The 137,631-nt window shown below is 56.3% G+C and overlaps 29 protein-coding genes across 31 annotated transcripts; 15 read left to right on the top strand and 14 right to left on the bottom strand.

Moving 5' to 3' along the window:
* Positions 1–49,930: 49,930 nt before the first annotated feature.
* IUM83_08625 (Tectonin beta-propeller repeat-containing protein 1) lies at positions 49,931–53,080 on the bottom strand (the record flags this gene model as incomplete). Its single annotated transcript, XM_067933010.1, has 1 exon — positions 49,931–53,080. One exon carries the CDS (start codon positions 53,078–53,080, stop codon positions 49,931–49,933), a length of 3,150 nt encoding a protein of 1,049 aa, XP_067794204.1.
* Positions 53,081–54,229: 1,149 nt separating this feature from the next.
* IUM83_08626 (uncharacterized protein) lies at positions 54,230–54,862 on the top strand (the record flags this gene model as incomplete). The annotated part of the gene is made up of 1 exon (XM_067933011.1): positions 54,230–54,862. The coding sequence occupies one exon, from the start codon at positions 54,230–54,232 to the stop codon at positions 54,860–54,862; it is 633 nt and encodes a 210-aa protein (XP_067794124.1).
* A 1,426-nt stretch (positions 54,863–56,288) lies between these two features.
* IUM83_08627 (Calcium uptake protein 3) lies at positions 56,289–58,050 on the bottom strand (the record flags this gene model as incomplete). Its single annotated transcript, XM_067933012.1, has 7 exons — positions 56,289–56,357; positions 56,429–56,499; positions 56,575–56,664; positions 56,736–56,844; positions 56,923–57,332; positions 57,397–57,490; positions 57,556–58,050. The coding sequence occupies 7 exons, from the start codon at positions 58,048–58,050 to the stop codon at positions 56,289–56,291; spliced, it is 1,338 nt and encodes a 445-aa protein (XP_067794125.1).
* Positions 58,051–58,640: 590 nt separating this feature from the next.
* On the top strand, positions 58,641–59,913 carry IUM83_08628 (uncharacterized protein; the record flags this gene model as incomplete). Its single annotated transcript, XM_067933013.1, has 6 exons — positions 58,641–59,120; positions 59,203–59,281; positions 59,348–59,442; positions 59,526–59,586; positions 59,650–59,798; positions 59,866–59,913. The coding sequence occupies 6 exons, from the start codon at positions 58,641–58,643 to the stop codon at positions 59,911–59,913; spliced, it is 912 nt and encodes a 303-aa protein (XP_067794203.1).
* Positions 59,914–61,735: 1,822 nt separating this feature from the next.
* On the bottom strand, positions 61,736–64,344 carry IUM83_08629 (accessory Sec-dependent LPXTG-anchored adhesin; the record flags this gene model as incomplete). The annotated part of the gene is made up of 2 exons (XM_067933014.1): positions 61,736–62,440; positions 62,518–64,344. 2 exons carry the CDS (start codon positions 64,342–64,344, stop codon positions 61,736–61,738), a joined length of 2,532 nt encoding a protein of 843 aa, XP_067794215.1.
* Positions 64,345–67,494: 3,150 nt separating this feature from the next.
* Positions 67,495–68,943, top strand: IUM83_08630 (Acidic fibroblast growth factor intracellular-binding protein; the record flags this gene model as incomplete). Its single annotated transcript, XM_067933015.1, has 1 exon — positions 67,495–68,943. One exon carries the CDS (start codon positions 67,495–67,497, stop codon positions 68,941–68,943), a length of 1,449 nt encoding a protein of 482 aa, XP_067794258.1.
* Positions 68,944–69,008: 65 nt separating this feature from the next.
* On the bottom strand, positions 69,009–71,403 carry IUM83_08631 (Ca2 /calmodulin-dependent protein kinase, EF-Hand protein superfamily; the record flags this gene model as incomplete). 2 transcript variants are annotated; one of them, XM_067933016.1, is made up of 9 exons in its annotated part: positions 69,009–69,390; positions 69,462–69,524; positions 69,592–69,857; positions 69,935–70,060; positions 70,127–70,640; positions 70,717–70,872; positions 70,995–71,136; positions 71,209–71,303; positions 71,372–71,403. In XM_067933016.1, 9 exons carry the CDS (start codon positions 71,401–71,403, stop codon positions 69,009–69,011), a joined length of 1,776 nt encoding a protein of 591 aa, XP_067794050.1. The 2 variants fall into 2 exon arrangements, with proteins under 2 accessions (XP_067794050.1, XP_067794051.1); XM_067933017.1 differs by having other exon boundaries at positions 69,592–69,863.
* Positions 71,404–71,679: 276 nt separating this feature from the next.
* Positions 71,680–72,414, bottom strand: IUM83_08632 (RxLR effector candidate protein; the record flags this gene model as incomplete). The annotated part of the gene is made up of 2 exons (XM_067933018.1): positions 71,680–71,722; positions 71,822–72,414. 2 exons carry the CDS (start codon positions 72,412–72,414, stop codon positions 71,680–71,682), a joined length of 636 nt encoding a protein of 211 aa, XP_067794079.1.
* Positions 72,415–72,630: 216 nt separating this feature from the next.
* IUM83_08633 (Kinesin family member C1) lies at positions 72,631–73,812 on the top strand (the record flags this gene model as incomplete). Its single annotated transcript, XM_067933019.1, has 1 exon — positions 72,631–73,812. The coding sequence occupies one exon, from the start codon at positions 72,631–72,633 to the stop codon at positions 73,810–73,812; it is 1,182 nt and encodes a 393-aa protein (XP_067794202.1).
* A 173-nt stretch (positions 73,813–73,985) lies between these two features.
* IUM83_08634 (uncharacterized protein) lies at positions 73,986–74,878 on the bottom strand (the record flags this gene model as incomplete). Its single annotated transcript, XM_067933020.1, has 3 exons — positions 73,986–74,000; positions 74,084–74,720; positions 74,790–74,878. The coding sequence occupies 3 exons, from the start codon at positions 74,876–74,878 to the stop codon at positions 73,986–73,988; spliced, it is 741 nt and encodes a 246-aa protein (XP_067794080.1).
* Positions 74,879–76,594: 1,716 nt separating this feature from the next.
* Positions 76,595–78,124, top strand: IUM83_08635 (putative IQ and ubiquitin-like domain-containing protein; the record flags this gene model as incomplete). The annotated part of the gene is made up of 1 exon (XM_067933021.1): positions 76,595–78,124. One exon carries the CDS (start codon positions 76,595–76,597, stop codon positions 78,122–78,124), a length of 1,530 nt encoding a protein of 509 aa, XP_067794259.1.
* Positions 78,125–78,213: 89 nt separating this feature from the next.
* On the bottom strand, positions 78,214–80,655 carry IUM83_08636 (sedoheptulokinase-like protein; the record flags this gene model as incomplete). The annotated part of the gene is made up of 7 exons (XM_067933022.1): positions 78,214–78,364; positions 78,436–78,759; positions 78,827–78,974; positions 79,053–79,261; positions 79,334–79,662; positions 79,765–79,797; positions 79,888–80,655. The coding sequence occupies 7 exons, from the start codon at positions 80,653–80,655 to the stop codon at positions 78,214–78,216; spliced, it is 1,962 nt and encodes a 653-aa protein (XP_067794081.1).
* Positions 80,656–80,820: 165 nt separating this feature from the next.
* On the top strand, positions 80,821–83,447 carry IUM83_08637 (putative sedoheptulokinase; the record flags this gene model as incomplete). The annotated part of the gene is made up of 4 exons (XM_067933023.1): positions 80,821–82,549; positions 82,618–82,786; positions 82,857–83,201; positions 83,276–83,447. 4 exons carry the CDS (start codon positions 80,821–80,823, stop codon positions 83,445–83,447), a joined length of 2,415 nt encoding a protein of 804 aa, XP_067794057.1.
* Positions 83,448–85,465: 2,018 nt separating this feature from the next.
* IUM83_08638 (cyclin-like protein) lies at positions 85,466–86,787 on the top strand (the record flags this gene model as incomplete). 2 transcript variants are annotated; one of them, XM_067933025.1, is made up of 2 exons in its annotated part: positions 85,466–86,162; positions 86,282–86,787. In XM_067933025.1, 2 exons carry the CDS (start codon positions 85,466–85,468, stop codon positions 86,785–86,787), a joined length of 1,203 nt encoding a protein of 400 aa, XP_067794267.1. The 2 variants fall into 2 exon arrangements, with proteins under 2 accessions (XP_067794267.1, XP_067794266.1); XM_067933024.1 differs by lacking the exon at positions 86,282–86,787 and having other exon boundaries at positions 85,466–86,281.
* Positions 86,788–88,648: 1,861 nt separating this feature from the next.
* On the bottom strand, positions 88,649–90,795 carry IUM83_08639 (Peroxisomal membrane anchor protein (peroxin); the record flags this gene model as incomplete). Its single annotated transcript, XM_067933026.1, has 6 exons — positions 88,649–89,365; positions 89,436–89,510; positions 89,591–89,656; positions 89,723–90,214; positions 90,291–90,635; positions 90,733–90,795. The coding sequence occupies 6 exons, from the start codon at positions 90,793–90,795 to the stop codon at positions 88,649–88,651; spliced, it is 1,758 nt and encodes a 585-aa protein (XP_067794082.1).
* A 231-nt stretch (positions 90,796–91,026) lies between these two features.
* Positions 91,027–92,083, top strand: IUM83_08640 (Ribosome production factor 1; the record flags this gene model as incomplete). The annotated part of the gene is made up of 2 exons (XM_067933027.1): positions 91,027–91,574; positions 91,657–92,083. The coding sequence occupies 2 exons, from the start codon at positions 91,027–91,029 to the stop codon at positions 92,081–92,083; spliced, it is 975 nt and encodes a 324-aa protein (XP_067794260.1).
* A 750-nt stretch (positions 92,084–92,833) lies between these two features.
* Positions 92,834–93,172, bottom strand: IUM83_08641 (cytochrome c; the record flags this gene model as incomplete). The annotated part of the gene is made up of 1 exon (XM_067933028.1): positions 92,834–93,172. One exon carries the CDS (start codon positions 93,170–93,172, stop codon positions 92,834–92,836), a length of 339 nt encoding a protein of 112 aa, XP_067794261.1.
* A 1,542-nt stretch (positions 93,173–94,714) lies between these two features.
* On the top strand, positions 94,715–95,710 carry IUM83_08642 (mitochondrial pyruvate carrier 2-like; the record flags this gene model as incomplete). Its single annotated transcript, XM_067933029.1, has 2 exons — positions 94,715–94,728; positions 94,816–95,710. 2 exons carry the CDS (start codon positions 94,715–94,717, stop codon positions 95,708–95,710), a joined length of 909 nt encoding a protein of 302 aa, XP_067794055.1.
* Positions 95,711–96,444: 734 nt separating this feature from the next.
* Positions 96,445–97,048, top strand: IUM83_08643 (CSH-like protein; the record flags this gene model as incomplete). Its single annotated transcript, XM_067933030.1, has 3 exons — positions 96,445–96,556; positions 96,639–96,737; positions 96,822–97,048. 3 exons carry the CDS (start codon positions 96,445–96,447, stop codon positions 97,046–97,048), a joined length of 438 nt encoding a protein of 145 aa, XP_067794305.1.
* Positions 97,049–97,929: 881 nt separating this feature from the next.
* IUM83_08644 (mitochondrial pyruvate carrier 4-like) lies at positions 97,930–98,384 on the top strand (the record flags this gene model as incomplete). The annotated part of the gene is made up of 2 exons (XM_067933031.1): positions 97,930–98,041; positions 98,107–98,384. 2 exons carry the CDS (start codon positions 97,930–97,932, stop codon positions 98,382–98,384), a joined length of 390 nt encoding a protein of 129 aa, XP_067794083.1.
* A 1,241-nt stretch (positions 98,385–99,625) lies between these two features.
* Positions 99,626–100,018, top strand: IUM83_08645 (mitochondrial pyruvate carrier 4-like; the record flags this gene model as incomplete). The annotated part of the gene is made up of 1 exon (XM_067933032.1): positions 99,626–100,018. The coding sequence occupies one exon, from the start codon at positions 99,626–99,628 to the stop codon at positions 100,016–100,018; it is 393 nt and encodes a 130-aa protein (XP_067794056.1).
* Positions 100,019–100,623: 605 nt separating this feature from the next.
* On the top strand, positions 100,624–101,016 carry IUM83_08646 (Regulator of G protein signaling; the record flags this gene model as incomplete). The annotated part of the gene is made up of 1 exon (XM_067933033.1): positions 100,624–101,016. One exon carries the CDS (start codon positions 100,624–100,626, stop codon positions 101,014–101,016), a length of 393 nt encoding a protein of 130 aa, XP_067794269.1.
* A 2,954-nt stretch (positions 101,017–103,970) lies between these two features.
* IUM83_08647 (Chromo domain/shadow) lies at positions 103,971–104,336 on the bottom strand (the record flags this gene model as incomplete). The annotated part of the gene is made up of 1 exon (XM_067933034.1): positions 103,971–104,336. One exon carries the CDS (start codon positions 104,334–104,336, stop codon positions 103,971–103,973), a length of 366 nt encoding a protein of 121 aa, XP_067794084.1.
* A 3,861-nt stretch (positions 104,337–108,197) lies between these two features.
* IUM83_08648 (Tyrosine-protein phosphatase non-receptor type 9) lies at positions 108,198–116,196 on the bottom strand (the record flags this gene model as incomplete). Its single annotated transcript, XM_067933035.1, has 3 exons — positions 108,198–108,202; positions 108,304–108,859; positions 114,775–116,196. The coding sequence occupies 3 exons, from the start codon at positions 116,194–116,196 to the stop codon at positions 108,198–108,200; spliced, it is 1,983 nt and encodes a 660-aa protein (XP_067794085.1).
* Positions 116,197–120,784: 4,588 nt separating this feature from the next.
* On the bottom strand, positions 120,785–121,884 carry IUM83_08649 (uncharacterized protein; the record flags this gene model as incomplete). Its single annotated transcript, XM_067933036.1, has 2 exons — positions 120,785–121,441; positions 121,531–121,884. The coding sequence occupies 2 exons, from the start codon at positions 121,882–121,884 to the stop codon at positions 120,785–120,787; spliced, it is 1,011 nt and encodes a 336-aa protein (XP_067794262.1).
* A 2,077-nt stretch (positions 121,885–123,961) lies between these two features.
* Positions 123,962–124,708, top strand: IUM83_08650 (uncharacterized protein; the record flags this gene model as incomplete). The annotated part of the gene is made up of 1 exon (XM_067933037.1): positions 123,962–124,708. The coding sequence occupies one exon, from the start codon at positions 123,962–123,964 to the stop codon at positions 124,706–124,708; it is 747 nt and encodes a 248-aa protein (XP_067794211.1).
* A 1,670-nt stretch (positions 124,709–126,378) lies between these two features.
* Positions 126,379–127,125, bottom strand: IUM83_08651 (uncharacterized protein; the record flags this gene model as incomplete). The annotated part of the gene is made up of 1 exon (XM_067933038.1): positions 126,379–127,125. One exon carries the CDS (start codon positions 127,123–127,125, stop codon positions 126,379–126,381), a length of 747 nt encoding a protein of 248 aa, XP_067794210.1.
* Positions 127,126–129,181: 2,056 nt separating this feature from the next.
* On the top strand, positions 129,182–129,406 carry IUM83_08652 (uncharacterized protein; the record flags this gene model as incomplete). The annotated part of the gene is made up of 1 exon (XM_067933039.1): positions 129,182–129,406. The coding sequence occupies one exon, from the start codon at positions 129,182–129,184 to the stop codon at positions 129,404–129,406; it is 225 nt and encodes a 74-aa protein (XP_067794209.1).
* A 4,372-nt stretch (positions 129,407–133,778) lies between these two features.
* IUM83_08653 (nucleolar complex protein 14) lies at positions 133,779–134,174 on the bottom strand (the record flags this gene model as incomplete). Its single annotated transcript, XM_067933040.1, has 1 exon — positions 133,779–134,174. One exon carries the CDS (start codon positions 134,172–134,174, stop codon positions 133,779–133,781), a length of 396 nt encoding a protein of 131 aa, XP_067794302.1.
* Between the last annotated feature and the right edge of the window lie 3,457 nt (positions 134,175–137,631).

Genomic DNA, 137,631 nt, shown 5'->3' on the forward strand with positions numbered 1-137,631 from the left:
GCTCTGCAGCAGATGGTGGCGACGATGGCGAGGATCGACGCGAGACTGGACCAGCTGAGTACGACGACAACAGTCACGACACGACCCTCTACCGGCACTGACGGTCGCACACCAACGACGGGGATGTCGCGGCGAACGCCGCCGGAAGCCACGGAACGGCGAGTGGCGTATTAGCCACGAGATGACGGCGACGACGGAGATGCAAGCAGCAACGATGACGATTCCTCGAGCATCTCCGACAGCGATGACGACTCCAGCGCTGGCAACGATGATGGTGGACGACGTGGACGACGGCAACCCGTGACGATGCCTGGAGACCGCGACTTCCAGCGCAACCGACGACGAACCATCCGCGACTTGGATCTGCCGACGTTCCTGCCCACGCCGCAGACCTCCGTGACGACGTGGATCGCCCGAGTGGATCTCGCCCTGGAAGAAGCAAGACTGTCAGGACGAGGTGACTGGACGAATGAAGAGTTGTATTACATCTTAGGAAACAAGCTACAAGACAGTGCGGCTCGCTGGTGGGTCCAGCTGGATCGCAAGCTACGTGACAACGAGAGGACGTGGACGCGGTTGAAGTCCTCGCTGCTCCGGCGGTACGGAGAGCGACCGGACAAGTCCATGGCCGAGTGGCGTGTTACGCAACGACGAATGATACCTGGAGAAACGTAAGCTGACTTCGCTGCCGCATTGCGTGACCTGTGTGGCAACAACCGAATCAAGGAACGTATGCTGTTAGCGCAATTTTACCGCAGCCTGGATAGGACGACCAGACTCCTGGTGAAGCAGCGGCCGAAGCCGAGAACCTTAGAAGAAGCTGTCGACAAAGCTACCGAGATCAATGACCCCATCGACAACGTGGCGCAGGGCATGGAAAACATTGGACAGGCTTTCGTGACTGCACCCGACTCCTACGTTGTACCCGCTAGCGGAACGACCGGGCACATGGCCATCATTCCAGGCGTAGGCAGCGCAGAGGTGGCAGAGAAAGCCAAGCTCGCGCTCTTCACGAATTCGCGCGGCGTGTACAACAAGTACACCGGCCTGTGGGAGGCGCCGAAGGGCAGAGCGTGGAACGGGCACATGTGGGCACCGATCGCACATAAGCGGACGGCGCCAGCGGCTGAACCGACGGCGACCAAGTGAACGATGGTTGCCAAGACCGACAAGAAAGCGAAGGTGAACATGGCAATGGCCGTCGAGGACGACGACGAGCAGGAGACTGAGGACGACGACACGGGAGTAGCGCCGACCCCACCTCCCGCCAAGAAGCCAAGAACGACAGCACGACGACCGATGGCAGCGACACGCCAAGCCAAGGGCATCGAGGCTCCACGCCCAGTGGTCGAGGCGAAGTCAATGATCAGACGATTCAATGAAATCAAGTGCTACGCGTGCAACCAGCCCGGTCACATCGCGCGTGAGTGCCCCGACGACGAAGCACGCACCCGCAATGACGAGTACCTCGCCAAGCGTAGCAAGGAGCAGAAGCTGCAGGAAAACGACGATCGAGCGGCGTAGGGGGATTACGACGCTCGGGGATACGACGGACTCCCCGGCGACGGGCGACGGTGGCAACGAACGGTGATACGGTGTGCGAGAAGGATGCGTCGACGGTGCCGGCGACGGTGGCCGATGACGAAGGCGAGAAGATGGACGACATGCAAGCGAAGTCGAACGACGGGAGCGTGCCAGCAGTACGACGAGTTGTCGCCGCTCATTTGAACGAGGAGCTCGCAGTTCGCGACGGCGAACGAGCGGAACGGTACATTAGCACGGTGCGGCCGGCCATGGCAGCGCTGCGCTACGTGCACAAGGTGGCCGAGGATGACGACGACCAAGGCAATGACGACACGCCGGGGTGCAAGACGACGGAGACTAGGGCGGTCACGACGAGCGCCGCGACGACAACGAAGATAGCCCCTGTGCACGTGAACGAGGTGGCAGTCTCTGAGGATGGCGACGAGAACACGGACGGCGTGGCGCTGTCTGAGGAAGGCGACACGGCGGTCGGTGCGATGGCGACGAAGGGCGACTTGACGACCATGGAGTCCTCGACGTTGGAGCTCGGCATGGAGCTTACCGACGAGGTGGTGACGAAACTGGGCAGCGTGGCGATGGTGCGCATGACCATCAAGCGCTCCAAGCGTGAGACGAAGCTTCAGCGTGCGCGCAAGAAAGTAGATGGAGACCCGCATGTTGACGACGATGTCGCACATGTGGTCGCCTGACTCGAAGTTGAACAAGTATGGCGACGACGACAGCAAGCCGACGACGCGCGGGGCGAAGTGGAAGAACGACGGCGGCAACGTGCTGCCAAGGACGACGTACGTAAGGACGAACGGGTCCGCGTGAACTTGGTGCAGCGTGGTAGCACCATGACGGACGAGACCACTGACAGCAACGACGGTGTGGAAGCCAGCGACGGGCTACCCACCGCCGCCATGCAACAGTGCGTGAAGATTGACAGCGGGGCGCGCTATTCGATAGCAGGTACCGAGTGGATGGCTCGCGGAGAACGACGACGGGTTAACGGCCCGGTGGCCTACGTGGAGGGTATCGGCGGATTTTTGTTGGACGTGCTGGGCGTATGGACGTTCAACATGGTGAACGTGTACGGCCAGAAGGTGGTGGTCGACGCGTGCATCCTCGACGGCTGCACGAATGAATTTTTGGTAGGCGTTGATTTTCTGGAGAAGCATAGGGCGACTATGGATTTCGATCGCGGCGAGGTGTGCTTCGACGAGCGTGGCCGTGAGATCATTATTCCGTTCAGGATGGCGGACAACGACAACGACTCGGCAGCGACGGCTGTGAGACTGGTCCGCGCGACGAACTTGCACCGACGAACCGTGCAACCAGTGGAAGTAACAATTGCTGCACCAGACGGAGAGGAAGGTATTTTCCTACCCACCGTGAATCGTGAAGCAGTGCTGCTCGCGTCAGCAGTGACAAAGGTCAAGGACGGGAAGGCTGTGATTCCCGCAATCAACACATATGGCGGTCGTGTCAAATTGCCAAGCAGGCGCGAACTAGGTGTATGGATACCCGTAAATCGAGACGTTGAGATTTTACAGACGCACGGAGAATTGGAAATGGAGCGTGTACAGACTTGGTTAGACGAACTAGGTGACACCATCACGCCCCTGGAGGACGAACACGATGTTGACATTGGTACGAAGGAACCTGATTCACGAGCACTCGTATTGAAGTTATTACGAGCCTATCGAGACCTATCTAACGCGCAGAAAGAGTGGCCTCCCGCCACTACGCTCAATGTAGAGCACCATATTGATACGGGGAGCGCTGCACCAATCATGATGCGACGGCGACAATAACCACAGACAGAGGACGCCGTAGTAGACTCTAATGTGGATTCTATGCTTTCGGCGGGTGTAATTGAACATGAAGAAGGCGCTTGGGGCTTCCCGGTGGTGCTTGTTCGCAAGAAGGATGGATCCGTGCGATTTTGTGTTGACTATAGAGCCCTTAATAGCATCACACGCAAGGACGTCTATCCGCTGCCACGGATAGACGAAACGTTAGAATCTCTGGGTGGAGCACGTCTGTTTACTACGCTAGACCTACGATCTGGGTACTGGCAGATTCGCGTAGCTGAGGAAGATCGAGATAAGACGGCCTTCATGACCAAGCGTGGCCTATATCGATTCAAGCGGATGCCGTTTGGCCTTACCAACGCCCCGGCAACCTTTCAGCGACTTACGAATGGAGTGTTGCGTGGATTGACATGGATAACATGTCTTGTGTACCTAGATGACATTATTATCTTCACGAAAGGAGGTATTGAACGACCTGTATTGGAGTTAGCAGGTGTACTAGAGAGATTAAGATCGGCTGGCCTAAGTCTCAAGCTCAAGAAATGCACGTTCGCTACTACTTCAATGGAGTACCTAGGGCATCATCTGAGTGATCGGGGAATGCAACCCGCCGAGCGACTAGTTAAATCGGTACGGGAGTTCCCACAGCCTACGGATGCGACGGAAGTGAAGAGATTTGTTCACCTCGCGGGCTATTATCGTAAGTTCATAAGTGGTTTTGGATCGATAGTAGAACCTCTTACGCGACTACTGAAGAAAGACATGGAGTGGCAGTGGAGTGAGGCGCAAGAGTTTGCATTTGAACGAGTTAAGATGCTGCTCACTACACGACCTTTGCTACTCTACCCTGATTTTGAACTACCGTTCCGCTTAGTGACAGACGCTAGCAAGGTTGGGTTGGGCGCCTGCCTCATGCAAGACCAAGGACATGGTTGGCAGCCGATTGCATACGGCAGTAAGGTGAATAGCAAAGCTGAGTCGAATTACTCGATCACCGAGCTGGAGTGCCTCGCGGTGGTCTGGTCCGTAAAGATGTTCCGCCCGTACCTGTACGGCAGAGCGTTCACGATCATTACGGACCATGCAGCACTCAAGTGGTTGATGACTCGACCGAACTGGGCCGGGAGATTGCATCGCTGGTCATTAGTGCTACAAGCGTACGAGTTTCAGGTCGCGTACCGACCTGGCGCAACCAATGTAGTCGCAGACGCCTTATCCAGGGCGCCTGCAGCTGTCCGAGCAGCGGTGGGACGACAACGACGACGACAGATGAAACCGAGTGCGGCAAAAGGACGTTGTGAGGCAAGTACGAACACAGCAGCGATAACTGGTTCGCGAGCACGTGATTCGGCGAAGGAGGCGACAGCAGCCGAGAGCGCCGCAGCGACTGACGGTACGAGTACGGCAGTGATGGCCGGCTCGCCAGCACCGACATCAGTGCATGTCCCGACGGGCGAGACTACAGCGGCGACAGTAACAACGGACAGCACGACGAAGACGGTCACGACGGATGGCGCGACGACGGCGCTCAGCACCACGGCGACGGCAATTGAAGGCGCCACGGCGGCGACCGGTGCCATGAGAGACCCGATGTTGAGTGAAGCGACCCGCGCAGTGATCGACGTGCGCACAACAAGGAACGACGACACAGCCCTTGATGACGCCACGAGCAGCGCAACGGCAGCGCAACGCTTGGACGTGACGACCAGCGTGAGCAGGAAGCACGGCGGCACAACGAACACGGTGCCCGCCACGATGAACATTGCAGACACCGTGAACGACGCGGTGCACGAGGACGACGATGTGGACATGATGGACGCCGCGGCGCGTAAGACGAACGACGCAGTGCCGACGAGCCACCTAACGAAGTACCACGATGACGTGAACTTGGCAACGCCAAATGACGAGACGGCGAGTGCTGGTGACGACGAGCCAGACACACCAACTATGAACGATGCAGTAGCACGCGGCACGAACGAAAGCCCCGCAGCGACGGACGCGCTGGCGACCAGCGGAGGCAGGGCCATGGCAGTGACGATGCTACCCGAAACGACAGTGACGACCGCGACGAGTAGCCGGAGACGCACTAGAAAGACGAATGCGCCTGCAACGAGACGCAGTGCCCGCATTCGCGAGCAAGCGCAGAGGCACGTGCACTGGGCGACGACGGTGCCGAACACGGACGACGTGAACGACAGGAACGACGTGAATGAGGCGAACGACGTCAATGACACGGCGCCGATCACTGAACCACCAACAGCTACGACGACTTCGACACGGACAGTGAGCACGGGTGCACTGGAAGGCGTACGAGAAGCGATAACAACGGTGGATCCCAGAACGATGATCACGGCGATGGTGGGGACGGAGACCAGAACAACGCTGGGTACGGTGCCATTAACGAGAGCACCAACTCCGTGTGACGACGGAGCCCCTGCAGAACGAGCCGATGTGACACGAGACGACGAACGACGAGCAGTGACAACTTCAGCTCGACGAAGTGATGCGGTACGCGGAGGCAGACGACGCACGCCAACAACGCAAACGCACGTGAAAATGCCGACGCCAGCACCACGACGTGGTGAAGTCTCTGCTCGACCCGTGGAAGAAGCGCAAGCCGACGAACAACGAGCACCGAAGACGACAGCGCGAGCAAAATCGGGTGCGAGAGCTCCAGCGACTGCGACGATGCTTGTAGAGGCAACGACGATGCCTGCAACGAAGGCGAAGCCCACGACCAAGGGCACGGCCAAGAAGAGCACGACGAACGCGACGACCGTGACGATGAAAAAGGTCCCGACGACAGCGAGTGTGGTGAACAACGCTGTGGCGGTGATGAACGACGTGGACGGCATGGACGGTAACGATGATACCGCCCCTGTGGACGATTACACGCTCCAGCTGAGCGACGACGAAATCGCGACGGCGCAGCAACGCAGCAAGTTTGTGAAGCGACTACTGGCGGCTGGCAAGTACGGAAGTATGAAGGCTGAGAGCAAGTACGGCCTTGCGGCCATCGAGACGACGAACGGATGGTGTGTGGTGCTGCCACCGACATTGTGGTCGACGGTATTTAATGAGATGCACGGCAGCGTGTGGAGCGGACACCTGCGTTGCCCTCACACATACGGACGGGTAGCCCAGCTGTACTGGTGGCCAGGGTTATACCGCGAAGTAAGGCGCTGGGTGCGCGGATGTCAAGAATGTGGTTCCAGGAAAGCGAAGCCACGCGAAGTGATTCCGCCATTACGTAGTTTACGAGGTGGCGCAGTTGGAGACAGGTGGGCCCTTGACGTTGCCGGCCCCTTTCCAGTGGCAGAAGGTGGAGACAGATATGTAATTGCAGCTGTTGAGCATGTGACTAGATATGCTGTAGCGTGTTGCGTGATGCAACATACGGCAGAAAGTGTTGCAACGTTCCTGATGCAAGAAGTTGTATTACGATTTGGGGTATTTCGCGAGCTACTGACCGATGGAGCACCTGAAATGACTGGCAAAGTTATTGAAGAGCTCGTAGATCTACTACAGGCGCACCAAGTGAACCCGGTGCCCTACCGACCTCAACTTGTCGGACTAGTTGAACGATTTCACCGTTCTTGGAAGGACTGTGTCGCGACTTTCATGCAAGACGAACGCCAGACAGATTGGAACTTGTGGGTGAAATTCGCTGTTTATTCTTACAATTCTGCTAAGCACTCTACGGTGTCTCTGAGCCCAAACGAACTCATGATGGGTAGACGCCTACGAGCGCCAAACGAACTACTACGACGCACGGAAGTGACCGAGGCGGGTGAGCTGCCTGCTTATCACGCCAACATGCTGAAGGCGATGGAGCGAAGTCATGAATGCGCAGAACAAGCTCGGAGACGTGAGCAAGAACGCCAAGCACGATACTACAATCACAAGGTTAGGAACAGACGGGAGTTTCGGCCAGGCGACTTGGTTTGGATGCACAACCCGCCGCGTGGCAAGAACGCCACTAAATTTGTACATCAGTGGATGGGACCACTACGCATTGTGGAACCCGCTGGTTACGACAACTTTGTGCTGACGAGAGAGGACACGACGGGGAAAGTGGAGACGCTGATAGCTCACGTTTCATTTCTTATTAGCTACCACTACCCTGAACCTCTACTAGCGCAAGTGGCGCTCGACATTGACGAACAGCTTGAATATGAAGATCAACAGCCAGCACGGGATGAATCGGCGACAACAGCGCCTGTTTTGGCAGCGACGGCGACTGCTGAGCGAACAGCGAGTGCTGGAAGAACGAAGAGACCGCGAGCGGCAGTGGACGACACTGCTGGACACGACGTCACGCGTGGACTCGTGGCGGAACGACGAAGACGGCGAAGGCGCAACGGAGCAGGGCAGTACGTACTGGAATACGAGCTGTGCCCCTATGGCGACCCGAACCGATGGACGACAAATGACAAGGAGTTATGGCTTGACGAAGGACGCGCACGAACACGATGGACGTCTGTGGCCGAGTATGAGCGACTCTACCGAGACGACCGGGTCGTGGAAGGCCCGGGTGATGAGGAAGTCGTGTAAGGAGGCCAGCGTCATGGCAACGAGTGAGACGTTAGGTGCGAATGAGACGACGGGTGACTGTGTTGAAGTAGCCGTCAGTGTAGTACGTGAACCCAATGGACTTCGTGGGCGACAGGATTTGCTGCACGAGCTACCGCACGACAGGATCGCGAGCGTAGGACTTCGTGTCCGACGAGGCGAAGTGAGATCTTTTCCGTGCCAGACGGCAGCCGCGCGAGCACTTTGGAATCCGCCGGCTAACGAGCAAGCCGGGCGAGCAGTTTGGAATCCGCTGGCTAACGAGCAAGCCGGGCGAGTGGTTGAGGACGAGACGGCTGACGAGCAGGCCGACCAACGGAACGACGCGCTCCCGGAACGAGTGCTAGGGACGAAACGGCGAGTAGAACGGGGTGTGTAACCAGCGACGGCTCGGTGGACGACTGTACGGCGTGGACGACTCCGGAGGGACGTCCAGGAAGCACTCGGCTTCCAAGTCTTTCGACGGCTGCAACGATTAGGGCAGGCGCGCGTGGGCGTACGCCCGAGTGGCTAGAGAGGCGACCAGGACGGAACTCAAGTTGTTTGTGTCGGGCGGGCGTGTATTGAGGTTAGTTGGTAACTCGGTTGGCAGCCTAGCTACCTCGACTTTGTGTTGTAAATAAAATAGGTGTCGCTGCCAGTCAGGCACGCACCGGCGCGGTGTCATACGTTGTGACATCGTCGGCCTGACGGACTTCGGACTGCATCAGCACAGTCACGACCAACCCCAAGCGTGTGGGGCGAACACGTTGCAAGTGTATGCCTCCAGTTAACCCCGGCGCGGTGAAGCAACAGGACGGCACCGGAGGGAGACCTCACGTGTTTTGGTGGACGTGGGAGTGCCGTCTGGACGAGGAGTTGGCGAACGGAGACGTAGTCGGAACGGAACAGTTCCGCGCAAAGCTGCACCAAGTGAAGCTTGGGAGGGGCGACAAACATCGCAACACAAATCGCAGCCAACCCTTGGCAGGTGTTTAGCGAGGTGTTGCTCGTATTCAGCGACCAAAAACTTGTGGGCAAGGGCCAAGGAATTCCACCGATCTCCTTGTCATGCGAACTCAACAAGCTTTTCTAGCTGCAAACCTCGAATGGTTTTATTTTATTTTTTTGCGGTTAACGCTGGTAGCCCTCAGGGCGAGTGCGGCATTAACCCCACATACCGAGTAACCCTCACCATACCCGGCGGCTCTAGCGAGCAAATTGTACAGTTGAAGGCTTTCGGTGACAGTACGAAAATGGCAGCTGCCACCTGTATTTCTCTCTTAGAAGGGATGAACACAAGGTACTAATAGTGCTGGGAATGCAAGTACAGAGTGACTAGTTCGCGCGATAGAGAATGTATCTTCATACTACGCGTGGACACTATAGTTTAGTACACTGCTGGGGTAGTGTATTCTGGATGTCAAGCCAGATCTGTCGCAGTAGACGAAACCCCAGTGTCTTCGTCTGGGGAGTGTACGGGTGCGATCACCGGCTCTTCAGAAAGGTAGTGCCTGACCTGGTGCAACCAGCATCAGCCCATGTTCGATCTAGGACGTCTGGATTCGATAACAGTTTCATATTGTCTGTTATGACATCGCCAGAGTTCCAAGTGAAATTTCTGGCAATGCTACATGTTTCCTTCAAGCTGACGCCAGCTGGAGACTTCACATTGAGATAGGTGACCTCATTGCCTATTCCTCTCACTTTGCATTTTGCTAGCCTCCCAGCAAGCAACCTAATACACTAGGCTACATCATTTTCTAGCAGGCTCGCCACCTGCCCAGACCGCGTTCGACTTACATCAACCTCCGGACAAAACCTCAGGGCGCGGCCCTAAAAATGTGTAAACGCTGCTGAATTCTGAGGAAAGCTGCTTCTGATCGAGAAAAAAAATTAAACCCTTCAAATCGCTAGCCCAGCGACGCGCATGTTTACAACTGCTGATTTCTTTTAGGAACATTGAAACTGTTGAGGTTGCATTTCGCTGTCTGATCGACTGGATCCCTACCGCGAGGCAGACGGCCTGCGCGTGGTGGCACGTGCCACCGGGGGTCTGTGGTTGAAGATGGGAAGATCTCGCAACCTGATTGGCTGGACTATCTCTGATACTGGAATGTGATTGGACGACAACTTCAATTTGGGTGCTTATGATTTGCATGTGTTGAGTCAACCGTTTTGAGCCGCAGCCGTGACTAGGCGGATCAGTCTTACGACTGGCAACTTCGTTTGGCCCACAGCCGAGATCGTTTGGACCACATCTACAAGCCTCACCTACTAGGGAACATTGCATACAGTAGGGACTGCTAGCTGGCAAACACACTAACCTAAATCGAGCTCACTTTCGGATTTCCTTCCAACTACTCACTCGATTACCAAGCCTCATTCGCACACTCTCAATTGAAGCCACTTTAAACAAAGTGTAAAGGTATTGTGCCTTTCACACATTTTGGCTAAGTCGATGTCTTAAACTGAGAATAAGCTATAAGAGACTAGGGTGCAAGGTGCGATTTTCCATGACCTGTGCTAATGTTAAAACGCAGATTAGAGGCAAGTTAGCATCCCTTAGAGGACGCTAAAGTCCGAATGCTGCGAATTACCCGTCCATTCGGGGTTTTCTCGCTTACGATGACATACTCCCAAGACTTAATAAGCAGATACGCATTGCTATGCGTTTCGACTGCAGCTGTCGCATTATTATCGATAATGCGTTGCTGTTCGGCAATACACTGAAACTGCCGAACGTCGTAGTTGTCGGCACCTTCCGTGGAGCACCCTGTGGTTGCCTAGCCTGTGTCGTAGCCATACAGAGTGTCGAAGCAGGCCCAGCCGAAACGCAGAAATTCAACAACACGGGGTATCTGCTCCTCGATACGTGGTTGTGTTGCACGTCTTTATAGTTGTTGGAGGCGCCGATTTCTTCGTGTAAATGAATAACTCCAACTCGAGCTCAGACCGACCACGCTTTCGAAGTCAAGCACCACGCGACACCATCTTGTTCTACTTAGTCCGCTCTTGATTGGAACTTGCAACAGGCTGGTATAGCTTTTGGGAGGCATTGCTGCTTGGTTTCAAGTACAATGTGAAATCAAACCGAGCCATTCGTCCCTTGTCACGGCATCTACTCAATGCTTCACCTTTCTTTATCGTCAAGCAGCAACAAACCGCACCAGAAATGGTGCCTTCATATGCTTCAGAGAGGAGCTCATGCATCTTGCTATCTAAAGTAGTTTTGAGGGTTAAAGTTTTCCGACCCGACTTCCGTTTTAGGTTCATAATCTGACCTTATGTAACGGGGTTACACGCACAAGTGGCTACAAACGACTTGTGATTTTAACAGATACTTTACTAGCCGATCGCCGCCGCTTCGCGGCGGTATGTGTGTGGTTAGTCGGCGACGGTTACGCTCACTGTTCCAGCTCGCTCCACTATTTGTCATAGCCCCTCCGCTTTGCTCCGGCGGGTGTACAGTTCGTCCCAACCCATTACGCTCGCTGTGCCAGCTCGCTCCACTACTACGCGATCGCGCTCGGTGCTTGAAGGTCCGGCGTGATTGAAGGTCGGACGTGCTTGTAGGTCCACCGGGACGCGCTTGGAGGTCGGTCGTGTTTGAAGGTTCTGTGGGAGGTGCTTGAAGGTTCGGGTTCACCCCTGTCCAGCGCACGTCTTGTATTTCGCGCGCTGTATTGCAAGGTGTGTGTGGAACCCCGAATGGCAATATATTCTAACAGAGAGGATTTCGGCCAATCACAGAGCAGTAATAATATATTAGGTATTTATCTAGTCAACGCTCAGGCCCAGAAGGTCGTCGTCTATTAACTTTAGAGCACATATACATGTTGTTATATCGCGCACGCAGCGCACTGTAGTACCTGTGCGGCGACCGCGTCCTGTGGGGCTCGCAGCGGCGCCCGACGTCCGAGCGCTTCCTCACGCCGCGGCCCGCGAAATTCAAAAAGGAAATGTGAGCGCAGAACCGAAATTGGCCAATCACAGGACGAATAACAATAACTCATGGCTATGCGTTGTAATATCGAGCAAAGATAAGCCAGTTCGGAAGATAGTAAGATGCCATAGGGCAGGTTACTAATGCGTTAATGCAGGGCGGTAGGGCGATGCTATACGGTAGGCTAAGGCCCCAAGGACGGAATACAATGGACTTACAGACAAACACACCAGAGACTCTGTTAGTTGTAGTAGATCTATTAGAAGTTTTGGATGCTTCCTCACATTGGTGTAAGTTACATCAATGTATACATTGAAGTGGGCCGCTACAATGAGTGGTCCACACATATGCAAAGATCGTATTGGTAGAAAGCAGCATCTTTCTACCAATTAGAGAAGTGCATATTGGCGGGGCTCTGACTGTCAACCCTTTCATAGATGATAAACAGATTTAAGCAGATTTAGGAGGAAGATCAATGTACAAACAATACAGTTCTCATGTTACCCTAATTAACCCTTGGTGTCTTTATTTGATTTATATTATACTTGTGTACTCAAGTAGAATTAACTCAAGTTATTGCTAAGTTGTAGTGGGTCTAACTTGACTCACTACTTTAGCTTACACGTTGCGCAACGTGTATGAGGAAGCGAAGGTACTTAGTATTAACTTGAGTTAATTATATTTGAATACTCAAATATAATTTAAATCAGATAAGACTCCAAGTGACTTAGATTAGGTAAAATGAGAACTGTATTGTTTGTGAATTGATCTTCCTCCTAAATCTGCTAAAACTGTTTATCATCTATGAAAGGGATTGACAGCGGCTGGCTGTCAGAGCCCCGCTAATATGCATGTCTCTGATTGGTAGAAAGATGCTGCTTTCTACCAATAGGATCTTTTGGGTATGTGTGGACCACTCACTGTGGTGGTCCACTTCAATGTATCCATTGGTGTGTCTTACACCAATGTGAGGAAGTATCCAAAACTTTTAACAGATAACCTATCTGTTAAATTCACAAGTGGCTTGCAGCCACTTGTGCGTGTAACCCCGTTACACCATCCTCTCCTTAAGGTTAGACGCGCGGGGTCCCCGCATGTCAATCTTTTGGAATAGACCATTCGTCAATTCTCCGCGTTTGGAGAAGAAATCCGCGCTCATTCAACGATGAGCGCGCCTAAAGAAAAGAATACTCCGAAGGCGGTGGAGAGTCATCTCTCCATCGATGACTACTTCGAACGCCAGAAGGCGAAGTATGGCGCCGTCGTCGACTTCGACGACGACGATGAAGATATGGAGGGCGAGGAGAACTCGCCCTCAAAGCGCAAGGAGAACTCGCCCTCAAAGCGCAAGGACTCAGTGTCGAGCGAATCGCTCGACCCTCATGCCAAGAACATTCGCCCGCGCGAAGGGGACGAATCGGACGCTTCGAGTTCGAAGCGTTCGCGTACTGAGAGCGATACCCCACTCGCTTCCGATGGGGCTCTCAGAACTCCACGCGCTGCTGCTGCAGCGCGTGATATCAAAGCTCAAGGCTCTCCGCGCGCTCCGCCTGCAGCGCGCGATCCGTGGATACCGTCCGCGTCCGAGATCACGGACCGGTATGGGAACTCGGTACCTCCGAATGAGGTACCGCTGTACGTATGCAGCGCCATCAAAGATGACGCTGTGGCTGCCGAGCTGCACTTTGATGCTGAAACGCCACAAAGGCGCGATTACTACATCGGACTCTTTCATGAGCTCCGATGGTTTCAAAGCAAGAAGACATCTTCTCGCAGCAAAGTGCCAAAGTGGCAGGCACTTTGTCAAAGTTGGAACGCCTTTGTTGATAACTTCAACAAGAGGCCGAGTGCTTACCGTGATCCGATTAAGCAAGCGCGTGATCGCTTCGAGACCTACTCGAAGCGTGGAAAGCTGGAGCAACTTCATGTTGCTGCTGAGGAGGCAAATGTGCCGTGCGCTGTGCCCGAGGGCTTTCAGTGCATGAAGTGCTTCCCGGGCGCGGTCCGCTTGAGCGACCGCGACCTAAACGGGTACACGTCGTTCCGTGTGCCCGAGAGTCTCAAAGAGCTCCGTGCTAAATTCTTAGCACGTGAGGGTTCGGGCGCTGGCGATGATCGCAGCGCTCGTGTTACTTCCGCTGTGCCAGCGCGTACTGCTCCTCGTACGCCCTCACCATTTCCGGAACGTCCTCCAGCAAGACGTTGCGCGGCTCCCATGTATCTCGATGGGGAGGAAATCCTCTCCAACGAATACGAAAACGATCCCCTTGAGGGTTCGTTTTCGGGATACTATGGTCAACAATCCGCTCAACAATCCAGCGGGTTGAGCCGCGGGCGTCACGGATCGGCGGTGGCGGGGTGGGAACACGCCCCGGGTACGATCAGTCCCGCACTGATCAGTATGCGCCTCTCCACGACTGGGTGACCGCCGTGGAGCGTCTACAGGGCGCTGAGTTCGCCACCCTGAAACAGGAGCTGGCGAACCAGAAGGCCCAAGTCGCGGCGGTCTCGCAGATCGCCTAGAATATCCAGGTCGAGCTGGGGACCCAGACGAAGGGGTTGCTCCAGCGCGTCCGCGCGCTGGAGGAGAGGCTGCTCGTCGCCGAGGCCAAGTCCTCCGCTTCTGCCGAGGCTTCGGGCAGCCGAGCTAGAAGGCTCGTGCTGCAGGTATGGCTTCAGCCGTCCGACGTAGAAGGTCGGATGGAGGCGCATGCTAGACGGTATGTCTAGCGTGTATGCGTTGCCGTGCCGTGCCAACACAGTGAACGGCCCGATGAAGCGCGGAGCAAGCTTGCTTGCTCCGAAATCCGAAACTGCATGTCTAGGCAGGTTTTGTGTAGCTAACAAAACTAATGAACCAACTTTAAATTCATTTGTGTTGCCTCTGCCCGCATTGTCTGCGTTCAGCTTCTGTTGATCAACAGAAGCTGCTATTGTGTCTTGGACAAACCGAATTACGACTTGTCTTTTAGTGATGAAACTGATTGCATCCGAGCTGAAGTCATTCAGCTCGCTCTCCGCTAGAGGCCCGGCCTCTGCGTGGTTCTTCGCGGTGTCTGCGCCCTGCGCAGACCCGTGGTCGTTGGCCTTGTTGTTGGGGGAGTCTGCGCCCTGCGCAGACTCATGTGGTTTGTTCATTGTTGCGGCTGACACTGTGCAAGTGTCAGCGGTTTTCTGCGGCTGCTGTATTGCAGTCGTAGATCCTCCCCCACTTAAAGTGGGAGCCACCACTCCGAGTAAACTCGGTAGACGGGGATACCGCATGACACACACGTAGAACGGTGTATGCCCGGTCGAGGCATGCACTGAGTTGTTGATGGCAAACTCTGCCATCGATAAACACTCACTCCGGTATTGGAACGAGTGAGCGTAGCTCTTCAACATATCGACGAGCACGCGATTCACGCGCTCGGTTTGACCGTCCGTCTGCGGATGATCCGCAGTCGACATGGAAAGCTGGCTCCCAAGAAGTGTAAACACTTCTTGCCACATATGCGCTGTGATGCGCGGGTCTCTGTCCGACACGATGTCGGACGGCATGCCATGGTGTTTGAACACCATGTCGACGAACAGACGGGCCGTCTGCTTCGCGGTCACTTCTGCCGGCACCGCAGCAAGATGTACCATCTTGCTGAAGCGGTCTACAAAGACCACAATACCGGTGTTCCCTCCGCTATCCGGGGGAAGACCAAAGATGAAGTCCAAAGACATGGACTTCCAACACTCCGACGGAGTCGGTAGTGATTGCAGTGGAGCCTGCGCGAATGGCGCAGGCTTTACGCGTTGGCATACCTCGCAAGCACGGATGTACTTGCGCACCCACTTGTACTGGTGGTGCCAGTAGAAGTCGCGCGTGAGAAGGACGTAAGTCTTTTCACGTCCGAGATGTCCCGCAGTCGGGGCATCATGATACTCGTACATGATCCTGAGTCGCAGGTCATGGTCATTTGGCACGACAACGCGATCCGCGTTGTCGTCGACTGCATTGTAAAGCAGTAGTCCGTCGTGCACACGAAAGCGGTGTGCACGCGCTCGAAGGTGCTTGGGCAGCTTCTGACGGGACTTGTCAGAAGGCGCTGTACCATAGGCCAGCAAGAGCTTCGCGTCCGCGTCGTGCGCGTACGCGGCCTTCACATCATCCAACAGAGATGATGTGGGTTTGCTCGATCGCATGGCGTCAATGGCATTGACGTCAACAGCTTCTGCATAGTCCGGCCGACGTGATAACGCGTCGGCCACTACATTCAATCTTCCGGGTTTGTATTCGACCCGGAAGTTATACTCCGCAAAGAATGAGAGCCATCTCGCCATTCTTTGTGATATGTGTGGCGACTTCGCTGCGGTGCGCAGTGATGCATGGTCGGTGTAGACCACAAATGGTCTACGCCCAAGCAAATACACTCGGAACTTTGCGAGTGCATACTTCATGGCAAGGAGTTCCTTGTCATGCACCGGATAGTTGCGCTCAGCTGGCTTCAGCTGACGCGATTGGTAGTAGACGACACGATCACGGCCCTCGTGATCGTGCTGCATCAACGCGCATCCGATCGCGAAGTCAGATGCGTCACATACGACGTGGAATGGACGATCTTGGTCAGCCACTGCCAAGATCGGTGCCTCAGTCAAGCCCCGCTTGACTGCATCGAATGCCTTTTGGCAATCGGTTGTCCAATTCCACACAGCTTCCTTCTTCAGAAGCTGTGACAGCGGGCGGACCTTGCCCGCATAATCCTCCACGTATTTGTGCAAGTACGTGGCCAAGCCAAGGAACTGCCTGAGTTCCTTGACACTTGAAGGCGTTGGCCATTCATTGATCACTCTGACCTTTTCCGGGTCAGGGCGAACACCGTTTTTCCCTACGAGACACCCGAAGACGGGTATCTCGCTCGCCCCGAAGATACACTTCTTCAGGTTCGCGTAGAGCTTATGCTTTCGCATAAGCTCAAGTAGCTTCCGGAGATGCACCCTGTGCATCTCTACGTCGGTCTTCCCGTCCACAGCCCGGCTGTGGATGAACACATCATCGAAGTAGCTCGGTGCGAAGTCGCGCACCGAGCGCAACAAGTGCGTCACGCACCTGTTGAATGTCGCAGGGGCATTCTTAAGCCCCTGTAGCATTACTAGCCATTCCCAGAGCATGCCGCTTGGCGTGCTCACTGCCGTGAGAGGGATATCGCTCTCACGCATTAGGATTTGATAAAACCCATCTCGCAAGTCGAGAGCACTGAAAACGGTGCTCCCGGCCATCGAATCGATGATAACATCTTTTCGCGGTATCGGCGTCTGCGCCGGTACCGTCGCATCGTTCAGCTTGTTGTAGGCATGAACGATGCGCCATCCGCCCTGTGGCTTTTTGACACAGAACGTCGGAGCACTGTGCGGGGACTTTGATTCCCGCACTTGTCCTGCTTTGTGACGACTTTCAAAGAAGTCGTCGATCGCCTTCACTTGCTCTCGCGGCAGTGGCCACTGCCGCGTGACACAGTACTTCGTGCCCGGCACGAGATCAATCTCGTGCTGAATGCCCTTACCCTGAGGAAGCTCCGCAGGAATCTCTTCCGGGAGTACGTCTTTGGACTCCCTCAATCATTCGTAATAGGGACTCGACTTCAGCGAGTCCCAACCTTGTTCCTCGAAGCAGTCTCGCTTCGTCTTCACACTGAGTGTGTCTTCACTCTCAGTGGTACTTCCCATGAAGAGCTGCCTCAGCTCTTCGCTCTCCCTCTTCGTTCTTTCGCTGTCCGAAAGAACGCATACTCGCTCGATGCGTCCATCGTGCAAGTCGCGCGTGAAGTGCTTCCAGCTCATGACTGGAAGCGAAGTCAACTCCGACGCTGTCGTCGGAGGATTAGCGAGTCCCATTTCGCGATACTGGAATCCAGTATCGGTGCGCGTCAAGACGCTTAGCGTCTCGACGTCCAGCGTCACCGCCTCTGTCTGCCCGGCAGACAGTTCTTGTTGCGTCTCGGTCCCGGACCGAGACTTGCGCAGCGTTCTCCGCTTGCGCCGTCTTCGTGTTGTGCGGAGCCGGGCTCCGCACAGTTGTTCTTCTGGTCCAGGCCCGGCCGTGGACAGTCGTTCGCCGGCGGACCCTGTCTGCGGGCGCGCGGTATCAAGCCCGGCTTGACCGCATTTTCCTTCGTGCAGCCCGGCTGCACGGTAATGTGTCCTTTCGCCGGCAGACCCTGTCTGCGGGCGCGCGATACCAAGCCCGGCTTGACCGCATGGCGCTTCGCCGTGCAGCTCGGCTGCACGACAGCATGCAAATTGCGTCAGTGCGGTACGTTTGCAACCGTCCGCACTGTTTACAGCGTCAACTCCCGGAGTTGACACGCCTTCGTCACCTCGACGCCATTCATTGGCGGTGCCCCTCTTGACTGAGGGTGCGTCGGCTCCCGCAGCCGACGCGTCATTGTCGACCTGACCTCTTCGGGTCAGGGACTGTCCCTTACACGCTTGAACGTGGGTGTTGGTTCCCGGAACCAACACATCTTTTTCTTCCGACGTCGGAAGCATTGCCGACGTGGGTCTCGCTTGTGCGCGCCCTCGCGCACTTCTTGGGCACTCCGGGAAAGCAGCATAAAGCGCTGTCTCGACTGGTGAGCCGCGCGCACCAGCAGGTGCGTGCGCTGCGGTAACAGGGCCATCGCTCTCTGTTCCGCTGTCGCGTCCGAAGCGCACGAGCGTGCGCTTCTTCCAGTCTATCACGGGATCATGCCGTGGCTTGCACGGCATGCCCATTACTACGTCGAACTTATCGTCCAGGTCCAGGACGATAAAGTGTTCGACAAACACTCGTTGTTTGTACGAGAAGCGCACGTTCACGATGGCACCTGTGGCCAGTCGTACCTCCAGAAGACTTCGAGGTACATTTACTTCCTCGAAGTCAAGTCTCGGCAGGCTTCGTAGTCGAACAAAGTTGTTCGACGCGCCCGAATCTACCAAAGCTCGAAGAGAGTCACTCGCTCTCTTCGAGTAAACCTTCAAGATGACTAGGTTCGGCCTGTCATCTTGTTTCTTGCAGCGAGAGGTGGTCTCACTGGGGGCTACAGTCCTCAGTGTCGCGTGCCCGATGTGGGCACGCGCGACCGCATTACCAGTAGGGCGCCCCGCGCCTACTGGATGTTCGCGTTTTTTGTTGGTCCGCGGCGATGCCTAGCATCGCCACGACGGCCACCTCCACGGGACATGGGAGCTGTGCACTCCCGTGAAGTGACCGATCCTTCCGCAACGGAAGCATCGCACATTGCCTCCTTGCTGCTGGTAGCCAGGAGCCGTTGCGTTCGAGAGGTCTACGGGTTCCGGGCATTCTGTCCTCACTACCGGGTGCGGTTGCGGCCTCGGTGCATTTACATGGAGTTTAGCATGTCGCAGGCAAAACGCTTCGTGCACGGCAAGGGTGATTGCAACTTCGAGAGTACTCGGGTACTCTCGGAAGAGATAGGTCTTCACGGGCCCATCTCTAAGTCCTTTCATGAACGTGACGACCTTGGTTGCCTCGTCAATCAGGTTAGTCACGATATTTGATACCAAATATCGTGCGCGCTGCGCGTAAGTATGGACGTCATGCTTACCCTGCTGAAGGTCGAGGAACTCCGCCCTCGACCGGAACTCGTTTTGAGGGGGCTCAAACGCTTGTTTGAGCTCCTCTTTGAACACTTCGTACGTGCTGAAGCACGTAGGATCGGAGAGTCGGCGTCCATACGCCCAACTCCTTGCGCGTCCGCCAAGGCAGGGCATGGCAAACGCGACCTTCGACAGCGGGTCGACGATGCGTCGAGCCGCTATGGCTGTGTCGAGCTCGACAAGCCATCAGAGGAGAGGCTCGCCCTCTCTTCCCACGTAATTGCTTACGCTCAACTTTAATGGTTGAGCACGCGGTGTCGTCCCTGACGACGCCGTCACTGAGGAAGCAGCATCACGCTGCTCCTTCATGATGAAGCCCAGAGCAACACCATGTTGCTCCGTCGGCGATAGCGTACGCAGCATCGTAGCTATCGCCGCTTCTCCAATGACTGTTGACAGTCGTTGGAGGGCTTCCCACTCTGGGTTAGATAGGTGGGGGCAGTCAGCGCGTGCAACATGCGTTACAGGCGTATTGGAGCTCTCCATGGGCACCTCCGTGCTCATGTGGTTCTCGGCTCCGCGTTTGTACTCCTCGTACGAACGTCAAGCGGTCGGTCGTTGGACGGACTACAAAGTGCTACCAGGTGTAGTGGGTCTAACATGACTCACTACTTTAACTTACACGTTGTGCTACGTGTATGAGCAACATGGTGTTGCTCTGGGCTTCATCATGAAGGAGCAGCGTGATGCTGCTTCCTCAGTGACGGCGTCGTCAGGGACGACACCGCGTGCTCAACCATTAAAGTTGAGCGTAAGCAATTACGTGGGAAGAGAGGGCGAGCCTCTCCTCTGATGGCTTGTCGAGCTCGACACAGCCATAGCGGCTCGACGCATCGTCGACCCGCTGTCGAAGGTCGCGTTCGCCATGCCCTGCCTTGGCGGACGCGCAAGGAGTTGGGCGTATGGACGCCGACTCTCCGATCCTACGTGCTTCAGCACGTACGAAGTGTTCAAAGAGGAGCTCAAACAAGCGTTTGAGCCCCCTCAAAACGAGTTCCGGTCGAGGGCGGAGTTCCTCGACCTACAGCAGGGTAAGCATGACGTCCATGCTTACGGGCAGCGTGCACGATACTTGGTATCAAATATCGTGACTAACCCGATTGACGAGGCGACCAAGGTCGTCACGTTCATGAAAGGACTTAGAGATGGGCCTGTGCAGACCTATCTCTTCCGAGAGTACCCGAGTACTCTCGAAGTTGCAATCACCCTTGCCGTGCACGAAGCGTTTTGCCTGCGACATGCTAAACTCCATGTAAATGCACCGAGGCCGCAACCGCACCCGGTAGTGAGGACAGAATGCCCGGAACCCGTAGACCTCTCGAACGCAACGGCTCCTGGCTACCAGCAGCAAGGAGGCAATGTGCGATGCTTCCGTTGCGGAAGGATCGGTCACTTCACGGGAGTGCACAGCTCCCATGTCCCGTGGAGGTGGCCGTCGTGGCGATGCCGGCATCGCCGCGAACAAACAAACAAACGTGAACATCCAGTAGGGGCACAAGTGAGACCAACGTCGGCAAGGCTGCCGACGTCGGAAGAAAAAGACGTACTGGTTCCGGGAACCAACACCCACGTTCAAGCGTGTAAGAGACAATCCCTGACTCGAAGAGGTCAGGTCGACGACGACACGTCGGCTCCGGGAGCCGACGCACCCTCAGTCAAGAGGGGCACCGCCAATGAATGGCGTCGAGGTGACAAAGGCGTGTCAACTCCGGGAGTTGACGCTGCAAACAGTGCGGACGGTTGCAAACGTACCGCACTGACGCAATTTACATGCTGTCGTGCAGCCGAGCTGCACGGCGAAGCGCCATGCGGTCAAGCCGGGCTTGATACCGAGCGCCCGCGGACAGTGTCCGCCGGCGAACAACTGTCCACGGCCGGGCCTGGACCATAATAAACACCGGACGGAGCGGGGCTCCGCACAACAAGAAGACGGCGCATGCGGAGAACGCTGCGCAAGTCTCGGTCCGGGACCGAGACGCTACAAGAACCGTCTGCCGGACAGACAGAGGCGGTGACGCAGGGCGTTGAGACACTGAACGTCTTGACGCGCACCGATACTGAATTCCAGTATCACGAAATGGAACTCGCCCCCCTCCGACGAGGGCGTCGGAGTTAACTTCGCTTCCAGTCATGAGCTGGAAGCGCTTCACGCGCGACTTGCACGATGAACGCATCGAGCAAATCCGCGTTCGTTCGGACAGCGAAAGAGCGAGAGCGAAGAGCTGAGGCAGCTCTTCATGGGAAGTACCACTGAGAGTGAAGACACTCTCAGTGCGAAGACGAAGCGAGAGCGCTTCGAGGAACAACGCTGCGACCCGCTGAAGTCGAGTCCCTATTACGAATTGTTGAGGGAGTACAAAGACGTACTCCCGGAATAGATTCCTGCGAAGCTTCCGCGGGACAAGAGTATCCAGCACGAGATTGATATCGTGCCGAGCACGAAGTACTGCAACACGGCAGTGGCAACTGCCGCGCCAACAAGTAAAAGCGATCGACGACTTCTTTATGGCTCGTTGGCGGCCGGATTTGGCCTGGGGCAGCCTAATTCGATCCCGCGAATCCAACGAGCCACCTCACGCCGGATGCAACCGGGTGGAACCCCTCCGTCCCGTGATCCTCCAACCACCGCCTGTATACGTCCCATACAAGCCTTTCTGGCCCTAGCGGAGGCAAAAATGGCTCGTTGGCGGCCGGATTTGGCCTGGGGCAGCCTAATTCGATCCCGCGAATCCAACGAGCCACCTCACGCCGGCTGCAACCGGGTGGAACCCCTCCGTCCCGTGATCCTCCAACCACCGCCTATGTACATCCCATACAAGCCTTTCTGGCCCTAGCGGAGGCAAAAATGGCTCGTTGGCGGCCGGATTTGGCCTGGGGCAGCCTAATTCGATCCCGCGAATCCAACGAGCCACCTCACGCCGGCTGCAACCGGGTGGAACCTCCGTCCCGTGATCCTCCAACCACCGCCTATGTACATCCCATACAAGCCTTTCTGGCCCTAGCGGAGGCAAAAATGGCTCGTTGGCGGCCGGATTTGGCCTGGGGCAGCCTAATTCGATCCCGCGAATCCAACGAGCCACCTCACGCCGGATGCAACCGGGTGGAACCCCTCCGTCCCGTGATCCTCCAACCACCGCCTATATACATCCCATACAAGCCTTTCTGGCCCTAGCGGAGGCAAAAATGGCTCGTTGGCGGCCGGATTTGGCCTGGGGCAGCCTAATTCGATCCCACGAATCCAACGAACCGCCTCACGCTGGACACAACCGGGTGGAACCCCTCCGTCCCGTGATCCTCCACCCACCGCCTATACATCCCATACAAGCCTTTCTGGCCCTAGCGGAGGCAAAAATGGCTCGTTGGCGGCCGGATTTGGCCTGGGGCAGCCTAATTCGATCCCACGAATCCAACGAACCGCCTCACGCTGGACACAACCGGGTGGAACCCCTCCGTCCCGTGATCCTCCACCCACCGCCTATATACATCCCATACAAGCCTTTCTGGCCCTAGCGGAGGCAAAAATGGCTCGTTGGCGGCCGGATTTGGCCTGGGGCAGCCTAATTCGATCCCACGAATCCAACGAACCGCCTCACGCTGGACACAACCGGGTGGAACCCCTCCGTCCCGTGATCCTCCAACCACCGCCTATATACATCCCATACAAGCCTTTCTGGCCCTAGCGGAGGCAAATATGGCTCGTTGGCGGCCGGATTTGGCCTGGGGCAGCCTAATTCGATCCCGCGAATGCAACGAGCCACCTCACGCCGGATGCAACCGGGTGGAACCCCTCCGTCCCGTGATCCTCCAACCTCCGCCTATATACATCCCATACAAGCCTTTCTGGCCCTAGCGGAGGCAAATATGGCTCGTTGGCGGCCGGATTTGGCCTGGGGCAGCCTAATTCGATCCCGCGAATGCAACGAGCCACCTCACGCCGGATGCAACCGGGTGGAACCCCTCCGTCCCGTGATCCTCCAACCTCCGCCTATATACATCCCATACAAGCCTTTCTGGCCCTAGCGGAGGCAAAAATGGCTCGTTGGCGGCCGGATTTGGCCTGGGGCAGCCTAATTCGATCCCGCGAATCCAACGAGCCACCTCACGCCGGATGCAACCGGGTGGAACCCTCCGTCCCGTGATCCTCCAACCACCGCCTATGTACATCCCATACAAGCCTTTCTGGCCCTAGCGGAGGCAAAAATGGCTCGTTGGCGGCCGGATTTGGCCTGGGGCAGCCTAATTCGATCCCGCGAATCCAACGAGCCACCTCACGCCGGATGCAACCGGGTGGAACCCCTCCGTCCCGTGATCCTCCAACCACCGCCTATATACATCCCATACAAGCCTTTCTGGCCCTAGCGGAGGCAAAAATGGCTCGTTGGCGGCCGGATTTGGCCTGGGGCAGCCTAATTCGATCCCGCGAATCCAACGAGCCACCTCACGCCGGATGCAACCGGGTGGAACCCCTCCGTCCCGTGATCCTCCAACCACCGCCTATGTACATCCCATACAAGCCTTTCTGGCCCTAGCGGAGGCAAAAATGGCTCGTTGGCGGCCGGATTTGGCCTGGGGCAGCCTAATTCGATCCCGCGAATCCAACGAGCCACCTCACGCCGGATGCAACCGGGTGGAACCCTCCGTCCCGTGATCCTCCAACCACCGCCTATGTACATCCCATACAAGCCTTTCTGGCCCTAGCGGAGGCAAAAATGGCTCGTTGGCGGCCGGATTTGGCCTGGGGCAGCCTAATTCGATCCCGCGAATCCAACGAGCCACCTCACGCCGGATGCAACCGGGTGGAACCCCTCCGTCCCGTGATCCTCCAACCACCGCCTATATACATCCCATACAAGCCTTTCTGGCCCTAGCGGGAGGCAAAATGGCTCGTTGGCGGCCGGATTTGGCCTGGGGCAGCCCACCTAATTGATCCCGCGAATCCAACGCGAGTCACCTCACGCCGGATGCAACCGGGTGGGGTGGAACCCCTCCGTCCCGTGATCCTCCAACCACCGCCTATATACATCCCATACAAGCCTTTCTGGCCCTAGCGGAGGCAAAATGGCTCGTTGGCGGCCGGATTTGGCCTGGGGCAGCCTAATTCTGATCCCGCGAATCCAACGAGCCACCTCACGCCGGATGCAACCGGGTGGAACCCCTCCGTCCCGTGATCCTCCAACCACCGCCTATATACATCCCATACAAGCCTTTCTGGCCCTAGCGGAGGCAAAAATGGCTCGTTGGCGGCCGGATTTGGCCTGGGGCAGCCTAATTCGATCCCGCGAATCCAACGAGCCACCTCACGCCGGATGCAACCGGGTGGAACCCCTCCGTCCCGTGATCCTCCAACCACCGCCTATGTACATCCCATACAAGCCTTTCTGGCCCTAGCGGAGGCAAATATGGCTCGTTGGCGGCCGGATTTGGCCTGGGGCAGCCTAATTCGATCCCGCGAATCCAACGAGCCACCTCACGCCGGATGCAACCGGGTGGAACCCTCCGTCCCGTGATCCTCCAACCACCGCCTATGTACATCCCATACAAGCCTTTCTGGCCCTAGCGGAGGCAAATATGGCTCGTTGGCGGCCGGATTTGGCCTGGGGCAGCCTAATTCGATCCCGCGAATCCAACGAGCCACCTCACGCCGGATGCAACCGGGTGGAACCCCTCCGTCCCGTGATCCTCCAACCACCGCCTATATACGTCCCATACAAGCCTTTCTGGCCCTAGCGGAGGCAAATATGGCTCGTTGGCGGCCGGATTTGGCCTGGGGCAGCCTATCTGATCCCGCGAATCCAACGAGCCACCTCACGCCGGATGCAACCGGGTGGAACCCTCCGTCCCGTGATCCTCCAACCACCGCCTATATGCATCCCATACAAGCCTTTCTGGCCCTAGCGGAGGCAAAATGGCTCGTTGGCGGCCGTATTTGGCCTGGAGCAGCCTACATTGATCCCGCGAATCCAACGAGCCACCTCACGCCGGATGCAACCGGGTGGAACCCCTCCGTCCCGTGATCCTCCAACCACCGCCTATGTACATCCCATACAAGCCTTTCTGGCCCTAGCGGAGGCAAAAATGGCTCGTTGGCGGCCGGATTTGGCCTGGGGCAGCCTAATTCGATCCCGCGAATCCAACGAGCCACCTCACGCCGGATGCAACCGGGTGGAACCCCTCCGTCCCGTGATCCTCCAACCACCGCCTGTATACGTCCCATACAAGCCTTTCTGGCCCTAGCGGAGGCAAAAATGGCTCGTTGGCGGCCGGATTTGGCCTGGGGCAGCCTAATTCGATCCCGCGAATCCAACGAGCCACCTCACGCCGGATGCAACCGAGCGGAACCCCTCTGTCCAGTGATCCTCCAACCACCGCCTATATACGTCCCATACAAGCCTTTCTGGCCCTAGCGGAGGCAAAAATGGCTCGTTGGCGGCCGGATTTGGCCTGGGGCAGCCTAATTCGATCCCGCGAATCCAACGAGCCACCTCACGCCGGATGCAACCGGGTGGAACCCCTCCGTCCCGTGATCCTCCAACCACCGCCTATACATCCCATACAAGCCTTTCCGGCCCTAGCGGAGGCAAAAATGGCTCGTTGGCGGCCGGATTTGGCCTGGGGCAGCCTAATTCGATCCCGCGAATGCAACGAGCCACCTCACGCCGGATGCAACCGGGTGGAACCCTCCGTCCCGTGATCCTCCAACCACCGCCTATACATCCCATACAAGCCTTTCTGGCCCTAGCGGAGGCAAAATGGCTCGTTGGCGGCCGGATTTGGCCTGGGGCAGCCTAATTCGATCCCGCGAATCCAACGAGCCACCTCACGCCGGATGCAAACTGGGTGGAACCCCTCCGTCCCGTGATCCTCCAACCACCGCCTATATGCATCCCATACAAGCCTTTCTGGCGCAAAAAATGGCCGGGAACCCGATCCCGCAGATCCTCCAACCACCGCCTATGTACATCCCATACAAGCTCCTTTCTGGCCCTAGCGGAGGCAAAATGGCTCGTTGGCGGCCGGATTTGGCCTGGGGCAGCCTAATCTGATCCCGCGAATCCAACGAGCCACCTCACGCCGGATGCAACCGGGTGGAACCCTCCGTCCCGTGATCCTCAACCACTGCCTATGCATCCCATACAAGTGGAACTCCTGGCGTCCAGTCCTCCACTCGTTGGCGGCCGGATTTGGCCTGGGGCAGCCTAATTCGATCCCGCGAATCAACGAGCCACCTCACGCCGGATGCAACCGGGTGGAACCCCTCCGTCCCGTGATCCTCAACCACCGCCTATATACGTCCCCTCCAGCCCCACGCCTACAAGCCTTTCTGGCCTAGCGCCTAATTCGAGGCAAAGCGGGCACTGGCTCGTTGATCCTCCAGCGGCCGTTTGGCCTGGGGCAGCCTAATTCGATCCCGCGAATCCAACGAGCCACCTCACGCCGGATGCAACCGGGTGGAACCCTCCGTCCCGTGATCCTCCAACCACCGCCTATATCCCATACAAGCCTTTCTGGCCCTAGCGGAGGCAAATGGCTCGTTGGCGGCCGGTTTGGCCTGGGGCAGCCTAATTCGATCCCGCAATCAACAGCCACCTCACGCCGGATGCAACCGGGTGGAACCCTCCGTCCCGTGATCCTCCAACCACCGCCTGTCCCATACAAGCCTTTCTGGCCCTAGCGGGCAAAATGGCTCGTTGGCGGCCGGATTTGGCCTGGGGCAGCCTAATTCGATCCCGCGAATCCAACGACCTCACGCCGGATGCAACCGGGTGGAACCCTCCGTCCCGTGATCCTCCAACCACCGCCTATTGGCCCATACAAGCCTTTCTGGCCCTAGCGGAGGCAAATGGCTCGTTGGCGGCCGGATTTGGCCTGGGGCAGCCTAATTCGATCCCCAATCCACAGGCCACCTCACGCCGGATGCAACCGGGTGGAACCCTCCGTCCCGTGATCCTCCAACCACCGCCTATGCATCCCATACAAGCCTTTCTGGCCCTAGCGGAGGCAAATGGCTCGTTGGCGGCCGGATTTGGCCTGGGGCAGCCTAATTCGATCCCGCAATCAACGAGCCACCTCACGCCGGATGCAACCGGGTGGAACCCCTCCGTCCCGTGATCCTCCAACCACCGCCTATATACATCCCATACAAGCCTGGCGGCGCCGGCAAAATGGCTCGTTGGCGGCCGGATTTGGCCTGGGGCAGCCTAATTCGATCCCGCGAATCCAACGAGCCACCTCACGCCGGATGCAACCGGGTGGAACCCCTCCGTCCCGTGATCCTCCAACCACCGCCTATGCATCCCATACAAGCCTTTCTGGCCCTAGCGGAGCAAAAGGCTCGTTGGCGGCCGGATTTGGCCTGGGGCAGCCTAATTCGATCCCGCAATCCAACGAGCCACCTCGCCGGATGCAACCGGGTGGAACCCCTCCGTCCCGTGATCCTCCAACCACCGCCTATATACATCCCATACGCAAAATGGCTCGTTGGCGGCCGGATTTGGCCTGGGGCAGCCTAATTCGATCCCGCGAATCCAACGAGCCACCTCACGCCGGATGCAACCGGGTGGAACCCTCCGTCCCGTGATCCTCCAACCACCGCCTATATGCATCCCATACAAGCCTTTCTGGCCCTAGCGGAGGCAAAATGGCTCGTTGGCGGCCGGATTTGGCCTGGGGCAGCCTAATTCGATCCCCGATCAACGAGGCCACCTCACGCCGGATGCAACCGGGTGGAACCCCTCCGTCCCGTGATCCTCCAACCACCGCCTATAACCATCCCATACAAGCCTTTCTGGCCCTAGCGGAGGCAAAATGGCTCGTTGGCGGCCGGATTTGGCCTGGGGCAGCCTAATTCGATCCCGCGAATCCAACGAGCCACCTCACGCCGGATGCAACCGGGTGGAACCCTCCGTCCCGTGATCCTCCAACCACCGCCTATATACGTCCCATACAAGCCTTTCTGGCCTAGCGGAGGCAAATGGCTCGTTGGCGGCCGGATTTGGCCTGGGGCAGCCTAATTCGATCCCGCGAATCCAACGAGGAGCCTCGCTGAATACAGCCAGGGTGGAACCCCTCCATCCCGTGATCCTCCAGCCTCCGCCTATATTGACGGCATTTGAAGCCGCGCGGCCCATCGCGCCGGGCAAAATGGCTCGTTGGCGTGGTTGGCCTGGGCAGCCTAACCGCCACGGCGATCAACGAGCCACCTCGCGCGGTAGCCCGGGTGGAACCCTCCGTCCAGTGATCCTCCAACCTCCGCCTATAGGGCCCGATACAAGCCTTTCCGATCGCGCCAGGCAAATGCTCGTTGGCGGCCGGATTTGGCCTGGGCGCAGCTAACCGACCGGCAGATCCACGAGCCACCTCGCCGGCTGCACCGGGGGAACCCCTCCGTCCGTGATCCTCCAACCTCCGCCTATATGGGCCCGATACAGCCTTTCCGGCCATCGCGCCGAAAATAGCTCGTTGGCGGCGCGACATTGATCACGGTCGCCAGCCTCACTTACCTGGGTGTGCAAGCCCGCACCGGCTGTCGCGCCACGGCAAAATGGTCGTTGGCGGCCGGATTTGGCCTGGGCAGCCTACCCGACCCGCGCGATCCCGGCAGGCCCCTCACGGCTGCAGCCGGGCCCTCGTCCGTAATCCTCAGCCTCCGCCTCAAGGGCTGATACAGCCTCCGGCAGCGCCCGGCGAAATGGCTCGTTGGCGGCCGGATTTGGCCTGGGCGAGCTAACCGATCCCGCGATCCACGACCACCTCGCCGGATGCACCGGGTGGAACCCTCCGTCCAGTGATCCTCCGCCTACTCCAGATGGCCAAACCTTTCCGGCATCGCGGGCAAAATGGCTCGTTGGCGGCCGGATTTGGCCTGGGCGGCTAGCCAGCGGATCCAGCGAGCCACCTCGCCGGTTGCAACCGGGTGGAACCCTCCGTCCGTGATCCTCCAACCTCCGCCTTATGGGAATACAAGCCTTTCCGGCCCGCGCGGCAAAATGGCTCGTTGGCGGCGGATTTGGCCTGGGGCAGCTAACCCGATCCGGCGATCCACGAGCCACCTCCGCCGGAGCAACCGGGTGGACCCCTCCGTCCGTGATCCTCCACCTCCGCCTAGCCTGATACGGCCTTTCGGCCATCGCGCCGGCAAAATGGCTCGTTGGCGGCCGGATTTGGCCTGGGGCAGCCTACCCGACCTGGCGATCCCAGCAGGCCACCTCACGCCGGCTGCCCGGTGGAACCCTCCGTCCAGTGATCCTCCAACCTCCGCCTTATGGGCCGATACAGCCTTTCCGGCATCGCGCCGGCAAAATGGCTCGTTGGCGGCCGGATTTGGCCTGGGGCAGCCTACCTGATCCCCGGCAGGCCACCTCGCGGTGCACCGGGTGGAACCCTCCGTCCAGTGATCCTCCACCTCCGCCTTATGGGATACAAGCCTTTCCGGCCATCCGCGGCAAAATGGCTCGTTGGCGGCCGGATTTGGCCTGGGGCAGCCTAACCGACCTGGCGATCCAACGAGCCACCTCCGCCGGTGCACCGGGTGGAACCCCTCCGTCCAGTGATCTCCACCTCCGCCTATATGGGCCCGATACAAGCCTTTCCGGATCGCGCCGGCAAAATGGCTCGTTGGCGGCCGGATTTGGCCTGGGGCAGCCTAACCGACCGGCAGATCCAGCAGGCCACCTCACGCCGCTGCAACCGGGTGAACCCTCTCCAGTGATCCTCCACCTCCGCCTATGGGCCCGATACGCTTTCGGCCATCGCGCCGGCAAAATGGCTCGTTGGCGGCGGATTTGGCCTGGGCGCTAGCCACGACCTGGCGATCCCAGGCCACCTCGCCGGCTGCAACCGGGTGGACCCCTCCGTCCAGTGATCCTCCAACCCCGCCTATTGCGATAGCACCTGGCCATCGCGCGGCAAAATGGCTCGTTGGCGGCCGGATTTGGCCTGGGGCGCCAACTTCGATCCTGGCGATCCACGAGCCACCTCGCCATGCAACCGGGTGGAACCCTCCGTCCGTGATCCTCCAACCTCCGCCTATATGATGCAGCCCTCGATCGCGCCGGCAAAAAATGGCTCGTTGGCGGCCGGATTTGGCCTGGGGCGGCCTAACCCGACCGGCGATCAACGAGCCACCTCGCCGCTGCACCGGGTGGACCCCTCCGTCGTGATCCTCCACCCCTCCGCCTATGATCCCAAATCCGGCCATCGCGGCAAAATGCTCGTTGGCGGCCGGATTTGGCCTGGGGCAGCTAACCCGACCTGGCGGATCAACGAGCCACCTCCGCCGGTGCACCGGTGGACCCTCCGTCCAGTGTCACTCCACCTCCGCCTATGGGATACAACCTTTCCGGCCATCGCGCGGCAAAATGCTCGTTGGCGGCCGGATTTGGCCTGGGGCAGCTTCGACCTGGCGATCCCGCAGGCCACCTCCGCCGGTGCACCGGGTGGACCCCTCCGTCGTGATCCTCCAACCTCCCTGCCTTTGATACAAGCCTTTCCGGCCATCGCGCAAAAAAATGGCTCGTTGGCGGCCGGATTTGGCCTGGGGCAGCCTCAACCCGCGATCACGAGCCACCTCACGCCGTGCAACCGGGTGGAACCCCTCTCCGTGATCCTCCACCTCCGCCATGGGCCGACCTTTCCGGCCATCGCGCCGGCAAAATATCGTTGGCGGCCGGATTTGGCCTGGGGCAGCCTAACCCGACCTGGCGATCCCAGCGAGCCACCTCGCCAGCACCGGGTGGAACCCTCCGTCGTGATCCTCAACCCTCGCCTATGGGCCCGATACAAGCCGCCCGGCCGGGACAAAATGGTCGTTGGCGGCTTTGGCCTGGGGCGGCCTAACCCGATCCGGCGATCCCAGCGAGCCACTCACGCCGGCTGCACCGGGTGGAACCCTCCGTCCGTGATCCTCCAACCTCCGCCTATATGGGATACAGCCTTTCTATCGCGCCGAAAAATGGTCGTTGGCGGCGGATTTGGCCTGGGGCAGCCTAACCCATCGCGGTCCCAGCGAGCCTCACGCCGGCAGCGGTGGAACCCTCCGTCGTGATCCTCCAACCTCCCCTATATGGGCGATACAAGCCCCCATCGCGCGCAAAATGGCTCGTTGGCGGCCGGATTTGGCCGGGGCACGCAGCGATCCAGCAGGCCACCTCAGGCTGCAACCGGGGAACCCTCCGTCCGTGATCCTCCACCTCCCTATATGGGATACAAGCCCCTTTCGCCCGGCAAAATGGCTCGTTGGCGGCCGGATTTGGCCTGGGGCAGCTGACCTGGATCCAACGAGCCACCTCCAGCCAACCGGGTGGAACCCTCTCCGTGATCCTATCCGCCTAATGGCCGATACAAGCCTTTCCGGCCATCGCGCCGGCAAAATACTCGTTGGCGGGATTGGCCTGGGGCAGCCTACTGATCCGCGATCAACGAGCCACCTCACGCCGGCTGCACCGGGTGGAACCCTCGTCCGTGATCCTCCACCTCCGCCTATGGGCCCACAAGCCTTCGGCCATCGCGCCGGCAAAATGGTCGTTGGCGGCCGGATTTGGCCTGGGGCAGCTAACCCGATCCGCAGTCCCAGAGGCCACCTCGCCGGCGCACCGGTGGAACCCCTCCGTCCGTGATCCTCCAACCTCCGCCTGCCATGATACGACCTTTCCGGCCACCGGCAAAATGGTCGTTGGCGGCCGGATTTGGCCTGGGGCAGCCTACCCGATCCGCGATCCACGAGCCACCTGCCGGCTGCACCGGGTGGACCCTCTCCCAGTGATCCTCCACCTCCCCTACTGCCCAAGCCTTTCCGATGCGCCGGCAAAATGGCTCGTTGGCGGCGATTTGGCCTGGGGCATAACCGACCTGCGTCCAGCAGAGCCACTCAGGCTGCAACCGGGTGGAACCCTCCGTCGTGTGTCCTCCACCTCCACCTGGGCGATACAAGCCTTTCCGGCCATCGCGCCGGCAAAATGCTCGTTGGCGGCCGGATTTGGCCTGGGGCTAACCCGACCCGCGATCCAACGGGCCACCTCAGCGGCTGCAACCGGGTGGACCCCTCGTCCGTGTGATCCTCCACCTCCGCCTATGGGCCGATACAACCTTTCGGGCCATCGCGCCAAAATGGCTCGTTGGCGGCCGGATTCTGGGCAGCCTAACCGACCTGGCAGATCCAACGAGCCACCTCACGCCGGCTGCAACCGGGTGAAACCCTCCGTGTCCTCCAACCTCGCCTATAGGGCCGATACAAGCCTTTCCGCCATCGCGGCAAAAATGGCTCGTTGGCGGCTTTGGCCTGGGGCAGCCTAACCCGACCTGGCGATCCCAGCAGCCACTCCGCCGGCTGCACCGGGGGAACCCTCCGTCCAGTGATCCTCCACACTCCGCCTATATGGGCCCGATCAAGCCTTTCCGGATGCGCCGGCAAAATGGCTCGTTGGCGGCCGGATTTCCTGGGCAGCCTAATCCGACCGGCGATTCCAACGAGTCACCGCCGGCTGCACCGGGGAACCTCCGTCCGGATCCTCCACCTCCCTTATGGGCCCGATCCAGCTTTCGGGCCATCGCGCCGGCAAAATGGCTCGTTGGCGGCCGGATTTGGCCTGGGGCAGCCTAACCCGACCTGGCGATCCAACGACCTCACGCCGGCACCGCCGGGTGGACCCCTCGTCCAGTGATCCTCCACCTCGCCTGCTCTGGCAAGCCTTTCGCCGCATCGCGCCAGAAAGGCTCGTTGGCGGCCGGATTTGCCTGGCAGCCTAACCCGACCGCGATCCAACGAGCCACCTCACGCCGGCTGCACCGGGTGGAACCCCTCCGTCCAGTGATCCTCCAACCTCCGCCTATGGGGATACAAGCCTTTCCGGCCATCGCGGCAAAATGGCTCGTTGGCGGCCGGATTTGGCCTGGCAGCTCCCCCGACCTGGCGATTCAACGCACGCCACCCCGCCGGCTACACCGGGTGGAACCCTCCGTCCAGTGATCCTCCACCTCCGCCTATGGGCCCGATACAAGCCCTGGTTCCAGCGCCACAAAATGGCTCGTTGGCGGCGATTTGCCTGGGGCAGCCTAACCGACCTGGCGATCCCAGCAGGCCACCTCACGCCGTGCAACCGGGTGGAACCCCTCGTCCAGTGATCCTCCACCTCCGCCTATAGGGATACAAGCCTTTCGGCCTCGCGCGGCAAATCCTCGTTGGCGGCCGGATTTGGCCTGGGCTAACCCGACCTGGCGATTCCAACGAGACCTCGCCGGCTGCAACGGGTGGAACCCCTCCGTCCAGTGATCCTCAACCTCCGCCAATGGGCCCGATACAAGCCTTTCGCATCGCGCAAAATGGCTCGTTGGCGGCCGGATTTCCTGGGCAGCCTAACCCGACCCAGTTCCACGAGCCACCTCAGCCGGCGCACGGGTGGAACCCTCTCCCAGTGATCCTCCACCTCCGCCTATGGGGATACAAGCCTTTCGCGTGGCCCGCGAAAATGGCTCGTTGGCGGCCGTTTGGCCTGGGGCAGCCTAACCCGACCTGGCGATCCAGAGGCCACCTACGCCGGCAGCACCGGGTCCCCTCCGTCAGTGATCCTCACCTCCGCCTATAGGGCCCGATCGACCTTTCCGGCCTTCGCGCGCAGGCATAGCTCGTTGGCGGCCGGATTTGGCCTGGGCACAACCCGACCTGGCGATCCCACGAGCCTCACGCCGGCTGCACCGGTGGAACCCCTCCGTCCAGTGATCCTCCAACCTCCGCCTATGGGCCCCGGTACAAGCCTTTCTGGCCCTAGCGGAGGCAAAATGGCTCGTTGGCGGCCGGATTTGGCCTGGGGCAGCCTAATTCGATCCCGCGAATCCAACGAGCCACCTCACGCCGGATGCAACCGGGTGGAACCCCTCCGTCCCGTGATCCTCCAACCACCGCCTATATGCATCCCATACAAGCCTTTCTGGCCCTAGCGGAGGCAAAATGGCTCGTTGGCGGCCGGATTTGGCCTGGGGCAGCCTAATTCGATCCCGCGAATCCAACGAGCCACCTCACGCCGGATGCAACCGGGTGGAACCCTCCGTCCCGTGATCCTCCAACCACCGCCTATATGCATCCCATACAAGCCTTTCTGGCCCTAGCGGAGGCAAAATGGCTCGTTGGCGGCCGGATTTGGCCTGGGGCAGCCTAATTCGATCCCGCGAATCAACGAGCCACCTCACGCCGGATGCAACCGGGTGGAACCCTCCGTCCCGTGATCCTCCAACCACCGCCTATATGCATCCCATACAAGCCTTTCTGGCCCTAGCGGAGGCAAAATGGCTCGTTGGCGGCCGGATTTGGCCTGGGGCAGCCTAATTCGATCCCGCAGATCAACGAGCCACCTCACGCCGGATGCAACCGGGTGGAACCCTCCGTCCCGTGATCCTCCAACCACCGCCTATATGCATCCCATACAAGCCTTTCTGGCCCTAGCGGAGGCAAAAATGGCTCGTTGGCGGCCGGATTTGGCCTGGGGCAGCCTAATTCGATCCCGCGAATCCAACGAGCCACCTCACGCCGGATGCAACCGGGTGGAACCCCTCCGTCCCGTGATCCTCCAACCACCGCCTATATGCATCCCATACAAGCCTTTCTGGCCCTAGCGGAGGCAAAATGGCTCGTTGGCGGCCGGATTTGGCCTGGGGCAGCCTAATTCGATCCCGCGAATCCAACGAGCCACCTCACGCCGGATGCAACCGGGTGGAACCCCTCCGTCCCGTGATCCTCCAACCACCGCCTATATGCATCCCATACAAGCCTTTCTGGCCCTAGCGGAGGCAAAATGGCTCGTTGGCGGCCGGATTTGGCCTGGGGCAGCCTAATTCGATCCCGCAGATCCAACGAGCCACCTCACGCCGGATGCAACCGGGTGGAACCCTCCGTCCCGTGATCCTCCAACCACCGCCTATATGCATCCCATACAAGCCTTTCTGGCCCTAGCGGAGGCAAAATGGCTCGTTGGCGGCCGGATTTGGCCTGGGGCAGCCTAATTCGATCCCGCGAATCCAACGAGCCACCTCACGCCGGATGCAACCGGGTGGAACCCCTCCGTCCCGTGATCCTCCAACCACCGCCTATATGCATCCCATACAAGCCTTTCTGGCCCTAGCGGAGGCAAAATGGCTCGTTGGCGGCCGGATTTGGCCTGGGGCAGCCTAATTCGATCCCGCGAATCCAACGAGCCACCTCACGCCGGATGCAACCGGGTGGAACCCCTCCGTCCCGTGATCCTCCAACCACCGCCTATATGCATCCCATACAAGCCTTTCTGGCCCTAGCGGAGGCAAAAATGGCTCGTTGGCGGCCGGATTTGGCCTGGGGCAGCCTAATTCGATCCCGCGAATCCAACGAGCCACCTCACGCCGGATGCAACCGGGTGGAACCCCTCCGTCCCGTGATCCTCCAACCACCGCCTATATGCATCCCATACAAGCCTTTCTGGCCCTAGCGGAGGCAAAAATGGCTCGTTGGCGGCCGGATTTGGCCTGGGGCAGCCTAATTCGATCCCGCGAATCCAACGAGCCACCTCACGCCGGATGCAACCGGGTGGAACCCCTCCGTCCCGTGATCCTCCAACCACCGCCTATATGCATCCCATACAAGCCTTTCTGGCCCTAGCGGAGGCAAAAATGGCTCGTTGGCGGCCGGATTTGGCCTGGGGCAGCCTAATTCGATCCCGCGAATCCAACGAGCCACCTCACGCCGGATGCAACCGGGTGGAACCCCTCCGTCCCGTGATCCTCCAACCACCGCCTATATGCATCCCATACAAGCCTTTCTGGCCCTAGCGGAGGCAAAAATGGCTCGTTGGCGGCCGGATTTGGCCTGGGGCAGCCTAATTCGATCCCGCGAATCCAACGAGCCACCTCACGCCGGATGCAACCGGGTGGAACCCTCCGTCCCGTGATCCTCCAACCACCGCCTATATGCATCCCATACAAGCCTTTCTGGCCCTAGCGGAGGCAAAAATGGCTCGTTGGCGGCCGGATTTGGCCTGGGGCAGCCTAATTCGATCCCACGAATCCAACGAGCCACCTCACGCCGGATGCAACCGGGTGGAACCCCTCCGTCCCGTGATCCTCCAACCACCGCCTATATGCATCCCATACAAGCCTTTCTGGCCCTAGCGGAGGCAAAAATGGCTCGTTGGCGGCCGGATTTGGCCTGGGGCAGCCTAATTCGATCCCACGAATCCAACGAGCCACCTCACGCCGGATGCAACCGGGTGGAACCCCTCCGTCCCGTGATCCTCCAACCACCGCCTATATGCATCCCATACAAGCCTTTCTGGCCCTAGCGGAGGCAAATATGGCTCGTTGGCGGCCGGATTTGGCCTGGGGCAGCCTAATTCGATCCCGCGAATCCAACGAGCCACCTCACGCCGGATGCAACCGGGTGGAACCCCTCCGTCCCGTGATCCTCCAACCTCCGCCTATATTGGCCCGATACAAGGCTTTCTGGCCCTAGCGGAGGCAAATATGGCTCGTTGGCGGCCGGATTTGGCCTGGGGCAGCCTAATTCGATCCCGCGAATCCAACGAGCCACCTCACGCCGGATGCAACCGGGTGGAACCCCTCCGTCCCGTGATCCTCCAACCACCGCCTATATGCATCCCATACAAGCCTTTCTGGCCCTAGCGGAGGCAAAAATGGCTCGTTGGCGGCCGGATTTGGCCTGGGGCAGCCTAATTCGATCCCACGAATTCAGCGAGCCACCTCACGCCGGATGCAACCGGGTGGAACCCCTCCGTCCCGTGATCCTCCAACCACCGCCTATATGCATCCCATACAAGCCTTTCTGGCCCTAGCGGAGGCAAAAATGGCTCGTTGGCGGCCGGATTTGGCCTGGGGCAGCCTAATTCGATCTCGCGAATCCAACGAGCCACCTCACGCCGGATGCAACCGGGTGGAACCCCCGGGCCAGACGGGCATACACCAGGCCCGGTACATCCAGGGGGAGACCTCGGAGGCGACCGAGGGGGCGAGCCGCCGTCAGGTGAAGGCGATCCACGGGGATGTTGGACAGGAGCCGATGGCGATCGCGATCTGGCAGGAGAACAAGGCGCCGGTTGCCGATCGGAGGGTGCTGGAGGACCAAACGCAGCGTGGGTCGGCGAAGCCGATCGACGGCGACGAGCGTCGGATCGAGAGCGGGCCAGAGCGGCCAACACCTCCTGGTCCGTCTCGTCGGTGGAGAGCGACCCGGACTCGCCACCAGACTCCCCCAGTTCGACATCTCCGTTGGTCTCGCCGTCCTCTGCACGATCACCGTCGTCGCCGATCTCCTCGCCATCGTCGTCGATCTCGATGAGTTCTTGGCGATCGGTGGCGGATCACCCCGCAGGGGAGCCACCAGGGGCCGGCTGGCTATCTGAGGGCCCCCCATCAGACCCGGTAGCGGGCGACCGACTTGGCGATGGAGGCCAGCTCGAAGGAGGTGTGGACGCCACCCGCTTGGCAGGTGGCTGGCTGGGAGCTGGCGAGGCCGATCGTTTCTGTCCGCGCTTCTTGGGCCGAGGAGATTTCCTAGGACGGAACTCGGTCCGATGGCGATCCACCCAGCCGAGCACCCGAGTCAACATCTCCGACACGTCGTCCAGCGCTTCCTCCGAGTGCTCCTGAGCGCGGCGAAGGATGCCGTATGCTTGCTGGACATCCGCGAAGCGCGCATCTGCCAAGCTGACGTCTCGGAGAGCGTCGTCGAGCTGCGATCCTGGAAGAAACGGAGAAAATGGGTTAGTATCAGGCTAGATCGGACCCAGATCGGAGCACAGTGCTCACGGGGGTTGGTGATTTCGGGGTCGCGCGCCCGCTGAGCCCGTTCAGCACTACGGCGGACGGCCGCAAGGACGGATCCTGTGGAATAATGCATATCGTGAGATTATTAGCGGGCCGATCAACCAGAGCGTGATCGAGTACTTACGCAGATGGGTGTCTTCGGTGAGGGCCGCGTCGAGGTCGTCCTGCGACTGATCCAGCTGGCGTCGGGTACGCTGGGTCTCGGCTTCGAGGGAAACAACGCGGCTTGGGCGGCATCGCGAGCAGATCGGATCGGACTGAGGGCTCCGCGAGCCTGGCACAAGTCGGTTTCCAGACGATCGACATCTTGCTGAAGAGAAGCCCTAGTAGGAGCCCCGCAATGGGAGACGATCTGTGTTGGGGAGGTCGATCGGGCGGCGGATTCGGCCGCCGTCAGAGCTGCTTGGACCCGATCTAGGGTAGTCGAGGTGACGTCCAGATCGTGGCAGGTGAGATCCAGGTCATGTTCTTGAACCGTGATCTGCAATCGCAGGTCAGCGATCTCCGATGTGGCCAGATCGAGGTCGTGTTCCGTGCTCCGGTTGGAGGACAACGCCCCTTCCAGTTCCTGTCGGGCGCCAGGAGGGCGATCCGGCGTGGTCCATTGCGGGAACTTCGAGTGAAGTGCCGAGAGGCGACGGAGTGTGCCGATCGAGGCGAAGCTGGAGGCGATCCCGCGCCCCCAGATGGGGTGGAGGGTCGAGCAAGCGATCCGCCGGACTGATGGGAGCTCATCGAAGACCCATCTGAGCCGGAAGTAGAAGCTCCAAGAGTGAGGAAGAAAAGCAGAGACGCCCGCAGTGAGCCGCCGTGCGACACGACTTGCGGACGGGGGGCGGCTGTGGTAAAGCGTCAATCAAGAAAGGTTCCCGAAGGGGACGACGCACATCAATCGCCGCCCCGGACCAGGACGGACCCAGATCTAGGAAAGATGACGAAGAAGGAAGGCGAATAAGGACACATGCATGATCTGGTTCAGTGACGACCGGGCGTCAGGCGGATGAAGGAATCCGATCGGATGTGGTCACTATCTATCAGAATAAGTAGAAGCCACCGGATCTGGTGTAACGGGGTTACACGTACAAGTGGCTGCAAGCCACTTGTGAATTTAACAGATAGGTTATCTGTTAAACGTTTTGGATACTTCCTCACATTGGTGTAAGACACACCGATGGATACATTGAAGTGGACCACCACAGTGAGTGGTCCACACATACCCAAAAGATCTTATTGGTAGAAAGCAGCATCTTTCTACCAATCAGAGACATGCATATTAGCGGGGCTCTGACAGCCAGCCGCTGTCAACCCTTTCATAGATGATAAACAGTTTTTAGCGGATTTTAGAGGAAGATCAATTTACAAGCAATACAGTTCTCATTTTACCTAATCTAAGTCACTTGGAATCCTTTTGTTACTTAACTTATATTTGTGTATTCAAATATAATTAACCTAAGTAATTACTAAGTACTTACGCTTCCTCATACACGTTGCGCAACGTGTAAGCTAAAGTAGTGAGTCAAGTTAGACCCACTACACCTGGTAGCACTTTGTAGTCCGTCCAACGACCGACTGCTTGACGTTCGTACGCGGTGTACGAACGCGGAGCCGAGAACCACATGAGCACGGAGGTGCCCATGGAGAGCTCCAACACGCCTGCAACGCATGTTGCACGCGCTGACTGCCCCCACTTGTCTGACCCAGAGTGGGAGGCCCTCCAACGACTGTCAACAGTCATTGGAGAAGCGGCGATAGCTACAATGCTGCGTACGCTATCGCCGACGGAGCAACATGGTGTTGCTCTGGGATTCATCATGAAGGAGCAGCGTGACGCTGCTTCTCAGTGACGGCGTCGTCAGGGACGACACCGCGTGCTCAACCATTAAAGTTGAGCGTAAGCAATTACGTGGGAAGAGAGGGCGAGCCTCTCCTCCGATGGCTTGTCGAACTCGACACAGCCATAGCGGCTCGACGCATCGTCGACCCGCTGTCGAAGGTCGCGTTCGCCATGTCCTGCCTTGGCGGACGCGCAAGGAGTTGGGCGTATGGACGCCGACTCTCCGATCCTACGTGCTTCAGCACGTACGAAGTGTTAAAGAGGAGCTCAAACAAGCGTTTGAGCCCCCGCAAACGAGTTCCGGTCGAGGGCGGAGTTCCTCGACCTTCAGCAGGGTAAGCATGACGTCCATGCTTACGCGCAGCGCGCACGATATTTGGTATCAAATATCGTGACTAACCGATTGACGAGGCGACCAAGGTCGTCACGTTCATGAAAGGGCTTAGAGATGGGCCTGTGAAGACCTATCTCTTCCGAGAGTACCCGAGTACTCTCGAAGCTGCAATCACTCTTGCCATGCAAGAAGAGTTTAGCCTGCGGCAGGCTAAACTCCATGTAAACGTACCGAGGCCGCAACCGCGCCCGGTAGCGAGGCCGGGAGGTCCGGAGCCAATGGACCTCTCGAGCGCAACAACTGCTGGTTACCAGCAGCAGGGAGGTAACGTGCGATGCTTCCGTTGCGGAAGGATCGGTCACTTTGCACGGGAGTGCACAGCTCCCATGCCCCTGGAGGTGGCCGTCGTGGCGATGCTAGGCATCGCCGCGGACCAACAAAAACGCGAACATCCAGTAGGCGCGGGGCGCCCTACTGGTAATGCAGTCGCGCGTGCCGACATCGGGCACGCGACACTGAGGACTGCAGCCCCAGTGAGACCAGCTCTCACTGCAAGAAACAAGATGACAGGCCGAACCTAGTCATCTTGAGGTTTACTCGAAGAGAGCGAGTGACTCTCTTCGAGCTTTGGTAGACTCAGGCGCGTCGAACAACTTTGTTCGACTACGAAGCCTGTCGAGACTTGACTTCGAGGAGGTAGATACACCTCGAAGTCTTCTGGAGATACGACTGGCAACAGGTGCCATCGTGAAGACCGAGAAGCGCGTCGTGAACGTGCGCTTCTCGTACAAACAACGAGTGTTTGTCGAACACTTTATCGTCCTGGACCTGGACGATAAGTTCGACGTGGTAATGGGCATGCCGTGGCTTGCACGGCATGATCCGGTGATAGACTGGAAGAAGCGCACGCTCGTGCGCTTCGGACGCGATAGCGGAACAGAGAGCGATGGCCCTGTTACGCAGCGCGCGCACCAGCAGGTGCGCGCGGCTCACCAGTCGAGACAGCGCTATATGCTGCTGTCCCGGAGTGCCCAGGAAGTGCGCGAGGGCGCGCACAGTGAGACCCACGTCGGCAATGCTGCCGACGTCGGAAGAAAAGATGTGTTGGTTCCGGGAACCAACACCCACGTTCAAGCGTGTAGGGACAGTCCCTGACCCGAAGCGGTCAGGTCGACAACGACGCGTCGGCTCCGGGAGCCGACGCACCCTCGGTCATGAGGGGCTCCGCCAATGAATGGCGTCGAGGTGACGAAGGCGTGTCAACTCCGGGAGTTGACGCTGCAAACAGTGCGGACGGTTGCAAACGTACCGCACTGACGCAATTTGCATGCTGTCGTGCAGCCGGGCTGCACGACGAAGCGCCATGCGATCAAGCCGGGCTTGATATCGCGCGCCCGCAGACAGGGTCTGCCGGCGAAGGGACACATTACCGTGCAGCCGGGCTGCACGAAGGAAAATGCGGTCAAGCCGGGCTTGATACCGCGCGCCCGCGGACAGGGTCCGCCGGCGAACGACTGTCCACGGCCGGGCCTGGACAAGAAGAACAACTGTGCGGAGCCGGGCTCCGCACAACAAGAAGACGGCGCAAGCGGAAAACGCTGCGCAAGTCTCGGTCCGGACCGAGACGCAACAAGAGCAGTCTGCTGGGCAGACTGCGGCGGTGACGCCGAATGTCAAGACGCTAAGCGTCTTGACGCGCACCGATACTGGATTCCAGTATCGTGACATGGAACTCGCTAGTCCTCCGACGACGGCGTCGGAGTTGACTTCACTTCCAGCCATGAGCTGGAAGCGCTTCACGCGCGACTTGCACGATGGACGCATCGAGCAGTCTGCGTTCTTCGGACAGCGAAAGAACGACGAGCGAGAGCGAAGAGCTGAGGCAGCTCTTCATGGGAAGTACCACTGAGAGTGAAGACACTCTCAGTGCGAAGACGAGGCGAGAGCGCTTCGAGGAACAAGGTTGGGACTCGCTGAAGTCGAGTCCCTATTACGAATTGCTGAGGGAGTACAAAGACGTACTCCCGGAAGACATTCCTGCGGAGCTTCCGCAGGATAAGGGCATTCAGCACGAGATTGATCTCGTGCCGGGCACGAAATACTGTGTCACGCGGCAGTGGCCACTGCCGCGAGAGCAAGTGAAAGCGATCGACGACTTCTTTGAAAGTCGTCGTAAAGCAGGACAAGTGCGGGAATCAAAGTCCCCGCACAGTGCTCCGACGTTCTGTGTCAAGAAGCCACAGGGCGGATGGCGCATCGTTCATGCCTACAACAAGCTGAACGATGCGACGGTACCGGCGCAGACGCCGATACCACGAAAAGATGTTATCATCGATTCGATGGCCGGGAGCACCGTTTACAGTGCTCTCGACTTGCGAGATGGATTTTATCAAATCCTAATGCGTGAGAGCGATATCCCTCTCACGGCAGTGAGCACGCCAAGCGGCATGCTCTGGGAATGGCTAGTAATGCCACAGGGGCTTAAGAACGCCCCTGCGACTTTCAACAGGTGCGTGACGCACTTGTTGCGCTCGGTGCGCGACTTCGCACCGAGCTACTTCGATGATGTGTTCATCCACAGCCGGGCTGTGGACGGGAAGACCGACGTAGAGATGCACAGGGTGCATCTCCGGAAGCTACTTGAGCTTATGCGAAAGCATAAGCTCGCGAACCTGAAGAAGTGTATCTTCGGGGCGAGCGAGATACCCGTCCTCGGGTGTCTCGTAGGGAAGAATGGTGTCCGCCCTGACCCAGAAAAGGTCAGAGTGATTAACGAATGGCCAACGCCATCAAGTGTCAAGGAACTGAGGCAGTTCCTTGGCTTGGCCACGTACTTGTGCAAGTACGTGGAGGACTATGCGGGCAAGATCCGCCCGCTGTGTGGAATTGGACACCCGATTGCCAAAAGGCATTCGATGCAGTCAAGCGGGGCTTGACTGAGGCGCCGATCTTGGCAGTGGCTGACCAAGATCGCCCATTTCACGTAGTGTGTGACGCATCCGATTTCGCGATCGGATGCGCGTTAATGCAGCACGATCACGAGGGCCGTGATCGTGTCGTCTACTACCAATCACGTCAGCTGAAGCCAGCTGAGCGCAACTATCCGGTGCATGACAAGGAACTCCTTGCCATGAAGTATGCACTCGCAAAGTTCCGAGTGTACTTGCTTGGGAGTAGACCATTTGTGGTCTACACCGACCATGCTTCACTGCGCACCGCAGTGAAGTCGCCACACACATTTCACAAAGAATGGCGAGATGGCTCTCATTCTTTGCGGAGTATAACTTCCGGGTCGAATACAAACCCGGAAGATTGAACGTGGTGGCCGACGCGTTATCACGTCGGCCGGACTATGCAGAAGCTGTTGACGTCAATGCCATTGACGCCATGCGATCGAGCAAAGCCACATCATCTCTGTTGGATGATGTGAAGGCCGCGTACGCGCACGACGCGGACGCGAAGCTCTTGCTGGCCTATGGCACAGCGCCTTCTGACAAGTCCCGTCAGAAGCTGCCCAAGCACCTTCGAGCGCGTGCACACCGCTTTCGTGTGCACGAAGGACTGCTACTTTACAACGAAGTCGACGACAACGCGGATCGCGTTGTCGTGCCAAATGACCATGACCTGCGACTCAGGATCATGTACGAGTATCACGATGCCCCGACTGCGGGACATCTCGGACGTGAGAAGACATACGTCCTTCACGCGCGACTTCTACTGGCACCACCAGTATAGTGGGTGCGCAAGTACATCCGTGCTTGCGAGGTATGCCACGCGTAAAGCCTGCGCCATTCGCGCAGGCTCCACTGTAATCACTACCGACTCCGTCGGAGTGTTGGAAGTCCATGTCTTTGGACTTCATCTTTGGTCTTCCCCGGATAGCGGAGGGAACACCGGTGTTGTGGTCTTTGTAGACCGTTTCAGCAAGATGGTACATCTTGCTGCGGTGCCAGCAGAGGTGACCGCGAAGCAGACGGCCCGTCTGCTCGTCGACATGGTGTTCAAACACCATGGCATGCCGTCCGACATCGTGTCGGACAGAGACCCGCGCTTCACAGCGCATCTGTGGCAAGAAGTGTTTACACTTCTTGGGAGCCAGCTTTCCATGTCGACTGCGGATCATCCGCAGACGGACGGTCAAACCGAGCGCGTGAATCGCGTGCTCGTCGATATGTTGAAGAGCTACGCTCACTCGTTCCACTACTGGAGCGAGTGCTTACCGATGGCAGAGTTTGCCATCAATAACTCAGTGCATGCCTCGACAGGGCATACACCGTTCTACGTGAATGCCATGCGGCATCCACGTCTACCTAGTTTACTCGGAGTGATGGCTCCCACTTTAAGTGGGGAGGATCTACGACTGCAATACAGCAGCCGCAGAAAACCGCTGACACTTGCACAGTGTCAGCTGCAACAATGGACAAACCACATGAGTCTGCGCAGGGCGCAGACTCCCCCAACAACATGGCCAACGACCGCGGGTCTGCGCAGGGCGCAGACACCGCAAAGAACCACGCAGAGGCCGGGCCTCTAGCGGAGAGCGAGCTGAATGACTTCAGCTCGGATGCAATCAGTTTCATCACCAAAAGACAAGCCGTGATTCGGTTTGTCCAAGACACAATAGCAGCTTCTGTTGATCAACAGAAGCTGAACGCAGACAATGCGGGCAGAGGCAACACAAATGAATTTAAAGTTGGTTCATTAGTTTTGTTAGCTACACAAAACCTGCCTAGACATGCAGTTTCGGATTTCGGAGCAAGCAAGCTTGCTCCGCGCTTCATCGGGCCGTTCACTGTGTTGGCACGGCACGGCAACGCATACACGCTAGACATACCGTCTAGCATGCGCCTCCATCCGACCTTTTACGTCGGACGGCTGAAGCCATACCGGCAGCACGAGCCATCTAGCTCGGCTGACCCGAAGCCTCGGCAGGAGCCGAGGCAGAAGCGGAGGACTTGGCCTCGGCAACGAGCAACCTCTCCTCCAGCGCGCGGACGCGCTGGAGCAACCCCTTCATCTGGGTCCCCAGCTCGACCTGGATATTCGAGGCGGTCTGCGAGACCGCCGCGACTTGGGCCTTCTGGTTCGCCAGCTCCTGCTTCAGGGCGGCGAACTCAGCGCCCTGCAGACGCTCCACGACGGCCACCCGGTCGTGGAGAGGCGCATACTGATCAGCCCGGGGCTGATCATACCCGGGGCGTGTTCCCACCCCCGCCACCGCCGATCCGTGACGCCCGCGGCTCAACCCGCTGGATTGTTGAGCGGATTGTTGACCATAGTATCCCGAAAACGAACCCTCAAGGGGCTCGTTTTCGTATTCGTTGGAGAGGATTTCCTCCCCATCAAGATACATGGGAGCCGCGGAACGTCTTGCTGGAGGACGTTCCGGAAATGGTGAGGGCGTACGAGGAGCAGTACGCACTGGCACAGCGGAAGTAGTGCGAGCGCTGCGATCATCGCTAGCGCCCGAACCCTCACGTGCTAAGAATTTAGCACGGAGCTCTTTAAGACTCTCGGGCACACGGAACGACGTGTACCCGTTCAGGTCGCGGTCGCTCAAGCGGACCGCGCCTGGGAAGCACTTCGTGCACTGAAAGCCCTCGGGCACAGCGCACGGCACATTCGCCTCCTCAGCAGCAACATGAAGTTGCTCCAGTTTTCCACGCTTCGAGTACGTCTCGAAGCGATCACGCGCTTGCTTAATCCGATCACGGTAAGCACTCGGCCTCTTGTTGAAGTTCTCAACAAAGGCGTTCCAGCTTTGACAAAGTGCCTGCCATTCGGGCACTTTGCTGCGAGAAGAGGTTTTCTTGCTTTGAAACCATCGGAGCTCATGAAAGAGTCCGATGTAGTAATCGCGCCTTTGATGCGTTTCCGCATCAAAGTGCAGCTCGGCAGCCACAGCGTCATCTTTGATGGCGCTGCATACGTACAGCGGCACCTCATTCGGAGGTACCGAGTTCCCAAACCGGTCCGCGATCTCGGACGCGGACGGCATCCATGGATCGCGCGCTGCAGGCGCAGCGCGCGGAGAGCCTTGAGCTTTAACATCACGCGCTGCAGCAGCAGCGCGCGGAGTACTGAGAGCCCCAGCCGAAGCGAGTGGGGTATCACTCTCAGTACGCGAACGCTTCGAACTCGAAGCGTCCGATTCGTCCCCTTCACGCGGGCGAACGTTCTTGGCGTGAGGGTCGAGCGATTCGCTCGACACTGAGTCCTTACGCTTTGAGGGCGAGTCCTCCTCGCCCTCCATGTCTTCATCGTCGTCGTCGAAGTCGACGACGTCACCGTACTTCGCCTTCTGGCGTTCGAAGTAGTCGTCGATGGAGAGATGACTCCCCATCGACTTTGCGGACTTCTTCTGAGGCGCGCTCATCGTTGAATGAGCGCGGATTTCTTCTCCAAACGCGGAGAATTGACGAATGGTCAATTCCAAAAGATTGACGTGCGGGGACCCCGCGCGTCTAACCTTAAGGGGGGGATGGTGTAACGGGGTTACACGTACAAGTGGCTGCAAGCCACTTGTGAATTTAACAGATAGGTTATCTGTTAAACGTTTTGGATACTTCCTCACATTGGTGTAAGACACACCGATGGATACATTGAAGTGGACCACCACAGTGAGTGGTCCACACATACCCAAAAGATCTTATTGGTAGAAAGCAGCATCTTTCTACCAATCAGAGACATGCATATTAGCGGGGCTCTGACAGCCAGCCGCTGTCAACCCTTTCATAGATGATAAACAGTTTTTAGCGGATTTTAGAGGAAGATCAATTTACAAGCAATACAGTTCTCATTTTACCTAATCTAAGTCACTTGGAATCCTTTTGTTACTTAACTTATATTTGTGTATTCAAATATAATTAACCTAAGTAATTACTAAGTACTTACGCTTCCTCATACACGTTGCGCAACGTGTAAGCTAAAGTAGTGAGTCAAGTTAGACCCACTACATCTGGAGCCCGGCCCAGCCGGCGGGGTTAGAGCCGGAGGGACACACGCGTGGACGAGGGAAACGGCAGGATCGGCGGAGTGGGACCGTGACGGGGCAGGATCGACGGCCGATCGATACAGATTACCGATCGAGCATACGGATCGAGGCTGATCGTCGATCAGCATACGGGTTCGGGAAAGATTACCGATCGGCATACAGGTTTGGGAAGTTTCGCGATCGGCATACAGATTCGGGCCGATCGCCGATCGACGAAAGATGGGAAGCATCAGAAGGCACAGCTAGGGCAAGGATCCGGTTAGCGTCCAGTTGTAGGATCAGAGTAAGGATGGTAGGCTGTAGGGTGACACAGGCTAAACGTAAATCAGAGCGGAATTTGCATCCAAGTGCACAAGTGGACTGGAGTCTCGGCGAGGAAGCACATATTGGCCTCGACCGACTTACGTTGTGGGAGTTGGATTTGGTCCCGCGCGTAGCTCAAGACTACCAAGCGCCTGCAAGCCGCTCTCACAGAGCTGAATTTGCATCCAAGAGCACAAGTCTTCATATCTCGGGGAATCGCATTGGCCTCGACCAAGTTACAAGGAGAAGGTAGTTGATCTAGAAGTGTGGGCAAAGTCTGGAGTAATACATTGGCCAGCTTTCCCCACTCTAGTGATCTACTATTTGTGTGCAAGCCCTCGATTGACCGGAGTTATTTCCTTGGCTGACGATCGTTTCATCTCTCAACCGAGCTCGATCCCGCTATAGGAAGCGGCAAGCAACTCAAGGAAAGGAAGAAGGAAAGGAACGCCTACAAACAGGCAGTAACAAGTCCCGGATCAACTCCGGGCCACTCGATCGGAGTCGAAGACACTCGATCGAGGCACACAACCGGACGCAGAGCGAAGATTACCACGCTGCTCCACCCCATTTCCCCGCGTCACGCCAAGACAGTCGATCTTCACCAAGCGCTGCATCTTCGGAGCCCCGAGAGAGCAGACCCAGCCCGCCCGCCGATGGGTACACAAGGTGAGACAAAGTTCAGCCGATCACGGATCGTTGGGGGACCCCCTCCGTTAGTCGGTGTCTGGGCATTGGTGGGAAGCCCGATCTTGCCTTAACCAGATTCTGGCAGATCTCGCTACACCACATATTGGTAGCGACGAGTCGTCGCCAGGTAGTGGAGGAGCGAGAGCGCGCTCCATTTGTTTCTTCCCGCCGGAGTATAGTTCCGGCACCTTCGTATCACGCCGTAAAAGGCCGGGACCCTTCCTTCTGAGGGCCTGCGAGGTATATTTTGTGTGTGAGAGCGTGCTAGCCTTTGCTCGTGGCTAATGACGCTGAGTCTTCCGTCGGTCGACTAGCGGAAGCTCGGTACACAGGGGAAACATCAACCCAGTGCAAGGGAAAGTTCCTGGTCCTTCAGGTTCTAACCCTATCAAGCCCATTGAGTGTTCGGTGACTTGGTGGGTGTTGGTGGTGGGGAAAGTGTGCCTTATATAAATTAGCGCGTGTTCCTACACGACAGTTGGTTTAAGCCTTTTTGATAAAGGATTATCCCAGTGTTCGAGCTCCCATTGCTATTGGCTAATCTGCTTTTCTTAGGATGTCAGGGGGCCTATTTCAGAGGAAACTCGGTAGGTAAATAGGAGACGGTTCAGGTTTTTAGAAGAAGGTTAGGGGAAGAAACATACTGAAAACAAGTATGAAATCCTATACGTGTTGAACATGTTTGGCATAGCCAGTGAATCCACTGTAAAACCTATGGGTCAAGGTTCATTACTGCTGCAGCCAAACGTAGATCTATCGGCCATCAGAAGACCGACCAAGTGTTGAGCAGGGAATGATAGGACCAAGCAGGACGATGGGGCTATGTTTGCGGGCTGTTCTTGGCTCTCAAATGCCACAGGTGCCGCTCCTGATAGATGTTTCGCACGCACTGACTGCAAACATGGGCTGTATATTTTTCGTAAACGATATGCAGCCTAAATTATGATCGATTTACACATGCTAGGATCGTAATTCATCGGGTCAATGGCGAAATGGAAAACACAGTGTAGACGAGGATCATGTTTTGAACTTTATTTGGTATCCCTCGTACTAGTAGCAATTTGCGAAAGCGCCCTCATGTTGTTCGGAAGCGAGACCTACGCTTCGTTCTTAGTGTCGCTTTCGACGATCACCGCTGAAAAAGTCCCGCTCTCTCTTTTCGTAGGCAGCTTGCTTGCTGAGACGTTGTTGCAGCATGCGCATCCGAAAGTCGTCGTACCGCGTAGAGAGTGGGGGTGGGGCCGCGGCATCGGTAGTCCACGTAGATGAAGTAACCACCGCGAGCACCATTAAAAGCAGCACACGCTGGGAGAAATTCATTCCCGAGACTTGTCCTGAAAGGCGAGCTTCTTGTGAGGACTTGAGCACTTGAGAGCTTGTTGTGATGTGTCTGGCCTTGCGGGCCTGGCAACAAGTCGCCTTCCAAAGCCTCTCGTCCTCGAAGCCGCACATCTCAACGTACATGATAAGAACGTGCGCCCAATTTGTACTAGCATTTAAATTTATCCCGCATCTAGGAGCCAATGGAGCTGCTGCTGCTACCCTGGCTCGCACGGTTCCGGTTGCGGCGGTTGTTGTTGCCACCAGCGGGTGGAGGGCTTGGCGTGTCCGTCGCCTCTGGTGGCACGTAGGCCATCATGCGGATCCAACGACGGCGGCGCACTGAAGCACCCAAGCGCTTCATACTGGACTTGCCGCGGGCCAAGTGAAATTTGAAACGTGGGAAGTCCGTCGCATAACTCCATCCTTCGTCGTCGCAATCCGTGTAATTCTTGTCGATCCGCCAAGGCGTCGTCCAGCTCCAATGAGGAGGCAGGGAAACCTGCTCAAAGCTCATCGCCTTGTCACCTTCTCGATTGGAGAAACGCGGTCGGTCTGTCGGCAGCAGGTGGTTGGGCGCCCACTTTCCAAACATGCTCACACGCTGGTTCTCAAAAATCTCTTCCAGCCCAACGCTCCCATCCAAAGTGCTGTTGTAACGAGTGACGCTCGGCCGGCGACGAGAAACAACTCCTGTGGATGAACTTCTCCGTGGCCGGGGGGCAACCCCACCTCCTTGCTCAGCACTACCAGCAGGACGAACGGAATCGGAAGCATTGGAGGCCTCTTCTGCATCCAGCGCCTTCTTGAGCCCCTCAAAAATCATCTTTGTACTCTTCACGACACCCTCTTTGGTCGCCGACATGATCTTCGACTTGAACATAGTACTCTTTGAAAACGGGATCCCGACATATACTTTGGCAACAAGTGGTGATCCGATGGCATCCGAGCGCGGCTCAATCACATACACTGTTTCGACGTGGAAGCAGTCTCCATAGGGAATTTCGAGCAGCGTCAGCTTATGCTCGATAACAAGACGGTCAGCATCCAAGCTGTCGCGGTCCTGCGACGAAAATGGTACGTGCACGAGCTGCTCTGCCATCGTCGAAGACGGCCCGAGAGGTGAAGTGCTTTTAGCACGGTATTTCATCTCACGCACCTGCCCACCATGCTCTGCCGAATCCTCCCACTTCCCCACAACGTGCTCCGTATCCCCCGCCTCCTTATGGATATTCTGCCACCGCGACAGCGTGTTGTCGGCGTAGAACAAATCGAAAAAGTGGAGTCCATCCTTAATAGCAGGGTGCAAGTCGTACTCACCGATAACCTGTCGCTCTTCCTCAGAAGACATTAAAAACGGTTTAGTCGGGGCCGCAGACGCGGACGCACTTGGATTTTCCATCGACCGGTTCACCACGTGGAAATACAACCGAGAAGAGCTAACCATTGCCTCGCGCGTCGCCGAAATGATCTTCGACTTGAACATGCAGCCCTTAGAAAACGGCACGCCCACGTAAATTTTGGCCACGAGCTGGCCAGGACTGCCATCGTTGGAAGGGACGCGCTCCACAACTGTCACCTTTTCAACTGAGAAGCAGTCGCCGTAGGGAATATCGTGCATGACTACCTTCGACTGCATCACAAGCTTCTCGTTGCCATCGATACCGCCTTCATCGAAAGGCACGTGGTCAGTCGTGGTTGTCATAGTGTGCGATGGCCCAATGGAAGCGTTTGTAGGTGAGCGGCAGCTCATCGTGCGCACTTGGCCACCAAATTCCTTCGACGGAGTCCATTCCCCGACTTCAATCTCCGAGTCGCCTCGCTCCTTGTAGTATTCACTCAAGCGGTTTGAAGTGCCGTTCGCCAAAAAGTTCTTGAAAAAATCGTAGGCGCTTGTCAACGACGCGTGGAGCGGGTATTCACCAACAAGTTCGCGCTCGTCAGCAGAGGTTACAAGGAACTGCATTAGCTCTGCGCCGCCAGCATTGTCAACCGAGTACTTCAGCGAGAGCATCAATTGTCCAAGGATGGCATCACGAGTCGACGTGACAGGCCACGCACACGTAAATTGCGCCGTGCGCATACCCGTGAAGCCCAGCAGCTCGCGCAGAGAGAGGGACACTTCGCCGATTTTCGTGGTAAGATAGCGCAAATGGATTTCGTACACGTGCAGCACCATAATGTCGGGCAGACCACAAAAGGCGCCGGACGTCGCACCAAGCGAGCGACATTCCGGGCACTCGGAGCACAGGTGGTCCTGGAAATGCCACGCCAGCTTCTCGTTCCACTTCACCACAGCTCCTTTCTCGCCCTTCTCGCCTCGCGGCTTGGGGGACGTCTGCCCCACGGGTACGCTTGAGTAGTCGTGCAACTCGGACTTGAACTTGGCCACCACGTAGAACTGCCGCAGCGACGCGTCCTTATCGTAACTCATGTCCTGCACCAGCAGCTCCAGCGCGTGAGATTTCAGCCGTACCGGGGGGACCTCGACGTCGTCGCCCGAGCTGCCCAGCAGGTTGAGTGCGCTAGCTGTGACACTCAGCGCGTTGAACCCATTTTCATTCGCGTCGTGCAGCTTCGCCGCCGCCGCCGAGGACGAGAGCGAAGGAGCGCCGGCGTTCGCCGCCTGCGACGGCGCTGGCGCTACGGCCGCACTGAGCACGCTGTCGATCCGGCCAGGCACGTGGCCCTGGATAGCGCGCATCGTCAGCACGCAGAGCCACGAGCGCGCGGCCATGTCGTCCTCCGCCCTGAAGAAGTAGGTGCCGCCCAGCGTGCCTCGGATCTCGAGCGTGTTGGCTCCGAACTCGAAGGGGTCGGCGGGCTTGACGGCGTGCACGGCCAGGGACCCCTTGAGGTTCGTGTTGCGCCGCGCCGCGTCTGCGTTCGGGAAGTACTTGATCCTCGCGTGCGCGTCCAGCACCACGAAGCGCTTCTTCCAGTGCTTGCCGCGCTGCAGGCCCTTCTTGACCAGCAGCCAGCCGTCCAGCGGCGCGTCCCCCAGCTCCACGATGCCCTCCACGAACTCCTGCTTGTTGGCCACCGTGTCGGCGAAGAAGGGCATCGAGTAGTACGTGGAGCGGCGCGGCAGGCGCGCGCGGGTCTCGCGCTCGAGCCGGTCGCGCACGCTGGCCGCGCGCTTCACGGGGTGCCTCTCCGCGGCCTTGAGGCTGCGCGGGGGCTCGGGGCTGCTGCCGGCGGCGCCCTGCGCCGGTATGGGGAACACGGTGAACAGCACGCGGAAGAGCACGACGCAGAGCGCGAGCCCCACGGTCACCACCATGAACAGGTCCAGGAAGGCGTGCGCATTGCGGTCGCTCGGGGGGACGCACGTGTCCGCCATCTGCCCGGGTTCTCCGTGGTCGCCTCGAGCGAGTGAGGTGCTGTGTCTTCTTGGCGACGGATTCGGCAGTGCGCGCGGGCTTACGCGGGGCGGGGCGCGCTGAGATTACCCCTCCTGCTGACGCCGCTCGACGACGCCGACGACACGTACGCCGTTCACTTGGGTTTGTATGCAACGGGATCAGGCCTGGTGTATCTGGACGGGTGCACGGTCCTTTTTGCGCTCGGACTGTCGAATAGCATGGCAGGCAATTACAGAGTGGCGTAATCCCAAAATTCTAAGCTCCCGGGACGATACATGCCATTGCCATTGCCACCTGCAGCAAGCAATGCCGCGCCCGACGGTGCTGGGTCGGGGCGGCACTGCGAGAGCCAAATTAATGGGGTGTATTAATAGCTGCAGCGGAGACCATGGCATCGCCACGTTGTCATGGAGATACATGCAGCTAGCTGCTCTGTGTTGACGACAACAACACCGAACATGTGGCAGGCCGTCCACCGTTGCTTTGCCGTGTTGATTCCGCCAGTGGAGTCATCACAGCACAGCCACATTGGCCGCGATGGAAGCAGGAGCGCAGGAAGTCATAGCTTAGTTACGTGTAAAACGCAGTTGCCGTCTCGGTCGACCTTCTCAAAGATTTGTTATTCGCCCTGTATAAAGACTTTTTCCGCGAAGACGGCAAATCCTTTTGCCATGAATTCACCGCGATCCACCGAGTCCGAGTGGCGGTAGAGGACCTTGGCGTCACCAGCCACGACACGGTAGGTGTAAGACGAAGTACACATGTAGGGATCCTTGGCGGTTTTTCCTCCGCCGCTGAAACTGGTCGATGCCAAAGACCAGAGCAGTTGGTATGGAAAGCTGGTCGCAGAAGCTCTGCTTCAAGCGGCCCGCGACGGACAGCGAGAGCCGGCGCCGACGCAGCAGCGGGCTCTGTCTTGAGCCAAAGCTTTCACCTGCAGCTGCAGTCTGTGTAGTCGGTCAGATGTATGACTATGAACATCGCCTTTAGCCTTGCAGTGCGTTGACGTTGCAGATAGCTTTGACTGGAGCGCCATCGGCATACAAACTCCAAGTGTTTTCCGCGGGCAGAGACGAGGGGTCGTTCCGGCCCCATTGTAAGACTTCATCCCGAGGAGACGGACAGCGATGCGCCGCGACTTGCGAGAGCGCGTCTTCTTCCTGCTGGTGCTGGCCGGCGCGCTGCTGGTGCTGTCGGGGCTCATGCTGCGCCACGAGAGCGCCGTGCTGCCCGCGCGCACCTTCCGCGACGGCTTCACGGTGGCCGAGGGCGTCGTGCGGCGTGCGGAGATTGTCGCAGCCGCCAACGCATCGGACGGGAACGCGACGCAGGCGCCGCCCCCCGGGGCGGAGGTGCGCACGACGACCATCAAGACGGAGGACGGCGACGAGATCACCATCAAGCGGTCGGCCACGTCCAAGGGCAACAAGATCACGACCATCTCGCGCGACGAGAAGGGGAAGCTCACGATCGAGGACGCGACGGCCGAGGAGCGGCGCGCGGAGGCAGAGACCGAGGCCGAGGCGCCCCCCAGGGCAGAGGAGCAGGATCCATTCGCAGACATCCCCACGGCGTCCCCCAGTGCCATCCTCAAGCAGGATTCAGGCACAGCCAGACGCGACCAGGAGGAAACTGCCGGAGAGGAAGCGGTGGTGGTCAGCGGCGGCAAGAAGGTGACCGTAGTGCAGGTGAACCGGTCGCTGACCAAAGTGAGTCTCTCGGACGTGGTGGAAGAGGCCGATGAAGACGCTACGAGGTAGCGCGGGGAGACTCGTCATCGTCGCCCAGCGCCGATATTTATGTCGGGAGTGATCGCTCCATCTAGGATTCCGGTAAATGCCTAACAAGATTATTATGTAGTACACTTATTTACATACAGTAGTTCTCATTCAGCGCGAGGCAGAGGCGCACTGGCCTCGGCAAATCCTCAAGCAGATCGCCACGTGTGTGTGCATAAGACTCGATGGTATTAATAAGAGGTGATGCAGTGAGTGCCACATTTCCTAAACAAGCCAGCATGGACAACAGTGTGCTGCACCCTCCTGGACGGCACAGGTGGAGCGACCGCGTGATTGGAGAGGTGGTGCAGCGTTCTCCGCCGCTGTCCCGAGGCACCGTCGCTACGGGGAGTACTGGTAGCTTCGCAGCATGGAACACGCGGGAAACAAGGTTCGTCATCAGTGCTGATCGACTCGATGCTACAAACACGACGCAACCAGCAGAACCTGCAGCCATCCCAGCTATCGGACAGGAGTTAACCCCCTCAACAACTGCGGTGGATGCTGGACTTGCCCTCCGCCGACAGCGCCGACGGGTCAATATGGCGCGATACAGGAAGAAACAGAGCGACCATGCCGTCAAGCTCGGGAGGGAAGTCCAAGTGCTGCGAGATGAAGTTAAGAAGCTGACGCTGCAGTACACTTCCATAGCCGCTCAAGTCGCAACAGAGACAACCTCATGGAACGTTGCGGCTGAATATTTCCGCCTGTTTCGACGTGGTTCCCAAACTCTCGAGCCCACCAGCCCGGCCAGGGTGTACTCACCCAGTGTTCAGGTACAGCGGGATTTCCTGCAAGCAACTATGGCCCCGGACATGCCATTCGGTGCAGCATGTGGAGTGGAGGCTCATTTGGAAATTTGGAGGTTGTGTGCGCTTTGCCACCAAGACTTTGACATACGGCTTGGCCGATTGGAATGTCTCGATGAAAACTCATTGGTTGCCACCACAACATGCACGGTCGTCATTACTATCGACACTCTGCACTACGCGTTCCCACACCTCGTTCAGCGCGATCAATCAGGCAACTGGTCGCCTTTGGTTACCCACTTGCTCGGTCAAACACTTGTCGTCCACGGCTCAACAAGATTGACATGGGATAAAGAGAAGAAGTGCATGGTGAGCGTCGACTACACGGCGGATATGCTGACACCACTTCTGAGTCTACTGGGAAGTCTGGAGAATGTCTCGTATGTATTTGACAATGCTCTCGTTACTACAGAGGGCAAGTTTGTGGCTGTTGAATGAACGAGAAGCTCAACCGAAGCTTTGTAATTCATCCATTGATAAGCGAGTCAGCTAGCAGTCAACGGATTCCTTCGTTTGCCCCACATCCGGGCAGCTGCGCAGGCATTCGTCATTTCGTGTGTGCAACAGAACACTAAGCACAGTACCTGACTACCGCATAGCTAGTGTTTGTCGTCGCCTTCCTTGACGCAGTGCCACAACTTCTCCAGTCGTGACCCAGTTGTCGACTCCTACGGCATGCGTTTGATTTGGAATTAGCGCACACCCTTTCCTCAGAAAAATAAGCGTGAATAGAACTAACCTGCGTGAGCCGCACCATATTTCGCATCTCCAGCACCTTGAAGAGCTCCGACTGGTCCAAAGTTCCGTTGGCTGCTCATGGTTCAGTCAACATCACCCTAGCATGTCAGCCAACAGGATGTATCTGAAGGTATTGCACGTTCTCACCGTCGTCGTCGAAGATGCGGAACGCGAGCTGCACAACAGGGGACGATAGCTCCACGCCACTCACGACACGTGCTGCACGAATAAAATCGGCTGCAAGGAAGCACAGACCCAAAGCTGTAAAATCTACATGTAATCGCAGACGGCTGCTATAAAAATCTTACCTTCGGTGATTTCGTCAGCTCCAGTGAGCTCAAAGGCCAGCTTAATATCTGGTAAGTGACTCTGCACATTGAAGTGAAACGCGAAGAATTCTTCCCAGGTAATCGCTCCCTACGGTAGCAGCACACACAGTACGTCAGACCCTACAAAAATGGACGCTTAGCCAAGACAGCTCAACTAATTACTTACGTCGCTGGCGTTCAGTGCCTGTACGCGATCCAGGTACGGTGGCAACTTCTCCGGGTCGAAGCATGAGACGAGCGTGAGCGCGAAATCGTGGACTGACATGGTCTGCTCCTTCGTCAACGGGTTCACGGTAGCATATAAATCGAACTCAGCCCTCAAGATTTGCTTGCGCAGTTCATCCAAGGCCGCCCCCAGATCTTTAGCCGTGATAGTCTTGCTGAAATGGCCAAAGAGGAATTTGGTGAGGCGAGGCAAGATTTCCTCCGCGGAGATAGGCACCTCCTCGCCACCGTCGCGGACCGTGATAGCTCGCAGCAAGCTCTCAATCACCGCGCAGAACTCAGCCTTGTCCACGGACCCGTCGCCGTCCAGATCAAGCATGCAGAACGCGACGTCGAAATGCTCCTTCGGGACTGCAGTGCATCCAGCAATTAGTTTTAAATCTATCGACAGCGTCAAGCGTCGACAGAAACTCACTCTGCAGTAGGTGGATCAGCAGGTAGCACTCCTCGTACGAGATCAGCCCGTTGGCGTCCCCCACAAAGTCGCACGTGTACGTCACGTCTGGCCGCTATGAACCACACCAAAGAGTCAGCCCACAAACCTCATTCACCTAAAGCCAAGTCGCCGTCTTACTGGCGAGTGCAGATGGAACTGCGGGAGCACGAACGAGTGCAAGAAGTCGGTGAACGTCATGGCCCTGACGCGCCGGCCCTCGCCCGTCTCCACGCTCTTGCTCGCGTACAGATCGAACCTCTTGCGGAGCGAGTCGATGGCCGCCCGGCGCTGCTTGTACTGCTCCAGGTGCGTCTTCATCTGGTCCACCTCCTGCAGCTTGGCCTGGTGCTTGCTGCGCTGCTTGAGCAGGAGCCGGCGGCCTCCACGGAGCCTCGTACTCGTCTCCTCGCCTTCTGCGCCGGCCCCCAGCCCCGCGGCCAGCTGCTTGGCCTCTGCGCGCGTCGCCGCGTCTCCGTCGCTCGCAGCGGCCGCCACAGCGAGCGCCATCGCCGCCATCCCCAGCGGCAGACCCGCGCTCGTCGCTGGTGGTCTGTGCTGCCGCTGTCCGAGTCGCCCTAGCGCCTCAGCTCCAGCCGCACGAGCAGCCACCGCCGCCCGCACCAAACGCACCATCCTCGAGCGTCTTCAACTGTTCGCAGATCGCAAATCGCAAATAAGTCGTACTTAGCGCGCAAATAAGTCGTACTTAGCGAATTCAGTACATTGTACTTTACTTTACACAGCGGACAAGATCATCATTGTGCCGGGTTATGACTGCGTATTTTCCACATTGCAAGAGGAACAAGAGCGTTGGGCCGATGTAGCAATGACGGATGGCGTACAATTGCAGCAGCAGCAACCGATAGTGGAAGTTGACAATGTGGTGATGTACCATTGGCGTCTGCGTCAACAGTGTGATGTAAAGTTGTGGGGAAGCAGCGGGGTGGAGAGGAGCTGCTGGGCCCAGCGAAGAAGAGCTTGGAGTTGAAGCAGCAGTTGGCACGGACGCTGCCGCTGCGGAAGGCTGGGCGGTTCGTGTTGAGCTGCTGCGTAGGTTTCAGCTGTTCAGTTCAACGTTACTATCCTGTATGGGCGGACTGATTATTGGTTCCGCCACCTGGCTGGCTGAATGTCTCCGGACGCTACTGGCGGCTATTATCGTCCAGCGTCATGGCGCGGAGCCCCAGTTCCCAACTCGCTGGCTGAGTGTGACGGCTTGATCAATGCAACAGACGTCTCGCCGGTCGCTGTCGCTGTCGGCCGCGTCGGTGTCGGCGTCGGCGTCGGCGTCGGCGCCAGCGCACTCGGCCCGCCGCGCCTCGTGGCGGTCGAGCGCTCGCAGTGCAGTCAGCAGCGAGAGCACCAGCTCCATTAACGCAGGGGCCGCACCAGTCAGCAATTCTAGCACGTTTACATTCGCTAGTAGCTCCGGTGACAGCTTCCACCCTGTAAAAGATGAAGATCTGGAGATGGCACCTCTGCGAAGGCCCGAGAGCACGCGCAACTCGCCGGTCAAGACCGCGTCTCCTGTCAAGTCTGTGGATCTGGCAGCATACTACACATTCTCCAGGAGGAACAGCAAGGTTGTGCACGACGACACGCAGGGACTGTCGGGCTTCCTCGAATACCGGAAGCTCAACGGCACGTGGCGACCGTTCCTGTTCCAAACCATGGGCCACCAGCTCGTGCTCTACCGAGTTCATGTAGGGGTGATCGTTTTTGCATCTTTTCAGGTATTCCTGGCACCATTAATCTGATTGTTCGCGCGTCTTGACGAATTGATAGTCCACGCATCAAGTGTTGGTCATGTCCACAGACATTCGCAGCGCGTCCGAGATCGCACTCGACTATGAAGGAGCCAAAGGTTCGTACTATTTTATTCTGAACGGTGTGACGCGGTGTGCTTACGTGGATTGTACTGTTTGGAAAGATCAAGAGGATACTCGATTGCTGCGACTAGGAATCAACGGCACAACGATTACCTTGCGCGCAGTGACGCATAGGGCAGCAATGTACTGGGTTGATGTGCGTTTAAACTTCCCGCTTTTTCATTCATACCAAGTATTTAATATGTCTGGTCTAATTATCACTTCTACTATTGTCTGCAGGGACTCCAACGCCTCAAAGATGGCAAGCCCTTGCAAATTATTAGTGATCCTCCTTGCGCAGGTATGTCCGCAGTCACGTAGCTCATTAGAAGGCCGTATATCTTATCACTTTCTTGACTTTCAGAGTCTGAAGAGGACATCTTTGATGAGATCGACAAGCTGCTATCGCTCCGTGAATGGGCACCTCCCCCACCTACCACCCCGCTGTGCGGACTCTGCATCTCGGTCCGAAAACCCGAGCCACCTACCACTGGCATGCTGCTGAGTACCAAGGTAGGAAATGTTCGTGTTCTGCATTTGTCTTGTTCAGGAGCTCATCAATCGCTACTCTCGTTCTCAGAATAAAACGCTGGATGAAGGAGCTTCATCTGGATGCAAGATCTGCTGACCCCGAAACCGTTTATAATGAATTACCGAGAGCCTTGTATTCGGAAACGAAATCTTAGTGGCAGCACCTTGCTGCATTCGGGGTCGTTTGGTAGGTGTTTTCCGTCTCGACACTTTGTCACCGGTCTTATGCACACACACGCACCACTGTTGACAAAAGAAGGTAAATCCACATGGCAGATATCGCCGAGCATATTTCAATCTTCCTTCGTAGAATACGTAGTGGAAGCGCTAGGGCAACCCCAAAACGGACCAAATCCGGCCGGCTTTCTTTCAGTGAGGAGCGCGCCATTGCAGTCCTCGAGAGAACACAATCTATGAAACATACACGGCTCTTATTCAATTATCAAGTGAACAAATGGGTTTGTGCGGTGGCAGCCAACAATTTGATCCATCACTCTAAGAGGTGTTCACACAAATATTGGGCTTCTATTTCATGAAAATGCTCATGCTAAAGCCTGCAATGTATGTATACCGAAAACCCAATACGCATGTGCCGGTTATTTAGCCTTCTAGCCACTGTCCTACCTTGCTTTATCTACTCAGTACATGTGATCCTCGGAGATCGCGTTTCCTCCCTCTCCTCGTTCTTCGAAAAACGCTGATATCTTGTGGAATACACAAATATTGAGCAAGGGTGTGTGTTGCAGTAAATCCCAGCAGAATGGGCGAATATATTGCGGAATATCAGATCCAGCGGAGTGGCCAATCCGCTGGCGCACACAGCGTCGGAAAATCGAGCATATTCCAGCGGATTTCATCTTCCCGATTTACGGAAGATAGCGGATTGATCCAGCGGATTGAACAGATGGTCTCCTCGCATGACATTTTTTTCCTCAGAGAGTGGTTAGACGGCACTCGCTCGTCAGCGCAGTGCCGACAGCTCCGCAGCATTCAAAATGCTCGCAGATGAAACGGACAATACCAGAAACAACAAAAAGGAGATGATGCAGTGGAGTCATCCCGTGGAGGCCCTAGACCCCAATTTCGCGAAGGCAGCGCAGCATTTAGGTTAGCACTACATGTGCATGTATTGCCGTTTGCAGGCCAGCTTTCCGTCCTCTATAACTACATACACGTTTGTTTTCGATGCATTCTGTATTTACAACACTTGACAGTGTAAAATAGCGGGTCGATGAACAGCAAAATCGTGCACCGCAACACAAACCTGCGGGTCGTCCATTCCATCGGATGACTCGGTTCCAGCGGATAGAGCAATCTGATGTTTCATGCCAGCGGAACTGCAGTGCTCACTCCAAAAATATATACTCATTCGGTTTAAGTCTAAGCTCCATATTATTAACAAGCTCGATTTACAAAACATGGAGAAATATAGCAGAAACTAAAGTGCATTATATGTATATGAACGGATACGATATCGATGCAACATTCATGCAGAGAACATTGACGCAATATGAAGAACGGTGCCATGTTTCCATGGCACTTCAAAAACATGAAAGTCGGCAGCAAACTGCTGTTTATCCTAAATTCAAAAACCTTCCCTGTCAGCGAGATGAGACCATGGTTGGTCGTGGGTTTAACCCCTGCATGCTGGGCACACGGATCTTAAACCGCAGGCGTTGTTTCGCCTTTCCGAGCGAGTGGCTTTTGATATTTGAGGTAGAAAAGGGCCACAATACAAACGCCAAGTTCTAGTTTCTGACTCTGCAATAGTCATACCGATCACGTCATCGTGGTGTTATGCAGCGAAGAAACCCGAACAAATTGATCTAATGTATTTTCGTTGAAAATGCTACGCAAAAGAGAACAGTGGTATCTAGACAGTTCCATGAATGCCGTGATGACATACATGCTGCGGTCACTTAGTTCTGAGCGCGGAGACGGCGGGCACTTTGCTGAACAGCTTCATTCGTGGTCTGAGTGACCGACTGCTGGGTAGTCTGGTCCTCGGGAGCAGCCGTCTGGACGCCCGTCTTGCCTGGGTTCTGCTGCTGCTGCCCATTGCTTCCCTGAGTCTGTGAACCATTGTTGCTGCCAACGGGAGCCGGGGTCTCACCCTGGTCCTGCGAACCGCTGTTGCTGCATGGCGTCGGGGCGGGGGTCTCGTCGCCACCCTGGTTCTGCGAGCCACCGTTGTTCTGCGAACCGTTGTTGCTGCCAACGGGAGCCGGGGTCTCACCCTGGTCCTGCGAACCGCTGTTGCTGCATGGCGTCGGGGCGGGGGTCTCGTCGCCACCCTGGTTCTGCGAGCCACCGTTGTTCTGCGAACCGTTGTTGCTGCCAACGGGAGCCGGGGTCTCACCCTGGTCCTGCGAACCGTTGTTGCTGCACGGCGTCGGGGCGGGGGTCTCGCCGCCACCCTGGTTCTGTGAGCCACCGTTGTTCTGCGAACCGTTGTTGCTGCCAACGGGAGCCGGGGTCTCACCCTGGTCCTGCGAACCGCTGTTGCTGCATGGCGTTGGAGCGGGGGTCTCGTCGCCACCCTGGTTGTGTGAGCCACCATTGTTCTGCGATCCGCTGCTACTGTCGACGGGAGCCGGGGTCTCAGACTGGTTTTGCGAACCGTCCTGAGAGTTCGGGCACGGGGTCTCCGCGTTCTTGTCGCCACCGATACCAACTCCGGCACCCACACCCACGCCCGCACCGACTCCGTGGTTTCCGCCGACACCGACGCCGACTCCGGCACCGACACCCACGCCCGCGCCGACTCCGTGGTTTCCGCCGACGCCAACTCCTGCTCCGACGCCTGCGCCGACGCCAACTCCGCCCTGCTTACCGCCGCCGATACCAACTCCGGCACCGACACCCACGCCCGCACCGACTCCGTGGTTTCCGCCGACACCGACGCCAACTCCGGCACCGACACCAACGCCCGCGCCGACTCCGTGGTTTCCGCCGACGCCAACTCCTGCTCCGACGCCTGCGCCGACGCCAACTCCGCCCTGCTTACCGCCGCCGATACCAACTCCGGCACCGACACCCACGCCCGCACCGACTCCCTGGTTTCCGCCGACACCCACGCCAACTCCAGCTCCGACACCAACGCCCGCACCGACTCCGTGGTTTCCGCCGACACCGACGCCAACTCCGGCACCGACACCAACGCCCGCGCCGACTCCGTGGTTTCCGCCGACGCCAACTCCTGCTCCGACGCCTGCGCCGACGCCAACTCCGCCCTGCTTACCGCCGCCGATACCAACTCCGGCACCGACACCCACGCCCGCACCGACTCCGTGGTTTCCGCCGACACCGACGCCAACTCCGGCACCGACACCAACGCCCGCGCCGACTCCGTGGTTTCCGCCGACACCGACGCCAACTCCTGCTCCGACGCCTGCGCCGACGCCAACTCCGCCCTGCTTACCGCCGCCGATACCAACTCCGGCACCCACACCCACGCCCGCACCGACTCCGTGGTTTCCGCCGACACCGACGCCGACTCCGGCACCGACACCAACGCCCGCGCCGACTCCGTGGTTTCCGCCGACGCCAACTCCTGCTCCGACGCCTGCGCCGACGCCAACTCCGCCCTGCTTACCGCCGCCGATACCAACTCCGGCACCGACACCCACGCCCGCACCGACTCCGTGGTTTCCGCCGACACCGACGCCAACTCCGGCACCGACACCAACGCCCGCGCCGACTCCGTGGTTTCCGCCGACACCGACGCCAACTCCTGCTCCGACGCCTGCGCCGACGCCAACTCCGCCCTGCTTACCGCCGCCGATACCAACTCCGGCACCGACACCCACGCCCGCACCGACTCCCTGGTTTCCGCCGACACCGACGCCGACTCCGGCACCGACACCAACGCCCGCGCCGACTCCGTGGTTTCCGCCGACGCCAACTCCTGCTCCGACGCCTGCGCCGACGCCAACTCCGCCCTGCTTACCGCCGCCGATACCAACTCCGGCACCGACACCAACGCCCGCACCGACTCCGTGGTTTCCGCCAACACCCACGCCAACTCCAGCTCCGACACCAACGCCCGCGCCGACTCCGTGGTTTCCGGCACCGACACCCACGCCCGCGCCGACTCCGTGGTTTCCGCCGACGCCAACTCCAGCTCCGACGCCTGCGCCGACGCCAACTCCGCCCTGCTTACCGCCGACACCGACGCCAACTCCGGCACCGACACCAACGCCCGCGCCGACTCCGTGGTTTCCGCCGACACCGACGCCAACTCCGGCACCGACACCAACGCCCGCGCCGACTCCGTGGTTTCCGCCGACACCGACGCCAACTCCAGCTCCGACGCCTGCGCCGACGCCAACTCCGCCCTGCTTACCGCCGCCGATACCAACTCCGGCACCGACACCCACGCCCGCGCCGACTCCGTGGTTTCCGCCGACACCGACACCGACGCCAACTCCGGCACCGACACCAACGCCCGTGCCGACTCCGTGGTTTCCGCCGACGCCAACTCCAGCTCCGACGCCTGCGCCGACGCCAACTCCGCCGTGCTGGCCAGTCGACTGCGACGGGGTAGTCGTCTGGGTGTTGTCACCCGATGGAGGGCAGGGGGTCTCCGCGTGGTGGTTTCCGCCGCCAAAGCCGATGCCAAGGCCCAAGCCAGCGCCAGCGTCCACACCGATGCCTCCAAGGTTCAATCCAGCACCGACGCCAACGCCAGCGCCAAGCTGCACGCCGTGCTTGTAGTCTGGGGTCTCGTTGCCAGTCGTCTGGGGGACAGCTTCCGCGATGCTGGAGACGATCAGGGCCGCGGTCGTGCACAGAGCGAGCATCTTGTTGCAGGACAGCATGATGTCTTTGTTGAAATTGAAGCGTATGAAGAGGGGGTACTTGAGGGTTTCCGACGGAACAGCTCGGGCTGTTGAGAGAAGACTTGGGCCGGAGCGAGCAAGTTTTAGAATGAAGAGATGGAAACGAGTCGGGAATCGATAGCCGCGCTACGCTGCCGCTCAGGTCCTAATCCTCCCCCCGTGCCAACCGGCCTGTCGGGCCAGCAAGCACTGCAACTTGCAACGTGCAATGCAATTGGCACCGCCCATCCAAAGCTTTGGATCCTTGATATCGAAGGCATTGGCGCATGGGACGAGGCAACGTCCCATGAACATGACATGGGAAAATGCTGAACCCGTAGATTTTGTGACAGGAGGCGTATGATTCCTGGACGTTGGTGGATGCACATCGATAGCGTTAAAGTGTTACTGCAAATACCCACGACGTCTCTACAGTTGTCGCTGGCAAAGTAATAGCTTTCAGTAGAGATGTGATTGACTGACGCTACGATCAAGCAAGCAGTCGTAGTGGTCGGTTCGGGGTATTGGAGTTCTGTCCGTGGTCATGGTGTCGATGGCAGCACGAGCGTCAACCGGCAGCGCATGGGTAGAAGTCTGGAGACCGTGGTGTCCATGACCAAGATTGGTGGCACCCTACGGATGGTAAGTAGGAGGAATATGAGCGTGGGGAGAGTGGAGGATAGACTATGTCAGAGGACATGTCCTTCTCGGACGTCATGAACGCGGCGAGCTCTTTACCCTAGCGGAGGGAAACGCATGCGCGTGGCGAGAGCTACCGACATAGGCAAGCAACTCAAACGTGTGCCTGCTACTTCATCATGTACCATCACCAGTGAAGTCGCGCGAGCTCAATCATCCTTGTTCAGTGAACGCCCGCGGGAGATAAAATTTTCCGGTTGGAAGCCTTCCTGAAGTCACTGCAACAATGCAGCAACGATGTGAAAGCCCCGAACATCGCTTCAGCATTTTAACCCCAATTTCATACGCGTGCTGTCATTTTCCCTAGTACAGTAGTTCACCGAGTCGAGCTCTGTCGCGTCCGCGCTCGGCCGACGAGCTCGCGGCCCTATCTATTATCTGAAGTATCCAGCTTGCATAGCGGAGCCTGCCTTACGCAAACCGCACGACCGGAACGCTGTGCAGCGAGGATACGTTCCGTTTCGGTGATCGATTTCTGACGTGACGACACCTATTCCATCAATACGGACCAACTTCACGACAGTTCTAAAGCGCGAAACCCTTTTACTCAAAATTTGACTGGCAAATGTATCTCGGTAAGACAACATAGCTCGCCAACTGTCGTTAACATGTGTGTAGGCGGGGCGAGTGCTTGTTGCACGACGATCGGCTCGATAGGCGAATCACTGAAAGTGATTAGATCACGAGCCGATCGTCGTGAAAGTGTGACACCTTTCGGTGTGGATAGCCTCGCTGGCGTCAGGTCGAACAGTCTCGAAATCTCAGCGATTGCGCCGCAGCGAGATCTCCTTCTCCGCCGAGTGCAATCGGCCCACCGAATATGTTCGGTGAGTAATTACACATGGCGTTCAAGCTTTTTTTCCAAGAGCGCAAATAAGATGATCATGAGGTGAGGTGGGGCGTGCTTGAAAAGATATCGATAATGCTGCTGTCCGCGCGCTTCAATTTCCAGCGCCTTCCTGTGGGTAAAATGCTTGATTGATCAGCTTCCCTGTCGGTCCTTTTCTTGCCTTTGATATATTTCGCGTGCTCCATGTGCTTCATGTGCTCGCATCCACCGCTCTGAACTTGGTGCCTTGCGCCGCACTCATGATGGCCTCGCCGCGCCTTTGCCGAGGCTCGGCTTGCGTAGGTAGTGGTCCTAGCGTTTGTGGTCCCATCGTGGATTGCCGCGCAAGCGTGCGGTCAGAAAAAGCTTTGCAAACGCGTGTCTATGCGAAATGGTCAATTTGCGGGGCAATCTTTACGGGCGGCAAAATCGGCCTTGCACTGTTCGAAAGACCAGTTCTTCTGATGCCCAGGTTCAAGCCGTCCCCGGTCCAAGCAATTGTCTGTATGACCGAGTCACAAGACACACCTTCGTCCGCTCGTAGAACGTGGCCGCTTGCGTTTCTCGTCTCACGCATTATCTACTGCAAACACTGCAACGACTCGTGGTGCGGATCGCACGCCGAGGCAGCTTACCTACATACATACAGTTGAAAGACTCTCTGGCATTGCTGGTCAACAATGAACTGCTGCATTCAGTACAGCTCTTTTGGTTTGTCCAGACCGACAGATACGGTTGCAGGCAAATAATTACTCGGCACTTCTCTCTCAAATGATCGGAGCGTAAATTTCGAACCGAGATACACGCGGAAGCATCTGGGGCTTGACACAGATTCCCGGGTACCGAAAGTCTACATGCACACTATTCCAGCGTTGCTGTTAAGGTCGCTTGCAGAGGGAATCCCTTCGAGCACGGAGATTGGGTGGGTACCGTTGGAGACGAAGCTTTAACGCCTGACCCCAGCACCATATCTAGCACACCGCCACGTTGATCGCGTCCCACAACATGCGCCACCACGATGCGTACCCTAGCGTTGCTGTAGGCTTTCCAGCTCAGCTGTGATCAGTCGACGTCTTGTCAACGGAAATAAGCAGCGACTACATGAACTGTCCAACTTGACGACCGCCATGGTCAAAGCTATCCGGCGATTGCCGCTGGAAACTGACGGACGATGACTCCACCTTTCCGGGTGCTGAACTAACAATCGAAATGGCCACTGGAAGACGATTGCGAAAATACAGCTAAAAACATAAATTACCAAAATTAAATTACCAAATCCACCATTCGCTTATGTACGGCCCCTAATGTCCTTGGATCCATCTCTTCGACCATGATGCGCGAGGTATTCGAGGCGTTCTTGACGGACCCGATCCGCGTGAACGAGGACGTGTTCGCGCTGTGGCTGGAGGGCCACAATGCAGGGGACGCGCTAGCTGCTCGCCTGCGCCTCCCGTCGGCTGTGCCCATGCCGTTCCTGGGCGGGGACGCGGCCGCCAAGCTGCGCGAGCTGCTCTGGCGCGACACCGTGGACCAGTATCGCCTCTACGACAAGCTGGAGCACTACCTGTCGCAGCCGAGTCTGTTCCGCTCGCAGCTGCTGTTCCAGATCCCGCCAGCGCAGCAGTACTACATGGTGGAGCGCTACTACTCGCGGGACGCCGACGTGGACCGCTGGCTGCTGGGCAAGAAGCTCTCCGGGCGGCTGGAGAAGGACCTGGACGACGTCGCTGAGCGCTCCGGACGCACGCTCAAAAGCTGTCGCCGGCAGCTGGAGAACCTGCGGCGGGTGTACGCGGCGGTGGAGGACCGCAACTTCCACGGACTGCCGTGCAGAGCCGTCAACGAGCTGTTCCTGCTGTCGGAGCAGCTCGCCAGCAAGTACGCGTGTCTGCTCTTCATCCTGCACACGAGGTTCCAGGTGCACCCGCAGCACCCAGTCACAGGCTTCCTCACGTGGCCCGACCTGCGCTTCTTCGCTGCGTTGCTCATGACGCACTGGCTACCGCAGCGGAAGACACTGTCGAAGCTGAAGTTCCCGAAAGGAGCCTCCACGAAGGACACAGACGAAGACGTGGTTGAGAACGGAGCTCAGATCGCTCTGCGATCGCCGAGTACGGGGGATTGGCCAGCGATCGGCTATTTGCAGGAGAAGTTGCAGCCGACTAGCGTACGGGAAACGGTGGGGCTGGATCTGAGTCATCCGTTGACGAACTGCCTGCGCGACCTCAAGGCGCACCTTATCAATGACAACGACGTACTCCGAGTGTATCGCGAAAAAATCATGGCTCGCCTGAGGTCGTCTGCTGCTGCTGAGGGGACACTCGGTGATAGTGTTCGCAGCCTGGGAGAACTCGAGATCAAGCTGTATCTAGTGGTGCATGGTTTTCTGACCATCGGTGCTGGGTTATCCCAACCAAAGGAGCTGCAACACCTGCTGGAACACTTGCTGACTCAAGTTGTGCGCGTATTGCACGACTGTGAGATAAGCAAACCACAGCTTAATGGCCTCTTCAGCGCGCTAATCGACGCGTTAGCCGAGCTTGATGTGTGGTACCTCAACGGCCAGGAAACCCGTGGATTATTACTTGCTAGCTGGGACCGCTTTATCAGCGTCTGTCGAGCTGTAGTGCTGACCGTCTACGATCGCTGCCACCCGTCGGCAATCATGGCGTACCAGCAAGCGATGATGGGTGACATAACGAGCGAGTTGGCAGCGTCATCATTAACGACGCATGCCGCTAATCGCGTGGCAATCGCCTTCGAGTCGCACACTGATTAATATGGTAGCTGTAAATCGAATGTCTTGCCTCGCACGCTATTTGCATGATAACACGACACTAGACGTTAATGAGTTTCGAATGGCGTGGTGGAGCTTGGTCGCGGAATTTGGATGCCTTTCCGTGCTGGCGAAAGAGCAACCCTCGGCCGCTGCTCCTCGATGCGCTGATGATACTGCTCCTGATGGCGTTGCAGAGTTTGTACTCGCCGTTCCTGGGCCAGAGTATAGGTATCCTGAAGTGGTTTTGTCTGAGTTTCATACCGCTCCATCTGAGCTCGCAAACGCTGCAGCCGCTTGGCATTCGCAGCATCCCGACGTTGTTTCTCTTCTTGACCGAGTGTCAAAGTCACTGTAGCTGTTGGAGCTGATCGAGAGGAGACCCCGCTCCCGTAGAGCTGTGCCTCCGTTGTGAACTGAGCCGAATCTGACTTTCCGTCTTGGTTACCGCTGCATTAAAAGATAAGTGCCGTGTAGTAGTTAGCATTGTGTATTGAGACCCGCAATACACTAATGCTTACCCGATGATTTCTTTAGTGCTGGCGAATGATGTCCGTCCACACCGTGTCGGAATTTTTGTGCGTCTATAGAATATGCGTCAGTCTGATTGCCGTAGTCGCGGTTAAATCACAAAGGGTACCCCACGCCTACCTCGTCAAGTGCGAGAAGTTAAACGTTCCCGCTGCACGTCGTCGTTGGCTACCATCCTTCGCTTGAGGCACAGACTCGTGCACTTGCTGCACTTCGATACATCCATCTACTTCACCGCCACCACGGCGGCTTCGTCTTCGGTTGGAAGCATCACCACCGCCGAAGACGTCGCAAAATTCCTTGAAACTAATCTCGCCATTTCCATCTGTGTCCACACGCGTGGCTAGGTGGAGAAACTCGCGCTCTGTCAGGCTTATTCCCAATTGCTGCAACTGAAAAAAAAATACAAAACCATTTGGTGAGGTGTACATTTTGACGCATCTTCAGCATGATAGCGTCGCACCCCGTGGCAAAGTTCTCTGTACGATAGGTTTCCGCTGTGATCGTTGTCAAAGGCCGCATACGCATCATGTAGCCGTGAAGAAAATGTCTGAAGCTTTCTCTGGAGTGTAGCTCTGAAGCCTGGGTCCTAGAATGTTGAGCAAAACGTTAGCGATACGTTAGTTATATCCAATTGACACACAAGAGCGCTTACATCCGTGCTGTGGGTGGTTTGCTGAGACGCTGCTGCTAAGCTGCGGAAAAAGTCTAACGGGTCCCTTTCGTCGATTTGCCGTTCTTGTTGTCTCTTTCGTCGTTGTTCCGCTAAATAGCTGTAGCGCTGTTCGTGCACAGGGCCATACACCAGACGCATAAACTCGTCGTAGAGCAGTCGGCCATCATGGTTCAGATCGTATGCATCGAAAAGTTTCATCAGCTGCGGCTTCGCAATTCGCAAGCCTTGCCTACGCAAATTACTCTCAATTTCCGCCATGGTGACACCGCCACTTTTATCAATATCCCAGTTGCGGAAGACCTGGTGAACCCTGCGCGTCTCGTACTTGGCACGCAGCAAGGAGAGCACGCAGTCCGCGTCAGACAGCTGTACTCCATCTTCTTCGACCCTTGAATTGCCTGTTCCCCGTATCTTGGAGGTAGAACTGCTGCAAGCCTCATTTAACTCTGGAAACCCGTAAACGAACCCACAGAAATCATCGTAGTTCAGGGACCTGACAGGCATACAACCAAGATACGGTTAATTGGTCGCTAATCCCTTGGTTGTTACAACAATCGCCTGCGACTTACGCTGCTGGCATCTTCAATACATGTTGAAGAATAGTATCTACTTTATTTCCACCAAGAGCTTGAGCGAAGCCCAGCCGCGTCAGCATATCTCGGAGTTCGTTCACACACAAGCAGCCATCCTTGTTCGTGTCCCACGTTAAGAAGGCTTGACGAACACTGCGTTTTTCACCATAGCGGTCTCGTAACAAGCGCCGCAAATCCTTCAATTCAGGAGGCTCTGGGGGCCTAGCAGTATGACTAGCAGGGGCTGTTGACGCCACCTTGACTGCCCATTGAACCTGAGAAGCTGGATCTGTTCCTGATGCAGAAACCGACGAAGAGTGCGGTGTAGGCTTCCGATATGATCCGGTGGCTCTGTTTTTTTCTTTACTGACAACAGGGGCAACAATGTCAACAACTTGGGGCTGAAGCTTTGGCAGGCTGCACGAAAGGAAGTAGCGTTATGAGGATCCAATCAGAGAAACCCACACCTATCGGGATATGTAACCTTACCTGCTGTCACTGTGCGGTTGCCGATCCGACTCCGCTGCAGCACAACCATTAACCTCACTGGACCGACATGAGTGTTCACTTGCACCGCGTGCACTCTTTTCCAGCAAACCACCACCGTAAGTTCAACGCATGATCACTTCAGCCCTGGTCTTGCCCACTGTACCTGAACTCGGCGCTTTGGTCGGCACCCAGCAAGCGAATCTCGAGTGCGCGAGGATTGCGGGCGCTTATCCGTAGCAGCCTCACTCTTCTTTTCGTGTTTGATTGCTTGGTTCGATTCAATTGGTAGAGTCAAAGCATTGTCGACGGCACTTCCCGGTGAGGCGCGCTTCGACGTTGAAGTGATGTCGGCGGGGACGCTACGCCCCGATCCCCATCCCAACGCGGCCGATGCATCAGCTGCAGCAGCTGAAGCGCCTGCGTTACTGTTGCCGTTCACATGCCGACGCTGCCTCATCGTGTCGGGCGCTGCTAACCAGCTCTTGATCCTCGTGATCCGCTGCAGCTCGTTGCGCTGGACAGATAGATGCCGAGCGTAATTATAAACCACGAACAACGGGGCAAATATAGAGGGTTCTCCTCCTTCTCCTGCTCTTCTATTACTCGCGACTACCTTGTCTCAGTGGCGCCCTCGCTCTTGTTCTCGCCGCTCGGGATGAAGCAGTGCAGCGCCATGGACGCCGAGCCGCACAGCAGCGCCGCCGCCAGCAGCGCGCGCGGCTGGCGCACCTCCTTGGTCAGGATGGCCATTCCGGCCGTAAAGCCCCCCACGAACGGGTTCAGCGGGTCGTTCTTGCCGCGCACCTTCTCCAGGCTGCAGCTCACGCCGCCGAAGATGCCCAGGAAGCCCGCGAAGCCCAGCGTGTTGCGCACGCTGAGGCGCCCCAGCCACCTCGCCGCCTCGCGCGCGACACTGGAGCCGGGGCGTGCAGCGACGCGCTGCTTCCACTCGGCGTCCGTGAGGCTGGCCAGGAAGTAGCCGTCCACGCCGATGGTCCAGGCCAGGCCGGCCCCCAGGCCTCGATACACCAGCAGCGCCGTGGTGGACACGCAGTCGGAGGACGACGTCTTGGAGCCCTCGGGCGGCGCGCTGAGCGCCTCTCGCCGGTCGAGGAGGCAGGACGCGCCCGCCACGGTCAGCAGGGGCAGCAGACCACCAATGGAGCCCACGCGCAGCGCCCGGGCCGCGCTCCTTCGCGCCGACATGCGTATCGAAATGACTGAGACACCAACGATAAAGCTCATGTACCGATAAAGTGGTACATATACAGAGTGATGGTCCTTCAGCATTTCAATTCCGCAAGACGGCGAGAGGAAGCGTGCGGCGCTTGACGCGGCGGTGGCACGGGAGCTGGCGGCGTTATGGCGGATCAAGTTGCAGGAGGAGAAGCACCAGATCGTCCTCTTTCGACTGATGTGTCGATGGATGCTGGTGGCCGCGTGGAAGGCGAGGAAATAGCTGCGGAAGCGCAGGAACGCGTCGAGTTGACTTCTGCAAGCGATAACGCGCAGCTACAGCGCTCTAACCAGTCCACAGGAGACGCGGATCCAGCTGCAGGTGGCGAGGAAGACGACAAGTTCGCTCTGCGGTTCTCGGCGGCGCAGCTGAAGGCGAAGATCGCCCAGGCCGAGTACGAAGCCAAGTTGGCGGCTAACGCGGAGCTGCTGGCGGCCAAGAAAGAGCTGGTGGAGCGTCGCTACGAAGTGGCAGACCGCGAGCGCGAGCGGGACAAGGTGGCAGCTCAGTGTGAAGCGCTGCAGAGGCGGCTGGACGCGGTGCTGCAGGAGCACAAGCAGACGCTGAGCGGCATGCGCGAGGACCTGCAGCTGGAGAAGCTTCTGGCGACGCTGGACGTGGAGAAGACCACGCGCCAGAAGCTGCAGGAAGCCTTCGAGAAGCAGCAGCAGGCGCTCTCGTTGGCGCAGGAGCGAGTGGAGAAGCTGGACGCGCAAGTGGCCAACTACCAGAAGACTGAGACGGTGCTGGCCCAGTCCGTCGCGCACTTGCAGCATCGCTTCGCAAGCAAGGACCAGCAGCGAGCTGCGTCAGTGGAGACTGTTCAACGCGAACTGGTAGAACAACACGAACAGGAGGTGGCGGCATTGCGCGAAGAGCTGGGTATTGCCCAGAGTACGGAGAAGCTGGCTCAAGAGCAGCTGCAAGAGCTGCAGAAGGAGCTGAAGGCACTGGGCAGCAACGCACAGCAAGCGGTGGCTTCGAAGGAATCGGTAGTGACCCGTGAGCACGAGCTCCAAGCAAAGATTCTCCAGTTGGAGACGGAGAAGGCTGTACTCCACAGCAAGGCCGAGCAGGTGCAGAAAGCGGATGCCCAGCTTCGCAGCCAAGTCCACGCTCAGAGCGAAGAGATTGCGACGCTGCGCCAAGAGAAGGAAGCGCTGCAGCGAGACAACAAAGAACTGGGTGAGATTGCCAGTGACCTCATGCAGATGGCTGAAAAGCAACACGCAGAGAACGTCAGACGCGGCATCAGCCCTGCAAGATCGACAGGTGACTCCGCCATTGGCACACCAGGCAGCACCCACGAAGAAGACGGCATCTTCCTGCAGAAACGCAAGAAGCGCCTACGCATGTCTCTCGGCTAAATTCGCTCCATGTTCTGTTAACAAGAGCAGCTAGGCTGAGGAGCGAGACCGTCAGCTTTCGTCTCACTCGACCCTCAAGCTTTGGACAACCAAACTACTGCCTCCATCGGTCTGCGTCGCGACTACAGAGCGCCGCAAATCCGGCTGGCTGATAAGTGAAGTAGTGATGGCGTCTACTTCCTTCCTTTCTACAGTACCCAAGCACAACCAGTCATCAGTGACGCCGTGCTTCGGCAGCTAGCACGTTCAGTAAGCGACGGTGAGATCGTACCTTTCGTTTCTTCTTGGACTTCTTGGTGGGAGTGACCTTCTTGGCAGGTTTGGGCTCCTTCGGCTTGTCCTCGCCGTCGTTATCTCCGTTGTCGTTGTCGTCCCCGTCGTTGTCGTTATCATTATCGTTATCGTCGTCGTTGTCATTGTCGTTGTCGTCATCGTTGTCGGCATCTTCTGCCTTGATCGATACGGACGTGAACGCGGACGCCATGACGCTGTCGTCCTCAGTCTCGGACGGCTTCTTCGGGGACGTCTTGGGCGACTTCTCCGTCTCCTGCGACTTGGGCGGGGACGTCTTGGGCGACTTCTCCGTCTCCTGTGGCTTGGGCGGCGACGTCTGCGCCGGCTCCACGACCGGAACTGCTGCCGGTTGCGGCGGGGTTGGTGCCTCCTCTGCAGGCTCTGGCTTCGGCGGGGACGGCGCTGGCGCTGGCTTGGGTGGGGAGGGGGCCTTGACCACCGGCGGCTTCTCGCTCAGCCCCAGCAGGTCGACGCTCTCCACCTTCTTCTTGGGCGGCTGCGGCTTGGCCGGCACCTTCGAGCTGGCGTCTCCGGCGGCGATGACGGCGGACGGCGACTTGTAGCTGCCGTTGGCGCCGTCCTTCTTGGCTAGATCCACCTCCACCGATTTCTCTCTGCACGGTAAGACACAGGGCTCCAGTCAGTCAGTCGGCGCGGACTAGGGCCCGCGTAACGGCACGCACACTCGCTTGTTGGCGCCGTTCCTGCCCTTGGGCAGCAGCGCCTCGCTGCCGTCGAAGCGGTCGTCCTCCTTGGAGTAGCAGCAGCCCATGACGGCGGTCTCCTAACAGCGGCTACGACAGCTAGGCGGCTCCAGTGCTGGTCCTGAGTCTCGCGCGTCCTTTCCGCTTGTGTGCGTCTTGGATCCGCTTGGCCTTCGCTGGACTAGCAAGCGACTGCCCAGGATTCTTTCTTTCGCGGTATCTTTCGTCTCTGCCTGATTCGACCGGAATCAGGTCGGTCGTTGAAGTTGTCGCCAGCTGGCATGTTCAAGCCGCAGCAGCGATGATGCTGCAGGAGGGCATGGCTATCGCTAACGTGTAGCGAGTTGCTAAGTAGCGTTCGTCTAGGTCAGCCGTTTATACTTGCTCTCATAGCCCCGACTGGTTATTGTAGCATGCATGTACTTATGTAGTCGGAGGCATTGTCACGTCGCGTTGCTGGACGATCGTCACGCAGCGGACCGGCAAATGGACGGCTAGAATCGCCTAGTGCGCTCTTGAAACAGTGTCGATTGACCACAGTTATCATGCGTGCTTCAGCTTGTTTCAAGCTTAATGCCTGCTGGTGACTACACCGCCACACAGCGCTAAACTGGGCCAACTAAGGTCTTTTAGTCCACCAGGAGTGAAGCAACGTGGGCCTCCTCGAGGTGTTGGTGTTGCGATGGGCAGGCAGGACACGTGGTCCGTGTGTGCCTTGGGATTTCCGCATAACATTAAAATAAGTCACTTTCTAGGCTTGCATCGATGCGAACCAGCACCTCCGACGGCGCAAGTGCCTGCAATGCGATGTCTCTGAGCTTGTGCGACGAAGTCAAAACCAGATTCAACAACGTCGGGTGTTCCGGCATCGTGCTCCTCCCCCTTTACTTGTTTGCCTCAAGTTATCACCCCTCAAGACAAAACCTTAGACGCCACAAATGAGCAGCGAAGACTACAGTATCGTGTGCGCTGTGTTCATTGCTACCGCGTTCTTCCTCGCTGGGGATGCCACCTCTGTTACCTTCTTTTGCTACCCTGAAAAAGCCAAAGAGGGGCCATCAAACCAGGAACTTATCGCTAAAAGGATGTCTTGGATCCCTTGGTTATTTTATTGGGTCTCTCTCAAGTCGGTTGTTCGAGATGACAGGTTTCGTCGATTACGATTGTGACAAGGATCCATGGGCTTCCGTTCCGGAAAGCCCTTGTAAGCTTGTGGGGTTCCTGGACTGCCGGAAGAAACGGTGTGTCTCCTCCACACGAACGGTCCATGACTGCTGTGACCGTAACACGTTGAAGAAGAGCGATGCCAATGATAATTAGAAGACGCTAACGAACGCTTTCGTTCGGGATTTCGTTGGTAGCAGGTTGGGGATACGACCAGCTTGTTGGATCTGGAGCAGTATTCGGACAATACGTGCTCTACAGGGTCTGCAACTACTGGTGGTACCGACCCCAACTCGAGATAAAGAGTGCGTAAGCAGCCGCTGTTCACCTTCACTAAGGTCATGGCTTAGACGACAACATCATGAAGACCGATGGTATTAAAGATGTCGCGAGCAAGCCTGTGGCTGTCGAGGACTCTACCGGTAATTTCCAGACTCTGGTAACATGCATGCTATACAGCTCACCGATTTCATTAACCACAATTGCATTGCACAGTTGCCTCTGAAAAAAAAAATTCAACTCTGCTCGGACTACCTGTCCCAGAACAGTAAAAGAGAAGCGACTGCCATTTCAAGAAGAGAAAAGAACGCCGCAAGACTGTCTGCAAGCTGCACGTCGGAATGATCGATCGCGCGGTGGTAGCAGCCTGCGTGCTGGTGCTACTTGCATTGTTTTCGCTGCCTGCGAGAATTTATGTTAACGTGAGTTCGTGCGGACACCGAGTGACCGAGTTGCTGGAGCACTTGCAGTCTGCCGATGCCGTCGTTGTTCTCCGCCCACTTGCCGGAGAGGAATGGAGCCTTTTCTCGGGCGACAAGCGGCTCCCACAGGCGCTTCAGATCGTTCAGCCTGATGCAGATTTCATGGCTGTAAACTTCGGGCAGCTCAATTTGCTGTCCGGAGACAAGGTCGTGGTTCGCAATCCCAACGGCTCGTTGTCTATCACTGTCACCCCTGCAAACGCCAGCGACATCGTTGAGGAAATTACGAGCAGCAAGCGTTCGCCGCATTCACTGTTGTTACGGACTCACCCGTTCTTGCTGAAAGGTGACACCGTCGTGGTCGAATACGTTCCCAGTATTATGACGCTAATGCTTCCAATGGTCCGAAGTCTGCGCGACAAGCCCGTCGTAATGATGGACTCGTACGCGTATATCAAGTACGACCCAAGGTGTGGAGTCTCAAATGCTGGGGTCGATACGGAAAGCACGGTCGGAGCTACTGATGAAGCCAAGGAAGCCATTTGCTACCGCAAGAGTCAGCCGAAAATGTACGCAAGAGCCCGCGCCGTAGCGCGATTGATGATCCGCACTGAGCCACACGAGACTTCAGTCGCGTCCGGGAAAGTAACCAGTTGGGCGTTTTGCACGGGCTGGCTTATAGGACGAGGAAATCACATGATCACCAACCACCACTGCGTGAAAAATGCTGCTGTAGTTGAGCGTGGCGCTGAGCCTTCCCGCTATGGGAAGGAGATACGCGGAGAATTCCTGCCTCGTGTCATCAGCCGAATTTGGCCCCACACGGCATCTTCACCGAACAAAACTGGTCATGTCGTGGAGGCAGTAGTCGGCTTCATGGCCGAAACCAAAACGTGCCGGGAGACGGGTTACATGGGCCAAAGAGTTGGCGTTGTGGAGGCCACCCGAGTCGAAGTGGTGACGGTCAACCCGGATCTGGACTACGCCCTACTGCGTGTGCTCCCGAACAATTCTGCTGAAGACCTGGGGCGACGATATGGATACTTGCGCCTTCGTACTTCTGGTCCCATTGACGGAGAAACCATCTACATTCCACAACACCCACGTGGTGAGCCTAAGGAAATCGCTGCAACGAAAGATGGGAAGCCCACGATAATTGAGGTGTCGATCGCGAGTTCGGGGGACTCCTCTCAGTATCTGCGTCGTGATAGCGAAACAAGCAACGTCCAACCAACCGTGTGGTACAATGCCGACACGGAGCCCGGATCGTCGGGTTCACCCGTGCTGAGTTATAAAGACAACACCGTCGTGGCGCTGCATCGCGCAGGATATTCCGAGACCGCGCAATCTGCGTCCACGGAGCTTTTCAATATGGGAGTGCGTATCGACTGCATCGCACGTGACCTTCAGCAACGCAATGTGCTGCCGCAAAACGCTCTGGTGTCGTGATCGTAGTGAGAATCTTGGCAGCAACATACCAAAGCGAACTAACGTTAGCTGAATCCATTTTAATGAAATTCCCTTTTCAGCGCTAAGCCTCATTTTTGTAGCAGTGACGGGATGAAGGCGACGCCCACAGCTGCATCCGCTGTGCTTTGGATCGACAGTTGAGACGGATGTGCTAATTTCTGTCCAAGGAAGTGCTGCAGAAGACTATTGCGCACCAAAGCTTGTCCGGTTCCAATCATCCTAGGAAACAAGTCACCACAGCATCAGGTCTTTATCTAGAATACGATACTCATTCGCGAATTGATACTCACGGTTGCTGGAGCAGGTCAGTACGCAGGTCCTCCGGCACCATCGAGAAAATATTGTCGACTAGACCGCGGCAAATAGCAGCGCTGATATCACCCAATGACCAGTTGCTGATGCGGAGTTGGTCAATGCTGCCTCGCACGTCAGGTGATGCCCACTCGCCATAGAGCGTTGGCGAGAACTTGAGATCGGTGTCTAGCTTCGTGCCACCCAGAGAAATCAAGCGTGCATACAATGCATCATCCGAAATGAGCTCAGCTGTCGGGTCGACTGCCAATTGCTGGCTCCACGCCTGGCACTGCTTTACAAACCACGCAAATATGTTGCCACTAGAGTTTACATATTTTTGGTTAGAGTTGTGTGCATGAATCCTTCGGCCATAGAAATATAACGTACCCAGACAAGGACCCTGCAACACCAAGGAACCAGTTTTCCGAAAGAAAGGGTCTAACTTCGAAGCTGAGCGAGCAGCTACCACTCAACTGTGCCGCGTCTTCCTCTGTCAAAACCATTGCCAATTGCGATGCCGAGCCAATGCTTAGCACTACCGACAAATGTGACGCATGTACATGCTGTTAGAGGATAGAAGTCTTCTTTTCCTCGCCTGCAATATAATACGTACCGGAAGTTCGCGAAAGGTTGAGATCGGCCGGGCCCCGAGTTTGTGCCATTGTGGTCATGACTGCGCACGGGTGATCACCCATGGCAAGATATACCGGTTTTCCGTGTGGGAGACCCAGTACCGCTGCAATGTCGGAACTCTGGCCAATAATTGCACCTGGAGCTTTCACTATTGGTAGCATGTGAGCAGGAAGACCGAGTGCCTGCACACTAGCGCATGCGTACAATACACGACTCAGATATACCACCCAAAACCAAGCCAGAGTGAGAGTACTGGCGTACGTGCGAGGGTTCCACGTCTTGGTGTTCATGTCGAAGCCACCCCAACTGAAGGCGTCCGTGACGTCCATGCAGTTCTGACCGGGAGCAGTGTGTCCGCAGAGTGCGAATGCAATGAAGTCTTGAATAGTCCCGCACGTGTCGAACCCGTCAATATCGCACGGCTGTCTCTCCGTCATATACGCGAACGTGGCGAGCCCGTAGCCAGATGCGATAGGAGATGACGCTGTACAGCCGCCAGCAGTCTCCATAGTAAACGACGTCGTATCGGTTGCTGCGTTGGCAAGTTGGATCTTTGCTCTCCATTCGGTCAACAGAGACGGCGTGCAGCGCTGATCCAAAAAAGTAATATACGTGCTCCACGGCCAGCTCTTCGCTGAGGCAGCCCCAGAGTCCCTTCTTCCAGATAGGAGCTCACAAATGGCCTGCCGCACCGAATTGCAGCGCCACCACACGATCCCATGCATCTACACATGCTCACAGCATACAGCGTCAGAACAGCAGGGTTCACTAAACGCAACTCGTCTCGACAAGTGCTAGCTAGCTCGCTCACTCACCACGCCACATATACCGATCGAGCGAATGCTCTGTCTCAACGGCGTCGGCAGAGCTTGCACGGCAGCAAGCACCGCCTGCAGGATGTTCGCCACGCTCTGCTCGCTCTCCAGCAAACTCGCGTCGTGCTGGATCGGCACACTGGACGTGGCCAGTATATTGCCTGTGGAGACGCACACCAGCGCGCACTTGACGTTCTTGAGTCCGATGTCGATGCCGAACATGCAGTCTCTCTTGGCCGTCTGCGCCCCGCCCTGCACCCCCGCCGCCGCCTCCTGACTCACTTGCACCGTGACCTCGGCAGCCCCCACCTTCCGCCTTTTGCTGGTACTGCCACCGCCACCAGCGCTGGACGTCGACGGTGCCAGCAGCTGGTTGCGGCTCTTGAAGCTGTAGATGTAGCCGTTCGACGCGTGGAAACCCGCGAGCCCCTGCTCCTGCGCGATGGCCCGGGCCTGCTCCTGCATCAGGCGGTCCGTGACGCTCTGGCCGCTCTCGCGCCGCGCATGCACCCACTGCAGCAGCGCCGCGTCCACCGCCACGTTGGGGCGGCGGCCGCTGCCGAGTTTGCGCTGGCGCCCGGGCCGCCGCGCGTCCAGCGCCACCGCCGCCTCCAGCTCCGCCTTGCTGCCCAGCCACTTGCGCACCATGGACGGCGTCACGCCGTGCCGCTGCGCCAGCGAGCGCACCGAGGGCGGCGCCGCGCTCTCCGTGAGCTCGCGCACGACGGACAGCTTGAACGCCACCGGGTAGCTCTTCCGCGTCGCCATCGAGAGGACACTCGGAGGACGTCGAGGTGGACGATACCGTCCCGCCCTCGATTATTAGACCTCCGCGTCGCTGATAGGTTGAAAGGACACCCATAATTTCTACCAATCATACGAGCGGTACATGTGCGTGCCCCATCGCCGACAGCACTCCCACTTGAAGCGAGCATGGAGGCGGCGTCTGCGGCGGCCGCCAGCGCGGGCATTCCTGCGTCTCCGGCGTTGAGCGTGGGTGCACGAGCTAGCGCGAGCGCCGCTCTTTCTGTCGGCGCGAACACGACGCCGATCGCCGCCTCAGAGGCCGCAGGAGCCGCGTCCGAAGCCAGCGTCGACTCGGCCGGACGCCGCCCCCAGCAGCGCGCCAACTACTCGGTGCGCAAGAAGCGCGAGCTCATCGCGCTGGCGCAGGTGGCGGGCGTGCGCGAGGTCTGCAGGATGGAGGGCGTGCCGCGCCGCACGCTGCGCCACTGGCTGGACGACGCCGACAAGATCAACAGCTTCGAAGGACCAGACTCGCGCAAGTCCATCGGCCGCTCGGGGCGCCGCGAGATCCTTCCCTTCGGGCGGGAGCTGACCACGTTCCTGGAGGAGGGACGGAGAGAGGGGAGGGAGGTGACGTCATCGCACATGATCGACTACATCCGCCAGAACCACGCGCAGTGGCTCGAGAGCTACTTGGCAGACAAGAAAAGCGCCGAGAGCGGGCAAGCGGCGCTCGCCAGACTCTGCCAGAGGTTCGTGGAGCGACACGGCTTCGCGCAGCCAGGTTCAAGCGCAGTGCGGCCCACTGCGAATACTACTACGACGAGTATGACGAGCTCCACCACCACGGCAGCAGCTAGCTCTAGCGAGCCCGTTGCACTCTCCGATGCGCCAGTGGCGCACACCAACATGCCTGTGACGCAACCTACTAGTGTACCTGTGGTCCACCCCACTGTGACCGCATCGCACTCGAATGCGTATGAATTTGAGCCGGAAATCGAAGAAGACACTCCATTGGTGTTTGGCCTGGACATCGGCACAACAGCCATCAAGTGCGTCGTGGTGAAAGCCGAGGGCGGACAGACCGTTGCCATGGCCAACGTGTCCCTTAGCGATGTGGCCGTCCCAAGAAGACCTGGCGAGGACTTCGTGGAGAATAAAATCGGAGTGCAGAATGTGGACCAGGTGCTGTTGGCAGTACAGCGCGCGGTGAACTTGCTGCCGGAAACGGCAAGGCGGCGGGTTACGTCGGTTGGTATCTGCGGTCAAATGCACGGAATCGTGTGGTGGTGTAGTCGAGCTGTGCACGAGGCAGCGGAGAGGTTGCTGGCAACGGGTGGAAATTGGGTCCGTGACGACGATGAGGATTCGTACGAGCCGGTGTGGAGCGAGCTTATAACGTGGCAGGATAAGCGCTGCACGCCTGCGTTCCTGGACAACTGCCGGCGAAAAATTGCTCGAACCAAGTCTACATCTAATGGTTCACCACCCAACCGTATTGCTGCTGGGTACGGCTTAGCCTCCTTCGCCTATACGCTGGAGAACTCTCCGCGCACGCTGGTTGGCATGGACGCTTGCGGAACGATCCACGATTTCGTGGCTTTTGTGCTGTGTGGTCACACGCTTCCGAGCGAAACTTTTATGGACACTACGGACGCTCACAGTTGGGGCGGTCTGAATTTGCAAACGCAGACTTGGGATCCCAGGGTTTTGCGCGCGCTTCGAATCCCATCGTCGATGCTCCCTGCTGTGAAGAAGCCCGGCTCGTGCATCGGTCACAGTTCTGCCGGTTATTCTGGGTTTGGGTTGCCCGAGAACAGGCCCGTGCACGTGCCGATGGGGGATCACCCGTGCTCCGTGTTGGCCGCTTTGGCGCAACGCCATTCTCACCCGAGCAGCGACTCAAATCTAACGCGTACGTTGCTCAAAGTATTGGTGGCTGTGCATATTATTGACCGTGATATCTGTTTGCTATACGTATAGTGGTAAACATCGGCACATCAGCGCAGATGGCCATGGTGCTCACGGGAGGAGATGTTGCAAAGCTTTCTTCCAACTCGGAGGACGCTGACGGACAGGACAACTCGAGCTTTGAAGTGCGGCCGTTCCTGTTTGAAGACCGCTTCCTGGGTGTTGCAGCCTCGCTCTCCGGGTTTGTTTTCTCAAGGACTACCATCTCTTGTTTATGCTGGATAGCTAACCGTATTACTTTGGTGTGGCAGCGGTAATACGTTCGCGTGGTTAGTGCATCAGTGGCAGCAGTGGGCCGAGGAAATGGGGCTCACCCCCGCTTACACCGATGGCAACGAAGAGCTGGCGGCGCAGCGTGAGGCTGAAGTTTATGCGCGTCTGATTGCACTGGGGCTTCAGCGGCAGGATACTGAGCTGACGTTTGTGCCAACGCTGAATGGCGAGCGCGCGGACCCCAATGCTACTGGCAGCATCTTAAATCTACGCATGAACAACTGGAGCATAGGCGATATCAGTGCCGCGCTGTCCCGCGGCCTCGTGGACAACCTGTTTGCCATGATCCCCCCGGAGCTGCAGCCGCTCGTATCTGTTCAACCGTACGTGTATATCGCGACGAGCTCGCTGTCTGGTACACGACTGCACACGTTCTCACAGTTTCTTGCTGCTGCAGGTTGATCGGCACGGGCAACGCCCTGGTACGCAACGAGCTGCTACAGCGCTTCCTGTTACGGCGCCTGGCTCAGCCCTCGCAGCTGCAGTTGCAGACAGCCGCAGACGCCGCCGTGGGCGCGGCGCTTACTCCGTCGATGCTAGGCGGACCACCCGTCGTGCTAAATGTGTAGTGCGTTAATTTTTCCGGTGGGGTTATCTGCTGGGCAGACCGCAAACGGCAACTTGACCATTGTTGAAGCGGTTTCAAGTTGAAGTGAGACTCTTCGTGTATCCATGTCCTTCGCGCAACCTTCGCGTTACACCAACGACACGACGACGCGATCATCCAATCAACAATTGACACGTGCCCAGAAAATTCCTGTGAACCAAAGCCTGCTCTATGCACGCTGAACCCTAAGCACCAAAAGCTGGTCAAAATGAATTGCATTTTGAATTGGGACCAAACGCTGACGATTTGGTCACTTCAAGCTGCCGTTGCGTTACCGTTTTGCTACAGAGCTGCGCAGACACTCCCCACTGCCTTGGGCCATGCCTCGACTTTCCATTGCTTGATAGTAGCTCTAGCATCAGCCAATGGCCAAGTGGTGTTCATTCCAGCGAGCTGACCCAGTAGAACGCGTTGTCTATCTTGCCAGTTGCCGCTGGACAATCGTCGCCAGATGCCCTTCGAGCTGTCCGTTCTTGAAGAACTTCTTCAGCTTTACAACAGCCTCGTTCGTCAAAAACGAAATGGCACAATGCTGCTAGCACTATCTCGCGGCGATAGTGGCTTTGTATCTTGCTCGCTAGACGTGCGCACGGGTACAATTCAACTAGTCGCATGTGGGTGGATGTGTGCATGGTCACGGTCCACCCTCAAATTAGATCCGACTACTGCTTTACTGCAGCTACCTAGATCGTTTGATGAGATGTGGAAGTAGCAGCCTACTGAGGCCAACGTTTCGAAGCCTTTCCGAAGAAAACTTTGGATGAATCACGAGCCTATTGTAGGGAGCTCGGTCATCAAAGCGTATGGTGCGCATCGCCGGAGTAGCGCGTCATCGTAGAGCTCGTGTTAGGAGCATGGCGCCAATACTGTGTTTGGTCTGTTTCCGTAGGCTTTACAAGACAGAGTAGTTCTGAAAGATGATCAGGGCCCAGCACCTTGGCGACCGGTATAGCGCTGCTCGTTATCGAGCGGCCTGATTACTCGAAAAACAACGATGCCCTGCTCAAAGATGCTCCTTCATCCTATCAGAAATCAGTATCCTATCGCGCTGGCGGTGTTGGGGGTAAGCTTGTTAGAACGTGTCGACGCACACGTCTGCATGCGGCAGTTCTTGCTGTCGGCAGCCCACACACGCAGCAAAGGCAAAGGACTCCAGCACCCTGCTCAAATTGACCTGCTCAATTTGAGCAGTGAGCAGGGCTCAATCCTGGGACGCTTTTATTTTGGTCTGGTCCAATTTGGGCGCTTTGAATCGCACGTTGGAGCCAGAAAATAGCCTGGCGTGCGTTTCCCGCGCACAGAAATCTAGAACGTTCTCTGCCCCGTGGGACGGGTGAAACATAACTTCTGTATGGCGGGAAGCATGGCGACCCATCGCAGACCTCGGTGACCTCCGTCCCGAGAGCCGTTAAAATCGTCGCATACAAACATCAAGAGGTCGGCGTGGGAAGGCGCTCTGGCCACTCGTTTCGCAATTCATTTGCAATTCTTTTGCAATTCTTTCCGGCAAGACGCGAAGAAAAGCCGCGTGGCGGCAGGGGGAGAACTCAAGAACCGCGCGCTTGGAGAAGAGCGCGCACGCCCACGAGCAGGAGAGCGACTTGAGGGACCAGGAGCCTCGCTAGCAGCACCCGCAGCGGCACCGGAGGCACAGCAGGGAAGGCAGGACAGGTCAGAGCGTTCGGCTGCCCCACGGAACCACTCGCAGCGCCCTCGTCGCCACCGGACGAGCGCTTTCAGGCCCTTTGCAGCGGCCCGTTCCCGTCTTATCGCGCGCGCTTGTTCTCAAGCGTCGACCGTCTTCGGTGGAGATCATTTCTAGCAGGTAAGCGCTGTCTGGCTTCCTCCCGCTTCTGCTTCGGCGCGGCGTACTGACGGTCGTGTGTGCCCGCAGTTCCACTGCTTAAAGCCCATACACAACCACCCACACACTGCATTTACACCCACCCACCCCAGTCACAACACCCACACACAGCCATGATGGCCATGACGGGCGATTGGATCTTCACGGAACAGGAGCTGAGGGCCACCCCGTCCCAGCGGGACGGCATGAAGTACGCGGACGAGCTGGTGCTCCGCCGTAAGGCGTGCGACTTCATCGAGAAGATGGCCAAGGCCCTGGACCTGCCCAAGCTCGCGCAGATCAGCGCAGACAACTACCTCCACCGCTTCTACATGCGGCAGTCTATCGTACGGTACGACAAGTTCTTGGTCGCAGCAGCGTGCGTGCTGCTCGGCTCCAAGGCCGAGGAAAGCCCCAAGAAGATCGGCTACGTCGCCAGGGAGTACATTGCCGTCCGCAAGGTCGTGGAGAAGGACCAGGTGTTCGCCATCCAGAAGCACGACCCGCAGGTCATTGCCGGCAAGATCATCTCGATGGAGGGCGTGGTACTGCACAACCTGGCGTACGAGCTGACGCTCTCGCACCCGTACAAGTACATCAATGAGAAGGTGGACAAGGTGGTACGTCTGCAGCATCTGACGGAGCTGGAGGCCAAGACCCAGAGCAGCAAGATCAAGCAGGTGGCGTGGTCATTCTTGAACGACAGCGCCTACACGGTGGCGTGTTTGCGACTGGAGTCGGTGGATCTGGCGGCTGGCGCGGTGTACCTGGCGGGACTCTACGAGAGCTACGTGCCAGAGGACCTGTGTACACCCAGCGGATTGCCGTGGTGGAGTGCGTTGGCAACGCCCCTCCATACCTTGCAAGGTATTGCCATGCTTGTGGACTCTGTTCTCTTGTCGTGGGTGCTGGCAATGTTTAAAGAAAGCTGTGTTCTCCTCCCGTTTGTCTAGATGCGGCTCGCTACTTGCTCAAAGCCTACACGGCACCGTACATCAAAACGAACGTGCTCGCGGCGGGACTGTCGAAGTTAGTCTATATGTTCCACCCGCCCAAGTCGGTCGAGAGCCCCGCGTCGTTCGTAGAGATGGACGTCGTGGAGCAAGAGCACTCGTCGCCCATGACGGTGTCGTCGCCGATGGACTCCGCTGCATGCGTGACGTCTCCGGAGTGCGGCAGTAGCCAAGGCCGGTCACCGTACGACCACGACTTCGACCACGATGTCAAGTCGCATGCCAAGGATGGTGAAGAGAGCCCCCGCGAGACGGCGCAGGTTCCTGCGACGCCCGCGTCGCTGCTGGACAGCTTCCCTATTGCCAACGATAGTTCAAGTGCTGACAAGTTGTTGGGAAGCACTGCAGCGGCGCGAGCGGCGAGCAACGGGAGACTGTCGCGCAAACGCGGTAAGGACGCCGAAAACACGTTTTGTTCTGGAAAGAAGTTTAAGTACTGCTTGTAAGCGGCTGCGACGCGAGAGTGAGCGACAGCGCTCCCCTCGACGGGCGCGCCACTAGCAGCCAAGCACCAACGAGCCAGGAGCCTGACACGGCGAGTTCACCGGGCGACATGGGCTTGCAGCGGCGCGCGCGCCCTCGTCGCCTCCCAGCAGCACTCCACTCTCCGCAGGCAGCACCGCTCATGATGCCGCGCCATCAGTTTAGAAAAAGTAGAAAAGCGCTAAAAACTCAGACAATAAAAAACATATTTATACCAGCACCCACGCACACACCAACCTCCATGCACTCCGCCGTCGCCTTCCTCCGTGTCCGTGACCAAGCCTCGGGTGTCCAAGTCTTGATTGCTGCTTGGTGCAGTCAAGCTGCATTATCAGCCACCCGACAGCTGGCGACTCCACTGGATCTGCTCGAGCGCGAGTGAACCTTCAGCGAAAAGCAGATCGAGTGTAAGGCCGCATGCGGCGAGACAAAGGAGACTGCAGCTCTTCCATTGCCCCGTCGACGCAGCTCTCAAACACTCGCTCGCTCTTGCGCCCCCAGGTCTCTCCACGCCGCCAGCAGACCCGATCCACCGATAGACTGGCTCTTCCACCTCGAGGATCAAGGCAGAAGACGCTTGTCAAGCCGGCGGAGAGTGCACCATGTCGTCAGGCCACTTCACTTCCAAGGTCGGCAGCACGGCGGACACGGACGAAGACGGCGACAGACTGCGCAGGGTCGAGCTGCACACACACATGGACACGGGAAGCAGGTGAGATATCCACGCGAGAGAACAGCTCCGAGTCGACGGCCCACGCAAAGCGAAGCAGCGCGTGACGCCATGACCGCAATCTTACCTCAGTGGTCACTGCCCGTCACTTCCCGGGGCGGCTTGGGGATCCGCCAGCCTACCCAAGACAGTCACTTGCCCCCCACGAGGCAAACTGGAAACTGCGCCCGTCGTTCTGCACATATTTTTGGCCGCAGGACGAAGAAGCGAAGTGCTCTCGCCGGATAAGCGCCGCTTATCCGGCGGGTCCCCCGTTTAACGTGATCGCGGCTGGATGCATCGACTTTGAAGTTGCGCTGGTCATTGGCTGAAATGCATCATCGTGCCGTGGATTGGCCGAAATCAGGAGCAGCGTCGTGCGACAAACGCGCAGTTTTGTGAACCCAAGGCCGGAACTGGCCTCATTTCCCCAAAAGTCCTTGAATGTCGTGTCTCGCCATACTGGGGCCGGCTGTATCCAACGACCGGGCAAGACTTTCGAGTCTCTTCCCGAGAGAAACGGCACACTGTACCGCTTGTTGAAGCAAGGAATCCGCTGTGGTGCTCCCATCGATCAAGCGGGCGTGTGATCTGCCTAGGTCGTGGCGTCGAGCTCCGGACCATCCGCTGCCTGTTCGCCGCCGTCGTCTGACTGCCGCGGGTGGACGGACGAGCTCCATGGCGCTCATTTGAGCACATCGACGACCGGGCCGCGCCTGATTCCTGTCGCCTCACGCTGACGGACCGACTGGCCACCTGTCCACGCCTAGTTGAAGCTCGAGTGTCGAGGCGTTCAGCCGCGGCGGGGATTGTGAGCGCATCGATTGCAGTTCGCCGGCGGCAGAGCCCGAGGCGAGAAATATTCAAAGTTTGCAACGAAGTCGCTTGTCTGTTAGCTGCGCGCTGCAGGCCGAGAACACCGTTACCGCTGCAGCGTGCGACGGAAGAGAACGCTGGGTGTGCGCAGTCGCCTTTATGGCTGCCGCGCCGCTATAGTGCTTCTTTTCCTGCGACTGGTTACTTCGCGCAAGTTCAACGTCCGAATTAGGGGCAAGACACCACTACACTCCTTTCGCCAAAGCGTTACCGCTGCTATCAGTAGTTGTCGATCTACACTATGCCTTGACCTTTTCCCACGGCTTAGTGGCGGCCGCCTCGCCAGCCTGCATCTGCTGGCTCAGTAGCGCGTTCGAGTCTACGGACAGCTTGTCCTCGATGTCGCGGATGCCCGGCACCGTCTCGCCCTTCTGAATGAGGTCCATCACCTCCTTAAACGACTCCGGGTACGACGGCCCGCCTGCCATCACCGTCGGAGAGATCGACTTTGTCACCGGCACGGGCATCTTTTCCTCCTCGTCATCTGCTGCTGCCGAAAGCGCCTTCGCCACGCCGCTATCACTGTTGGAGATGTTACTGACGCTGGTCTGCTGCTCCAGGCGAGCCATGAATGCATCGAGGCTCGTGGAGGCAGGTCCTGAAGACGTGCTGCTGTTGTCGCCGACCAATCTTTTGCCCGCTGACACTGCCGAACTCTTCTTCTCAATGGCCTTGGTCGTCGTAGTCACGGTGGTGGTCGTTGACGAAGTGCCATCTTGCTTCTTCTTGTCCTGCTGCGCAAAGAATTCTTCGAGGCTAGTATGCGCAATTTCCTCAAGCGACAGGTTTGAGGACGACTTCGGGTTGGTGAGAGACTGCAGGGCCTTCAGTAGCGCGCGCAAAATGGCGATATTTTCATCGAAGGCGCCTGTCGTCTTGCTCGCCGTGTGCCACTTCCACTCCATGTTAAGGCCCGCTGTCTCGAAACCAATGGACTTGAGCAGCTCCTCGTGGTGCTGCAAGCAGACAACGTGTCAGTTAAATCAGTTTAGAGGTTTAGCACTTGTAGTAACCATCGAGCGCTACCTTGAGAGGCTCAATCTTTTGCTTGAAGTTCGCGTTACCCGGGGAAATGCGGCGATAGCGAGGAACATCCGGATTCTGCAAGTGATCATTTGGAAACGTTTAGCGAAATTGCTGCTAACGACAAGGTAATACACGTGTGTCGTGCGATGCCTCACCTCGACAAGGTTCTTGACGTACATACTGAGAATACCCGCTGCAAGTTTGAGTTGTTCCAGCGAGTTCTGCGTCGAAAAGCCGGTCAAAACTTTAGCCAACATTTCTCAAAGGCGTCAGTAGCGATAGCTTACCTCAGTTCGGAGCATTTTCAATGCGTTCTCCATTCGCTCGGCCTTAGACACCACCTTTGGAACGTGCGCAGATGGCTGCGGGCTAACCGACGTTGATGACGACACGGTTGTTTTGCTTGAAACACTACTTTTCTTCAAGTTCTCGCTGGCCTCCTTTGCCGACTCATTCGCGTCAGAATCGCCGGCACTTTCCGTCTTCTTGGACAGCAAGAGCGCTTTCAGCGTGGAAATTTCAGCCTTCAGTTCCGCGATAGACTGTGCGTTGCTCTGCTCAGCGAGGGAGCTAGAGATTTGGGCAGTCAGCAACGTCTTGCTCTGCATATCGCGCTCCTTCTCATCCAACGAAGAGCTCAACTTGGCCAACTCCGCCGTCTGCTTCTGGATAGCGGAAGCCACACTCGTAAGCTCCGCCAGCAACGCCTCGTCCTTCTTGGCCTCCTGCTCCTTTTCCTCCTGGATCTTCGCAGCCTCCAGCAGAGGCGGCATCGGTCGCTGCACAAATACACATCGCCACAATGGTTAGAACTTCTTTTCTACACATTGTCAGGCTCCCTATTAGCCGCCATACCAGCCACGGAATGTAACCCGACTGCACCGCGTAGTTCCACAGAAACGTGAGGATGGAGGCCGCGCCGACCAGCGACGAGAGCGTCCACAACACTCGAACGTAGGGCGGATACCGCGCACGATGCTGCATCATCTGCATTGGCGCAGCCGCAGTCATCATCATCGGGGCGGCAGTCGTCAGCTGCTGCTGCATCGACTGCGCTACCGGCAGAGTCGCCGCCGTTGTCGCTACTGCTGCAGAGGTGGACGCGCCGCCGTTCTGGTGGCGCTCGATGGCCTCCTGGATCTCCTCCTTGGTCATGCCCTTGCCTTCCAGGAACGACACGCGCTCCGACAGCGGCGTGGTCTGCACATAGGTGGACGAGTAAGCGATTGCGAGGCGACCGTAGCGAATCAGAGGGACGCGATCCCAGCGCGAGACAGAGGAGACTGCGGCCACGCACCTGGACGTTCGGGTGCTGCAGGAACTTGAGCCCGTTCTCCACCATTTCCTCGCGCATGACCATCGCTGCGAGCTGCCGAGCCAACTTGAATCTGCCGGAATGACCACGTTGACGCAATGTCCGCCGTGCAGATTGTGTGCGCCACACTAACTTCCGGCATCTGATTCTACAGGTTATCAGAAAGTCGATTCTGTGTGTCGCACACAAGCTGACTTGGCTGGCTGACAGTCTCCATTTCAATTGCTGCACTCTGCTCACCTAGTGCTGTCGAGCTCCGTGCACGTTGCGAGCAAGATGGCGCCTCCGAGCAAGCGAGCCAAGAAGGAAGAGGGTGCGGCCGACGCGGACGGCGCCGAGCCCGCGTTCCAGATGCGCAACCCGTCGCATATCAAGAACAAGATGAAGCGCCAGCTCGTGATGCAGAAGTACCGCAAGGAGAAGAAGGAGGCGAAGAAGGCGGCGCAGCTGAAGCGCCGCCGCGAGGCGGAGGAGATGGGCGAGGAAGCGCCGCCCAAGATGGAGCCGCGCACTATCGACAACACCCGTGAGAAGGAGGTCACGATGGTTAGCAGCGAAGGCGACGAGGAGATTGAGGCCGATGAGCGCGACGACGAGTTCGCCAGTATCTTCGCCAACGAGGAGACGCCCAAGCTCATGATCACCACGCGACCGTTCCCGTCGGGTGAGCTGTACCACTTCATCAAGGACCTCATGGACTTGCTGCCCAACTCGTTCTACTACAAGCGCGGCACGTTCGACATCAAGGAGATCGTGCAGTTTGCCACCAACAAGAAGTTCACGCACCTTGTCGTGCTCTCGGAGAAGAGCAAGATCTGCAATGGGTACGTTGTCGATTGGTTGAGCACACGGTGTGTTGTACATGATTGGCTTACTTGTGCTATTGTTGATGTGCCAATTTTGCAGCATGCTTGTGAGCCGCCTGCCGGAGGGTCCGACGGCGTTCTTCAAGGTGTCCAACGTGAAGCTTACATCCAGCATCAAGGAGCGTGGTCGACGCACGAACCACCAGCCGGAACTGATTCTCAACAACTTCTCGACGCGTCTGGGTCATCGCGTGGGCCGCTTTCTCGGCTCGCTGTTCGAGCATCAGCCGGAGTTTGAGGGCCACCAGGTCGTGACGTTCCACAACCAGCGTGACTTTATCTTCGTACGACACCACCGCTACACGTTCGAGAACGAGAAAAAAGCGCGTCTGCAGGAGATCGGCCCGCGCTTCACGATGAAGCTGAGGTGGTTGCAGCAGGGCACGTTCGACACCAAGTTTGGCGAGTACGAGTGGATCCACAAACAGCACCAGCTCGACACGTCTCGCCGGAAATTCCACCTCTAAGCAGTCTGCACCATCCATTTACTCAATCGACAAAACGTTCAACCACAACATCATAGACTCTCTTACGTTGCATTGCCGCCGCACCCCAGCAGATTAAAGTGCTGCTTCACTATGAAGCGATTTGGTGGTGCTGACACCGTTCGATACGAGTTTAAAACACACAGAACACCTGGTGATTTGCAACGTCGACGCGCGATCCAATCCTTCCCGACCGTCCGTTTCGAGGGAGCTCCAGCTTGCCATGCACGTCGTTCGCGCAAGTGGTGCCAGCAAGCACCCGTGCCAATAACATGTCAATCTGGACGCTGCAATGGATTCTAAGAGACCGTAGTAGGCTTCGCTGGGGACGGTGAGGGCGGCGTGTCCTACCTCCTCTGAGCTGGCCGCACGTCTACGCGGCATATCGCATCTTCCTTCTCTAGCTTCCCTCCAGAAGCTTGGCGTAGTTTCTCGCCTCAAGCACTATCAGCGGGCGCTTGGAGCTGTGGCCTTGGTCGATAGTAGATCCCAAGGCGCAAGAAGACTCGGGGTAATGCGCAAAGAAGATAATTCTTTTCAGCGGTTTAAAATATAATCTAGGGTGCCACGTGCCTTGGGAGCCCGTCTTCAGTCTCGCTCGCACGCCCACGCCGTGCCTGATGGCACGACGAGGCGTGTTCTCGCTCGGCGCACATGGCGATCCTCGCGGTGCTGCCAGTCTGCGACGTCTGCTACCCCCGACGAAGCGGCCCACGCGTTGACGCGTCACGCTTACTCGTTGGTGGCCTCCATCAGGTAAGCGATCAGGTCGCGGCGCTCCTGCGGCTTCTTCAGGCCGGCGAACACCATCTTGGTGCCCTTGATGTACTTCTTGGGGGCCAGGAGGTACTCGAACAGGGTCTCGTCAGTCCAGACGACGCCCGAGTTCTTGTTGGCAGCCGAGTACGAGTAGCCGTCGGCCTGGCCTGACTGGCGGTTGATCATGCCCGAGAGGTTGGGGCCCTGCTTGTGGGCGCCGCCCGCGTTGGTGGTGTGGCACTGCGCGCACTTGGTCTTGAAGATCTTGGCGCCCTTGGCAGCGTCTCCCTTTCCGCCGGCAACGTCAGCCATTGTTCTCGAGTAGAGGGGGTGGGGTGGTTCTGGTGGTGCTTGTGACGCGGAAGCGGCCTTTTTCAAAGTGCGTCGCCCGAAGCTGCGGTCACCGCTCGCCGTCCATAAAACCTCGTATTCGAGGTTAAAAGCCAACGTGAGGACGCGAAACGACCGTAACCGCCTGAATCGCGCCAGCCAATCAGCGCCCGCGAATAGGTTTAAAACACTGCTTGTTTCAGCCCACTTCGGCTCTGCGACGGCGCGCAGTCAGGCAGCCTTGAAGTGCGCTCGTCCCCGTCTTCGGCGCTGGACGCGCGCCGGTCTGCTATTCCGAGACTCAGACACTTGCGATAGCAAAGCAGCCACTTCGACACTCACTCGCACCGCCCTTTAGGCCGCCGCGCCCCCGCTGAGGTGAGTTTGAGCTGAGCCAGCATGATCCTGTCGATGACGCATCGTCACCGTTTTTAATGGGTCAGTCGCCCGGCTCTGCACTTCAGAACGAGGCGCGTAGGTGTTTTATACTTCCGTTTTGGTGGTGTGGCCGCCGGGGCCAAAGACGTGCAGCCCCAATGCAGTGGCGCGCAATGCCCGCCACGCGGACGGTGGCATTCGAAGAGATCAAGTTAAACCACGCACATGCACCGCGCTGCTGGATGGACGAGGTGCGACGTCGGGGTTAATGGTTGCATTCTCATCGTCTGGTAACCGCGAGCGGGAGGAAAAACTATCTGCGGGGTGCGGACGCGCTGCGATCTGCCGCGATTTCCTCTCTGTGGGCTCCGTTCGCGCAGTTGAGGCTCCAGCGATGCAGAATGCGGTGCAGAGTGCTACCGACCACGTCACTCGCGGTGCTGATGGAGAGGGGGCATCTGTTGCGACGGCGGGACCGCGAGCAGCTTTAAGCTATCCGAGCTATTCGTACGATGTTGGACCTGCGAGCATTTCGGAGCAGATTGAGTTGCGCTTAGCTGTTTACGATGGCGACAATGCGACAAGGTATTAGTGGCGACGCCCTGTATGATGCGAAGCAGCAAGGTAGAGCATCTGCAAGGCTGCTGTTGTAGCATCCACCCTGAGCAGGACTTGATGGCCGCTTTGCTTGATTGCTGCAGCGCGCAATGCCGCATTGCGCATTGCCAATGCGTTCGATCCGCATGTCAACACAGCTGTAAAAACCCACCCAGGGAATGGAGCGCGGCGCTGTGTATACGTAGTGTAGGGTAGGAATGCAGTGGATAGAAAGCTCTGCTCTTTGCTGTCAAGCTTAGTCTGAGGGCGATGCACTTGCCTGCATCCCCATCTCGACAACCAACGACAACGTGTAGTGCACCCTCCTGTAGGAAGCAGTACGAACGCCGCCTAACTCTGTTTAAGCCTAGCAGCGCAGCCGCTTACATGTACCAGCACAGGTGCCGCAGCGTTGCGGTCGACGGCTCGCGTGTCGTAATGATTGCATCGTATCTATGTAAACATGGTGTGGTGTTGATCACAGCCCAGGCGCGAAACTCAAACGTTTGGAGTGCATCGATCGATCGAGCGCGAAACCTCCTGTCCTCGATGGCGTCTGCAAGGTAGGCTGCGCCTCCACGGGGCTGCCCGTGTCCTCGCCTCTGTCCAGCTCGTTCTCACCCTTGCGCCTGTGCCTCTCCCCCTCTCAGTCGACCCCTGGCCACCGCCCAAGACGACGAGTACTTCCCGTCGTTCCTCACGGCGCTGCAGTCCACTCCCAAGACCGACAAGTCCAAGGAGAGCGCCCCCCGCGCCCGCTCCGAGGCGGACGTGCTGTCCTCCAAGGCCCGGCCGCGGCTCACCTTTGCCGAGAGCTTGTCCATGAATCGCAGCAAGCAGCAGGGCGTGGAGGTGCCTGACGACTCGCCCTTCAGCTTCGGCGGCAGCTACCAGGACAGTCTGGGCGCTCGCAGGCGCAAGAACGGCTCCTCTCAGGACGCAGCCAATGGCGGCGATGCTCAGGACGAAGATGTGCCGCCCCCGCCGACGATGTCGCTGCTGGACCCGGTGGGCTTTGCGGCCGGATCGCACAGTGTGGACGACGATGAGGCTGCGGCGGCTGCGGCTGCCCGACGCAGTGCCACTGCGGCGAGGGGATCGTACTACCCGAACGTGCACAGCGACGAGTGGGGACAGGACAAGCAGTACTGGGTCACTGTGTTCGGCTTCCAGTCGAGCGCCAAATCCTTCATCCTGCACCAGTTTCAGTCGGTCGGCGAGGTCGTGAACTACTCGAGCAGCAGCGGCGGCAACTGGCTACACCTGCGCTACCACACGAGACTACAGGCCGAGAAGGCGCTCAGCTACGACGGACGCACGCTCGCGAACAACATCATGATCGGCGTCAAAAAGTGTTACCCGTCGGACCGGGACGCGAACGCGCTCGATGAGACGCCCGTATCCAGCTACTTTGGTGCGCAGACGCGTCAGAGCTTGGGTTCTCGTAATCTCGAGGTGGACCCCACGGACGCTGACATTATGCTGCCCCCGCGCCGCCGACAGGACATTTGCTCGCGGCTTCTGAGCTATCTATTTAACTGGTGACACGATTGTCATTATGCAGCGAGAAGCGATGTAGCACAGGTGCAACTGTGGAGTAGAAGCGAGTGGACTTATAGTCACACAGGCCAGCTAGCTGGACTAGCGTAGCGCGTTCCGGAAAGAACACTTCACTCAGTGGAGAACACGTATGCCTTGTGCGTGTACGAAGAAATGCTAGCCAAGTCGGGGAAAGCACTAAGCCCCCCGGTTAGGTAAGAAGGTGGAGGATAATCGGCGAGCTACAGTGCAATGTCCAAAAGTTTTTTAGGCATATCGATTTCGAGTCGTTTTGGCTTGAGTTTTCACCTGGTTTGTCGATTGCCTCGGGTTGCTCACCGCGCGCGTACCGTGACCAGCCAGAAGAGCAGCTTCAAGTTCGGCTTGGCACTCACCCAATGGTGTTTCGACGGGCAGACATGAGACAGCGTTTTTCAGGAACAAGTTTTACCAGGTCGTGAACTATTCGTGAAAGGTAGAACATTTATCGCAGGCAATTTTGCCCACAGCTCTGCTTGATTTGCAAGGGTGGATTTGGCGAAAACTATATATTGCAGGTTCCTGAAGTACCTAGCCCTAGTAAACTTCAGGATAGGATGAAAGTGATCGTCGACTTGACCCACCATCTTCTTGCAGCGAGGATCGGAGCAACGCTGCACACCAAGCAGAAAAACGGAACTGCCATTTCGTGAATATCCGCCCGGTGCACAAGTCCAAGAAACCTTCACACGCCAAGCGCCATGCTGCCGTCCATCGTGCCCCGCATCCAGCAGAAGGTGCTCGAGCAGCAGATCGTGGCCAACAGCCCCAAGCTCGCGCGGATCCTCGCGCATCCGGCTGGCCCGTTCACGAGTACGTTGTGGTTGCACCTACAGTGGTTGCAACCGAGTGCGTCAACTAACGACTTCTGTGTGTTGCTTCACGACTCTGACAGTTCACTTCTGGGCGCCGACTTTCAAGTGGGCCATCTCCATCGCCAACATCGCCGACATGCGCAGCGACCCCGAGAACATCTCGGTGCTGCAGCAGATTGGTGCGTAGACCACTCATCGACACTCGAACTGCTTTAGTGCGTTGATTCTGACTGTTGTTGCTACTTTGCTTTTACTTCGAGTAGCTGTGGCGGGCGGTGGCCTCATCTGGTCGCGCTACAGCACGGTGATCACGCCCGTGAACTGGAACCTCCTCGCCGTGAACTTCTTCATGGCTGGCACCGGCATCGTGCAGCTGTACCGCAAGTTCGATCACGACCACTCAGTGGCACGCGCCGCCGAGGCAGCGAAGACCCAGTACGGCAGTGCCGCGGAAGCAGCCAAGACAGCCGTCGAGTCGGCCACGCTGTAGGCGGGACCAGACTCCACGTTGTATTGCATATCTACATAGCTAACTTAGCTGCCCGCGGCCTCCTTCCCCATAGAGACCTAGCGCCTCAAGGGCACAATTAATGACGTAATTGAACGCGCTCATGGCAATATTCGCTCCTGTAGGATGACGCCGGCCTAGTCTCCGCAGGCCAGCGGGTGAATTTCTCGGTGATAGACACGCGGGTGCATGCATGCTCAGGCAATTTGCATTTGCTTGGTGCTGACAGCGTCGTGCGTCGTTGAGTGCTCTGTAGGTTGAGAGGGGGCCGTATAGACACGTGAAAGTGAATCGCCGACACGAGCAGGTGAGTGCTGTCGGCGGAGGACCAGCAGGGTGAGTTGGATGTCTCGCAGTCTAAAGTCGACAATGCTGACGGGCGGCTTCAACCCGAGCAGGACCGGTGGAGGAGCAATGTTGCTCTCCATCGACAGTTGCCGTTGATTGCAGCAAACTCGGGTCGAATTTGCTCGAGCAGTGGCAAGCGTTGCAAATCGCTACTCGTGCTTCCAGCGTTCGTCCACATACATATGCCAGGTGAGTTTTTGACAGGACAACTTCAACGCTGTCGCCGAGCAAGTCATACGAGACGAACATATCCTTAGCCCCCACCTAACTCGCACTGAGCTAAGCGAACTCAAGCGGACCAAGCAGAACCTCAACTATAGCTTGCGAGCTAGAGGATCTGCAACGGTCGCACTTCAAGCTTGAAGCCACGTTTCCATACTGTACGTTGGGCTGCTTCGATTCTCGCCCACAATCGCTTTCGCTATCTGGGGCTCACGTCGACCACCCTCCCCCGAACTCCCCCCCCCCCTGAACTTCACTCGGTCTAGCCCCCCCCCCCTTCGACTGAGCTCGCCATGCTGCCGTCCATCGTCCCGCGCATCCAGCAGAAGGTCATGGAGCAGCAGATCGTGGCCAACAGCCCCAAGCTCATGGCGCTGCTCAACCACCCGGCCGGCCCCTTCACAGGTACGTCCTGCAGCGTCGAGCACCTCCTTCCTACTATAACTTACGAGCCCCTTGCTCTGATGCAGTCCACTTCTGGGCGCCCACCTTCAAGTGGGCCATCTCGATCGCCAACGTGGCGGACATGAAGCGCTCGCCCGAGACCATCTCCGTGGCCCAGCAGACGGCGGTGACGGCCACGGGGCTCATCTGGTCGCGCTACAGCATGGTCATCACGCCCAAGAACTGGAATCTCTTCGCCGTCAACGTGTTCATGGCCGGCACGGGCCTCGTGCAGTTCTACCGCAAGTTCACGTACGACCAGTCGCTCACGACGCAGACGACCGCGGACAGCGTCACGCTGTAGACAGCTCTGTTCGTCCGGATCCTCTTGGGTCGCTATTCGTCGTCTATTGCTGCCTAGCGAGCCAGTTGCTCCCCATAGAGACTCCTCGCCGCCAAGGCGCCACAACTGACCTACATAAATGAACGGGCAGCCTCTAACCTGAATGCAGTGGTGTTTTCCTTCTTCTTGTAGCCGTGTTTGCTGTTGCTCGTCCGCGAGCTGGTGCGTGCAGTGGAGGTCTGCGCTGATGCCGCTCGGCCCGCCGAGAAGAATCCTGGCGTGCTGACGTCCTTGAAGGTGGGTAGATATGCACTGCTTGGAGGTCCCGTTAAAGACATGAGTTCGCGCAGGATCGCCGACACCCAGCACTTTGATGAGTGCCAGGAACCGCTCCTGGCAGCAGCACCAGCAAGGGCCTGCTGCTTCTGCAGGCGTAACTGCCTGATAATGGAGCTCTACGGCGGCATGACGCAAACACCACAATCGGACCTGCCCGACGAGCGACAAGACCGCGCAGACTTCAACGGAGAACACGACCAAGGAGCTGTTCTGGTGTCTCGATAGTCTGCCTCTTCACGCACGCTAGCTCGGCGTCCGCGTCAAGCTCTCCCAGTGCTGAGCGCCGACCCGTCTCACGATCACACAGCAGCTCGCGCGCTCCGATCTCTGCATTTGACTCGGCACCGACCAGTCCCATCCAGCCGACAACTGGACCGACCAAAGGCTTCTTGACGCTGACCCCGGGACACTTCCTCCTGGTTGAAGCGACCCACTCGATAATCGAGTCGATTATGACGCTGGTCATGGAGTTGTGCACCGTCGACAAATCCCCCACCAGAGACTTCGCTTGCTTGGCAGACTTTTCGGCGGTACAGAGGTGATCTCCTCACCAGCGCCATACTCCATCCATTACCAGACTTGCTCCGACGCAACCAGCACAACAACGAGTTCCAAGCGAGCACTGGTGCAGCCCACATTGCAGTTCGGCTGCCCAATGACGGAATCAACATGATTCGACGACTCGAGTGGTGCTTCGTGCGCGGCTACCGACAACTTCAGCCTGTAAATATCCGATATCCAGCGTGTCACATTGCGACTTGTGATTGGCCAGAGGTCGCAAACCAGCTCTCCCATTGGCTACACAGCTCGACTAAAAAGCGAATTCTGGACCGCCGGTAGTCAGCGGACGCAAATCGCTGCAATCCATCACTTCCGAGCGCTCCTCGTCGACCCCAGAGCTCCTCCTCGTCCGCGCTGCCGCCATGCTGCCGTCCATCGTCCCCCGCATCCAGCAGAAGGTGCTCGAGCACCAGATCGTGGCCAGCAGCCCCAAGCTCTCGGCCATGCTGGCGCACCCGGCCGGCCCCTTCACCGTGCACTTCTGGGCGCCCACCATCAAGTGGGCCATCTCCCTCGCCAACGTGGCGGACATGCGGCGCTCGCCCGAGACCATCTCCGTGGCCCAGCAGACTGCGGTGACCGGCACGGGGCTCATCTGGTCGCGCTACAGCTTGATCATCACGCCCAAGAACTGGAACCTCTTCGCCGTGAACGTGTTCATGGCCGGCACGGGCCTCGTGCAGTTCTACCGCAAGTTCACGTACGACCCGTCCAAGGCCGCGGAGTCCGTCGAGGCCGCTGCCAAGTCCAGCTAAGCACATGCGCCGGATGGCGGTCAGTACCTATCTACACACTATAGCACAAGTTCACTAACGTAGCTGTCTGTCTGGTTGACGACCGGCTCGCACTCTCCCAACGGGTACGCACTGCTGCGGGAGCACGTCTAATGATCTAATTGAATGAGCTGGTGACAGCTTTTTGCTGTGTTTTTAATTTGTCTATCAATTAGCAGTGCCTACGTGCTAGTCGAGTGCTTGGAGGCGTAGTTGTTATAGTGGGCTCGCGCACTTCATTGCCGACTCGACCTTGCATTGCAGCGCTCCGCAAAGGAGATTTCCCACAAGTGCATGATGTCTAGCGCACGGCTGCAAGTCGATGTGAGCTCTACCAAATGCGACGAGATCTACATGTGGCTGTCGAATCTGAGTGTGGGTATGTTCAAGAAGATCACCAACCTGGTTCGGAATGGCATGTTACAGGACTCGCTCTCGCGCTTCATCAAGACCAACTACTAAAAAGAGCTGTGACGAGACAGCAAGGCGACGCCAGGGACGCACACCTCGCGACTGTAGACCTGGCCGCGAAAGCCGGAAAGCTGTAGTTTTGCCATTTGGACGTGTTTTGGACGTACCCGGGATGCATGCAGGCCTTCCGCAAATTCTTGGTCTTCCAGCACTGCTCGGAGAGTCTCATGCTGTGGGAGATCGAGCACTATTGGAGCTACCAAATCGTACGTCGGTCGGCCAAGAAAATCTACGGCAAGTCCCTGAATCCGAACAACCCAAGGTCCCACTCCGCTGGCGCCGTCAAGGTGCAGTTGGAAGTGGTTTGTCGGACGGCCTCCAACGAGGTCGGGAACGAGTGCAGCGACCACATGCGTACAGTGATGGTGCTAGACTTCCTGGGCTTGCGGATCTTCATGGTCCTCGGCATGCTGCTGTTCAACCAGGACGAGCTGGACCAGTGCCGCAGCCCGAGCTGCTGGCCAGTGCCGTGCCCCTCGTACTGGCGGCGTTGCACGCGCTGCTGGTGACGCACAGTTCGATTAGATGATGGAGGCGCTGGAGGTACTCATCGAGGTGGCCGAGCCGCACACGGCGTCAAACCGTGCATGCGCGAGTTTGTCGAGACCATGGTGCAGATCGCCGACGCCCGCGCGACGAGAACGACGACAACGTCATGCCCGACGGGCGCAGACAATTGGCCATGCCCAAGATGTACCCGTGTCCTTCAAGATGATGCTGGAGATGCAGGACCTGAACACTTGGGACGTTGCCAACTGCGAGGACGACAGGTCTGCTGGCGGCCAGGGCATTGACTAGGAGATGTCCAACTTTGACGTGGGATCCGAGACGCTTGAGCTGTTAGTGAACGCTCGCTGTCCACGAGCTTTGCTCTGATCCAGGAATACGCAGCTCGCGCCGACAACTAGGTGAGCCGCCACGCCGCGTTGGTGGACCTTTGTCATATCCTGGACGTTCTCGACAACAACAACTTGGACGCTATAGTCCGCCACCTGCTAGCGCAGGCCAACGACCGTGTGCTGCACGACCGTGGGCGTTATCGACCAGCTTGCCGTCGACGAGGTACCGCAATTCCAGGCGTATCACTTCCGACACCGGATTTAGTCATCCTGGTCTCTGTCGTGTCGTTGCTTTGGGTGGCTCATCGTGCAACGTGCGGGGCATGGCCACGCGTTTGATTAAAATATCCGCCAGCAGTGGGAGGTGAAGGTGAAAGTATTCGGAGGCGAGGACGTTACGGCTGCAGTCGGCTGCAATTCAAGGCAGGCAAGACGCGTGTGCAGCTGCAAGAAGTTTCCTCGGTCCTCCCTGCCATTGTCCGCGTTATCCTGAGTTGAGAGCCGCTGGATTGCAGGGTCTTATCTGTCTTGTTGGCAAGTATTGCCTCACTGTATTGAGCAAGCTGTACCATGTGCTTTGAAGACGTTGCGCGCAGCAGCTTCAAACGAAGTGTGCTACAACGAGCGGTGAAAGAGAGAGAGAGAGAGTGATCGTGGTCACTTTCATTCCGGCTGCCGAAGACTCATTGCTCAAGGGATCCAAACACCGGCGTTAGCAACTTTAAGATGATCAAGAAGCTCCCACGACTCTGGAATATGATTGTCATGACAATTCTAGCGCTGTGGGGGTTAGCAGACGGCCCTGACCTCGTAACAAGCGAAATAGTGACTAGCTCACAGCAGTCATTCCGAGACGCAAAAGCAAGTCAAGACGCGGACCGACGTGCTACGGAGATTCAGCGACAACAAATACTCGCGAGCACTGCAGCCAAGTTCGATGCGCGACAACGAACCTACGCGAACTACGACTCAACGTATTCGTGGAACCAGCGATATCGCAACTCCGCAAGTATACGCCAAAACTAAAGCCAACACGAGGAAAGCAAAGACATTCGAGCTTAATCTAAATGAACACTTTGCTTTTAATGACTTGTTGCCATTTCAAAATTCATTATTCGCTCCGACACTTCTAGCATCCATGGTCGTACCGAAAGCAGTGTTTCTTCAACAGGAACTCTTGTCTGCATTGATATCAATGCAATCAACGTTGATGATCGACGTTACACTGACAACATGCTAATCTTGAAACGAGAAGTGCGTGACCAACCACGGGCAATGTTGTTGAAATATTTAGCAAGAATGGGTGGCGAGGACGATACAATGTAGACCTGCTCTAATACAAGAATTTGTGGGTCGAAGACTGCACGGGTTGCGGCGCTATTGATGCTATCCTTGGACATGTGTATGTGACCTTATCTATCGTTCGGGCTCGAGTGCTGGTAGACAGTAATTGCCTTTGCAGCAACAAAATATCTTGGCAGACAGATCCAAGACGCCCTGATGGTCAATTCCACACTTGAGATTTTACCTTCCCATATATCCTTGTCCAGTTTCAAGATGTTCAAGAAGTTTCCTCGACTCGGTAGAATGCTGGTGCTGGGAATTCTGACCCTGGGGGGGATAGCAGACGACGGTGAGCTAGTCTCAAGCGAAGCGGTGATCAACAGTCATTACGCGACGCGAAGACGCAGCAAGATGCAGATCGACGCGATACAGAAGTTCAGCGGCAACAGATTCTCGCAAGTACAGCAGCCAAGGTTGATAACCGACAGCGCGCGTATTCCGGCAACAACGCTAACTACTCCTGGAATCAACGGTACCGCAATACCGCTAGCGCACACAACGTAAGGCAGCAATATATTGAAAGAATGAGCTGGTTACATTTAATATACATTTAGGCCCACGTCAAGCTGCTAGTTGTATGATAGGTACCTTCACTGATACTTCAAGTAGTCGTTTTGGAAAAGCCATCGTTACTATCAACTTTCATTCTGGATAAGTCGATACTGCTGAACGAAGGTCAAAGGGTACCTGCCATCACCAACAGGATTCCATCCACCATCGTAGCAGCTCGTTATTGCCGACAGCTTTGCCTCGGAGTTGTTGCATATCGGCGCACCGCCCAAATCAATCCACTGGCCGACTGTGTCTGTCCAACCTGGCAGTTCTGCCAAGTTGGTATGGTCAACTGACAGGTAGTTGATGAGCAAACCCTCCCGGGTGGATGGAGGGATAGATTTGATCGGGTTATACGAAAAACACACCTCCAAGTACTCGTCCAGCATGGAGATTGTAAGGCTTGACACGTAGAAGGCCGCGAGTGAAGATGTACCGCGATGTGGAAACGTGTAGGTAGTTGGACGTAAATTGCAAAGTGATATTAGTTGGTTAAGGCCTTGTGGCCGGCCGTCTGGGCCAGTGCCCAAGGCGGTGCTAAAATGAATGAATCTGATTGGTCAATCTACTTCAAGTTGAAGTGGGTTGACGTGCGCTATACAAGAGTAAATGTACACGACAGAGATCATGCACCCTAGTGCATGTTCCTTACTTACCCACTTGTCTTTGCGTAGTGAATGTTGTAGTTTAGATGTGCGGGCCTTGACGTGCTCGTCACGTCTCGGTCCTTACATCCTCCCGGGTTTGACTTCACGTTGACGGCGCTTGAAGTCGTCGACGAGAACTTTCCAGTGAGAGACGTGCTTGATGTCTTTCTCGAGTTCCCACGAAGATTCGTGATCTGGGAGACCATGCCACTTGACAAGCCACTCAATCTTGCGATTGAACTGACGCTTGCGTAGAAGTTTCTCGACAATGTGGAGGTCTTCTCCAGTGTCTTCATTCGTGATGATGCGAGATGCTTTCGGAAGAACACGAGTCTCAAACTTGTCCGGCTTGGAGACGTAATGGCTGAGAACGTCTACGTTGAAAGTAGGGTTCAGTGACTTCATACTGCGTGGCAAAATCAGACGAGCAGCGTTGTCGTTGATCATGCGCTTGATAACGAACGGACCAACTTTACGAGCGGCTAACTTTGCACGTTTGACGTCAATGTCTTTCGCAGCATGCTTGAGTGGAATACGGCGTGTATCCAGCATAACCAAATCTCCTTCCTTGAATTGCACATTGCTACGGTGTTGATCGTAGTACTTCTTTTGCGATGCTTGAGCCTTGAGTAAGTGCTCGTTGGCTTTGCCAATAATCTTGTCACGTTCGTCCTTGAAGCGATTTGCATACTCAGACAGTCCTTGTTGTACTTGAACTGTGGTAGACAGCGTAGGAAAAGTTCCGAAGGGATTGCGTTCCTGACGCCCTGTGTCTACTTCAAATGGCGAAAGTCCTGTAGAGGCACTGACTAGCGTGGCATGAGCATACTCAATCGTTCCCAACTTGGCAGCCCAGTCATCACCATGATACGAGACCATACAACGAAGTGCGTCTTCTAGTACCAGGTTTTGACGTTCGGTTTGGCCGTCAGCTTGAGCGCGATATGACGTTGTCATATTCAATTGTACACCCATGACCTGCGCGAGTGATTTCCAAAAACGCGATGTGAATTTGGGATCACGATCACTGATGACCACTGCAGGCACTCCATGATGCCGAACGACATTGTCGAAGAAATAATGAGCGATTTCTTCGGCATCATCAGTAGTGTGAACGGGACAGTAGATCGGACGCTTGGACAACTTGTCCACGACGGTCATGATAGCATCATAGCCATCTGATTCTGGCAATCCAGTAACGAAATCCATGGAGACGACTTCCCAACATTCCTTTGGAATCGGAATTGGAATCAACTTGCCATTCTTCTTGGCATTGCTGTGCTTCCAACGTGTGCATGTTTCACAACTTTGCACGTAATCAGAAACGTCTTCATGAAGCGACGCCCAGTAGTACCATTGCTTGATACGGAGGTACGTACGACGAATTCCTGGGTGCGCGGCAATACTGGAATCATGAAATTGCTCAATAATCTTCGTTCTTAGACGATTGCGCTGCGATCTCGGGACACAAAGTCTCATCATTTTGGACTCCTTATCGTCCGTGAATTGCACATAAAGCAATTGATCCTTGAGTACGTATGGATCATGCGGAGTACGATACTTGTCACGAAATCCAGGATCAGTGCGGTAGGCTTTGATGAACTCTTCTTTGAGATTCGAAGTCCATCCTAGCGAACTTGCGTGTTGCATTTGCACGACCGATGTGGCAATCTCTGCATCTTGAACAGGAGTGTAGAGGTGACCATCGGAAAGATCATGTAAGGCGATGTGACCAGCAGGAACATCCGTCATCTCCTCCCCGAAAATTCAACAGGCGAGAGAGCTGCAGATATCATGGTCGTATTCACCTTCTGGGAGTCCCCATCATGTTGCTGTGCACGGTAGCGTGATCCAAAACTGTCACACTGCGGTGTACACGTATGAAAGCTGATTGTATTGATAGCGGGACGCGCAACACTCTGTGAGGCTGGAACAGTCGAAATTTGACTATCTGGAGTCGATAGCGAAGCATTGACTGTGCGTAGATCGCTAATTACGCGAAAACTCGATATCGGTTTATCACTTTCAGACTCACAATGCTGAAAACTGATTGAGCAGACAATTGGCGGATCCAATTGTGGTGATATCAACGCATTCGGAGTTGAATCCATCGGAGGACGGGACAGTGCATCAGCTACGACATTCATTGATCCTTTCAGGTGATGCAGGGTGAAGTCGAACTGAGCAAAGAAGGTCAAGAAGCGTGCAAGCTTCGAGGAAACCTTCGGGTGGTGTAACAACCACTGACATGCACTGTTGTCCGTGTAGATGTCGAAATGACGACCATAGAGGTAATGACGCCATTTTCCAGCGACAGCTTAATTGCATAGAGTTCCTTCTCATGGGTAGGCCAATTTTGTTCATGCACACCCAACTTCTTGGAGAGGAAAGCTAACGGATGATCATGTCCGTTGTGCTTTTGCGAAAGTACTCCACCAACACAATATCCTGAAGCATCGGTTGTCACGATGAACGGAAGAGAAATCCGGTAAAGTCAGGACTGGGGCGGATTGCAATGCTGATTTCAGCTTGCTGAAGGCGATATCATGCTCTTCATTCCAATTCCAAGTATGGTCCTTCTTGACTAGAGGTCCAAACGGTAAGGCGATTGTCGCGTAGTTGTAAATGAAGCGACGGTAGTAGCCTGCGAGACCCAAAAGCTTTGCAATTGCTTTTGGTTCATTGGAATTGACCAATTGGCGATCACTTCAGTTTTCTTGGAATCCACCGCAATGCCTTGACTTGACACGGTGTGACCCAGAAACTGAACTTGATTCTGCCCAAAATGACATTTCGAACGATGACAGTACAGCTTCTCTGCGTAACACTTCGAAGAGCGTGCGGAGATGCTGCAGATGCTCCTTCATGTTCTTGGAAAATACACAAATGTCATCCAGATACACCACGATAAACGGATATTTGCCTAGTAGGACACGCATAAGACGTGACCAGACACCTGGCATTCCAGCAAGACCCATTGGCGCAACACACCATTGGTAGGTCTCAGAATGAGTGCGGAACGCTGTGTACTGACGACTTTTCAAGGCAACCCTCATCTGATGGTAACCTTGTGCGAGATCCAAGACTGAGAAGATGATACATCCATACATCTTGTCAAATGTTTCGTCAATTCTCGGGAGTGGAATTCTGGCGATGATCGTTTGCGAGTTGAGCCAACGATAATCAATCACCCAACGAATCGGTAACGTGGCGTTTCCCGACCGTAACCACTCAGCTCGAGAAAGTTGTTTCCCTGATTTCGGGTCTTTCTTCGGGATACCAAAGATGTTGGAGACCCAAGGCGAATCGGATAGTTCGATCCAACCTTTCTTCAACTTTTCTTCGACAAACAGATCAAGGGCATCTTGTTCTGTCTTCGAGAGCCGAAAAGGTGCGCGTGTGCTTGGCATAGCATCTGACTTCATGTCGAGCTCGAATTCCACGCGTCGATGAGGAGGTAACCCATCGGGTAAAACGTCTGGAAACACGTCAGCAAACTCATCAAGGAGAGGCACAATTTCTTGTGGTTCTTCCGTGACGGGTTGAGCTGGAGTAACTTTGACGCGGTAAATCTCATCATAGTCATGGTGCTTGGCTTTAGCTTTGAACTCAGCACCAGATACTTCTACCTTGCGCAACACTGGTTTCATTCCTTGCGGTTTGAACTGCAGGTGATGAGTACGCCAATCAATAATTGGTTGGTACTTGGTAAACCAAGGTTTTCCGAGAATGACATCGTGTTCAGGGCTCATAGACTATTCCAGGACCTCTAAGTCTCTGAATCGATAGCCATCCATCTCAATAGTGACCTTGCCCTTGTGAACGGCACGTTTCTTCGTTGTGCTTCCGTCAAACAAGGTGACTTGAGAGATCATCGTGTCAGGAATAGTATCCACCAATCCAGGACGAATGACATTGCATGTGGCTCCCGTGTCTAGCATAATGGTGACACGTTTGCCTTCACACAGACCTGGCTTCCGAATCAACTCATTCGGAGCTGGTAGTGACTGGATGGTAGCAGCGTTGAGATCATTTATCTCAACAACTTCAACAGACTCTGGCTTTTCTGCTGCCAAAGTGTGAACAGCGAACTGACCACGCTTAGTGTCAGACTGATAGCTGTTATTCGTTCCGTGCTTCTGTCGATTTTGAAGCTTGAAGCACTGTTCAATCGTGTGACCAGGCTTCTTACAATACCGACACTTCTTTGAGTTGCCACTGTTACGGTTGTTGTTCTGAACAGGGCGACGATAATTGTCACGGCGTGGGTTATGCACATGACCAGTGTCGATTTCCATAGGCTCAGGTTCATTCTCAGCAGGACGCTGTGGAGCCGTGTTGGAACGAGCGAATGACGTGGAGTTGGAACGGCCAAAAGATCTTGGAGGTGTCCAACGACTCTTCTGAAACGGACCAGCACGAAAGTGCGATCTGTCATACTCGAGTGCAACTGAGAGAGCCTCAGATACCGTCGTGCAACGACGATACTGAACTTCTTCTTTCGTGGGACTAACAAGACCTCGAATGAAGTACGTGATCTTGTCAAGCTCACTCATGTCCTTGACTTGCATGATAGCAACGCGGAACCGAGAGATGTAGTCCTCCAAGCTAGAACAACGTTTTTGCTTGAGACTGTACAATCGATCTCGAAGGCGCTCCTGAAGATCCGGAGGAACGAATTCCTTCGTGAGCTTCTGGATCAAATCTTGGACATCACTGACGGAATCCCTGCAAAGCATGTACCATGCAGCAGCATTTCCTCTGAAATTGGCAGTCATCATGGCAATGATGCGCTTACTCTGATTCTCATCTTGCCAATCAATGTTCTTCGCCTCAAAGTAATGAATAACTTGGTCGAAGTACAATTCAACTGAGTCACCCGTGTTTCCATAGAAGCGAGGTAGGCTTATACCTTCAACTTTGACCTCTTTGCGTTGCGAAGTCAAAACGTCGATTAGTGCTTGTTGTTTCTGCACCATTTCGACCACAGACTGTGTCAGACGGTCAGCAGACCATCCACCAGGATTTAACGAAGTCATGATAGTGTAACTTGAGCTAAAAGCTGATTAAAGTTACGCTACGAATGTACAGCTGCTAGCTACTAGAACTAGAGCTACAACGACACTGTCAACAGCTACTCGAAACGGGCGCGCTTGATGCTGATAACGCGATCAACGAAAGCACGAACTTCGGTGTCGATGCGGTTGGCACAGGTGTTCAAGATGTCGACGGTTTCGAAGAGAAACAGTCCAAACCCAGGCTCGATAACACGGTCGAGGTGAGTTTCGAAAACGGAAAGAAAACTTCACGGAGATGCTCCGTCAAGCAAGTAACTTCGTACTGCAAATGGGTAGCAGCACGAACTGTGAAAGCGCGTTGAACGGTTTGTTCAATGGTGAGAATGCGACGATTTTGCTGATCTTCGTCCCACTCACGAGCAGTACGCTTAGGCATATACTGGAAAAATACCCGAAGCTTACGGCAAAGCTTACCCGAAAATTACGCGAAAATTCAGGAAACGACTGAAAATTACGCGGATTCTCAAATTCGGAATTATACGGATGCTGGGGTTTAGGTAACTACTGATTGGCTGAGCCAAAGTGCAATTACACTAAAACAATGCGAAAAAAGTTTAAAACAACACTTAAACAACGCTATTTAGCGCTAATTCAAGCGTTGGCGCTTTGCCTTGTAATTGGATTTCTTCTGATCGAAACCCTGAACAAGTAGCTCTTCCTGTTGCGCCTCTTCAAGTGCTCTTTTACGCGAGCTCTCCTTAAGTTCACGGTCGAATACAGTAGTGAGTGTGTTATGAATACGCACTACTTGTAAACTTAGGATACGGCAAGCTTCTCGATAAAGTATACGCTCGGACTTAGAGTGAAAACTCTCCTCCTGGTCCTGTAAGTGGTGAGTTAAGCTTGCAAGGCGATTAACTGAGTTTAATCCCTTAATACGAAGTCGATCTACTGCTTGTAGATTAGGATCTGGGTTTGAGTTGAGGTTTTACTTTTGGTTTTTCACCTTGGTCATACAAGGCCAAAGGTTTCCGCAATATACTAGGCTTACGTGCGGGAAGGTGACTAGTGAAGCGAAAAGCGTTAAACTAGTACAAATCCTTCGGATAACTAACCGTTAGCAATAAGCGTGAGGCTAGTTAGCGTAATCGACTAGCGAAAAGCGTTAATGTCGATTATGCAAGACTTACGGCTAGCGAAAAGCGTTAATGCCGCTAAGTCAGGGAACACGTAGAGTAGCAGTAAGTGCGAAAGCAGTAACCCTAACCCGGATACTGTAGCAGTAGTCAGCCGAAGTAGCGAGTCGAGTCGGTCGATTGAAGATCTTCTGACCACTTGCCCGGCGAAAATGACCGTAAGTGCTACCAGATGTAAGGCTTGACACGTAGAAGGCCGCGAGTGAAGATGTACCGCGATGTGGAAACGTGTAGGTAGTTGGACGTAAATTGCAAAGTGATATTAGTTGGTTAAGGCCTTGTGGCCGGCCGTCTGGGCCAGTGCCCAAGGCGGTGCTAAAATGAATGAATCTGATTGGTCAATCCACTTCAAGTTGAAGTGGGTTGACGTGCGCTATACAAGAGTAAATGTACACGACAGAGATCATGCACCCTAGTGCATGTTCCTTACTTACCCACTTGTCTTTGCGTAGTGGATGTTGTAGTTTAGATGTGCGGGCCTTGACGTGCTCGTCACGTCTCGGTCCTTACAGAGATCGTCGTGAAAAGGTCATCGGGGACCGTTTCGAGCGCATCGTCTAGCAGAGACACGGAAAGCGATGGGATTTTGAAGAACGCGGTCGCGAACTCTCTGAGAGGAGTGTGTTCAAGATATACGAGTCTCACGTTAGCCCACGTCTCTGCCAACTCGTCGTGTATCAGCGTACGGTTCGTGATGGACATCTTGATGTCTCCAAGCAGTGGAGGCAGCGGCTTGGTTACCAGACCTTTAGGCATCTATGTCATATTCGTGTAAGCCATCACCAGAAAGATCATATTCGGGTGCAGATCAGCATTAAGAGCTGCACTCGAGCCCCATTCAACTCTTGATACATTCCAAAGTTCGAGTCCAAGCAAATTGGGGAACCGGCGAATCGAGAGTGGCATGCGAAACTCGGCACAATGCTCGAAGACGACAGCAGTGACGGCATCATTCTGCAAGTGGTCAAGCACGGTGCTCGGTGGCGAGACGACGCCATGCTTGTAGCAGTTGTATTCCAGTACAGAATAGCTCACGTTGACTGCAAACCAGGGTCGGAGGCCTTGAAGGCACATTTTCATGGTACTGGCATCAGCAGTACTAGCCAAGTATGCAGCGTGGAGATGCAACCCTAGAACAAGCCCTCCAGCAGCCACAAACGTGATCGGAGCAATCACTCGACGAACGAAAGTCAGGCCGACTCTGTACTTTGATGATTGTTGTTTTATCACGGTGCTTAGTGTCTTACTGCTTCGTTTCTTAGATCGGATAGCGACAGCTGTATCAGCGACAGCATTCTGTTTGCATTTGAACCTAGCTGGGGCATACAGTTCAAGTATGAGACTGATGCTAGCCATCCCAAACAGGATACTTATGTGTGGCACGAGTTTCGTGACTGCGTCGAGAAAGGCAAGTGCAAATAATTCTTGGTTTTCACGAATGAGATTAGGGAAAGACACGTCTCCGTACAGAACCTCAGTTGGAAACCCGTACCACTCGGTGTCAAACTGCCTTGCGTAAGGCACGAAAATGGAGAGCGGTAAAATAAGACACGCAAAAGTTGTCAGCAATGTGTCCACGGTCACACATATAGCCCTCTCTCGGATTGGCACAATATTGTACTTGGCAATAGTGCGTTTTGATGCCTGCTTCGCTGCGCGTGAATCAGCCGTGAGCATGAGATAGTCTAGCATTGGCGATATCCAGCAATTAGTAACTACCATTGCTGTGTATTCTTGATTGATCCACAGCCGGCCGATCAAGGTGCTGTACCGGTAGCACTGCACAATTTGAGCGCTGGCTTCTGCGGCCTTCCGAATTATGAAGACCAGCGCGAAGTGGCTTCCCTCAACACTGAGTACATCGCGAAGGCCAGAAGAGGCGAAAGAACTGATGGCGCTGATAGAACTACGCGACCGAGACGACCGAGGAGCGGTTGGCTGAACTTTCTTCTTGTTTAGTTCTCGATAGAAGTTGCTTAAGTGATCAGCCATGGCAGCGCGAGGGAAGACAGCAGGAGCCCGAGCTTTAATCGACCAAAGCAAATGAAGAACCAACTGAAGCCCGTGCAATCCACCCAGCATCCCGACAAGAGTGCCGAAGAGACGAAAGTAGCGGTGCTCCGGCAGAGCTAAGAGGCTGGCATAGTAGGCCATGAGGGGGTTCTCCATGAAAAAGTATAGCATTGCCATTGCAAGTAGGTAGGACGCGCACATGCCGTGGAGTGCCAGCAATAGTGCCCACACTGTGACAAAGGCGAAAGTTGACAGGGGGTCTATTGTTCCAGTCGTAGTAGTGGGCTTGATTGGTGTCGATTTGGGATCGGTGGAAGTTGGCGGGATGAAACTGAAGCTAGCTCGCTCGATAACAAAACCATCATCTTCAGCAACGAGCACCATCGTACTTGTCGAATTCTTAACTGATCAGGTGGTCTGCTGGACAAGAAGGCAGACATCGATAGGAATAATTTGACATCCTGTGTCTATCTTGAAGAGTTTATTTTCTCCGTCAACCAATTCGTGATTACTAAGTATACATCTCCTACCAGCTTGCATGAACACACGTACCTACTGTGAATACAATAACATGTTATGTAGTGTTTTTCTTTAAAATAAAAATGTTGCCATTTACTCGAGCTGTCGGAGTGGTGCCACAATACTTAATGGATATCTTCCGTCGATCATTGAATCTCCCCCAATAGGTACACTATGTAATTTCTTCAAGCTTCACGTTTGTGTCATGGCATAGTGGAGTTCCACTGAGATAGATCCATCGACCAGCTCTAGTAGCCCATGCCGGTAGCTCCGTGAACTTCGTGTGATCGATGAACAGATAGTTGATGAATTAATAATTATCTCTCGTTGAGGAAGGGAGACTTTGATCGGATTGTATGAAAAGCACACTTCCAAGCACCCGTTCAGTAACGATACTTTAGTAAAAAGGTCTTAGGTATGACTTCCAGACTGTCACCCAGCTAGGATATCGAGAGCAATCGAATCTGGAAAAATGCAATTCCTTGAGTGGGGTGTGTTCCAGGTAGACGAGTCTTACATTACACCAAGCCTCTGTCAACTCGTCCGGAATAACAGATATCTCGACATCTCCGAGGTAATGGCACCGTTATCAAACCTTGCGGCATCGCAGTCATGTTCGTGTACACCATGATGAAATAGAGGTTAAGACATTCGTTTCGATGAATCAGTGGGAGATTGTTTTCTTCCGATCGCTGCGCTTTCGTATCCGTGAGGTAATACGTCGTGACGATATATCGCTCAACATTGTTCACGACAGGAAGTGCAACCTGCGCAGCATCTGGATGAAATCGTCGTTCTGTAGGGCGCCTACCGTCAGCGTAATGGCTCCGAACGGATCTAGTCTATTCGGCGCCAGCAGCACGAGCTGGGTTCTGAGCATTCGCTGCCACCACAAACGTTTTCAGGTTGTTCAAGTCCCAGCTCAACACGAAGCCCGGATTGTCGTCGTCGATTTGGATCGAGGACAGATATTGATTCAACTAATACGTATTAATACAGCAAGCATCATTAATATTTTGAGTGTCGTAATTCAGGAAAGACGTTGCGCAGCCTCTCGTCGAACGAGTCAGCCGACGTTCGCGCGCGCGACTGCGGATCGGACTTCATCCGCTTGACTTGCTCTCGTCTCCACACGTTTCGTCTAGTGATGCCGAGCGACGGGGTCCTCCCTCGCTCATACTTCCTCTTGCTTTCTCAGATTGAAGGAACATTTCCATGTTATGTGTGTACCACATTATAAAGATCAACACTCACGCATCTGATCCGGCAATTACATTAAATCAATAGAATATTCGGTACCAGTTGTGTACCAATCGCAGCGATCACTAGGCTAAAAAAAGACTCAAAACTGTTTCTTGCTTGTTGCTCGTTATCTGGTTGTTGTACAGATTGGTACGAGTATCTCGCCAGCCTCAAGCTTCGCGCTTAACTGTATCGAGCGTATGAAAGATGAACGATGGAATGTACTAGAATCGCGATTAAAAACTGTTGTGTATGCTCTTCGACGAAACAAATTTCGGTCCTTATCATCTACCCTTGAAAGTTGTTGAGTAGTTGCTCCTGGAGAGACTTTGCGTTGAGTTGATAGCCAGATGATGCTGGCACATTCATACCTTGCTGTCCACCAATCAATATTTGCTGCTGCATTTGCATTGGATGCTGCATCCCGATCGGTTGTTGAATTCCCATCCCCATCCCTGCCGACTGAGGCTGCATGTTCATCGACATCGTCCGCTGCTGCGTCATGCCCATGGTCATAGGTTGTTGCTGTTGCATTCCAAACGCCATCGGCTGCTGCATCCCCATCGACATCGTTCTCTGCTGTTGCATATTCATCGCGGCTGCTTGCTGCTGCATGTTGAAAACCATTGGCTGAGTTCCCGGCATTGACATGGACATCGGTTGCTGTGCTTGCATGCCCACAGACTGGGGCTGCATACCCATTGTCATTGGTTGCTGCATCTGCATGAACGGTCGCATCGGAGGCTGTGGGTGTTGGAAAGCGAAATTTGCCGAGGGCGCCCCGTTTTGCATCAGAGGCTGCATCATTCCCATCACGTTAGGAATTTTGTTCGGGTTCATTGACATTGGAACAGGCATCGGCATTCCTGCCATTTCGACTGGCTGGGGTGGTCGCACCTGTTGCTGTTGTGTTTGAGCTCCCATGCCAGCAAGTCCTGCAGTTTCATTCGCCGACTTCGCAGGCACCGGGGCGGGCAGCTCCACGTCGAAGTTAATCATATTCAGCGCGTCAAAATCACGGTGTATCTTGGCGCGACGCTCCTCTCGCTCTTCTCGGCGCTCGAGCTTCTCTTTGTTGTGGTTGATTGCCCACTGCAACTCCTGAAGCCAATTCCCGCGCTCCTGCTCACTGGTGGCAACTAGCTCGTGGCCCCCGACAACACCAGGCACTTCAATTCGGAAACCGCAGCCTTTAGGTCTATCAGGATACGTCGCAGCAACCACGCGAACCTCGTAGTTCACGGGGATGATAATAATCGGCCGCACACCCGTGGCATTCTCATACACCAGCACGGCCTCAGGCCGCAGCAGCGCGAAGTGCTTGGCCCAAACGCCGTCCATCTTTTTGCGCATCAACGGCCCTCGCAGCACGCTGTTGGGCATCTCGGCGGCGTCCACGGCGCTCACATTGGCGTACTGCATTCCGTTGAGGCTTTCGTTCGGGTCCACCTCGCGCTCTTCCAGGCCGTAGCCCTTGTCCTCCTCCTCCTCCTCGTCGTGCACAGCGTAGGCTGCGTCCAGGTCGACGTCCTCGAGCTCCGCCTGCTTCTGGAGCCACGCGTTCGGGTGCATCATCTGGTAGCCGCCGCCGTAGTGCTGCGGGATGGCCGCGTGCGGCAGCAGCATGCTGAGCTCCCGGGGCTCGCCGACCACGCGGATGCGCGGCTGCGTGCGCGCGCCCAGCAGCTTGGCCAGCAGCAGCGTCAGCACGCGAGCGAAGGCTGAGCTGTTGACCACGAGGATGCGCTTGACCACCTCGGGATACCATCTCTTGCACACCTGCAGGATGTCCGTGACCATCTTGGCCTCCAGGTTGGCCAGCGAGCAGTGGGCCACGTCCACGACGAACACGACGCCGGGCGCGCGCCGCTCCTCCATGGCCTCCACGGCCAGGTCCATCAGGTACACGCAGAGCCGGCGCGCGTCCTCCAGCGAGCTGGCCGCGGACCCGTCGGCCGCGCCGCGGCCCTGGCGCTGCAGCTTCTGGCCGTCGCCGAACGCGGGCCGGAAGTGCTGCAGCTGCAGCAGCAGCACGGGGCAGCCCTCCGGGTCGGCCGCGCCCTCCAGCAGGTGCGCGTAGCCCTTGCGCAGCTCCTCCTGCAGCGTGGGCAGCCCCACGTTGAGCTCCAGGTAGTGCATCTCGCGCCGGAACGCGTGCTTGTCCTTGAGCTGCAGCGCGGCCCGCATCACGTCCCCGTTGTTGCGGCGCAGCGTGCGCGCCAGCTCCGCGTCCGTGAACACACCGGGCAGGGCCACGGCGCTGGCCAGCGCCTCCAGCGGCGACGGCGCGTAGCCCCCGCCGCCGTACGAGTAGCTCATGTGTGCGTCTGTTCGGATAATAACGACGGAGGACGGACGAGCGTTATCTATTATTTAAGCTAACGTTTAAAATACTTAAGTAATACGTAGTGGAGACCTTCCTCTCCCTCCGCTCGCCCAACTGCGACACTACTGACCTGAGAGGATCACGGGAGTATGCGGGTGGGAGATGGCTACATGGTGGTAGCAGATGGCTACACAGCGGACAAGTTGAAGCGGACGGCGGAGCTGCCGCGACGGGAGTTTGTAGCTGTTTGGGTGTTGCTGATGACGCTGCACGCGCTGTGTGCGGCGTATTTGCTGGCGATGGCGAGGCTGTACTTCTTCATGGAGGAACCGCTGATGCTTTACTTTAGTGACCTCATGGCGCTTCCGGAGCAACGGCGCTTTCGCGCGTTCGGAGTGGCTGTAGGTTTTCTTGGGGGGGTGCACGCGCTTCAGCTGATGCTTCACATCGGGTCGTCGATGCAAGCGAGAGCTTTGGCCGTTTGGCCACGGACCGCAGTGGTGAAGAGGGGAGTGGAAATTGTCAAGGGGTTTTCAAAGGTATCGGAGAGGAAGGTAGCAACATCAACATCAACACATCAGAAGAGCGGCGCCGTTTCGCGGACACTTTCCACTGTGGAGAATGTTGTGAGTATCGAAGGGAGGTACTTCGAGCTGGGCTTTGTGCTGCAAAAAGCTGTGGAAGTCATCGCCCAGATCAATCAGTGTCGCCATTTCAGCACTTTGATCGCGCGGGTGTGGATCAACCAAGCGTTCGTGGGCATAGTCGTAGCCAATTGCTTATTGACGGTGCAATGGAACTACCTCATGCTCACCGCTACTTCGCGCGCAAACGCCCGAGTCGCTACCTCAACCAGCAAAAACAGCCTGCGTGCAGGAACCTCCAGTTTTCGCGAGCGAACGTTGTGTGTCGCCATGGACGTATTGCTGTCAACGATTTCATGCCTGATATTGCCACTTACGATCTTTGTGGATTGGGCTCTGCAGTTTGACCCCGCTCAATGGACGTTCCCGGTAGAGGTTCTGTATGGTGACGTAGCCTTTGTAAGACTGGTGTATGAGAACCAGGCCATCTTCGCTCTCTCAGATACTGACAGCATTGCGAAGCTTGTACCCCATGTTAGCGTTTTGCTGAGCCTGTCAAGCATCAGCTTTATTCTGGAAAAGGTATCTCCGAATGTTGGGTGTAGTATGAATCGCGTAGTGGTAAGGTCTGCCTCGAGTGCAAGGCAACGGTCACAACGAAAGTCACCATATCGAGCTGTTCCCACCACGAAGCTATCGACCGTAGTCACATTTTTGCAGCTCGCCCTCACTTCGGCAGGTTTCTTCGCCACCGCTGCAGTTATACTAAAATTACACTTTCAAGCAAAGCACCTTGTCTCCAACGCGGATCCTTCCATTAGACAAATGTGTCTAGAGACTGTGCGTCCGTGGTTTGCCCAGAACGTAAGTTGCTCTGTGGTCAAGTACAATTGCTATCGTCACGGCGTGGCTAGCCCAGATCATGACATTTTCGAAAACTTACAGCGTGACGCGTTGACATCTATCATCTTCGAACACTGCTCAGCCTTTATCATGCCAGCGTCCATTCGGGACTTCCCCAATCTGCTAGGAATCGAGATCTGGAACGTGACACTAGTAAGTTGGGGCTCCGAAGCAGCACTAAACGCCGAGCTGCACCCGAAAATGACGTTTCTCATTATGTCTCACGCCAACATGACAACTTTGCCCCAAGGAGTGTTGTCACCGCCATTTCCTGATCTTCTTTCGGACATTGAAATTACATTGACAAATCTCACTAGAATACCCGAAGAGGTGGAGAATGTTTGGATAAATTTGATGGTGGTGTACGTTGAGAATTCAGCTCTACAAGAGTTTCCGGCACCATTGTTTAAGCTTCCAGTGCTTGACGTGTCATTCACCAACTGCAATTTGAAGGAGCTACCAGAAGATCTATTCACGTCGGATATCTATCCAGGCATCTATGAAGAGCTGGCTCTGTCGTACAACCCAATACAAACCCTCCCTGAATTGGCCAGGAAGGGGATACTCATTGATCAACTATCGTTATCTTACACAAGCCTGGAGACGCTGCCTTCCTGGATTGAATCGGATGTTAGCGAGGTCATCACCCTAGGAGGCTCGCCTGTTTGCGAAGACGAATCAGCTCAAATGGCTGAGTTCGTGGACTGTAACAACAGTGGATGGGATCCTTTGAATAGCGGGAGTTATCCTCTCGCCTACGTGACATCTTCACGCCAGCTATGACGGACTCCGCAATTCATATTTATTCTAATATTAAAAAAATGAACTTGGAGCAGGAATGAGCTATGCATTTAATGCCCTGGACGGCTCGATAAATTGCGTTGGGTAGCGCTCGTCGCCTAGTGGGTCCCACGAGTCGTCGTTTTCGCCACAAAGCACAACATCGGGGAATTCAACGTTACCAGTTTCACAGACCGGCGATCCGCCTAATGACACAGAATCCCAAATCTTCGTGCCTATCCAGCTAGGTATCGCTGTCAGCTGCGTGAATTCCAACGCTAGATAAGAAATAAAGAAATGATCGCTTGTAGCTTCCGGTAACTTTTGCAATGGGTTTTTAGAGAAGGCCAGATCATAGAAATAGGTCGAGGCCCCGGTGAGCAGCACGTCGTCGGGCATTGTTTCAATTTTGTTGCCGATCAAGGAGAGTTCGCTTAAAACAGGTAGCGTCATCAATACGACCGGGAATTGGTTCAATTGTGAGTGTTCGATGTACACAAGCTGAACGCTATTCCAAGCCTCTGTAACTTCGTTGGGTAGAGTTGTCAGATTTGTGTGAACGAACTCCAGGTCTATCAATTGTTCTGGAAACGGTGTGTTTAGAATTCCAATAGGTAAGCTGGTCAAATTCACAAAAGCGAAAAACATGAAGATCATTCTGGGGTGTAATTTTGCTGACAAAGCCGCCTCCTCTCCCCAACGTACGAGTGTCGTGTTCCAAAGCTCGATGCCCATTAGAAACGAAAATTCTTGAATAATCGGAGGCATAACAAACTCTGAGCAGTGCAAGAATATGACACTGCGCACGGATTCACGTTCTAATCGCCCCAGTGTTTCAAATGGAGGACTCGATACCCCCTCCCGATAGCAGTTGTACTTGATGACGGCACAGCTAACGTTTGGAGCGAGCCACGGATGCATGCGCTGAAGGCAGAAACTGTTTATGACGCTGATGTTACCGCTAGCGGGAGCAAACTGCGCCACAAGATGGAGAGTAAGTACGACTACCCCAGCAACCAGGAAGAGCAATGGAGCTACGACATGGTGAACATAGAGTACAAGCTTTGCTCTTTGGACACTCTTGCTAGCCTTCATTACTGCTTGGTAGGACGCAACTGCGATACTGGTTCTTTTCTGATTTTGCACAACTTTCGGAATTGAAGCTGGTGAGAGGTTGGTAGGCTCCCGTCTGGTAGCGACATCAAGCATGGACGCAATAGCAAGCAAGCACAAGAATGCGCTGACGTGGGGCACGCCCTTCATCACCGCATTTCCCCACGAAATGGCGAAAAAAGCGCGATTTTCAAGGATAAGGTTAGCAAAGGACGTGTCACCGTACAGAAGTGAATCCGGGAAGTCAAGGTTCTTGAAGTCGAATACAAGCAGATAAGGAACGATAATCGCTCCTGGCAGCAACATACCCGTTGCAATGGCAAGCAGTGTGTCCATAACTATGGCCAAGAAGCGTACCGACTGACGAGAAGTTGACAGCACTGTCGGAGCTACTCGCCTATTGACCGGTCCGATTTTTATCAGCATCCGGTGGATTATACAAGCAGACCAGCAATTCGTTACCAGAAGCGCCACCTTGACATGGTTAATCCACGGTCGAGCTATGAGTGTGCTGTACAAGTACGCATTCGGGATCTGCGTGGCGATTTCTACGGTCTTTCGAATAGCAAAAACACGGCCATAAGTTTCATCGTTGTATGACTGATCTCGACGCCTATTTGAAGCACTCAGTAAAGACTGTGACCGTCTTCCGCGATGCCGCGATGTCCTCCAACACCTTATTACCCAAATGAGTAGTCGATCAAGTGAATTAACCACCAAAGACACCAGGGACAGACTGTCCGAGCCAAGATTCACTGGCCGAACCGTTAGTCTTCGCGCTATCACGGAGGCTCCGAGGTGATTGAGGAATTGAACGCCGTGAGCTGCTCCAATGACTCCAAACGCAGTACCTATGACGCGAAAGTGGCGGTCACGGGCGGGTGCCAGAAGTGTTGCAAAATAGTCGAGGTACTTGTTCTCCATGATCCAGTAGAGCTTTGCGCAGGCCAACAGGAAAGCTGCACACAGAGCATGAAGCCCCATCATGAACACCCAGAGCGCAATATACTGACGACGCGAGATCTTGTCGTGAGCCTGCGGCGGTGACGCATGGCGGATGTCCCGGACACGAGGGCTTCCTACACTGTCCATTGCAGACAATAAAGCAGTTTTAACTGGCCGAGTTTTTTTAATAGTGCTGTTTTTTTAATAGTGCTTGCTGCTCCCCAGATATATCGATCGAGTACTATGTCCTGGTAAGTTACACCACAGTTTGTGGTGGCCGTGCCTCTGAAGGTTTAGCTACTGCAATAGTTATGGGTCCTTGACCCGCAGATTTAATCGCTGCAAGCCTTGGTGAGAGCTCAGTCAGGTCGATTTCGGGAGCATGCGGCGCGAGGAAGAAGTGCTCGAGTCGACAACAGAACGTGGTCACGAGCAGCAGTCCTCCGATAATCAGGAGCTGGGCGATACTCCACTGGGCAGTGCATATAGTGCTTTGGTCGTCCCAGCAGCTCGTGTCGTAGAGCGCGTCAGGGTCTACGGTATCATGGTGCTTTGGCAGGCTGACCAAGCCTACGATGGCCCAGCTGATCGACGTGAGTGCAAAAACAGCGAGTCCGAGGGCCACCAACGCCTTACCGACCCGCGTAGACGTCACACGATGCTTGCACGACGACAGTGAGCAGCCGACAGCCACGAGTATTGACACCAACATGGCAAGGAACAAAGACGCCGTTCCGGCGAAGAAGACCGAAGGTGACAGCAGCTCCGACGCGTTGCATACATCTCCGTCTCGGCTTTCAAACCAGGATGCGACGTTGAGAGTGGCCAGCAATCCCAGAGGAGGAAGCAACAGCGCTCTCTTGGTCAGGCGCGAGCAGCACGAGCAGCGAACGCACCATAACACCGTTAAAATCTACCAGAAAGTGCAGGAACAAGCACAGTGAGCCAATCTGTCAAACAGGAATCAATGTTGAAGTTGTTGAAGTTGAAGTGAAAACGTACATCACAGTCGATGGTGAGCAGAGCCTCCCTTGCGCTAAGTCCCGCGCTCACGAGCATACATCCGACAGATAGCGCTAGGCAAAGCACTACCAGCCAACTCGACGACGGGCAATCGGACCCCAGACCCAGCACAAGTCCGAGGATCCCCCATACTTGGAGACCCAGCACCGTGACGGCCACACTGCGTCGGAAGGTGTGGTTCAGGTGGTCATAGTAGAGATCGTCTGATTTCGGTGGAGCCTTGGCGTCCACGACGCGGCGACGCAGCGCGAATGCCGTCAACAGTAGCGCCACCAGCAGCGAGGCGTCCAGGAATACGCGCAACCGAGACAGACACGTGTCGGCCGCTGCCATTGCTGTACAGTGTAGCCGTAGCGAACCACCGTCCAGCGGGGAGACTAATCCCACGGATGCAAGGTGCAGACGACGCTGGAGTCTCTCCGGACGCTGCGAGCCAGCGGGTGTGCGCGCAGAACGCAGAAGCCTGTGGCTGTCGTGGATGTAGCGGGAGGTTGACACGAGTTCGGTGCTCTAGCAGGGATAGCTAGCTTTAGACCATTGGCGTCTCGGTCCAAAATAGACGCCTCTAGTGGTGGTTCAAAGCATTCGGCGCATTCGGCGCATTCGGCGCATTCGGAATGACCCCGAGCAAAGCAGATGCTTGCTTAGGTTGGACAGCGACTACAAGATGCAGATTGGTCGCTCCATGTGTCGTTGCAGCGCCAATCTGGTGCGAGCCGGATTCGCCAGCGTGGTAAACCTTTCGTGTTGCTGGCTGCAACTCGAGCCGCACGCTCGCGAGGAGAACGTGGCTCGAGGGCGACGGAGCCAGCAGCTTGCCAGTCGAGGTGACCTGCAACTTCAGCAGCGCCGAGAGCTGGTCAGAGCTGGTTCGAGCGTCAACCATGCGGACACGCGATGTAGCCATCTGCGTCGAAGCGGCACAGCGGAGACAGCTGGGCCCCCTCCGCTATAATACTGTAACTTATGCTTGCTTGCTCACAGCAGGCAATGCGTGTCGATAATCGTCCGCCTTGCCACCGACAGTCAAAGAACTGTAGTCTATGCCTTGCCGCTTGGTGCTGCGCAGTCCGTCGCATGGCGGACATTCGGAGCTGGCGGCTGGCAGTGGCGCGCACTCAGCGTTCGTGGCCGGCAGTCCGCTTCTCGGTGCAGCTTCGTCATCGTCGCGGCTCGGAGTGGGAGCGCGTGGCCGGCACCGACTTCTTATCACGAGCGTGGCACCTTCAGCGACACTTGCCTGCCGGTAGTCAGCGATGTGCTGACGAGTAGCCAGGCCCGCTGTGCGGCGCGGCCGTGCAGCGTGCAGCGCTCGATGGCCATGGGCCATGCCATGGAGTCTTCCCCCTCTTCTTCGGCTCGTTCTCTTCTTGCCATCATCGACGTGGCTGCTTTCGCATCGGCCCTTGCATGGATCGACGCGTGACCTGGCCAGCCTGGCCGGCTCGAAGCTCGGTTCATAGAAACCTCTTGCTTGTCCGGCGTGAGCTGGACATGCTCATGCGAAGGCCACTCTGGAGCTCTCTGAAAGCGTTAGTGTTGGCGCTGCTATCATAGAGATGGATGACTCACGAGGTCAGACACCGAGCAGCTAATGCGCTGCCGAACCAGGCTGCGAGCTCGCTGGCAGTGTGAGTAACTCGGAGGCCATGTGCAAGGTGGACACCGGTCACGAGTGTCCGCAGCCGTCGCGCCATGTGCTTCGTCACGCGTTCTAAGCGCCGCACATTGCGAACGCAGTGCGCACGCACCCGACCTGCTGCAGCGGCGACTGCGACGATCTCGCCGGCGCGGAGCTGTGATGCAGACCAATATGGCGAACCGGCCATCAATACGATTACATGTACATGCACCGGGTCACGGCACCCGCAGAAGAGAGGTCCGCCCATCGCCTTCTCCCTCGGCGCTAGACATGCGCGGGAATTCGCAGCAAGGCGTGACCGTAGCCATTTCGGCAGCACTTCCACTGGAAGTTCCAGCGGCGTGACTTGAAGCGCGCCGCGCGGAGCCGGGCCGGTTGCGACGACGGCGAGCTGTAATGGCTGGCCGAGCTCTCTCGAGTCGAGAGCGCTAGCTGCTGGGGGCGGCCCCATATGCGGCCGTGTCGCCAGCTGCGCGTGGACAGAACTCGGTATCCAGACCCGAGTGGAGTGTGCATGTACTCAGCGACTAGCTTGACGCCGGTACCGAGCTGTACTCGCCAGAGGGATGGTTAAACCGGCCGGCCAGCCGGAGGCACCCGGTGGACTCCACCGTGGCACGGCGGTCATAGATCGATTCGTGCCACCGATCACTCGTGTCTTTAGTGCAGGCGACCACTGTGCCGGACGTCCAGCCGAGGTCGCCTCGCACTTCGACGTTCCTGTTCAGTTTTGAATTCGACACTGCGCGCGCAAGTCCCGGGCGAGTCATGAACGCCCTTGCCACCGCCGCCATGACAACTGCGATGATGACGAAGCCCGCTACGGTCGGCAAGAAGCGCGCGCTGTCCGAGTCGGACGCTCGCAGGGGGCCCCTTGTTGTCGGGTCCACTACAGCAGCCGCCGCCGCCACTACTAACTGCAGCAGCCTGGTGGCTGCGGGCCACGACGACGACGGCGAGGAGATCCTCGTGGAGGCCGAGCCGCTGCCGCACGAGGTCGAGACGGACCCCGCGCTGCGCTGCCGGTACCCGAGCAAGCACTGCCTGCGCACGCGCACGGTCAAGAAGACGGGCGCGCTGCACAGCATGTGCGCGTTCCACCGCGCCAAGGCCAACCGCAACCAGCGGCGGTTGGAGAAGCGCAAGCGCCTGCGGCTCAACAGCAGCAGCAGCAGCAGCAACGTGATCGTCGCGGAGAGCGCGGGCCGCCCGCAGTTCATCAAGCAGGAACCTCTAGCGGCCACGACGCTGCTGCTGCCGACGTTCTCGTCGCCGATCTTCAAGAGTTTGCTGCAGGAGCAGTCGACGCCGCCGTCGTCGATGTCGCTGCAGCCGCGGTTCCAGTCGCCGCGCGAGGTGGCGGCCGAGCTCGAGCCGTTCCGCACGCCGGCGGCGCTGTTCCCGGAGGACCTCGAGGAGCTGTGCGAGCTGGTGGACGTGAACGTGCGGCAGGCGCGCGCGTCCCCGCAGGACGACGCGGAGTTTTTCAGCTTGCTGGGGCAGTGCCTGCTGTAGATATGTAGCGAGTGGGCCGAGTATTTAGTTAAGAGGGCGTGTAAATGGAAGTGCCGTTGAGTCCATTAGTGAGAAGTTTATCCTAGCTTGGTCTTGCAGCGCGGGCGGGTGTGTGGAGGAGTGAGCTCCGTTATGGACGCTAAGCGTGCCACTCACATTCCAGCCATAGGTGCTGCCGTATCAGTCAGTACTCGAGGTGCTTAGTTTAACGGGCGGTGTCAGGCTGAGGATATGCCTTTTAGCACCTCCTCGTCTCGATACCACGCAACCATGTTCTTGGTGACGGGGCTCGATTTTCTTACCAAATCGCTTTTGTCGATGGTGGCGTGTAGACGAACGATCCTGCGGATAAGCCGTTCCGACGGTGTGTGTTTAAGTCCTCAAGCACGAGTGGAACGACAATGTAGGGAAAACAATTTCGATCCAATGGTGTTTCGAGTTAAACACTCCAGGTTTTCTGAGATAAATACATGTAGTTTACACGCCTTGCTAGCAGTTAATGCGCTCCGAGACGAATAGCGTCGACCCTGGCTTGTTGCAGCGTAGCGCCTCGAGGTGTTAGCGAGTAGTGTAGAGTCTTGACTGTCGAGAAGAGGTAGTAGAAAAGGGAGAATGTGCTCTTGTCTTGAGTGAGGCAAATTCCAAAGTGATTCATTCTTTCTCTTAGCCAACCACACTCAACTACATCCAACGTACCACACACTAGGGCACGAGGAGGAAAGCCCCAGGCACAAACACCCCTTTGGGGTGGACAGCGGGTCAATCCCAGTCAATACTGACGGGCCTTGACATGTACGTGGGTTTCCTGGAACCACCACCGTAAAGCTCATACTTGCTACTGTAGTTGTCTACAAGTTGAAGGCAGGCTGCTGACTCGGGAAGATATCAAAAATTTCTCGCAAAACGTTGATGACCGGGCGGCGAAGTACTCAGTTGATTAAGCGCCATTAGATGTCCTAGCTCGTACTTGTACTACACTGTAGCTAAAATCGCTATGCAATGCATTAATACATGCCATGTACATCATTTAACGATACGCTTGAACGTCTTGGGGGACCCTCTGAATTTGCATGCAGATATGGGAAGTCCCGATCGGTGTAAGCAATGCGCTTCACATGAAGATTTGTCGCCTTCCCGAATCAGACCCTACAGTGGTCCACCTTCAACTCGTCGACAACTAGCAGGGCGTGTAAACTACATGTATTTATCTCAGAAAACCTGGAGTGTTTAACTCGAAACACCATTGGATCGAAATTGTTTTCCCTACATTGTCGTTCCACTCGTGCTTGAGGACTTAAACACACACCGTCGGAACGGCTTATCCGCAGGATCGTTCGTCTACACGCCACCATCGACAAAAGCGATTTGGTAAGAAAATCGAGCCCCGTCACCAAGAACATGGTTGCGTGGTATCGAGACGAGGAGGTGCTAAAAGGCATATCCTCAGCCTGACACCGCCCGTTAAACTAAGCACCTCGAGTACTGACTGATACGGCAGCACCTATGGCTGGAATGTGAGTGGCACGCTTAGCGTCCATAACGGAGCTCACTCCTCCACACACCCGCCCGCGCTGCAAGACCAAGCTAGGATAAACTTCTCACTAATGGACTCAACGGCACTTCCATTTACACGCCCTCTTAACTAAATACTCGGCCCACTCGCTACATATCTACAGCAGGCACTGCCCCAGCAAGCTGAAAAACTCCGCGTCGTCCTGCGGGGACGCGCGCGCCTGCCGCACGTTCACGTCCACCAGCTCGCACAGCTCCTCGAGGTCCTCCGGGAACAGCGCCGCCGGCGTGCGGAACGGCTCGAGCTCGGCCGCCACCTCGCGCGGCGACTGGAACCGCGGCTGCAGCGACATCGACGACGGCGGCGTCGACTGCTCCTGCAGCAAACTCTTGAAGATCGGCGACGAGAACGTCGGCAGCAGCAGCGTCGTGGCCGCTAGAGGTTCCTGCTTGATGAACTGCGGGCGGCCCGCGCTCTCCGCGACGATCACGTTGCTGCTGCTGCTGCTGCTGTTGAGCCGCAGGCGCTTGCGCTTCTCCAACCGCCGCTGGTTGCGGTTGGCCTTGGCGCGGTGGAACGCGCACATGCTGTGCAGCGCGCCCGTCTTCTTGACCGTGCGCGTGCGCAGGCAGTGCTTGCTCGGGTACCGGCAGCGCAGCGCGGGGTCCGTCTCGACCTCGTGCGGCAGCGGCTCGGCCTCCACGAGGATCTCCTCGCCGTCGTCGTCGTGGCCCGCAGCCACCAGGCTGCTGCAGTTAGTAGTGGCGGCGGCGGCTGCTGTAGTGGACCCGACAACAAGGGGCCCCCTGCGAGCGTCCGACTCGGACAGCGCGCGCTTCTTGCCGACCGTAGCGGGCTTCGTCATCATCGCAGTTGTCATGGCGGCGGTGGCAAGGGCGTTCATGACTCGCCCGGGACTTGCGCGCGCAGTGTCGAATTCAAAACTGAACAGGAACGTCGAAGTGCGAGGCGACCTCGGCTGGACGTCCGGCACAGTGGTCGCCTGCACTAAAGACACGAGTGATCGGTGGCACGAATCGATCTATGACCGCCGTGCCACGGTGGAGTCCACCGGGTGCCTCCGGCTGGCCGGCCGGTTTAACCATCCCTCTGGCGAGTACAGCTCGGTACCGGCGTCAAGCTAGTCGCTGAGTACATGCACACTCCACTCGGGTCTGGATACCGAGTTCTGTCCACGCGCAGCTGGCGACACGGCCGCATATGGGGCCGCCCCAGCAGCTAGCGCTCTCGACTCGAGAGAGCTCGGCCAGCCATTACAGCTCGCCGTCGTCGCAACCGGCCCGGCTCCGCGCGGCGCGCTTCAAGTCACGCCGCTGGAACTTCCAGTGGAAGTGCTGCCGAAATGGCTACGGTCACGCCTTGCTGCGAATTCCCGCGCATGTCTAGCGCCGAGGGAGAAGGCGATGGGCGGACCTCTCTTCTGCGGGTGCCGTGACCCGGTGCATGTACATGTAATCGTATTGATGGCCGGTTCGCCATATTGGTCTGCATCACAGCTCCGCGCCGGCGAGATCGTCGCAGTCGCCGCTGCAGCAGGTCGGTGCGTGCGCACTGCGTTCGCAATGTGCGGCGCTTAGAACGCGTGACGAAGCACATGGCGCGACGGCTGCGGACACTCGTGACCGGTGTCCACCTTGCACATGGCCTCCGAGTTACTCACACTGCCAGCGAGCTCGCAGCCTGGTTCGGCAGCGCATTAGCTGCTCGGTGTCTGACCTCGTGAGTCATCCATCTCTATGATAGCAGCGCCAACACTAACGCTTTCAGAGAGCTCCAGAGTGGCCTTCGCATGAGCATGTCCAGCTCACGCCGGACAAGCAAGAGGTTTCTATGAACCGAGCTTCGAGCCGGCCAGGCTGGCCAGGTCACGCGTCGATCCATGCAAGGGCCGATGCGAAAGCAGCCACGTCGATGATGGCAAGAAGAGAACGAGCCGAAGAAGAGGGGGAAGACTCCATGGCATGGCCCATGGCCATCGAGCGCTGCACGCTGCACGGCCGCGCCGCACAGCGGGCCTGGCTACTCGTCAGCACATCGCTGACTACCGGCAGGCAAGTGTCGCCGAAGGTGCCACGCTCGTGATAAGAAGTCGGTGCCGGCCACGCGCTCCCACTCCGAGCCGCGACGATGACGAAGCTGCACCGAGAAGCGGACTGCCGGCCACGAACGCTGAGTGCGCGCCACTGCCAGCCGCCAGCTCCGAATGTCCGCCATGCGACGGACTGCGCTGCACCAAGCGGCAAGGCATAGACTACAGTACTTTGACTGTCGGTGGCAAGGCGGACGATTATCGACACGCATTGCCTGCTGTGAGCAAGCAAGCGTAAGTTACAGTATTATAGCGGAGGGGGCCCAGCTGTCTCCGCTGTGCCGCTTCGACGCAGATGGCTACATCGCGTGTCCGCATGGTTGACGCTCGAACCAGCTCTGACCAGCTCTCGGCGCTGCTGAAGCTGCAGGTCACCTCGACTGGCAAGCTGCTGGCTCCGTCGCCCTCGAGCCACGTTCTCCTCGCGAGCGTGCGGCTCGAGTTGCAGCCAGCAACGCGAAAGGTTTACCACGCTGGCGAGTCCGGCTCGCGCCAGATTGGCGCTGCAACGACACATGAGTGACCAACCTGCATCTTGCAGTCGCTGGCCAACCTAAGCAAGTATCTACTTTGCTCCGGGTCATTCCGAATGCGCCGAATGCAATAACTTCTTTGAATCACCTCTAGAGGCGACTATTTTGGACCGAGACGCCAATGGTCTACAGCTAGCTATCCCCTGCTAGAGCACCGAACTCGTATCAACCCCCCGCTACACCACAGGCTTCTGTGTTCTGCGCGCACACCCGCTGGCTCGCAGCGTCCGGAGCGATTCCGGCGTCATCTGCAACTTGCATCCGTTGGATTAGTCTCCCCGCTGGACGGTGGTTCGCTACGGCTACACTGTACAGCAATGGCAGCGGCCGACACGTGTCTGTCTCGGTTGCGCGTATTCCTGGACGCCTCGCTGCTGGTGGCGCTACTGTTGACGGCATTCGCGCTGCGTCGCCGCGTCGTGGACGCCAAGGCTCCACCGAAATCAGACGATCTCTACTACGACCACCTGAACCGCACCTTCCGACGTAGTGTGGCGGTCACGGTGCTGGGTCTCCAAGTACCTCGCACCAGTTATCTATAGTGGTGGTCTGCCACGAACGGGCTCAAGATCGAGTAAATTCGTGTCAATACGAGTTAGGTAAGAAACGGGTAATCTACGAGTAATCTATGACAGTTCTCTGGATTTTATCCAGAGTAGCTGGGGCGATACGAGTTCAGGTACTAGTCCCTATACAAATACAGATCCCTGAATCTCTTATAAAGTGACAAAAGAATAAAGTATCGGGACGAACCTGTTAGGGGACAGATAGTATATTATCCAGTGCGTGTTGCTTGAGTCTTTTGGGGGCGACATCCGAGTGACAAGACGATCTAGATGTTGCTTGTAGTCATTTAGCGTTAACTTGGCTCAAGTTACGAGGCCAGGCAGTAGATATCGATGCCCCCATTCTCAGTTAGTACAATCCCACGATTCCATGCTCCCTTACCGAGGCTACGTTGTTCGGTCATATATGATCTCCCGTGCACCCGTGGATGCAAGCAGGCGTCTCCAGGCTCAGCTATCTATGTTTTTGTTGTCAAGTCCCAGTAATGCCAAAATTGCGCGGCTATCAGCAGGCGTCTCAGGACCCAGCTATCCAGGCTGTCTTGCCAAGTCCCAGCAACGCGTCTCAGGACTCAGCTATCCAGGCTTTCTTGCCAGGTCCCAGCAACGCCACGCTGCTTCTCGCCTCAGAAGAACTGGACAGTATCCTAGTCGATAAATACAGGCACCGCGGTAGCAAAATTACAGCAAAGTCTCTACGATCGACTCTGGCTGTTTCAAACGCCAAGGACTCACGGTTGATCCTATGATTCTTGGTCCTTTGCCCCACCCAACGTGTCCTAACCGACAAAGACGTCATTTTATATCGCGATGACCCCAGTTAAGACGATGAAAGATCTCCATATAACGGAACGACAAACTGGATTTCCTACAATACTTGAAGATGCACTAGCAGAATGTGATGTAGTCGAAGCTTGGGCTCGTAGAAGGCAAAAAGAAAAGTGATATTGTAACTTAAAGTCCGTACTCTCTTGTACTCTAGACTAGCTACTCAATTCATGGCCACTCCTTGTTGAATGCAATTGTCAGTTGACGGGTCGCCCCGTAAACTTCGTCCCGTAAGCCGTCTCGTAAGCTGTCCCGTAATACGTACCGCAACAAATATAAATTACGTACTCCGTAATAAATTACGAAACCAGTAATATATAACGCAGTGCGTTACACGACCCCGTTTTGAACAGCGGTGAACTTACTTCGTAGGACAGTTCGGCGCGATGTGGCCCACTTTCTTGCAGCGGTGGCAAGTTGCCGTAGATTGCCAGTCGTTGTCCAGCATGAGAGCACGTTTACCAGCGTGATCAAATCTCATCGCAAGTTGGATAGTCTCATCCAGTGTCGCCGGGTGATGTTCGCGCACGTGATTTGCGGTCGCCGGCTTTAACCCCTGCTGGAAGTAGAAACGAAGCTCCAGCTGGCTGATGGGCACCGTGCATTGGATGTGCAAATTTTGAAAATCTGCCACGTAATCGTGCAGTGACGATGTTTGGCTCAGCGCGCACAGCCGTTCGCGCAAGCGATACACGCTGTCGGGCGGAAGGAACCGATGACGCATGGCCTCCTTGAAAACCGCCCATGTCTTCACGCGGCCGGAGCTGTCGCACTCCAGCGAGAACTGCCGGTACCAGTTCATGGGGGTGACTCCGAGGTGACACGACACCATAGTCACAAACTGAGAAGACTCTTCCATCATCTGCGGATGATAATCCGCGTAGAATTGCTCCACAGCGAAAAACCACAGCTCGAGATCTTCGTCGAGCTTCCCTTGGTAGGTTGGAGGTTGATGCTTGCGGGCCCCTGTTGGCCTTGCGGTGAGCGCGTCGATGCGGGCTTCACTAGCAGCGAACTGCTGCTGCATCATGGCTTGAAAATCAGCTTGTTGGCGGGCGAGAAGCTGCAGCACGTCTCCAAACGTTTGCGGTGTGGTGGTCTGTTCCATCACGGTGGCGCAAATCTTCAAAACTTTCTCGACGCGATGGTCGGGAACGGACAAGTCGATGCTTGGACTCTTCAAGTGCTACTATGTGATGTAGTCGAAGCTTGGGCTCGTAGAAGGCAAAAAGAAAAGTGATATTGTAACTTAAAGTCCGTACTCTCTTGTACTCTAGACTAGCTACTCAATTCATGGCCACTCCTTGTTGAATGCAATTGTCAGTTGACGGGTCGCCCCGTAAACTTCGTCCCGTAAGCCGTCTCGTAAGCTGTCCCGTAATACGTACCGCAACAAATATAAATTACGTACTCCGTAATAAATTACGAAACCAGTAATATATAACGCAGTGCGTTACACAGAAACAGAGAGGCTGTGTAGCTGAGAAGCAGAACTTATTTCATGATAAAATCCAGAGCTTCTCAGTGCATTTTTAGCACTGCTTAGTAAGATGAAATTAAAATACCGGTAACGTTAAACCGACAAAATAAACCAGGTGCATTGTAATCGACAAAATGCATCTGTAACCTAAGTACAGACGGGGGCGTGAATAAGGAACGCCTGATATATAACAACTTTCAAGTGGTATGAGCCAATTAGAGGGCATAAATTGCCATTGATGGGACAAAATACTTGATTTAGTTAATTATGTCACTAATCTGTGTCTGGTCCACGTATAATCCGGCGTGGGGCCAACAAGACTTGATGGTGTCGGCGTCCAGCGCATTCCACGCGTTGCTGCACAACGTGACTGCGTCCGATGTCTCGATTACAAAGGGGTCCAGCTCACAGCACAGTCTCCAGACTGCCTCGGCGTCCAGCACCATCTCGATGAGGCAGGAGTCCAGGGCCACCATAGACGCCCGATGCACCTTCTTGCGGCAGCGAAAGTCGACCCCAATGCGCTTGAGCGAGCTCTCGTTGTCCAGGATCCTCTTGACGGACGATTTGTCCGGCGCCTTGTCCAGCGCAAACTTCTCCCGAGCCCATTCTTCTAGCGTCGCGAGGCTCCACGTTGGCTCGCGGGTGCGCATTGCACAGAAGTCGAGCAGGCCTCCGAAAATACCGTAGTCAATACACGCAGGCAACGCACCCACCAGTAATACATAGTGCAATATCAAGATTATCAATAATTCGCAATACCGCAATTTTCAATGTATTGTTGCGGCCAGCCTTAACTCTAAGATCACGGCACGAGCGTTGACGCGTTCCAGAGATCCCGGTGAGCCTTTAGAAACATCAGTCTCTCGAAGGTTGTTGAGCGCACGGAAGCACGGTGCGACTCAAGCACGTACTTACACTCCGAGAATAACCGCTCGCATCGGTTACTGGTTGGGGAAATGACGCCAAGTAGGGGGACGTAGTCAACAGCGCGCCTCTGCGAGGTGCGGGGCTTCTTAGCCCGGCGAAGAATCTCGCTTGCAAAGTCAGCACCCGGTTCTTCATCAATCTGTTCGGAGCCTTCTGGACGTCGAAACGGCTCGAGCGCCTTGGACTCGGCACTGGAAACAGGACGAGAGCTCATGACCTTGATAGCAGCAGCTTCAAAGGTCGGCGAGTTAACAATCTGGGCAGCAGGCTTGGGATACTCTTCCATGACACCATACCTGTAACGGGGTTACACGCACAAGTGGCTACAAGCCACTTGTGCTTTTAACAGATAGGATATCTGTTAAAAGTTTTAGATACTTCCTCACCTTGGTGTAAGTCACACCAATGGATACATTGAAGTGGGCCACCACAATGAGTAGTCCACACCTACCCAAAGATCCTATTGGTAGAAAGCAGCATCGTTCTACCAATTAGAGACGAGAATATTGGCGGGGCTCTGACAGCCAGCCGCTGTCAACCCCTTTCATCGATGATAAACAGTTTTAGCAGATTTTGGAGGAAGATCAATTTACAAACAATACAGTCCTCATTTTACCTAATCTAAGTCACTTGGAGTCTTATCTGATTTATATTATACTTGTGTATTCAAATATAATTAACCTAAGTAATTACTAAGTACTTACGCTTCCTCATACACGTAGCGCGACGTGTAAGCAAAAGTAGTGAGTCAAGTTAGACCCACTACAATACCAGCGTCAAAGAGAGCACGTACTTCACCGAGCGTTCGCTTGTGCTGCTGCAGCTTCTCGCACACACTCTGCAGCTCCTCCATTTTGTCGTGCAGCATCAGAATCTGACGGTTGTCACTCCGGCGTGGGAGCAGCTCCTCGACCGCAGGAACATGCTTCACAGCATCGCGAATTCGGACGTACTTGTGCACCATATTCCACACGGAAGACCAGCTCGTCACATTCGATGTCTCTGGGAGGAGTTGCGTGTGAAGCGCTAGCTGGGCGGCGTTGTTTGGTTGGCGAAGACTCATCATCAGACGGTGAATCATATTTATCAGATCCTCAGAATCAGACAAAGTCAGACCATCGCCAAAATGAACCGGTGACTGACACAGCCAATCGGCGGGATATTCAGCTTTGTTGCCACACTCCGATTGGTGGAGGAGTTGTCAGCGACAAGAAACGTGATCACCGACAAGTCCTTGTCGTAGACAGCCAGGATAGACTCGATGAACTCGATATGAGCATCCGCGGTTTGCCCATCAACAATAGGAGATAGACCGATGAGCCTTTCACACAGACCAGCAGCACCGTTGTACACCACGAACACCGCAACGAAGTGACGTGTTCCCGAGCTCCACCCGTCGAACATGACACCGAAAAAGTCGCCCATCTCCTTGGCGATGGTGTTGCCCACACGACCAGCTACTCGATGCATATAGATCTTCAGTGTCTCCGCCGACGTCGGCTTCATGCGCACTAACTGCCTCGTTAGCTGGTTTTCCGCATCGCTGAGAGGGAGGTTTCGCTCGACGATCAGGCGCAGCCAGTCGTACATGTGGGTCGTCACCTCGTCCACGAAGCCGAACACCTCAAGGGAGGTCAGGTTTCGGCGCTGGAACTCATCGTACTCGTCGCCGTGAGTGGGATGCTTGGCGTTCAGGTGCGACATCAGGTTTGTGTAGCCTGTACGCTGAGCTTGCTTGCGTGGCTGCTCGCAGATGTTGCATCTATAGAGCCCAGGCTCCACGACAGTGTAGAAGAAAGCAGCGAGTTGCTGGGACGACATGAAGGATTGAAGAATGGGCTTTTCTTGCTTGGGTGAGGAGCTACTCGAGCTCCGAGTGAATGGATGGCAGCGGGGAACGATTGGCTGGCAACATCTGCGGGATTTATTTGTATTATTCCGTCAGTATGACACTATACTATTTCTCGAAAAAAAACAATAATCCGCAGTATAATATAAAATAGGTAGTAATTACGGTAGTGATATTATTTTCTCGGAGGCCTGAGGTCGAGCTGTTGCTGCTTGGTGAGGCGCATTCTCCGTGCTTGCCGCTCCATCTTGAAATTCGAATTTCCCGCCCAGATTCAAAATCCAGCTCTGCCAGTAGGCCCAGCTGGCCAATAGCGATGAACAATGTCAGTGCTTAAAGCTCTTCCCTCTAGAGTTGCATAACATTAGTTTTTAAGGTTATAGGATGACACCCGTTGCTTATTCACGCCCCCGTCTGTACTGTTGTGCATTCTAAGTTTTCTCACGCACCGAAACTAGCCAAAACACACTGTATTGCCACACGGTGTTGGTCAGTGACGGTGGATTATCCATACTGGGCTTCTAAAAATGGTGCCAAGTCTCTGAGAGTTTCATTTCAGAGATGCGAATACCTAGTTATCGTGACAGACACACCACCTTTGTGTTGTAGAATTGCATGACCCCGAGCCATCTACCCGCTGTCCTGATTCATCAAGCCAGCGTCTAGTGCATCGACCTCACTGGGCACTTTAGTTGGTCTAGAACGAGGATATTAGTAACTTGAGCAAATGGAACGAGAGTGATTTCAAGAAGTGCACGGCCTTCTAGAGTTGCGAATGTCTCGCACGCCATAACATAGATTCATTGGGTACTCGGAGGGTGTTCCGCTTTACCAGGCCACGTAAAAAGTTGATCGCGCCGCTCACACAAATCTCCATCTGCAGCATCGTCATTGAATGACAATTTAACAAGTTCGACTACTATTTACTCTGACTGTCTAATTTTGTAGAATCTTACTTAGGTACCAGAGATTTTGAAATTATTCGCACCACCGCCGGGGTTTATTTGGGAATAAGCCGCACCCGCTCTGCCTTACGCTATAGGCTGGATGCACGGGACTAGCGCGAGTAAGTCACGTTACCATTTCAACTCGCAACTTCTACATTGGTTATCCTTCGTGCACGAAGGCATAATTTGACTAACATGACTTATGGCTGTGCTGTCACTGAACAACCTGCCAGACATCGCGATTGTGACCAAGCTGTTGAAGCTGTGCGAGGTGTGGCAGGTTGGGTCTCGCCCCCACGGGTCGATCCGGGTGTCACCAGCAATTTAAATGCATGTAGTACCATAAGTTTTTTTTTGGTACATTAACTGCAGCAGTTGTTGTCACTTAACTTCTTTGTCGGCAGCCGTCTCAAACCGCCCACCCTTCTACACCGGCTCAGAGTACCGAGCCTACATGTGAAATTAAGACTATGGGGTCACGAACTCGAGAAGTTCTCATGGGGTACCATTCCACCCAGTGATCAATTTCGCTGGTCGCATGCGATTATACTGCATCCCAGGCTGTGCTGGATCCTAAAATCCGAGACGGTCGGTGTTGTGCCCTGCGTTGAGAGTTCATTGCCGTATTTGCTAGTGAGTCTGCCATTTCGTTGAATTCCCGTCGACGAATTAGTACCAGAAGTGACGACGAATTCTTCATGTCGAGCAATCCCGCCTATAGATCATGTACTCACCCGGGTACATGATCTATAGGCGGGGCAGCAGAGCGTGATCCTGGCCATCTTAACCGCAACTACTACTACTAGTAATTCAAATGCAAAGTCAATAACGGGGAAAGAAAATCACCCGTTTCTGTCAGAATTACGAGTAGGCTGCAGAAGTCGAGGGTGCTTCATTCCAATATACGCTGCAACCACGTTTAAGCTACACCGCTGCGTTGGTTTAGAAGTGGAGGTGTCAACGGATCAAATGTTGTTGGCGATCACCCCAGCTCTTAATGGCCGCCGACAGCCCTTTTTGCATCATCTATGATTTTCTGGAAGTCGCCCGCGTCCTTGAGGATTGCCTTCACATTTTCAGCCTGCTCCTTGGACTTTTGCGCAGACTTTTTCACAGCTCTAACGGGGTTGAGATTCTTAAGAACATCTCCAAGGCCAACGCCAAGGCCTCTCTCTTCTTCATCGTCGATATCATCGATAGCGTCGGTATCTTCATCATCGATGTCGACACGACGAAGCAGCCGTCCGCCCTCCGCCCTCCGCGTGGGTTGCAGTGACGATAGCAGGAGAGGCCCCGTTCTCGATCGCAGTCTTGGAACCCTTGGCCGAAAGAAGTGCGGTGGCGCTAACATGGAGAGTGGCGGCAATCACCACCGCGAGGACGTAAGTGAGGCGCATAGTAGTTGTCGGTGCTTTAGTGTTTCAGCGGCGGCGGCGTGGGGGGGGGGGATTAGAGGGGTTGTTCGCACTTGCTTGTCGGCCGCAAAGCGAATTGTGGAATGAAACGCGACGTGTGTGTGTATCTTTCGCGAGGCTTGCCCAGACGAGTGCATCGCCATGGTGCGCACTGGTCAGGAGTGCTCGCATCGAAATGAGACTCTCACGGTTAGACTACAAATCCGTGCGATGCAGGAGTACAAGTTTCTGCAACCGCAATACAGTGGTACAGTACACATACATGTATGTGTACTGTAGCAGCGTCGTGATTGCGCTGACGGATAGGCTTCAACCCTGAGGTTCCACATCCGGATGCAGGTGATAAAACGGTTACCCCTTTCGTGAGTCTTCTTGACAAAATATAATATACGAATGTTTGAGGTTTGTATGTTTCCTTCTAAAAGTACGGAAACTTTTTGGCGGATCACATGAGACATGACATTTACGGCAAGCATCCTACTTGTACGAGTAGAGGCCCAAGCGAGCTAAAAAAAAACTGAACTCGCGTGCTTTGGTCAAACATTGGTCGCAAAGAAAAAGACGAACTAACGATGAAACACCACAAAAAATACAACGGTTTTGGGTTTGATCCGTTTGATTCATCAAACCACTTTCAGCATCACTGGCGTACATTATTAATTACTTAACCCTTTCGCGACGAAAGGGCGCATTTTCGCCCTTTTCCCAAACTCCAACTGCAAATCCACCGTCTTTTAGGACAAATCATCAAT

Source organism: Phytophthora cinnamomi (assembly GCF_018691715.1).
Source record: "Phytophthora cinnamomi strain GKB4 chromosome Unknown Contig26, whole genome shotgun sequence".
NCBI classification, from domain to species: domain Eukaryota; phylum Oomycota; class Peronosporomycetes; order Peronosporales; family Peronosporaceae; genus Phytophthora; species Phytophthora cinnamomi.